The 140,283-nt window shown below is 42.0% G+C and overlaps 1 protein-coding gene and 1 non-coding gene across 12 annotated transcripts; one reads left to right on the top strand and one right to left on the bottom strand.

Annotated features, from left to right (window-relative positions):
* Window positions 1-25,843: 25,843 nt before the first annotated feature.
* On the bottom strand, window positions 25,844-80,730 carry ATF7IP2 (activating transcription factor 7 interacting protein 2). 11 transcript variants are annotated; one of them, XM_060405868.1, is made up of 14 exons: window positions 80,650-80,730; window positions 79,406-79,551; window positions 79,206-79,321; window positions 63,483-63,874; window positions 60,801-61,657; window positions 59,700-59,824; window positions 55,447-55,581; window positions 54,791-54,886; window positions 51,697-51,854; window positions 37,690-37,745; window positions 36,450-36,511; window positions 35,942-36,011; window positions 27,973-28,058; window positions 25,844-27,360 (listed from the first exon to the last, which is right to left on the bottom strand). In XM_060405868.1, exons 5-14 carry the CDS (start codon window positions 61,645-61,647, stop codon window positions 26,947-26,949), a joined length of 2,049 nt encoding a protein of 682 aa, XP_060261851.1. In that variant the 5' UTR covers window positions 61,648-61,657; window positions 63,483-63,874; window positions 79,206-79,321; window positions 79,406-79,551; window positions 80,650-80,730; the 3' UTR covers window positions 25,844-26,946. The 11 variants fall into 11 exon arrangements, with proteins under 11 accessions (XP_060261851.1, XP_060261854.1, XP_042095737.1 ...); XM_060405871.1 differs by lacking the exon at window positions 80,650-80,730 and adding an exon at window positions 79,978-80,396; XM_042239803.2 differs by lacking the exon at window positions 63,483-63,874 and having other exon boundaries at window positions 80,336-80,730.
* Window positions 34,271-34,375, top strand: LOC114110709 (small nucleolar RNA U13). The gene has a single exon (XR_003586950.1). It is a non-coding gene; the product is annotated as a small nucleolar RNA U13 (small nucleolar RNA).
* Window positions 80,731-140,283: the final 59,553 nt, after the last annotated feature.

Below are 140,283 nucleotides of genomic sequence, written 5' to 3'. Positions count from 1 at the left end.
AACCACTTCAGTATTCCTGCCTTGAGAACCCCATGAACAGGATGAAAAGGCAAAAAGATATGACACTGAAAGATGAACTCCCCAGGTTGGTAGGTGCCCAATGTGCTACTGGATAAGAGGGAGAAATAGCTCCAGAAAGAATGAAGAGACGGAGCCAAGGCAAAAACAACATCCAGTTGTGGACATGACTGGTGATGGAAGTAAAGTCCGATGCTGTAAAGAACAATATTGCATAGGAACCTGGAATGTTAGGCCCATGAATCAAGGTAAATTGGAAATGGTCAAACAGGAGATGGCAAGAGTGAACATTAACATTTTAAGAATCAGTAAACTAAAGTGGACTGGAATGGGTGAATTTAACTCAGATGACCATTATGTCTACTACTGTGGGCAAGAATCCCTTAGAAGAAATGGAGTAGCCCTCATAGTCAACAAAAGAGTCCAAAATGCAATACTTGGGTGCCATCTCAAAAATGACAGAATGATCTCTGTTCATTTCCATGGCAAACCATTTAATATCACAGTAATCCAAGTCTATGCCCCAACCAGTAATGCTGAAGAAGCTGAAGTTGAATGGTTCTATGAAAATCTACAAGACCTTCTAGAACTAACACCCAAAAGAGTTGTTCTTTTCATTATAGGGGACTGGAATGCAAAAATGGGAAGTCAAGAGATACCTGGAGTAACACGCAAATTTGGTCTTGGAGTACAGAATGAAGCAGGGTAAAGGCTAACACAGTTTTGGCAAGAGAACACGCTGGTCATAGCAAACACCCTCTTCCAACAACATAAGAGAAGACTCTACACGTGGACATCACCAGATGGTCAACACCGAGATCAGATTGATTATATTCTTTGTAGCCAAAGATGGAGAAGCTCTATACAGTCAGCAAAACAAGACCAGGACCTGACTGTGGCTCAGATCATGAACTCCTTATTGCCAAGTTCAGACTGAAATTGAAGAAAGTAGGGAAAACCGCTAGACCATTCTGGTATGACCTAAATCAAATCCCTTATGATTATACAGTGGAAGTGACAAATCGATTCAAGAGATTAGATCTGATAGACAGAGGGCCTGAAGAATTATGGATGAAGGTTCATGACATTGCACCGGTGGCAGCGATCAAGACCATCCCCAAGAAAAAGAAATACAAAAAGGCAAAGCAATTGTCTTAGGAGGCTGTGAAAAGAAGAGAAGTGAAAGACAAAGGAGAAAAGAAAAGATATATCCATCTGAATGCAGAGTTCCAAAGAATAGCAAGGAGAGATAAGAAAGCCTTCCTCAGCAATCAATGCAAAGAAATAGAGGATAACAATAGAATGGGCTTGGAGGAGGAAATGGCAACCCACTTCAGTATTCTTGCCTGGAGAATCCCCATGGGCAGAGGAGCCTGGCGGGTTACAGTCCATGGAGTCACAAAGAGTCTACACAACTGAGTGACTAAGCACACAACAGAATGGGGAAGACTAGAGATCTCTTCAAGAAAATTAGAGATACCAAGGGAACATCTCATGCAAAGATGGGCTCGATAAAGGACAGAAATGGTATGTACCTAACAGAAGCAGAAGATATTAAGAAGTGGTGGCAAGAATACACAGAACTATGCAGAGAAAGATCTTAATGACCCAGATAACCACAATGGTGTGATCACTCACCTAGAGCCAGACATCCTGGAATGTGAAGTCAAGTGGGCCTTAGGAAGCATCACTATGAACAAAGCTAGAGGAGGTGATGGAATTCTAGTTGAGCTATTTCAAATCCTGAACGATGATGCTGTGAAAGTGCTGCACTCAATATACCAGCAAATCTGGAAAGTTCAGCAGTGGCCACAGGACTGGAAAAGGTCAATTTTCATTCCAATCTCAAAGAAAGGCAATGCCAAAGAATGTTCAAACTACCACACAGTTGCGCTCATCTCACACGCTAACAAAGTAATGCTCAAAATTCTCCATGCCAGGCTTCAACAGTACATGAATCGTGAACTTCCAGATGTTCAAGCTGGATTTAGAAAAGGCAGAGGAACCAGAGATCAAATTGCCAACATCCGTTGGATCATGGAAAAAGCAAGAGAGTTCCAGAAAAACATCTACTTCTGCTTTAATGACTACGCCAAAGCCTTTGACTGTGTGGGTCACAACAAATTGTGGAAAATTCTTCAAGAGATGGGAATACCAGACCATCTGACCTGCCTCCGGAGAAATCAGTATGCAGGTCAAGAAGCAACAGTTAGAACCAAACATGGAAAAATGGACTGGTTCCAAATTGGGAAAGGAGTACGTCAAGGCTGTATATTGTCCCCCTGCTTACTTAACATATGCAGAGTCAGTCAGTTCAGTCATGTCCAACTCTTTGTGACCCCATGAATCGCAGCATGCCAGGCCTCCCTGTCCATCACCAACTCCCGGAGTTCACTGAAACTCACATCCACTGAGTCAGTGATGCCATCCAGCCATCTCATCCTCTGTCGTCCCCTTCTCCTCCTTCCCCCAATCCCTGCCAGCATCAGAGTCTTTTCCAATGAGTCAACTCTTCGCATGAGGTGGCCAAAGTATTGGAGTTTCAGCTTCAGCATCAGTCCTTCCAATGAACACCTAGGGCTGATCTCCTTTAGAATGGACTGGTTGGATCTCCTTGCAGGCCAAGGGACTCTCAAGAATCTTCTCCAACACCACAGTTCAAAAGCATCAATACTTCGGTGTGAAGTATTCACATCATGCGAAATGCTGGGCTGGACAAAGCACAAGCTGGAATCAAGATTGCCAGGAAAAATATCAATAATCTCAGATATGCACATGACACCACCCTTTTGGCAGAAAGCAAAGAAGAACTAAAGAGCCTCTTGAAAGTGAAAGAGGAGAGTGAAAAAGTTGGCTTAAAACTCAACATTCAAAAAACTAAGATCATGGCATCCGGTCCCATCACTTCATGGCAAATAGATGGGAAAACAATGGAAACAGTGACAGACTTTATTTTCTTGGACTCCAAAATCACTGCAGATGGTGACTGCAGCCATGAAATTAAAAAATGCTTGCTCCTTGGAAGGAAATCTATGACCAACCTGCTGCTGCTAAGTCGCTTCAGTCATGTCCGACTCTGTGCAACCCCATAGATGGCAGCCCACCAGGCTCTGCCGACCCTGGGATTCTCCAGGCAAGAACAGTGGAATGAGTTGCCGTTCCTTCTCCAATGCATGAAAGTGAAAAGTGAAAGTGAAGCCACTTAGTCATGTCCGACTCTTAGTGAACCCATGGACTGCAGCCTACCAGGCTCCTCCATCCATGGGATTTTCCAGGCAAGAGTACTAGAGTGGCTTGCCATTGCCTTCTCTGAAAGAAAGCTGAGCACCAAAGTATTGATGCTTTTGAACTGTGGTTTTGGAGAAGACTCTTGAGAGTCCCTTGGACTGCAAGGAGATCCAACAAGTCCATCCTAAAGGAAATCCGTCCTGAATATTCATTGGAAGGACTGATGCTGAATCTGAAACTCCAATACTTTGGGCACCTGATGCAAAGAAGTGACTCACTAGAAATGACCCTGATGCTGGGAAAGACTGAAGTCAGGAAGAGAAGGGTTCGACAGAGGATGAGATGTTTGCATGACGGCACCAACTCGATGGACATGAGTCTGAGCAAGCTCCAGGAGTTGTTGATGGGCAGGGAAGCCTGGCATGCTGCAGTCCATGGCGTCACAAAGAGCTGGACATGACTGAGCAACTGAACTGACTGGAACTGTCTCTGGAGCTTTGCTGGTGGCTCCACATGCAACACAGGAGCCACTGGAGATGTGGGTTTGATCCCTGGGGTGGGGAGATACCCTGGAGGAGGGCATGATAGCCCCCTCCAGTATTCTTGCCTGGAGAATCCCATGGACAGAAGAGCCTGGTGGGCTACAGTTCATAGGGTTGCAAAGCGTCGAACATGACTGAAGCAAGTTAGCTCGCACGCACAAACTGTCTCCAGACATTGCTAGATGTCCCCTGGGGAGGGAAGGCAAAATTGCCCCCAGCTGGGAGCCACCTCTGCTCTAGGGCTTTATATACCAGGAAATACAGTAATTGGCCTCCATGAGGAGGTGGCCAGAGCCCACAACAGGTCACAGCATTGGAGGGAACAGGGTGAAGCCAGTGGCAGCCTGCCACACCGTGGGCCTGACCTGTCCGAGCGGTACAGGATGTTCCTGGTCCCGAGGCTGAAACTGCACATTAGCTCAACATTTATCATCAGCTAGAACAAACAGAGGCCAGAGGAACCAGGAAAGAAGGGCCTCTCCGTGTTTATAGAAGGACAGCAGTGTAATTCCAAAGGTGAATGGCACACGGGAGAGGAAAGCGACGTGTAACTGGACCTTGGCACAGGGCTCCCTGAAATATAGTAGCTTTTTTTTGGCCAGGAGGGGAAGTTCAGTTGCCAGGATGTGCTGCCCGTGTCGTGCAGAGAGGAAGGCCGCTGGAGCCGAGTTCAGCATCCGCGTTCCTGCCCTGACCCTGAGTTGGAGACGCGGGACGGGGTGTGACGAGGCGGCCGCCACATCTCTGCCTTCTTAGCTGTGCTTCGGTTTGCATTTCCTTGAAGCCTGTTGGTGGTGCTCAGTTGCTGAGCCTGAGCCTGAGCCTGGCCTCCAGCACGCCAGGCTCCCCTATCCTTCACTGTCTCCCGGAGTTTGCTCAGATTCATGTCCATGGAGCTAGTGATGCTGTCTCACCTGACGCCTGCTTTCCCTCTCTGTCATCCGCTGTCATCCTGGGATGGCTGGTCTTTTGTTCCCAAATAAAAGGTCCCCTAAAGGCCCCCAGATGTTCTTAGAATGAAGTGCGACATCCAGAAGTATCTCACTAGGACCAATGAGACCTGTATGCCAATGCTTCCTGGTGATCTGGTCCCCGCGTTTCCCTGCGGTGTGACCTCAGGCAAGACGCTTGATGTCTCTGGGCCTCTGCTGTCTGTAAAATGGGAGCAGCCATGGCAGCAACAGCAGGGGGGCCTACACCCAGTGCTCGGTGAGGACTATTCGTCTCTTATGACGGTTCATCGGGCCAAGCCCACTTACCTAGTAAGCAGCAGACTTGAGGCTTGAAATTAGATTTTCCGACTCCAGATCCTGTGTTCTCAAACCTGCCATATGCCAGAACCACTTGGGCAGCTTCTGAAGCCTGGATTCCACGGAGGTCGCCATCTCCTTGGTCTGGAGAGCAGCCAGGTGTGGAGGTTGTTGAGGATCTCCAGGGGATTTGAATATGCCACCTTGTGACTCAGGTCCAGTGGAATGAGAGTCAAGCTTGGGCAGAATCTGACCTCCCAGGGCTGGCTTTTCTCACAGAGCATAATGTCCTGCAGGTTCATCCATGCCGTAGCCTGTGACAAGATTCCCTTCACCCGAATAATATTCCATCCTATGGAAAACACCGTGTCTCCTTTCTCCACTCATCTTTCAGCAGGCATTTAGGTGGTTTCCATCTCTTGATGATGCTTACATGAGGTATTTTTAAACTCGTCAGATTCATAGGAACAGCAAGTAGAAGGGTGGTTGCCAAGGACTTGGGGAGGGGACTGGAGGGGGATGTGGGGCTTTGCAGTTCAGTGGGTGCAGTTTCAGTCCTGCAAGATAGAAGAGTTCTAGAGAGGCTTTGCAACACGCTCCTTACAGGTACATTTGTTGCTGTTTAGTCTCTAAGTCTGGAGAAGGCAATGGCACCCCACTCCAGTACTCTTGCCTGGAAAATCCCATGGATGGAGGAGTCTGGTAGGCTGCTGTCCATGGTGTCACACAGAGTTGGACACGACTGAAGTGACTTAGCAGCAGCAGTCTCTAAGTCATGTCTGACTTTTTTGCAACCCCATGGACTGTAGCTTACCAGGCTCCTCTGTCCATGGGATTTCCCAGGCAAGAATACTTGAGTGGGTTGCCATGCCCTCCTCCAGGGGGTCTTCCCAACCCAGGTATCAAACCCATGTCTCCTCCATTGGCAGGTGGGTTCTTTACCATTGAGCCACTAGGGAAGCCCAGCTGTACAGTTGTGTTCACTTAAAACTTTGTTGGGAATTCCCTGGTGGTCCCGTGGTTAAGAATCTGCCTCCCAGAGCAGAGGATGTGAGTTCAACCCCTGATCGGGGAGCTCAGATCCCATATAGCCCTGGAGCATCTAAGCCCCACAACTAAAGAAACCTGCACATTGCAATATACAGCCTGTGCTGAAACAAAAGATCCTGGAAGCTGCAACCAAGACCCGATGCAGCCAAGTAAATAAATATTATTTTAAAAAAGCAAACAAAACTCTTTGTGAAGAGGGTTATTTCATGATATGTGCTTTATTTTTTACCACAACTTAAAACACACACACACACATGCAGACACGTCAAACAGGCAGTTCAGGGGGATGCTGAAGGCTCCAGGGTGGGCAGAGGCTGAAAACAGGGGAAACTGAATCAGAAGGGCTTCCTGGAGGAGGCGGAAAGTATGGACCTGGCATGTGGAGCAGCTGCTGGAGTGAAAGGCTTCCCCAAGGGATTAATGGGAGAGTTGGACTGCCAGGAGGTCCCAGCCAGGATCTGGAGCCTTCAGTGTGAACTGCAGACAGCCAGCCTCCGCTGGAGAGTTGCCTCGCTTGTTAGCAAGGTGTGGCCTGCAGACTCCACCCCCACCCCCACCCCCGTGAGTTGATGCAGTAACGGGAGTGCTTATTTAAAGGACTGATGACTCAGCCTCCAGTTCCAGCCCCCGTCTTGCTTGGCTTGTTTTCTGGCAGAGAAAGCAGAGAACCAGTGGGCAAAATGTGTGATTTGCCAGATTTTGCCAGCAGCTCAACTGGTTTCAAATTTAGCCTAAATTTCTGTCTCCTGGTACTTGAAAGGGTTTTCCAGGTGGTGCAGTAGTGAAGAATATGCTTGCTAATGCAGGAGACACAAGAGACTCGGATTCAGTCCCTGGGTTGGGAAGATCCCCTAGAGAAGGACATGGCAACCCACTCCAGCATTCCTGCCTGGAGAATTCCATGGACAGAGGAGTCCATGGGGTTGCGCAGAGTTGAATATGACTGAGCGACTAGCACATATGACATGAAAAAGCATTTACAATTTGGTGGCAGGGGTGTGGGGGGGTGGAGTTCTTAAAGTCTAAGTCCAAGGACTGGCTGCCTTGGCATTCCCTCGGGAGCATGTTGAGAATACAGATTCCTGGGCCTTGCCCCAGACTTGTGGAATTAGGCCTTCAAGGTCCCACTCAAGGGGTGGAGGCCCTGGAATCTGTTAATGAGTTCTCAAGGAATTTGGACCAAACGATGCCAGTGGATCACAACTGGGAATATTTCATGGGATGCTTAGCCCTGTAAACTAGGCCAGCCAACTCGAATTAGGAGCTGGTTGTGGTCCATCTCACCTAAACTTCTTTTCTTCTCTGATGGTTCTCTTCTTTGTCCCACTGCTCAGGATAAGCAGACCTAAGGGGTGGTTTGAAAATGCAATAACCTGACTTCCATGTAGTCCAACCCAAAAGGATAAAGTTTAAAAAGAAAGGAAATCTCACTTCATGGCCCATGTGTGCTAAGTCGCTTCAGTTTTGCCCGACTCTTTGCAGCCCTATGGACTGTAGCCTGCCAGGCTCATTCTATCCATGGGATTCTCCAGGCGAGAATACTGGAGTGGATTGCCGTACCCTCCTCCAGGGGATCTTCCCGACCCAGGGATCGAAAACGCATCTCCTCTGTCTCCTGCATCGGCAGGTCAAGTCTTTACCACTAGCGCCACCTGGGAGGTTTACAAACTTCCCATTAATCATATTGACATGTGTTGCTTTTTTTCCTGGCCATTCCCTTTCCTTTGGTAACGACACCCCAAATCCCTAGTGGAATCATCTCTACCTGTCGGGGGCAATCTGGTAGGCATGTCAATCTATCCAGGGGTCTCATGACCCAAGCCAGGTCAATGGACACTTCTCTCCTAGACCCTCCTAGGCTCATGAGTGTGGGAAACACGACCCTCAAGCAGCTACATCTTACGGTCTCCATTAGCTCCTGGCCTTTAATTCTCCGCTGTGGCCCCTTTGGCCATCTCTAGCTGACAGCACATTTCTGTGGGCTCCCCCAGGCTCCTCCCATAAATGCTCTTGTTGCTGAAATTCTGGTCCACTAGACCATGGGTTCCAACCTCCGGAATCTAATGCGTGATGATCCGAGGTGGAGCTGATGTAATAAAAATAGAAACCAAGTGCGCAATAAAACTAATGCGCTTGAATCGTCCTCAGATCATTCCCTACCTCCCCCCACTGGTCCGTGGACATATTGTCTTCCACCAAACAGGCCCCTGGTGCCAAAAAGTTGGGGACTGCTGCACCAGACAATTCTGAAGTTTCTCTCATCTTTGTCCGCATGCTGCTGGAAAGTTCTGGAAGGCTATGTCCTCCTTGGATCTGTCATGGGGTGGGGGGAGGAGCTAGGTGGGGACCAGAAAGTGTGCGCTGTTCATTTTCCTCCTTTCATCACAGACAGCAAAGGGGAAGTTGCTTTGCAGAATCTCATTGGGATTTGAGTCTTTTTCCACTTGCATTGGACTTTCAGCTTATGTTAATTGCCTCTATGCCATTCAATTCCAATTTAATGAAATGAAGTGAGATTGATAAAATCCGCCTGCGAGGGCTTTTGTTTCTAAGTGGACCTGAAGCTACAGAGTGGAGAGCATGGGCAAGAAGAGCTTCTACGTTTCGAAAAGCAATTGCAGTGAAAATGTGTGACTCCAGACACAAAATCAACTGCGAATCCATGTGGAGGTCTGAGAGGAAAGGGCCTTGGTGTACCTGTATTAGCTAAGGTCTCGCTACACTGGCGCCGTGTTTCAAATACATTGTTCGGTAGTTTTCTGAGCTTCGATTGGTTCCAACACCGAAAGTGACAAGTGAAAGTGTTACTTGCTCAGTCGTGTCTGACTCTTCGCGATCCTGCGGACTGTTGCCCACCAGGCTTCTCGTCCATGGAATTCTCCAGGCAAGAACACTGGTGTGGGTAGCCATTCCCTTCTCCAGGGGATCTTCCCCACCCAGGGACTGGAACTGCAGTCTCCTGCCTTGCGGACCGTCTCCTGAGAAAGCAGGTTTCAGGTTCACCACTACGGCGAAGGGGCGTCACTGCCCCCTGGTGGCCATTGCTCCAAATTGTTCGTTCAGGTCTTGAACGACCAGGTCTTGAAAGGGATGGAATTTGTGAAGTTGAATGTGACCAGTAAACTGCAAACATTCTAAAATCTCAACATTTAACCATTGACCTGGACTCTATATTCAATAACAATCTCAATCAGAAACCAAAGCAATTTGGTTTGGTCCAAACCAAAAATAAAAATTAAAATTCAGATAAAAATTCTTTTTTTTTTTCCTCCAAATTGGATATTCCTCAGAGAAGAGAAATCATTACAGGATTCCTTTTGTGGCCATTCTACATTTCCTTCTGCCTTGCTATTTCCTCCGGGAGGAAGAAGGGTCTGTACATTCATTTTGTCCTCCTTAGTGGCAGTGGAGCAGAGTAGGTCCTCTGCCTCTGGAGACCACTCCCCAGTCTCCTCCTGCTATCATCTTGACCAGTGCCGTAGCCTTTTTAAAATAGTTATTCAGTTCAGTTCAGTCGCTCAGTCGTGTCCGACTCTGCGACCCCATGAATCGCAGCACGCCAGGCCTCCCTGTCCATCACCAACTCCCGGAGTTCACTCATGTCCATCGAGTCAGTGATGCCATCCAGCCATCTCATCCTCTGTCGTCCCCTTCTCCTCCTGCCCCCAATCTCTCCCAGCATCAGGGTCTTTTCCAATGAGTCAAGTCTTCGCATGAGGTGGCCAAAGTATTGGAGTTTCAGCCTCAGCATCAGTCCTTCCAATGAACACCCAGGACTCATCTCCTTTAGAATGGACTGGTTGGATCTCCTTGTAGTCCAAGGGACTCTCAAGAGTCTTCTCCAACACCACAGTTCAAAAGCATCAATTCTTTGGTGCTCAGCTTTCTTTATAGTCCAACTCTCACATCCATACATGACCACTGGAAAAACCATAGCCTTGACTAGATGGACCTTTGTTGGCAAAGCAATGTCTCTGCTTTTGAATATGCTATCTAGGTTGGTCATAACTTTCCTTCCAAGGAGTAAGCATCTTTTAATTTCATGGCTGCAATCACCATCTGCAGTGATTTTGGAGCCCCCCAAAATAAAGTCTGACACGGTTTCCACTGTTTCCCCATCTATTGCCCATGAAGTGATGGGACCAGATGCCATGATCTTTGTTTTCTGAATGTTGAGCTTTAAGCCAACTTTTTCGCTCTTCTCTTTCACTTTCATCAAGAGGCTTTTAGTTCCTCTTCACTTTCTGCCATAAGGGTGGTGCCATCTGCATATCTGAGGTGATTGATATTTCTCCAAGCAATCTTGATTCCAGCTTGTGCTTCTTCCAGCCCAGCATTTCTCATGATGTACTCTCCATGTAAGTTAATAAGCAGGGTGACAATATACAGCCTTGAAGTACTCCTTTTCCTATTGGAACCAGTCTGTTGTTCCATGTCCTGTTCTAACTGTTGCTTCCTGACCTGCATATAGGTTTCTCAAGAGACAGGTTAGGTGGTCTGGTATTCCCATCTCTTTCAGAATTTTCCACAGTTCATTGTGATCCACACAGTCAAAGGCTTTGGCATAGTCCATAAAGCAGAAATAGATCTTTTTCTAGAACTCTCTTGCTTTTTGATGATCCAGCAGATGTTGGCAATTTGATCTCTGGTTCCTCTGCCTTTTCTGAAACCAGCTTGAACATCTGGAATTTCATGGTTCACGTATTGCTGAAGCCTGGTTTCAAGAATTTTGGGCATTGCTTTACTAACATGTGAGAGGAGTGCAATTGTGCAGTAGTTTGAGCATTCTTTGGCATTGCCTTTCTTTGGGATTGGAATGAAAACTGACCTTTTCCAGTCCTGTGGCCACTGCTGAGTTTTCCAAATTTGCTGGCATATTGAGTGCAGCACTTTCACAGCATCATCTTTCAGGATGTGAAATAGCTCCACTGGAATTCCATCACCTCCACTAGCTTTGTTCGTAGTGATGCTTTCTAAGGCCCACTTGACTTCACATGCCAGGATGTCTGGCTCTAGGTGAGTGATCACACCATTGTGATTATCTGGGTTGTGAAGATCTTTTTTGTACAGCTCTTGAAAGTTATTAATCTATTCATTTTTGGCTGTGCTGGTCTTTGTTGCTGCATGTGGACTTTCATTAGTTGCGGCGAGCCGGGGCTACTCTTGGTGGCAAAGCTTGGGCTTCTCGTTGCAGGGGCTTCTCTTGTTGCAGAGCACGGGCTCTAAGCCGTGTGGGCTTAAGTAGTTGTGGCTCGTGGGCTCAGTAGTTGCGCTTTTGGGCTCTAGAGCTCGGACTCAGTAGTTGGGGGTGCATGGGCTTAGTTGCTCTGCAGTGTGTGGAGTCTTCATGGAGCAGGAATCCAACCTGTGTCCCCAGCACTGGCAGGTGGATTGTATCTGTTGAGTCCTGCTCCAAAGCCATGGGTGTGAGGCCTCTGATACCAAGGCCACAGAAACAGAGTCCAGAACCAAGGTCACCTCCAAAGCTGGCTGAGGCCCTCTGTAACTGTTGCCAAAAGCCCCCGTGATCATCACTAACAAGCTTCCTGATCCCAAATTAGGCAAAAATGCCCACCTTGGTAGTCACCCTATCGCGCCCTAGCCAATCACTTAATGCCAACCTTCCAGCAGGAATTTTCTTTGTCCTGAGGCTATAAAAACTGGCTATTAACCCTCAAAAAGTGTTGACTCTCCTCGGTCTAGTAGGAAGTCAGCCCGCTATGTTTGCAGTGCCCACATTATCTCTCCCCTTTGTTCTTAATAAACTCACTCCTTTCTGAAATGCTCTGTGTCTGGAGATTCTTTTCCAACCCACACTCAGACTGCCTCAAGACTATATCCACTGCACCAGAGAAGTCCACCATAGCCTTTTAATTTGTCCCCCGGGCTTCCCCCTACTCATCACCCCCCTGCCCCCAGCCCATTTTCCACGTGGCAGCGAGAGTGATTGCAACCTCCAGCCTGGGCCTATCACCCATCTGGGTTGAAAGCTTCAGTGGCTCTCTGTTGCTCCGAAGATGGTGACCGAAATTCTTAACATGGACAACAGTGTTTAATAGCATCCCAGGTGCTGGTTGCTGCCTCACAAAGGAGCCCCAAACTTAGTAGTTTAAAATAATTTTTTTTTTTTTTGCCCACAGTTTTGTGGGTCGACATATGGCTAGGATTCAGTTGGGATGTTCATCTGCTCTATGTGACTTCAGCTGGGGCTTTTGCAACTCAGGATCTGCTCCAAAGATGAGTCCTGTACTCACAGATCTTCCACCTCAGGGCTCCCTTCCCCCTACCTCCTCTCTCCATGTGGCATCTTGTCCTCCAGGGTCTTGTGGCCCGGGCTTCCTAGCCACAGGTGATCTCAGGGTTGTTGTACTTCTTAGATGGCAGCTGGTATCCAAGAAACAGGAAGTAGAAGCCACCTGGCTGGCTCCCAGAGCTGGCAAAGCATTGCTTTCCTTGTATTCTGTTGGTCAAAGTCATCCTAGAAGCCCCAGAGTCCAGGAGGTAGAGAGACAGACTCCACCTCCAGAGGGGGAGGGAGGCAGGGCCGCACTGCAGAAGGGCAAGTGGCCTGGGAGGTACTAGGCTAGGTACTAGGACTAGGTCTGGTCCGCACCCTGGACTCTCCCGAGCCACCTGCCTCTTGCAAACGTTCTTCCCTGTGCACTTCACCTGGTATGTTCTACCCAGCCTACTGTTGTGGTTGCTCAGCTGCTAAGTCATGTCTGACTCTTTGTTGACCCCATGGACTACAGCATGCCAGGCTCCTCTGTTGTCCACTATCTCCCAGAGTTTGCTCAAATTCATGTCCACTGAGTCAGTGATGTTGTCTAACCATCTCATCCTGTAGATTTCAGCTAAATCAGGATTTCCTGGGGATGGTCTCACCCGACCCTCCCGACCCTCCACAGACTCTAAGAATCCACGATCTGTTATTTTGTCCCCCCAGTTGCTCATTATGAAAATTTTCAACTTGAAGAAATGTTGCAAGAATAACCCTACTTTCCACTTAGATTCACCAACTATTAACATTTTTGTCACATTTGCTTTTATTATTCTCTTTGTGTGTGTGTGTAAATATTTCATGAGCCCTTTGTGAGTCAGCTTTGCCTCCAAGGCACTTTGCCTCCAAGGACTTCGGCAGTATCTCCTAAGGACAAGAGTGTCTTTCCACGTAAGTCCAATACAACGGTCACTCTCAGGTGATTTAACACTTATCCACAGAGTCCAGAGTCAGACTTCATCAAGGTCCAAATAATGTCCTCTAAACCCAGGATCTGCTGAGGGTCATGAGGGTCATTGTCCCATGAGGTCCCCCTTTAAACCCAAATCCTTTTCCTTCAGAGGACCTCCCTCGGGGGCCCTTCCCCCAGGCAGTCTCATGTCTTCCTCTTTAGGATCCCTCAGCTTATGTGCCTCCTCTTCCAGGAAGTTCTCCTGCTTCTCTTCTAATACTTATTTACTTGACTGCTTGGGGTCTTAGTTGTGGCAGGCGGGATCTGGGATCTTGGTTGTAGCATGCAGAATCTTGTCGCTGAAGGACGTGAATTCTTAGTTGCGGCATGCAGACTCTGGTTCCCTGACCAGGGATTGAACCCAGGCCGTCTCGCATTGAGAGCTTGGAGGGTCAGCCCCTGGACCATCAGGGAAGTCCCCAGGAGGAAGCTGTCATGCCACACGGTATCTCCCTCCTTATTTTCACATGGACCACATTGCATCACTCTCTGAAAGTCTCACGTGTGCACTTTTAACTTTTTAACTCCTGTGTCTCCTACCAGGTCAGCTCCTAGAGGGCAGGGACAGTGACCAGTCTTGTCCTCCACACTAGCACTTGGCACGGTGTCTGACATCTAGTAGATTTCTTGATGAGTGAATGCATGGATATTTCACTGTGAAAATTTCACCAATGGATGACAATAGAGTTTTGGGTTGCCAAGGCTGCATGTCTTTACCAAACTTTTACCATACTGTAAACCTCTTAACAGGGGCTCCCTGGTGGCTCAGCAGTAAAGCATTTGCCTGCAATGCAGAAGATACAGGTTTGATCCCTGTTTGGGAAGATCCTCTCGAGAAGGAAATGGCAACCCACTCTAGTATTCTTGCCTGGAACATATCATGGACAGAGGAGCCTCGGGGTGGGGGTGGGGCCTATAGTCCATGGGGTCGAAAAAGAGTCAGATGCAACTGAGTGGCTGAACAACAGCAATAAAGGCAACATTAGGGGTGAGGGTTGGAGCTATGTGATCAGCTTGAGGACGTCCTTGCCATGGTTGGTGAGGTAACAGGGAGATGTTTAGGGAATCTTAGCCATCAATCTTCCGACTCCAACCAGTCTGGTGTCTACGTGCTGGTGGTCAGCAGTTTCTATCCAGTGAGGCCCTGGTTTCTGTGAACAGCTTGACATACGTGTCAGACTGTTATCTATATCCCTGGAGGATAAGCTGGGGTGCTGTGACTGTTTTATGGCTGACCTGTTGTTCAAGCTATCACTAGCTTTCTGGCTTGACTGCCTTTGCCTTGTTTATGCATTCCCTCTCTTCTCTAATTAGTAGCTGCTTGAGTCTGCTCTTTGGATTCTAGGGAAGACCTGTGAGGCTAAAACGCTTCTCTTGCAAACAAACAAAAAAAAAAAACATGGGACATAGAAGGATCTGCCACCAGGAAGTACCCGCAGGGTCCTGCTCAGTTTCAATCTCACAAATCTTTGGCCCTAATTTCAAAATTCTTGTTGCCGGCCAAAATCACTGGCCTTCTCCGCCCACTGAAGCCAAATGGAAAATATGGAGACAGAGTTCGGAGGAAATAGAAAGTTGGTTTTAATTATCAGCCGGTGGAGAGGGGAAGACAGTAGGCTCATGACTCAAGATCTGTGCTCCCCTGACCCCTTAAGGAGTCTAGGGGCTTATATAAGGCAAGGGCTCACAGTCAGGAGTCGGTGATGAGGAACAAGGTGGTGGAATCTTGATTTCTTCTTGCGTTGTTTCAAAGACAGTCATGAAATGGCGCCAGTAACCCAGTGATTGAGCCTGGTGGTTTGGTGGCTCTGCAGCCTTCCTTCTGTTGTGTGACTACAAGGGGAAGGGTGTTGTAGGGGTAAACACCAGATAGGGGATGTATTTAGCATAGAGTCAAAGGAGAAGATGTGAATTGTAGCTCCTGCAGAGTTAGGGGGCAGAAAGGCAAACTTAGTTACATGCAGAGTTCGGAGTGTTACAGAAGTCAGATCGTTGAGAAACCAAGCGCTGCACTTGGAGAGTTGGAGAACTCAGGTTGATTACGCTGGCGGGTCCAGAGGAGTTAGCATGCCAAGCTCTGAGTCCCCAAAGGGGTTACAGAGTTTTTATAGGCAGTGCGTGACATCAGGCTATAGTGGGCAATGCTAACTGTTAATAGGCTAGTTTGAACTAGGGGTTTCGCACACAGGAACACTGGTTAGCACCAGGATGGGGGGGTGGGGGGGGTGGGGATGGTGGCAGTGTGGAATGCCTGACCTTTTACACAGACAAGCATGATTAAGGAGGATTACAGGGGCTGGGAAATTGCAAAAACGGGGCGAAGGTGAGTGAGAGAGAAGTTTCAGTTCCTAGCATTGTTATAAGTCCCCATTTTCCAGAGACTACGTGACCTACGTGATCCAGACTTTGCAAGGAGCAAACTAAGTTACAGGAGCAGAATGAGCAGGAAGTTATTGTAAATTTTAACTTTTCCTCTTCATGAGCAGTTAAAGTAAAACAAAACAAAACAAAACTACAAACAACTAGGAATGCTCAGCCCTGCTCACTGTTCTCTTTATCTTCTTTGTTCTCAGGAAAGGGAAGGAGAACTCATTTCTCTTTTTGCCTTTTCCCTGCAGCATTCCTTTCAACGAAATTTGAGGAAAACATCCTAGTGTCTGGAGTATGATTTGCTGTGTGTAAGAGCTGTTGCTTGTTGACTAGTGATGGTTTGAGTTCTAACTAATTTTTGTCCTTTTCCATCATCCAGAGCCAATCTGTCAAGATCTTCCGCCACTCATAATTCCTGTGGCGCCAGGTGGCGCTAGTGGTAAAGAATCCACGAGCCAATGCAAGAGACACGGGTTCAATCCCTGGGTCAAGAAGATCCCCTGGAGGAGGAAATGGCAACCCACTCCAGCATTATTGCCTGGAGAACCCCATGGACAGAGGAGCCTGGCAGGTGACTGTCGACTGTCCATGGGGCCCAAAGAGTCGGACATGACTTAGCACATACACACTGTTGTCTTAGAATTTACCTGTGCCTCTGGAGGCTGAGATGCTGGTGTGTGAGTTATCGCAAACTTGTATACCTGATGCACAATAAGGCCAAACTGAAACACTGGAATTTGGAGCAGAGCAAGACTTATTGCAGGGCCAGGCGAGGAGATGGCGTTTGGCTCATGACCCAAAAAGCCCCAAGCTCCTTGAAGGGTTTCAGCAAAGTTCTTTTAATAGCCAGGTTGGGGTGGAGATGAGGGTGGGATGTCCCAGGGTCTGTGGTTAGCTCGCACACAAGTCTCTGACTGGCTAACGGTGAGATAACAAGGTGATGTCAGAGTGAAGTAGAAACTGCTAGGTGCTCAGCATAAGACACTGAGACCTCGGTCTTTTTTTTTCCATAAACATCTCGCTCCATTAACCTAAATCTATATACCCTTTATTCCAATTTCCTGGCATTCTGAAGAATGCCTCCCTGGTCTGGCAGCTCATAAAACATCCAGAACCAGCACAGGACATCTATTAGCTGCTGTCCAACTTACAAGGAAGAAAAATACCAGGTGGACCATTAACTCTTAGCCCCGACGTCTGACCCCTAAATAATGGCCTGGGATCATGAGAAAGGGTCACAGGATGGCGACTCAGTGTCTGAGGAAACTTAGGAACTGGGGATCAAAAGAAGCCATAAAGATGTCAAGCTGGATATGGTGGGCTTTAAACTGAGTGGTTAGAAATTACGTATGTTAGTACTTTTGCCTGGAAAATCCCATGGACGGAGGAGCCTGGTAGGCTGCAGTTCATGGGGTCGCTAGAGTCAGACATGACTGACTTCACTTTCACTTTTCACTTTCATGCATTGGAGAAAGAAATGGCAACCCACTCCAGTGTTCTTGCCTGAAGAATCCCAGGGACGGGGAAGCCTGGTGGGCTGGCGTCTATGGGGTCACACAGAGTCAGACACGACTGAAGCAACTTAGCAGCAGCAGCAGGGCTTCCTAGATGGCGTTAGTGATAAAGAACCTGCCTGCCAATGCAGGAGACGTAATAGATGCGAGTTCAATCCTTGGTCGTGAAGATCCCTTGGAGAAGGGAAAGACAACCCATGCCAGTATTCTTGCCTGGAGAATCCCAAGGACAGAGGAACCTGGTGGGCTACAGCCCAGGGGGTCACAAAAGAGCTGGACATGACTGAGTGACTAACACACACAGACTAGGAAATCTATAGTAAATAAGGCAGTCCATGGGCTCGCAAAGAGTCAGATGTGACTTATGGACTGAACAAAAACAACAAGGGTTTGCTTAGTAGGGTCTGTTATGCAGATTGATCTCAGGTCTTCTAGGTGCTGGAGAGGGAAATTTCCATCTTTACACATGGAAATTTATGCCCTGATTTTAGGCAGACGGGGGAAGGCAGTGAGTTCTTCCTGTGTCTTCGGTTTTCTCTAATGCCTTCTGCTTAACGTAATCCACTCTATGGTGAAGTGGCATATTTGTTGTAGCACATGCTGATCCCTTTCAACATGGGATTAGCATTAAAAAAATTCAAGTAGCTACAATCCTCTCTCTGAGAAAAATCTCAGGAGGCTAAAAGGTAAGAAGTGACTGAATTTGATTCGTCTGCGTTACAGGACTCTTGCTTTTTAAAATTCAATGATTTAAGTCCGTCCTCTGGATTTGTGGTAGTAGCTAAAATAAGTGAATGTCTAAGTTTTATCCACTTCAGCTCTGTCAAAGGGACATCAAGATGGAGGGAGGAGCTTCCCAGGCGGCTCAGCGGTAAAGAATCTGCCTGCCAATGCAGGAGACCACGGGTTCTATCCCTGATCTGGGAAGACCCTACATGGTGCAGAGCAACTAAGGACATGAGCACAGCTACTGAACCTGTGCCTGGGAGCCCAGGAGCCGCAAGCACTGAAGCCTGGGTGCCCTAGAGCCCCCTGCTCCACAACAAGAGAGCAGCCGCCACTCGCTGCAACTGGAGAAAAGCCCGCAGAGCAGCAAAGACCCTGCACAGCCAAAACCAAAGCTAAATGAATAAAATTACATTTTAAAGAAGATGGACCGAGCACTGCTCAGAGAGCGTTGCTCTCTGAAATGGAGCCGGGAGGCCATCGGGGGAGTGGGACTCATGCACGTCTCATTCTGCTTGGAATCTGACCTTTTGATCACTTACTGTCTTAATGCAGCCATCCAGGACATCTACACGATGCTCCAGAAACTCTAGATAACTGCCAGACCTGGAGCCTGAATAACCTTGTGACTTTGGTCTTTCTAAGGTCCCGATGCCCTCTTCTCCAAAACACTTCTAATTTTATCTGAATCTGTGTCTACCAAATTGTAGTTCTTAGGACCCTAAATAAGGCTCTTTGTTCTTTGAAGCCTTGATAGGGATTATTGTTCAATAGCTGCTGCTGACTAAAAAAAAGATGCACAATGTGAGAGTTGCGAGTTAAGTTTTATTGGGGGCAAAACAAGGACTGCGGCCCAGGAGACAGCACCTCAGACGGCTCTGAGAGACGGCTCCAAAAAGGCAGTGGGGGAAGGTCAAAATATAAGGTTTTGGTGAAGGGGAAATTCAATACCATTAAGCACTCATTTTACAAAGGATTTTCTGCTAGTCACAAGGATCTGACGTCACCATGAAGGGATTTAGTGCTTTTCTAGATATGAGGAGATGCAAGAATTGGGAGCATAAAATCAATTCCTGAAAATATCTGACTATCTAAAGACCTGTCCCACTGGATCCCCTGGAGCACGGAGTGTCTCAGTCCACCTTGAACCCCCTCAGGGGGTGTTGAAGGTCAACAGCTACAACAGCAGAGTGTTCAGTCTCCCCAGAGGCAGATGGCAAATGCCCTCGCTTTTCAGTTGCTGGCAATGCTCTTGGAAAGTGCCAGTTTATAGTTGACACTGCCATCTACCAGTTGAAGATAAAACCACCACCTGATTTCATGATGTTAGACATACCTCAGTGATGGGAAGACATTGTGAAGTGGCTGACAGGGGCTTTGAGTCTTCCAAGTCTAGGACATAACACCACCTTATTGACTACGCTAAAGCCTTTGACTGTGTGGATCACAACAAACTGGGGGATATTCTTAAAGTGGTGAGAATACCAGACCACCTTACCTGCTTCCTGAAAAATGTGTATGCAGGACATGAAGCAACAGTTAGAACTGCACATGGAACAACAGACTGGTTCCAAATTGGGAAAGAAGTAAGTCAAGGCTGTATATTGTCACCTTGTTTATCTAACTTATTGGCAGAGTATATCATGAGAAATGCTGGGCTGCATGATTCACAAGCTGGAATCAAGATTGCCAGGAGAAATATCAATAACCTCAGATACACAGATGATATAGCTCTAATGGCAGGACTTGAAAAGGAACTAAAGTGCCTCTTGAATGAAGAAGAGAGTGAAAAAGCTGTCTCAAAACTCAACATTCAGCATGGCATCCAGTCCCATCACTTCATGGCAAACAGCTGGGGAAAAAGTGGAAACAGTGTCAGACTTCATTTTCTTGGGCTCCAAAATCACTGTGGATGGCGACTGTTGCCATGAAATTAAAAGACACTTGCTCCTTGGAAGAAGAGCTATGACAAATGTAGACAGTGTACTAAAAAGCAGAGACGTACAGTCAAAGCTATGGTTTTTCCATTAGTCATGTATGAATTGGACCATAAAGAAGGCTGAGCACCAAAGAACTGATGCTTTCAAACTGTGATGCTGGAGAAGACTCTTGAGAGTCCCGTGAAGAGCAGGGAGATCAGTTCAGTTCAGTTCAGTTGCTCAGTCGTCTCCGACTCTTTGTGACCCCAGCAGCATGAATCGCAGCACGCCAGGCCTCCCTGTCCATCACCAACTCCTGGAGTTCACTCAAACTCATGAGCCATCAGTGATGCCGTCCAGCCATCTCATCCTCTGTCATCCCCTTCTCCTCCTGCCCCCAATCCCTCCCAGCATCAGGGTCTTTTCCAATGAGACAACTCTTCACATGAGGTGGCCAAAGTATTGGAGTTTCAGCCTCAGCATCAGTCCTTCCAATGAAGGACTGGTTTCCTTTAGGATGGACTGGTTGGATCTCCTTGCAGTCCAAGGGATTCTCAAGTCTTCTCCAACACCACAGTTCAAAAGCATCAATTCTTTGGCGCTCAGCTTTCTTCACAGTCCAACTTTCTCATCCATATATGACCACTGGAAAAACCATAGAGGGACCTCTGTTGGCAAAGTAATGTCTCTGCTTTTGAATATACTATCTAGGTTGGTCATAACTTTCCTTCCAAGGAGTAAGCGTCTTTTAATTTCATGGCTGCAATCACCATCTGCAGTGATTTTGGAAGCCAAAAAAATAAAGTCTGACACTGCTTCCACTGTTTCCCCATGTATTTCCCATGAAGTAATGGGACCAGGTGCCATGATCTTTGTTTTCTGAATGTTGAGCTTTAAGCCAACTTTTTCACTCTCCTCTTTCACTTTCATCAAGAGGCTTTTTAGTTCCTCTTCACTTTCTGCCATAAGGGTGGTGTCATCTGCATATCTGAGGTTATTGATATTTCTCCTGGAAATCTTGATGCCACCTTGTGCTTCTTCCAGCCCAGTGTTTCTCATGATGTACTCTGCATATAAGTTAGATAAGCAGGGTGACAATATACAGCCTTGACGTACTCCTTTTCCTATTTGGAACCAGTCAGTTGTTCCATATCCAGTTCTAACTGTTGCTTCCTGACCTGCATATAGGTTTCTCAAGAGGCAGGTCAGGTGGTCTGGTATGCCCATCTCTTTCAGAATTTTCCACAGTTTATTGTGATCCACACAGTCAAAGGCTTTGGCATAGTCAAGAAAGCAGAAATAGATGTTTTTCTGGAACTCTCTTGCTTTATCCATGATCCAGCGGATATTGGCCATTTGATCTCTGGTTCCTCTGCCTTTTCTAAAACCAGCTTGAACATCTGGAATTTCATGGTTCACGTATTGCTGAAGCCTGACTTGCAGAATTTTGAACATTACTTTACTAGCGTGTGAGATGAGTGCAATTGTGCAGTAGTTTGAGCATTCTTTGGCATTGCCTTTCTTTGGGATTGGAATGAAAACTGATCTTTTCCAGTCCTGTGGCCACTGCTGAGTTTTCCAAATTTGCTGGTATATTAAGTGTAGCACTTTCGCAGCATTATCTTTCAGGATTTGAAATAGCTCCACTGGAATTCCATCACCTTCACTAGCTTTGTTTGTAGTGATGCTTTCTAAGGCCCACTTGACTTCACATTCCAGGATGTCTGGCTCCAGGTGAATGATCACACCATCATGATTATCTGGGTCATGAAGCTCTTTTTTGTAGTTCTTCTGTGTATTCTTGCCACCTCTTCTTAATATCTTTTGCTTCTGTTAAGTCCATACCATTTCTGTCCTTTATCGAGCCCATCTTTGCATGAAATATTTCCTTGGTATCTCTAATTTTCTTGAAGAGATCTCTAGTCTTTCCCATTCTATTGTTTTCCTCTATTTCTTTGCATTGATTGCTGAGGAAGGCATGAAGATCAAACCAGATCCTGATGCTGGGAAAGTCTGAGGGCAAGAGGAGAAGGGGGTCACAGAGGATGAGATAGTTCAATGGCATCACTGACTCAATGGACATGAATTTGAGCAAACTCTGGAAAATAGTGAAGGATGGAAGCCTGGCGTGCTGCAGTTCATGGGGTCACAAAGAGTCAGACATGACTTAGCGACTGAACAACAGCTAATGAGAGTGTCTTATGGGCACCTGTTATGGGAAACACTGACTGAGACCACTCACCTTGGCCAGCCTCCAGTGACCATTTGGGTGAGTTATTTCACAATAGGAGGTCCTGATAACGTGGAACTAACAAACCAACATCAATGGAAGAATTCAGGAAAGGTCAAAAGGAGAGGCCACGTGTCCTGCTACCTTCCAGAATCCTTCTCATTGGCATCCATCTTGGCTGAGTGATGCGTGTGTCACCAGAAGGACCCTGAATCCGGATGGATCAGAATGATTGGCCTAAGGCAACCTGGAAATTAATCCCATCACCACGAAACCCTAGACTGTGAGCCCCGTGGCAGGGCAGTCCTCCTGTGTTCCCTCCCCCTCCTGCTCTCCACCTGGGCACCACTTCCCTATAAAGTCTCTTGCTTTGTGTACTTGTGTGTCTATTCAAGACAATTCATTTCTGAGTGTTAGACAAATGCTCCCTTTGGGGCCCTGGAAGGGGTCCTCCTTCCTGCAACACACCTTGGAAGTCCCAGCTCCACAAGTTATTGGGTAAAGGCCAGGTGTCATTGTTTTAAACAAATCGTGGTCCCCTGGATTAATTTTCCTAAGGCTGCTTAACAAATTACCACAAACTCAGTGGCTTGGAACAACAGAATTAGATTTTCCCACAGCTTGAGAGGCTGGAAATCTGAAATCAAGATGCTGGCAGGGCTATGCTCCCTCCGAAGGCTCTGGAGGACTGTCCCTCCTCCCCTCTTCCAGCTTCTGGTGGCTCCACAGCTCCTTGGTTTGTGACTGTCTCACTCCAGGCTCTGCCTGTCTCCAATCCCATCTCCATCTGGAAACACGTTCACATTGTTGTTGTTCAGTCACTCAGTTGTGTCTGACTCTGCAACCCCACGGACTGCAGCACGCCAGGCTTCCCTGTCCTCCACTATCTCCCAAAGTTTGCTCAAACTCATGTCCATTGACTCAGTGATGCCATCCAACCATCTTGTCCTGTCGTCCCCTTCTCCTCCTGCCTTCAGTCTTTCCCAGGATCAGGGTCTTTTCCAATGAGTCGACTCTTTGCATCAGATGGCAAAGTATTGGAGCTTCAGCATCAGTCTTCCCAATATTTAGGGTTGATTTCTGTTAAGATTGACTGGTTTATCTCCTCGCAGTGCAACGGACTCTCAAGAGTCTTCTTGAAAATCTTTAAAGGATTTTAAAATCTTTAAAAGTATTTTTTTTCTATGTCCACAGCCACCTCTGAGTGACATGCCATCTCTTGCTGACCCTTGCACCCCAGCAAATTAGTGGTTACCTAGGAAACAAGGTATTTCTAATTTCCCCACCCCCTAGCATAGACTTAAATGTTTTTGACTACTTGCTAATAAAGGACTTGCTTTGTCCAAGGTATTCTATGTTACATTGTTAACTCCTTACAATGACCCTGAACCTCTCACAGTTCTTAAGCTCAGGCAGCAGAGCCCCAGCCAAATAATGAAAGAGGAAGAAAGAGGGAGAGGAAGGAGTCAACACATTGAGAAACAGGAGGCTCAGATGCTAACTTCACAGTGAAGAAGGCTGGAACTGGCTTTCAAACTCAAGGGTCTTTCTGTGAATTCCTAATTCCACGAGAACAACATATAAGACACTCCGTTTCTAGGACAGTTGGACAAGCTACTGCCCTACTCAGCTCCCGGGGTGAGAATGTGCCTCCACTGTGTGGGGGCCTCATGGTCTCAGTGAGGGAGCTGTCGAAGCTGTAGAACTGGGAACTGATTATAGGGGCTAGACCTGGCCCGCTGTGGGAGAGCTCATGGAGAAGTCTATGCAAGCGGTTTCCTCCAAGTCTACTCGAGTCTGGAGTCGCCAGAGGTCAGCCGGGTGGTCGACAGGAAGTAAGGAAGAAGGACGTGGACAAGAGCAAGTACAAACTGGAAGCACGCCTCTGTGTCACCACCTCTAGACTTGAAGCCACAGGAAACACACCCAGTGTGAAGGGCCCAGGGCAGCACATGGACGTGCCCTGCATGTGGACAGGCGCTGGCGGAAGTGGCGGGAGCTGAGGGCCTGTAGCCAGCAGAGCCTGGGAGCTGCCATGCTCTGATGCCCTGCATCCATCTTCAGAACATATAACAGGGAACAGATGCCGTGCTTCTGCTCTGAGTCTCATGTGGTGTTCGTGACACTAAAACTGAGCCAGCCAGGGAAGGGCATCCCGGGCAGGCAGTTCCAGCCTAGAGATGCAGACGGGACCCAAAGCCAGCACAGCTACCCTATTAAGAGCAGCAGAGTGCACCTCTCATGGATCGCAAATGCCAGATGAGATGTCTGTCTGGGGTTTTGAGTCTGGAGCCACAAGGCAGCAAGGACAGTGTAGAAGGTTTCCAGCTTCGCCCGTTGTCCCCTCTGGGCAGCACAACCTGTGTGTATAGGCGGAACCCAGGACCAGAGCATTGGGTGTAAATGGGCTGGGTCTCTATGCCTTGGGCAAGCCAACATAGCTCCCAGGGGCTGTTTCCACATCTTTAAAATGGGCAGAAAACATCTTCACTGTCAACTACAAATTGGCACTTGTCACCTACAAGGATTAAATCATGTGCTGCTGCAGCTGCTGACCTTCAATCCCTCTGAGAGGAGTTCAGGGTGGAGATGAGGAATGAGTCCCCTCTGTGCTTTGAGGCGTTGGAGTACTAGCGGAACACGTCTTCACATAGGTATTTTCAGCAGTTGATTTTATGAGCCCAATTCTTGTATCTTCTTGTATCTAGAAAACCACTAAAATCTTTCATGGTGACTGCTCTTCATGACTAGCAAAATCTTCGTAAGACTATAGAAACCTTTTGGAAATATAAGTGCTTGATTGCATGTATTTCTCCTTCACCCAAATCACACCCCCTGCCTCTCTGGGGGCAGTTTCTCAGAGCTATCTGAGATGCTGTCTCCTGTGCTGCAGTCCTCATTTTATCCCAAATAAAACTTAACTCACAACTCTCACATTGTGCATTTTTTTGAAGTCGACATATCACAGTTGTGCATTTTTAAAAGTCAACATATTATTATGTGGTAGAATATAAATTGCATAAGTCATCTCAAGTCTGAAACCTCACGGGAATTGTTGCAAAGTTATCTTTTCCCCTTTCCTGTTTTCCAAGCCAGAGTCTTTCAGCTCCCTGGAATTCCATAAACTACCCACAGCCTTTTCTCAATATAGTCAATTTTAGCCTGTCAATCCGTGTTTGGTTCTGTTGCTAAGAGCCATAAAGATTTCCCACCAAAAGAACATGACTTTTCCTGGGTGGGGGTGGGGTGTCTACTTTGTACCATGTAACTGTACACGTCCTGGTCTTGTCCCCAGGCCGGTTCTGTTCTGGTGTCCCTGCTGGATAACAGTTGAGAATCTTGCCCTTGACCCCCCAAAAACGCAACAAACACTAATGCTTTCTGAGCCAGCAGTTTGAGGATGCTTGCCATCTGCATGCCTCCTCTTCCTGTTATTGTGGAAAGTTCTCTTCCTGAAGGCTTGCTTAGCTATTAGCAGGCCAGAAGATCTGCTGGTTGGGGCGCAGTCTCACTCTGCTGATGCACACCGAAGTCCTGCAATGGGGTCAAGGCGCCGGGCCTCGCCTGGTGAAGTCAAACTCCAACTGCTGCCAACCCAAAGGCACCGTCATCCCCTAGGTGAAGCCCTTGTCCTCTGCTGCAGCGTGCCCTCCACCGCTCTGGGCCGGAAACAGGACCTCACAGGGGGCGCTCATCTCTTCAAATTCAGTTCAGAATCTGGCTCTTCCTGTCATACTGTTTGAAAAGATAAGGACACAGCAGACTGGAAAACAACATCTTTATTTATGACTGAAGATGTGCACAAAACGCCAAGGGAAGCCATTCCCTGGTTCAGTTTTTTAAATCTCAGAGCCTCTGACATCTGAACTTTCACTATGTACCAGCCAAGAATGCCTCTTTGTGGGAACAGGGTTACCCACTAACAGCTATTTTTCTGTTTTCTTAACATCCTAGTGTTACTTGTTCAGTTTTTCCCCTTGGGTCCTGACTGACACTTGTCCACTGTGCTCACCTGTTGCGTTTCTTGGGCTATCTGCAGGAGCCGCAGCATCACGTCAGTGATCCCTAAGACAGAGGTAAGCAGGATACATCTATGGAAGCCCTCTGTGTTATATTCTTTCTCTGAGCAACGACGGCAGCCAGGAAATGAACAAAGGGGTTTGGCAAATTAAAGCCTTAAATTTAAGGCACACAATTTCATTTTCCTCAATTCAAATAGCGGGTTGGATTTTTTATTTTACAAGAGCTATTGTATTTTTTGTGTACACAGCACACAACGTTTAACTAGCTTTATTATACATGTTAAGTATACAAACTGATTTAGGGAAAACCTCTAAACTGTTTCCCCAAATGATTGACATGGCCCAAAACAAAAGGGGGGGAGTTGGGGGCGTACAAATTCATAGCCCTTCGAATATGAACAGAATGGGAAGACATCTATTCTCATACAACCTTGGTGGAGATGTACCCTGGGGGATGATCTGACCTCAGTAAACAGCTGAATTTCCCTGCACCTGTATGGGAACACAAAAAAGTCACCAAAAGTGGACTGTCAACAGAAAAAATGGGGGCTGCTTGCACCCTAGGGCTTCTCATAGAAGCCAACAGCTCCACAGTACCAAAGTTATTGTACCTACGGCTGAGTGGCATGGGTCCATGATATCTATTGAAGTACTTCCTGAATGTAAATCAGAATTCATTAAACAAGAGGCCACTTACAACATGGGAAAAAGGACTGTCCCTGTATGAAGGGTTCACAATCTGAACTGGCCCTTTAAGACAATGAATAGTGTTATAGAAACATTGTAAACAAATAATTCAAATATGAAAATGCAAAATGTGCAATTAGCAAATACATTTTTTACCTTTAGGTAAGATTTTCAGAAAACCCAGGAATGGATTTTATATCACAAAACGGTCCATATCGCCCAAAAATGTCTTTCGATTGGACAGTAAAATAATACTTGCTGGAAGCTAAAAACTGAGATAAAGTACAGGCCATTGGGAGTGGTAAAGCTTTAATTTCTCCAATTTTCTTCCAGATCAGCTTATTACTAGGGTTCTCATGGCACAGGAAGAGGTGGTAGCTTTCCACGGGGGCACACTTAGGGTTGATTTTGGTGATGTTCCACGTCAGGGCGATGCCCCTGGGCCGCAGCACCCGTTTTACTTTGAGCTCAGGCTTCTGCGGAGGAAGCGTGTCGCGGACTTTGTCTGCCAGCTCTGGCAGCGGTGGCGGCGGCTCCGGGAGAGGTGGCAGGTGCTCAAAGGACTCTAGAACCTGAAACACGTTCATACAAAGTTGAGCAAGCAGGTGAGTGGGTTCTGATTGTTTTTAAAGTGGCCAACCACAGTTCTACAACGTTTCCCATTCCTCAATCCATTTATCAAAATCATAAGAGCAAAAGGATGCTTCAAGGATATGTGAGGCTGGTTCCAGTTTTTTCAAACATTAGCTTCTTTTGGAGTTAAGATCTGTACACTTTGGAATATCACTAATCTAGAATGGGTTAGGTCCCAGACCTTCTGGAGAAATATTCCATCTCATTGCCAAACTGTGTTCCCAAACACTGTGCCGATTTATATGAAAAGTACAAGTGTAGGAGAACACCTATCTCCCTCCACCCTCATTAAGTAGTAGTGGCTACTACTCTTAAAAATCTTTTCCAATTTGTTGGATTAAAAAATGGACTTGTTTTAATTCTGTAGCTTCTGGAAAATTCAATTACATTATTTTAATTGAGTAAATAAGTATATTCATAACAGCACATTTAAAAAGCATACTAAAGTGCTTTCGAAGCTGAAACGTGACCCAATATTTCTTCATTAGTGAAATGGGTGCTTTCATTCAACTTGGAATAAATACGCCTTACAGAACATTTTGTATCAGTACCTGGGCTGCATTTTGTGACACTTGGGTTGTCTCTTTTGAGACTGAAACAGCTTTCATAGGTGACTCAAGAGTGGATACTGGGCTTTCTGTGAACAACACAAAGTTTAAAAGTAAAATTTATCTGCAATAACCAATCCCATAATCTTTAAAGCCAACAGTAGTTTACATCTTGTGTAATAAGTAAATGTAAACTGAAGTTATAAAACTGTGAAATAAGATTATAAAATTATAATATATTATAAAATGATAATTTATAAAATTATAAAACTGTGAAATAAATAACTTTTGCTAAAAGTTCAAGACCCAAAGGTATCAAATATAGATAATTTTTCTTTTATATGACAAAAAGTCCCCTTTTAAGGTAAACATGTACATCGTGGTGCAGCTGGGAACTAGGAAACATTACCCATAGAAGAGGGATTCCTGCTTAGCAGTCTTAGGGGGCAGACACTGCTGTTAGGTCAACACGGTTGTCTGTAAACACAGAACGGTTCACAATCCTGTATGAAGGTACGATACAAATAAGACCTGCGAATTCAGACTAGAACTCACGCCGACCTGGGCTGCAAGTATATCTACTGCTGAGATCCATGGTAGCCCGGGGAGGGGAATAAGACATAAACTGCGTGCTGTTGAAAGGGAGGGGGAGGAAGAAGAGACAGAACAGGGGATGGAAGAAAGGGAGATGGTTAGAAGACAGAAAAGGAGAAAAATAGAGAAAATGTGGGTGTGAGGGAGAGAAAGAAAGTTTAGTACGTACAAGAATAGTCTGAGGACAACCAGGGAGAGTATTAAAAGGATAGGAAGAAAAAGGGCTTCATGTTGGAAAGCAGGGCCTGATAGCTAGAAATTTCAGAAATTTGAACATAAATAAGCAGCAAAAACCATTTTAGATTCATTGTGTGTGCTGTGATATATTAATAACTGTTTAATATATTTTATGAGTCTCCTCAAATAAAATTTCTTTCATTTGTGTTTTCCTTTTAACTGACAAGGATAATTAAGATTCTACATAGTGTTTCAAAGGTATCTTATTAGTCACATTATTTACTGGTATTATAAAAATCTTTCTAGAAGAGGTAATGATTTTATGCTTTTAATTCTAAGATAATCTGCACAGCCTTTTTAATGGGTTTGTTAATTAGAACTAGATTTGTGAAATCATAATCTTCAGGTTAATCAATGCACAAAAGCCAATACAAATAACCTTCTTTATATTTTTAAGTGAACAGTTCCATACAAAAAAAAAAATTCCAACAGATAATGGCTTTCCATAACTAACATTCCTTCTTTCAAGGTAGTAAGTCGACAAGCCCTTAGCAAATTTAAACAGGTTAGAAACGAAGCAGGACTTTTTACCCCAAATCAGCTAATGTTTAGATCCTCTGCATCATCAATGTCAATGTCTTGTGAATACTCTGCAGTTTTATCCTTATCTATATAAAAATGCGCAATGGTTACTTTAGAACTTTGTATTCTCAAAACAACAGTACCAAGCACCCCATTATTTTAACGTTCTTTCTCATTAAATTCCTAGGGGAGAATTGTGGCTTCTCATTTCAACTTAATCCTTTGGGGTTTGACCTTCCAGATCCTTTGCTGCATGTATATGTACATGTTTTCACTTGTAAATATTTATATTATAGACATGATTTTTAAAGTTTGCATTTAAAAGTGAAAGTGGAAGTCGCTCAGTCGTGTCTGACTCTTTCTGACCCTATGACAATAAGCCCACCAGGCTCCTCTGTACATGGAATTCTCCAGAAAAGGATACTGAAGTGGGTAGCCATTCTCTTCTCCAGGGGATCTTCCTGACCCAAGGATCAAACCTGGGTCTTCTGTACTGAAGGCAGATTCTTTATAATCTGAGCTACCAAGGAAGCCAATAAAAGTGAACTATTCAGATACAATTTACATACAGTATAATGTACCCATTTAAAATGTGCAACTCTTTTTGAGTTTTGACAAATATACTATTGTGAAACTCTCACAAAATTTAAGATACAATGTTTATATTACACCAAATAGTGTCCCTTTTGATAATACAAATGAATCTGACTCCATATTGGATCTATTTCTTTTACTTGAACCTTTGTATTCTACTGCCTTTGCTATAAGTTAAAAATGTTGCTGATGGCCTTAAATATACAGGAGAGCTCATTCTCAAGGGATGAACTTTAAAGTTATATAACACTTTCCCATTTACATAGAGGTTAAAAAGTTGCAGAACAGAGAATAACATTTGTCTTGCTGGAGGTTTAGAGGAACACTGTGAAAGGACCTACGTGAACAAATAGCTGCCAAGAACTAAGGATTCTGACACCATGAAGTCTGTAGCAACCAACCACATTCCCTCCCCTTTTAGTATAAAAGAAGCCTGAATTCTAACTCAGAGAAGATGGTTCTTTGGGACACTAGTCAACCATCTTCTTAAGTTTCCTGGCTTTCTGAAGGAAGTTGCCACTCCTTGCCCTAACAACTCATCTTTCGATTTACTGTCCTGTCATGCAGTGAGCAGTACAAGCTTAAACTCAGTAACATTCACAATCCCTCTCTCAACACTGGCCCCATGAAACCACAGATCTGTTGTCACTAACAATTAGATTGCTTTTTCTAGAATTTGACATAAACCGAATTAACATGGTATTTGTTCAACCTTTTGTTTCTGAGATTCATCAATGTTGTTGTATATAATAATACATTTTATTCATTTTTATTGTTGAGTACTACTCAGCTCTGTAGACAGTTATGTCACAACCTACTTATCTATTCATGGACATTTGGGTTGTTTCTAGTTTGGGACTATTATGAACAGAGTTGCTATGAACATTTGTGTAAAAGTCTTTGTGTAGATGGGCTTCCCCAGTGCCTCAGTGGTAAAGAATCCACCTGCAGTAGAGGAGACAGGTGAGATGCAGGTTTGATCCCTGGGTTGAAGATCCCCTGCACAAGGAAATGGCAACCTACTCCAGTATTCTTGCCTGAGAAATCCCATGGACAGAGGAGCCTGATGGGCTACAGTCCATAGGGTTGCAGGGTCTGAACGATAGAGCATGCACATTTTGTATAGATGTAGGCTTTCATCTCTCTTGATGAATACCTAAAGGTGGAATAATAGCGTCAATTGCTAATGTGTTTAGAAACTGCAAAACACTTCCAAAGTGGTTTTACCATTTTACATTCCTACTAGCAAGACAAGAGAATTCCAGGTTGTTCCACATCCTTATTAACACTTTGTATATTTTCAGTTGTTTTCATTTCAGCCATTTTAGTGGCTATGTTGTAGTATCTCATTATGGTCTTAACTTCCCTAGTGATGAACAATGTTGAGAGTGTCTTCTTCTGTTTATTTGCCATCCCCATATCTTCTCTAGTGATGGGTCACCTACTTGCTTTGGGTTTAATTTGTTCTTTTTGTACTAACATCTTAAGGCAGCTGCTGTTGTTCAGTTGCTCAGTTGTGTTCAACCCTTTGCAACACCATGGACTGCAGCATGCCAGGCTTCCTTGTCCATCACCATCTCCAGGAACTTGCTCAAACTCATGTCCATTGAATCAGGATACCATCCACCCATCTCATACTCTGTCATCTCCTTCTCCTTCTGCCTTCAATCTTTTCCAGCATCAGGGTCCTTTCTAATGAGTCAGCTGTTTGCATTAGGTGGCCAAAGTATTAGAGCTTCAGTTTCAGCATTAGTCCTTCCAATGAATATTCAGGGTTGATTTCCTTTATGATTGACTGGCTTGATCTTCTTGCAGTCCATGTCTTCTCCAACACCACAGCTCAAAAACATCAATTCTTCAGCACTTAGCCTTCTTTACGGTCCAACTCTCATATCCATACATGACTTACTGGAAAAACCATAGCTTTGACTAGACTGACCTTTGTAGGCAAAGCAATGTCTTAAGGCAGAATCTTAGGTTATTCATGTAAGACTTTCATTTTACTTTCTATCTTTCCTAATATAAATATTTAATGCTAGTAATTTCCTCTGAGCACTGCTTTAGTTGCATTCCTTCAGATTTTGATATGCTGTTTTTCCATTCAGTTCAAAATATTTTTAAAATTCCCTTTTGATTTCTTTGACTCATGGGTTATTGAGAAATGTAATCTTTAGTTTCCAAATATCCAGGTATTACCCAAATAGCTTTCTGTTACTGATTACTTGTTGTATTGTATCTGTAATCATAGAATATGTTCTCTATCCTTTTAAATATACTGAGATTAGTTTCATGGTCCAGAACCAGTTTTGTGGTATGTTTCATATGTACCTAAAAAAGAACTCATATTCCTCTGTGACTGCGTTTGAATGTTCTAGAAATGTCAAATAGATTATTAAGTTGGTTGATAGTGTTGCTCAGGGTTCTATAACTTTACTGACTATATATTGTATCAACTACTGAGAATGGAGTGTTGGAACCTCAAATTATAATTATTTTTTAATTTATAATTTCAGTCCAATTAGTTTTTATATTAGGAATCTTGAAGTTCTACCATAATGTGCATTAAGTGTAGATCTGTTTGTTTTTTGCGTGCACTGGGTCAGCCAAAACAACTGGTTTGTGTTTTGGTTGCAGTGTGTGGGCTTGCTCTAGCTGTGGTGTGCACAGACCTTTCCTGTTGTAGTGCAAGGGCTCTAGAGCATGCAAGCTCAGTAGCTGTGGTGCACAGGCTCTGTAATTGTGGCATGTGGGCTTAGCTGCTCCATGGCATGTGGGATTTTAGTTCCCCTGCCTGGGACTCAACCCACATTCCCTGCACTGGAAGGCAGATTCTTACACTGGACCACCAACGAAGTCCCATAAACATAGGTTTAGTGTGCCTTTCTGATGAAATGACTATTGCACTGTTATGAAATAGCCTTTTTTTCCCCTGGTAATATTCCTTGTTCTCAAGTCTGTCTGATAATAATATAGCCACTCTAACTTTCTTATGATTAGTGTCTGCATGGCTTACCTTCTTACACCCTTTTAATTTTAACCTATCCATATATTTATATTTAATGCACATCATGTAGCTGTCATAGTTGGGTCTTGTTTTGTTATCCAGTCCAAAAATGTGGTTGTTTAATATGCTGTTTATTCCATCCATCGAACTTTCAGGAATTTCCTTTTACTTAATTTGATTTTCTTTTATTTTTCTTATTTATTCATGTTTTCCTGTAAAACTTCGCGTATATTTCTATCAGTTCTTTTAAGGTTAATTCTGTTAATGTTAATGTCTGTTAATTCTGTCATCTGTCAAAAGTCTTTCTTTTGACTAATTTTTCTCCTGGTTTTGGATTCCATTCTTCTTCCTCATATCTCAAGTGACTTTAAAATTTGATGATGAATATGACTAATTTTACATGGTTGTGTGTTGAATTCTATTGTCTTCTTTGAAAAGAAGTAGGCTTTGTGTGATTAGCCACTTATTTCGGTCTTATTAGGGCAAAGCTAGAGTTGCCTTTGCTCTAAGGTGTGCCAGATCTGAAACATTTCCCACTGCTGTTTGAGCTCTGGAAAATGTTTAGTATACAGCTTGTTGGTCACTCTTTGCCCAGTTTTGTGCAATTTCACTCATGCATTTGTGACTTGATATTTCAGCAAAGACTCAAGAGGACTCCTATGCTAACCTCTTGGAACTCTTTCTCTGAGTGGCTTCCTCATCTGATAGTATTCTTCACCTCATTCCAGCTGCCTCAGCCTCTGTGAATGTCAATCTCTGCCTCTGCCTGAGCAATACAGCCTCTCTCTGCTTGGGATTTCCATCAGAGGATGGCAATCCAGGAAGAAAGCTGGGGCAACTCTTAGGGCTCATCATCTCATTCATTTCCTTCTCTCAGAGACTGCAGTCCTGTACTGTAATATGTGAAAAAAAGTTTCCTATATCTTATTTAGTTTTCTACTAGTTTAAGTCTGATCCCATTAACTCCACCCTGAGTCAACATATGTACTTTCATAACTTTTTTCTCTTGATATATTATTAACATGTTTATGTAAATATATATACTTCTTTGATATTATTTTTAGTGGCTGAATATGGTTGTACCATATAAATCTAATTTTTGCAATTAATCTTTTATTTCTAGAAATTTAAGGATTTCCAAAGTTTCATTTTTCATGAATAGCACTGCAATGAACAATTTTCATATTTCCTCTATACTTTATGCTTTTCAGATAATTATTCAAAGAACTGAGTCACAAGGCTTACATTTTTGTAAAGTTTTGATGTAACAAAATGTCTTCCAGAAAAATTAATTTACAATCCTGTTCATAGTATATAAACTTACATTTCTTTTAAAACTATTTAAAGTAGATCCTTTTGTAGTTCATGAGCGTGATGATTGGGTGTTCACGCTGCTGCGTGACATGTGCCTCCCCGCAAACCTTGTTACGACACCGGCACATTACCCGTCTGACGTAAAAAAAAAAAAAAAAAAAAAAACTATTTAAAGTAAAATCTGCATTTTCTGGGGAAAAAGTATACTGTGTGCCAAGCACTGTGCTAAAAAGATGAAAATATATAGATTAATAAAAACATTAAAGTTGCTGCAAAGAATGTTAAGTCTTTTTAGGAAGACAGGTATGTGCAGAAACAATTATAGAACAGAAAAATAAAGGTATAACATAGGCATGCACAAAATACCAAGGGTAAGGAGAGCCAAGACTGCCAATTTCTGCCTGGAAGGAATAGTTCAGCACAAGTGTCTAAACTGAATATATTGAAGTATGAGAAGTGGGGTCATCAGACAAGCCTGGGGAGGCACAGAGGGGAGAGCATTCCTGGCAGAGAGAAGAGCATATGTAGTGATGGCAAGGAGAGGAGCAGCACTACTTACTGAGATGCTATTGAGGCAGAGGGAAGGAATTTGTTGAAGATAAAACTAAAAAAGTTTCCAAGGTCTAAGTCATTAAAAATTCTGTATAGGGTGAAAGGAACTTTCAAGAGGGAGGGGACACATGTATACTTATGGCTGATTTATGCCGCTGTGTGAGAGAAACCAACACAGCACTGCAAAGCAATTATCTACCATTTAAAAATTTTTAAAAATATTTAAAGATATTTAATAAAAGAATTCTGTATATTTTGTTAAGGAATTTGGATTTTACTCTAAAAATATAACCAGATTCATTATGGACTCCAATTCATTTTAATCTTTTTGAAATTGGAAACTGAAGAGTTTGATTCTATCATGAAGTTCCTTTAGGTTTCAATGGTTCCAACCTTTGTCTGGATACACAGTTGTGATGGGAGAATGAACTGGACTGTATAGTTCCTATAGTAATCTCTGTTTTTAGGTATTACATAATTTATCAATCCTAATAAGTGGAATTTAAATATTTCATCAAAATAGTACCATAAACACACAAGTGCAATTAAGAGATGAAACCTTGTAATTTATTAGCAGCCCTAGAACACTGTGTCTTACTTCTTTTTCTTTACATCTGAGAAAGAGGGCACTGCTGTCACATTTTCACATTACAACCTAGCATCCCCTCACAGCCACTATTGTTTAAGGAAAACAGGTGTGTCTCACAGGTAAAACAGAGATTTCCAATAGGCCCAGGCAACCCAGATAAGTGAATGGATAAATTACTGCACATTCACACCATGGAATACTACTCAGCAATAAAAAGGAATACTTGTTCAACAACTTAAATGACCCCTGGGGGAAATTATGCTGAGTGAAAGAAGGATACATATTATATCACATTTATAAAACATTCACACAATAATACAATAGTGAGGAACAGATTAGCGGTTGCCAGGGTTTAGGGGGAAAACCCTAAAAAAATCCTTACGGGTAGTATGAGGGAAACTTGGAGTGATGTAACAGCTGTATAATTTGATTGTAGTGGCAGCTCCATAAATCTACACGTGATAAAATTAATGTACACTAACACAAAAAAAAAACTTCATAAATGGGTCAAATGTATTTTGAGTTGTTACCCTTTCCCACTTTCTTGAAAAAGAAAAATCCTTTACCTGTGTTGCAGTCTGACAGGACTTCTTTCGTCAGATCAATCACAGAATCATGTTGCTTCTTCTCTATAGCCTGGAAAGTTGTTAAAAAATAAGATTTTGCCTCAACAGAAAATGTTTTTTTTTAAATAAAACGTGTTATTTCCAATTACCATTTATAAGCTAGAGATTGAACATTCTTTAAGTTTTATGGTTTAGTTCAACTCTACTGTGAAAGAGAAGCTCATAAAATACTATCCAGTTTCTGTGAGGATGACTAAGGAGAGTCTAAATGAACTAATCTGGTAATAAATACAGTTGTGAAACATGTTTATCATTAGCTACTTGCTTTTTAATGTTTAAACTGGACTGGAACCTGGTCATGCTAACTAATCAGATATTAATTTCTCAGAGAATGACTCTCCCAAAGAATGAATGACATAGATGAGTTATCCAACATGTGGCAACACTGAAGTTCCTAGAACTAACATATTCAAATAAATAATAGTCAGAGACAATGTTTACTACCTACCTTAGCTCTGTTTTCAGCATCAGCTGAATTGTTAGAATTTCCTGATGTAATTTTTCCAGTAGCTGAAAGAAAATTATTAAAATATGAACATTTGACAAGTTTAGTATTAAATATTTATAAACCTTGTAAGATACAAATGCTGGCATAATAATAATGGGGATGCTAACTAACCATTATATAATCATAAAAAACTGCAACTCAACTGACTTATTCCAAAGACCAACGAACCAGTCCAAAAAAAGAAAAATCTAATTTTGGTTCAAAAGGTTTTAGTATCTTTACAACTGAATTAGTAACTCTTTTTTGAGTATTTGTAAACTACTGTAGCATTTGAGGAAATAAACTTGGAAATGTACACATTTTTTAATTTATAGTATCTTTAGATTAGACCACCTGCAATGGCTGAAGAGGATTCTTCATACAACCCGTAAAGGCATCAGATAAATGCGTAATATCCCTTAACTATCTGATTTACAATCTTAACAGCCCAAATCATGAGGGCAATTAAGTAGTTATGTAAGTGGAGATAAAGTTTTCTGAATATAAGATGCAAATTCAATTCTCTAATATATACTAAAAATGAAAACGAAATGGGGAATTTTGAAGAAGAAATTATGAGCCAACAAGATAGCTATTTTAAGGGAAAGGAAATTGATTGGGAATCTAAGGTTAAAGATTTTTACCTAAGTAAAATGAGAAACTCTAAAGAATAACATAGGTGCTATTTTTTTTAAGTTAAAAAAAAATCAAAGATACTAAAGATTAGCCAAACTTTATTTTTTGCCTTTTTGGCTGTGCTGTGCAGCATGTGGGATCTTAGTTCCCCAGCCAGAGATCAAACCTGTTCCCTCTGCATTGGAAGACCAGTCTTGACCACTGAACCGCCAGAGAAGTCCCAGATTAGCCAAATTTTAAATCCTAAGTACATCACTACCACCACCAAGATCAGAGCAAACAAGTACAAAAAACAGATATGAAAGGTAAGTAGTTTTATAATTTGTAAAGCCATTCAACACAAGTAAACAAAGAAACAACAAGTAAAGAAAGAAAAGGCCATAAATTGATTAACACAAGGTTAAAAAGAACCTCAACTGTATTAAACAAACAACTGATTTATTCAGGTTAATCACAGATATAAATTAAACATTTTTTAAGAGTAGAATTTTCAATTCTGTTTTAAACAAATACTTATTTGAGGCTTTCTGATTTCACAGATCATATTTTAATCAACTTAACATACCTACTGGAGTTGTCAAATTAGGACTTTCCACAGAAATCAACAGGACATCATCATTACTAAAATGAAACAAACATACATTATTATGCTGAGACATGTAATCAATGGTTATAATTATTCTATTTCACCATTTCATAACTGATAATCTAACAACTGGTGGGGGGAGTCAGAATGATGATTAACCAAGTACCCAAGAAACCCTGGGTATAACCAATTATTTATATAATCAAAAGTTCACGATACACAATGAATTCAGTAGAGATCCTTAAAATTTAGTAGAGATTCATTTACAATAAAGCCAAATGTATAATCTGTAAGTATATAATATCTGTATGTGTACAAAATATACAAATGTCACTGTAGCACACATATCTGCCTTCATGAAAATGAAACAATGTATAAAAGAAACTCTTTTTTACAGATGAAGAAGTATAAAAAATATACTTAAAAATTAATTCTGCCACTACTTTACATTGCATCACTATAGTAGCAACATTTACCACACATATACTGAGGAAAGGATGATACATATGATGCTGATTATGGTTACAGAATATTCTGAGTCAGAAGACTGTCTTCTGCTCCATTTTACCCTGACTGCACTTTTTTGAATCTGACATTTAAAATCAGAATTTTTGTTAAGAAAATCTTAACACAAATTTTAGTAAGCCAATTTAATTTGCTACATGAATTTCACATGACTGGTACACAAGGTTGTGCCATTTTCTTATAGGTGCTTTTAATTCTTAGCTTTGCTATTTGGTCTATGATTCATTTCAAGTTATTTTTGTATATGTTGTAAGAGGTTCACTTTCCCCCTCTGTTTACTCCAGCAACATTTGTTGAAAAGACTACCTCTTCCCTATTAAATTATTTTGGCAACTTCATTGAAAACCAATGGACTCTCTGTATACTCCAATTTGTCCACTGATTTATATTTCTTTCCTCATGCCAACACCATTCTCTTAATTCTTACAGCTTCACAGTAAGTTGAACTCAGGTAGTATATGTCTTCCAACACTATTCTTTTATAACACTGTTTTCATCTTCTAGGTCTTTTGCATTTCACACAAGTTTTGTTGTTGTTAGTTTATTTTCGGTTGTGCTGGGTCTTCAATGCTGTACAGGCTTTTCTCTAGTTGTACATGGGCATCTCATTGCTGTGGAGCACAGGTGCTACAGTATGAGGGCTTCGCAAGCCGTAGCACATGGGCATAGTAGTTGCGGCTCCTGGGCTCCAGAGCACAGACTCAGTATTTGTGGTGTATGTATGGGCAGTGGTCACTGAAGAAAACGAATTAGTTGTTACTAGCCAGTTTAACTTATTCAAAGCCTCTGTTATTTTATTGCATACTAAACTAGTGAATTAGTTGGAGAAGGCAATGTCACCCCACTCCAGTACTCTTGCCTGGAAAATCCCATGGACGGAGGAGCCTGGTAGGGTGTAGTCCATGGGGTCGCAAAGAGTCGGACACGACTGAGCGACTTCACTTTGACTTTTCACTTTCATGCATTGGAGAAGGAAACGGCAACCCACTCCAGTATTCTTGCCTACAGAATCCCAGGGATGGGGGAGCCTGGTGGGCTGCCGTCTATGGGGTCGCACAGAGTCAGACACGACTGAAGCGACTTAGCAGCAGTAGCAGCAGCATGTATGGGCTTAGTTGCTCTGTGGCATGTGTGATCTTCCTGGACAAGTGATTGAACCCATTGTCTCTTGCACTGGCAGGCAGATTCTTTACCACTGAGGCACCAAGGAAACACTTCACACAAATTTTGGATCCGTTTGTTACTTTCTATAGAAAAGGATGCCAAGATTTTACGAAAGCGCTAAATATACAGAACAATCTGCATGAAGTGACATCAACAATGAATTTTCTGATTTGTAAACATGGCATCTCACTATATATTTATAACTCCTTTGTCTCAGTAATATTTTGTACATTTAAAAATTACTGAATAACTTTTCCAATAGCAGTTTTACATTTATAGTAAAGTTGAGCAGAATGTACAGTGTTTTCCCATATACCACCTAACCCCTCCCACACACAACCTCCCACAAAATCCTGTACCACAGTGGTACTCTTGTTACAACTGATGAAACTACGCTAACATTACCATTATCGCCAAAGTTCATAGTTTACAGTAGCATCCACTCTCTTTTACAACTATTTGGCTGTACGGGGTCTTAGTTGTGGCACAGGGATCTTTAGCTGTGGCAGGCAGGATGTCCAGCTGTGGCATGTGGGATCTGGTTCCTTGCCCAGGGATCAAACCCAAGGCCCCTGGCATTGGGAGCAGAGAGTCAGCCACGGGACCACCAGGAAGTCCCACAGTAGCATTTACTCTTCGTGTTAGGATGTTCCATGGATTTTGACAAATGTATAATGACAAGGATCCACCATTACAGTATAAAACAGTTTCACTGCCCCCAAATCCCCAGTGCTTTGCCTATTCATCTCTCCCTACTAACTTCTGACAACATTTGATTTCTTACTATCTCCATAGTTTTACCTTTTCTAGAATGTTATGTAGTTGAAATCATCAGTATATGGCTTTCTCAGATTGGCTTCTTTTCACTTAATAATACACATTTAAGTTTCCTCCATGTCTTTTCATAGCTTGATAGCTCATTTCTTTTTTCTTTTTTTTTTTTTAAGCACTAAATAGTATTCTATTGTCTGAATGTACCACATTTGTTTATCCATTCACTTACGGAAGGACATCCCAGGGCAAGTTTTGGCAATTATGAATAAAACTACATTTTATATGATTCTATTTTCTCTTTTTTAGTATATTAGACTATTTTAATTAGTAGCTGCCCTAGAGTTTGCAATATACATTGACAACTAATTCAACTCAGTTGTCAAATAAATTCTACACTGCTTCAAAAGGAGTACCTTCATTCTCAGTTACATCTGACTCTGTGATCCCATTAACTGTAGCCCATTAGGCTCCTCTGTCCATAGAATTTTCCAACAAGAATACTGGAGTGGGTTGCCATTCCCTCCTCCAGGGGATCTTCCCCACCCAGGAATTGAACCCACATCTCCTGCATGGCAGGCAGATTCTTTTCTGTTGAGTCACTGATAAAGCCCCTACAAGTACCTTGTAACAATAAAATATTCCTAACTCCTCTTTCTGTTCCTTGAATCATTGCTGCCATTTATTTCACTTATAGTAAGTGTGTTAACGAGCACACACATGCATACACACGCAAATACACTGTTGCTATTTATCTGAACAAACTCATCAGTTAAATCAACTAAGACGAAAAATAAAAGGTTCTACTTTATGTTCATGTATTTCCTTTTCTTTATGTAGATCTGATTTTCTGACATACCATTTTCCTTCTCTATGAAAAAATTTTAACATTTCCTGTAAAGCAGATCTATTGGCAACTAATACCCTAAATTTTTGTCTGAGAAAGTTTATTTCTCCTTCAAGTTTGAAGGATATGTCCACAGTGCAAAGCATTTTAGGTTGGTAAATTTTGTTCTCATAACACTTGAAATACTTCACTCTACTTTCTTATTGTTTGTATAGTTTAAAGGAGAAGTTGATGTAACTCTTACCTTAGCTCCTCCATAGATACAGTGCTTTTCCCTTGGCTTTCAAGATAGCTTTAATTTTTCTGAAGTTTAAATTATGTTTAGGTGTAGGTGTTTGGTATTTATCCTGTTTGGTGTTCTCTGAGCTCCCTGGATCTGTGGTTTGGTCTCTAACGTTTATTTGGGAGAAATTCTTAGTCACTGTTACTTCAAACATTGCTTTTGTTCCTTTCTTCCTTCCTTCTGGAATTCCCATTATGCATATGCAATTCCCTTTATAGGTAGGAGACCTGAGCTCTTGGATATTCTGGGTTGTTATTGTCATTTTTTTCCCCCTCTTAGTCATATTATTAAAGTCAGCCATTGCTTTTCTCAGCAATGTCTAACTAATAAACCTATAAACAGCTTTCGTCAATTCTGTCAGTAGTTTTTATCTCAAGCATTTTTCTTAGAATTTCCATCTCTGTTTACATTACCAACCAGTTCTTGGATTTTGTCTCTTTCCATTAAAGTACATTAATCATAGTTTCTAAAAAACTCCTGGTTTGATAATTTCAACATTCCTGCCATATCTGACTCTGGTTCGGATGCTTGTTTGGTATCTTCTAATTGTGTTTTTGCTTTTTAGTCTGGTCACTTTTTTGTTGAAAGGTAGACATGATGTACTGGTTAAAAGGAACTATGGTAAACAGGCCTTCAGTAATGCAGTGGTAAAATGTGCGGGAAGAGGAGGCACTCTACTTTTCCTATGATTAGGCCTTTTAGTGAGCCTGTACCCCTAGAATGTGAATTCACTAGTGCGTCTCTGTCCCCACAGCCCTCTTAGGTGGGAGAGGATGGCGAGAGGGGGTTGGAGTTGGCTATTTCTCTCCTCCATGTGTAATGCTAAAGGGAGCACATGCTGGATGTTTTCTTTCCCTCAGGTAGGTTAATCTCTGCTAAGTTTCTCCTGAGGGCAGGCCTATTCAAAAGCTTCTTTGCTTTGCCCATTGCTGGAAGCATGACAGAATTTTTTTCCAGTGAAGATCAGTAGAGCCCATATAGGTAAAACTCACAAAACTGTGCCTTCTCCAATACCAGGACACAGCCCCCTCTTCCGCCTGCCTTGGAGTTTTTAACTCTGAGACTTATCTACTTTGAGCCTTCAGCAATTACAATTTGGGATTCCCTACCCCAGCAGTGGTTGCCGTGGAGGTTTCTGATCCTGTTCCAGGATGTTCTGATTCTCCGTTTCTGCCTGTTTCTCTCTCCAATTTGAGGGGCAGTAGTTTGCTCAATGACCTTCCTTCTGTGGTGGATCAAAGATGAGTAGTTGATTGTTTTCAGTTTGTTCAGCTTTTTACTTGTTAGTATGGAGTGATGACACCTCACATGCTAGATCAGAAATCTGAAGTCTACTTTGCAGTTCTGAAGTTAGGTCTTATGTATATATTCTGGTAATTTACTCCTATGAATATCACATTCTTTGAGGATATTATATTCATAAGTGGCATTAATTTAAAATTTAAAATGGTTTATTACCTGTATATAGAAATACTATAAGAAAACAGTATTATATATAACATATATACATACACCACATAAGTACAGAGGAACAGTGTGATATATACACAGACATAGACCCTATACGGGTCTTCCCAGGTGGAGCAGTGGTAAAGAATCTGTCCACCAATGCAGGAGATGCAAGAGATGCGGGTTCAATCCCTAGGTCAGGAAGATCCCCTAGAGGAGGAAACGACAATCCACTACAGTATTCTTGTCTGGAAAATTTCATGGACAGAGAAGTCTGGCAGGCTATAGTCCATGACTGAAGCACACATAGATACCCTATACAGAAACACAATAAAGTATTTTATATTTATCCACATATTTATAACTTCTAGCACTCTTCATTACTTCACCTTTGCATAGATCCAATTTTCCATCTGGTATTATTTCCTTCTACCTGAAGAAGCTCCTTTATACTCCTGCAGTTCAGGTCTGCTGCGATGTATTTTCACTTTTTTTTTTTTTTAGTGTGAAAAAGTCCGTTTTTCTTGTACACATCTGAAAGATATTTTCACTGAGTGTAGAACTGCAGAAACTGAGACAGTTTCTCTTTTAATCAATTAGAGATGTCGCTCCACTTCAGTACTTTAGAGATGTCTTGCTTTTGACATCTTTAAAGTCTGAATAGTTTACAGTGAGAATCCACATTCTATTTTTGTTCCTTTCCATGTAATGTGTCTTTTCTCTCTGGCTGCTTTTAAGATTTCCTTGTCAACACTGATTTTTAGCAATCTGGTTTGATGTGCTTTCCTTTTGCTTCTTCTTCTAAGGTTTGTTAACCTTTGTTCCTTTCTATTTATGGGTTTAGAATTTTCATCAAATTTGGAAAAATTTTAGATATATTTTCCTGCCCCCTGCCTAGTGATGACTACAATGATATATATATATATATATATTAGACTGATTGATACTATTCTTCAAGTTTCTCATGCTCTGTGCTTTTTCCCCTCATGCTTTTGTTTGAACAGTTTCTGATGATATTTCACGGATTCTTAAAAAGTCAGTAGTTATCTATTTTGTTATTGAACTGAACTGAATGTTTCATTGCATCAACACTGGTGAAATGGTCTGTTCTTGGGTGCCTTAGACCATGATGCTTTTCATCTTTGTAAATGATTGCATAATAAAATTCTTTCTATTTACGCAAGTTCCTTTTGCATCAGATACATATTCTGGTTCACAAGCCTTCTCTTCAATGAGCTTTTTGGCTCAGCTGTTACTACCTTTTTTATTCACACTCTAAACAGAAAATACTTAAACTTCTAAATTGAACCATTACTATAAATACAGAAAGTTAGAAGTGGCACTAATTCCTTCAACACCTGAGGTATCAGAAGGAACAATTATAAAGTCTCATGGCTTTCTCTAGAGTTATCAAAAAGAAAGAACAATATTTTCCCTTTACTTTTAAAAAAGCTCCTTTATTTCTTAAATATTCTAGGATATTTTAAATAAATTACTATGTATAGAAAACTTACATCCATAAATTGCTATGTAGAATAGCTATGAAGGAGGGAGGCCCCCACATTTGAACAATTTAAGAAGCTATATTAAAAATTTTTTTAAGAAATAAAAATTAAAATATCTGTTTGAAGACATCAGAAAGCTCTGATGCAAGCCAGGATATAAAGAACTATTAAGATCCCAGAAAGAATTGGGCTAGACACTTGCCATTGATGTCTTCTCAAGGCATCTGCCAACTAAAACAGACAGGAATACAAAGATGCCAAGAACAAAGTGACTGATTTCAAAGTGAACTGTACTGGGGAGACAAAAATTGGAATACCAAGATCAGCTTAAGAAAAAAAAAAAAACAAAACAGCTAGACCACAGGAAAGGAGGAAAATCAAAATAAGCTGAGTCCAAAAACTACAAACCAGCCTCAGTTCTGCTCAATTCCCAACTGGATTGAAATGTTGTACTATTTACTTATTGCTATATAACAATTTATCCCCAAACATAATGGCTATAAAAAATAGCATTTATTACCTCACAGTTTCTGCAGGAAAAGTACAGAACTGTATAGCTGGGGGGTTTAGGCTCAGGATATCTCACAAGCTCACAGTCAGGATGCTGGCAGTGGCTACAGTCATTGGAAGACATGACTGGGCTGGAATGTTCAAAGGGCTTACTCACATGGTTGTTGGCAAGGTGCTTCACCATGTGTGACAGCACAGGCTGCTTGATGTCCTCAAGAAACCTATCTTGTCCCCATATTATTATGGTATTTAACCTGCCCCAGAGCAAGCCTGGAAATTCCCATGGACTGAGGAGCCTGGTGGCCTGCAGTACATGGGATTGCGAAGAGTCAGACACGACTGAGTGACTTCACTTTCACGCATTGGAGAAGGAAATGGCAACCCACTCTGGCGTTCTCGCCTGGAGAATCCCAGGAACAGGGGAGCCTGGTGGGCTGCATCTGTGGGGTCGCACAGAGTCGGACACGACTGAGGCGACTTAGCAGCAGCAGCAGAGCAAGCAATCCAAGAGAAAGAAAGCTACAATGCCTCTAGTGATTTAGTTACATAGTGTCACTTTGCCACTTTGGTATCCTATTTGCTGTCACTACTAAGTACAGCCCAAGCCAGGAATTAGGAACCTTATAATGGGAAAGTTAAAGTATCAGTCGCTCAGTCATGTCCGACTTTTTTGGACCCCATGGACTGTAGCCTGCCAGGCTCCTCTGTTCATGGGATCCTCCAGGCATGAATACTTTGGTGGGTTATTGTCTGAGCCGCCAGGACTATCAAAGAATTTATGGGTACATTTTAAAACCAGTAGAAGAAGCTGTGTCCCTGTCTCTGCCTCCTGCCACAATATAGGGTGAATTCATTCTGATAAAAGATAATATCATTTAGAGCCTCCATAATTTTTAATACATAATGTCCAAGATTCAAACAAAAAAAATCAGTAAGTATAATAAGACACAGGGCGGACTTCCCTGGTGGCACAGTGGATAAGAATCCACTTCTCAGTGCAAGGGATAAAAGTTCGACCCCTGCCTGGTCCAGGAAGATCCTACATGCTGCAGAACAACTGAACCTGTGCACCACAACTACTAAGCCTGTGCTGTAGAGCCCACAAGGCACAGCCACTGAGCCTCCATGCTGCAACTACTGGAGTCCATGGGCCTGGAGCCTTAAGCGAAGCCATCACAATGAGAAGCCAGGGGACCCCAGCAGAGAACAGCTACCACTTGCCACAACTAGTGAAAGCATGCACAAAGCAACGAAGAGCCAGTGCAGCCATAGTATACAAATAAAAGAAACAAGGCAAAGACGATGTGTAGTAAAAAGAAAGAGCTCAAAGTGACCCAGATATGAGTAATAAAAAATAAATCAGAAAATAATAGCAATTAAAATGCTCAACATGTGATGACAAGATGAAGAATTTTACCACAGGACTTACTTGAATCTATTAAAAATGGATCCAATGGGAAGAAGAGATTGGAAAATTAAACTGAAACTAAGAACTAAATAGGTGAGTACTTAACAGCCACTTGGATACAGCTGAAGAGAGAATAAATAAATTAGAAAATGGTGGAAATAGCACAGAGAACAAAAAAGATGGAGTGTACAGAGGAGAAGAATATAACTGGAATACCAGAAGGGGAGAAGAGACAGCATGGTGCAAAACCAGTATCTAAAAGGAAAATAGCCAAGAATTTTTCAAAGATAATGAAAAGACAGGAAGTCACAGATTCAAGAACTTTGAGCTCCAATCAGGATAAACTAACCCCTCCACATGACAGAATATGACTGATGAAAATCAAAGATATATATAGACTATCTTGAAAACAGCTACAGAAATACACACACTATCCTCAAAGAAGGAACAATACGATGGATATCTCACTATTCAATAGCAATTATAAAAGTCTGAAAACAAGGTAATGACATCTTGAAAGTGCTAAAAATAACTGCCTACTTATAATTCAATACCAGGTTAAAACATTTAAAGACATATGAAATTTTTTCCAGACAAATACAATGTCCTGGGCAGAATTTTAAAAATAAATATTAAATGGAATTCTTGAGGCAGAAGAAAAAGTATCCTTGATGGAAATACAGGAAGAAATGAAGAGCAACAGAAAGGGTCAATACAGTTCACTCTTGCACAATGAGGGCGTTAGGGGTGCCAGCCCCTCTTGCAGTTCCAATCCAAGTATAAACTTCTGACTCCCCCCAAAACTAGTAATGGGCCTCATAGATGGCTCAGTTGTAAAGAATCTGCCTGCCAAGCAGGAGACCTGCGTTCGAGCCGCAGGTTGGGAAGATCCCCTGAGGAAAGATATGGCAACCTACTCCAGTATTCTTGCCTGGGAAATTCCATAGACAGAGGAGCTTGGTGGGCTACCGTCCATGGTGTTGAAAGACGTGACTTTCGACTTTATGACAAAACATGGACATGACTTTATGACTAAACAACAACAAAAAACAAAAACTAGTAATAGACTACTATTAACCAGAAGCCTTATTGGTAACATAAAAAGTCAGTTAACATATATTTTGTATGTTATATTATATACTGTATTCTTTCAATAAAGCAAGTTATAGAAAATATTAAGAAAATCATAAGGAAAATACAGTACTCTTCTGTATTTACTGACACTGTAAATTTTCATAGTCTGTTTACAAGATGAATTATCTGTCAGTACCTACATCAATATTTGTCCTATAAGATACAAAATACCATAGATAGTATATGTATTATTAACATCAGACATCAAAAATAAACTGAGAAATTCATATTTGCTTGCTGCTGCTAAGTCACTTCAGTCGTGTCTGACTCTCTGCGACCCCATAGACAGGAAGCCACTGTCCCTGGGATTCTCCAGGCAAGAACACTGGTGCTTACAGGTATAATTTTTACTGAAAAAAATCCATTATATCTATGTATATAACAACACTGAGCAGTTCTAACCATTATTGTTCAAGAGTCAATCATATCTGAGGAACTCTAAGTGAACGAGCTATCTCTTGAGAAACCTATATGCAGGTCAGGAAGCAACAATTAGAACTGGACATGGAACAACAGACTGGTTCCAAATAGGGAAAGGAGTGTATCAAGGCTGTATATTGTTACCCAGCTTATTAAACTTATATGCAGAGTACATCATGAGAAACGCTGGGCTGGAAGAAGCACAAGCTGGAATCAAGATTGCTGGGAGAAATATCAATAACTTCAGATATGCAGATGACACCACCCTTATGGCAGAAAGTGAAGAGAAGTGGACGACAGAGGATGAGATGACTGGACGCCATCACCGACTTGATGGACATGAGTTTGGGCAAGCTCTGGGAGTTGGTGATGGACAGGGAAGTCTGGCATGCTGCAGTGCATGGGGTCACAAAGAGTTGGACACGACTAAGACTGAACTGAACTGAAAAGTTAATCATTTCCCCAACAATCTGCCGTACAATCTCCAACACAAACCACAAATATATCGATGTAGAGGTTTCCAGGTACTGTTACATAGCTCTATTCCAGCACTTGCCAATATCACATTATCCTAATTACTGCAGTTTCATAATGTTCTGATGTCTGATGCCAAACTGCTTTTAGTTTGTTTCTCTGTTTAAAAGGTATCTTGACCTCTTAGCCCACTGCATTTATCTTACCATTTTAGAATTAACTCAACTTGTCAAGTTCCATAAAATTGCACACTATGAAACTGATTGAAATTTTACTCTATAAATTAATTTGAATGAAAGTAACAGCAATTTCTAATACTGCATTGTCCAAAGCATAAACATGGTATATTTCTTCAGTGAATTCTTCTTTAACATCTCAAAGTTTTGCAATTTCCTTCAGAGTTATTACATGACTGGTAATTATATTTCTAGGTACTTGATATATTTAATACTATAATGTTAAAGATTTTTTCATTTCCTAATTTTTTATATCTCGTATGTGTGCTAGTCATTCAGTCACGTGTCCAACTCTTTACGACTCCATGGACTGTAGCTTACCAGCCTCCTCTGTCTATGGAATTCTCAAGGCAAGAATACTGGAACGGAAAGCCATTCTTTCTCCAGGGGATCTTCCCAACACAGGGATAGAACCTGGCTCTCCTGCATTGCAGGCAGATTCTTTACTGTCTGAGCCATCAGGAAGCCCATATTTGGTATATAAGAATACAACTGATTTCTTATATCCTTGAGTTTAGCAATTGTGCTAAACTCTAATTAATCCTAGTAATTTATCTGTTAAGTTCCGTTGGATTTTCTACATATATATAATACCCCAATCATCTCTGCAATAATATGTACTGTTTTTTAAAATCTTTTATATTTTTCTCTTTTTTTTTTCGCATTAGCCAAGATAACAGTATAACATTAAAGTGGTAACAGCAGGCACCCTTCTATTTTTATCTCAAAGGGAATATTTCCCATATTTCACTATCAGATTAGTTTTAGGGTTTTTTATAGATACTCTTTCAGAGAAGGCAATGGCAACCCACTTCAGTACTCTTTGCCTGGCAAATCCCATGGACAGAGGAGCCTGGTAGGCTGCAGTCCATGGGGTCACTAAGAGTTGGACACGACTGAGTGACTTCACTTTCACGCGTTGGAGAAGGAAATGGCAACCCACTCCAGTATTATTGCCTGGAGAATCCCAGGTACGAGGTAGCCTGGTGGGCTGCTGTCTATGGGGTCGCACAGAGTCAGACACAACTGAAGCGACTTAGCAGCAGCAGCAGCACAGATACTCGTTATTAAAGAAGTTACCTCTTATTCCAAGTTTGGTAAGAATTTGTTTTTAATCATAAAACAAATATTTTATCAAATCCTACATCTATTGTGAGCTGATGATGACTCTCCTAGCACATTACTTAAGTTAACTCGTTATTGTTAAACCAACATTGCAGCATTCCTGGAACAAACTCAACTTTTATATATTGTTGAATTTGGTTTACTGGTCTCCTGTTTAGGATTATTTGAATCATTTTGTGGGTATAAGTAAACTGTAATTTCCATCTCTGTAAAATTCTACAATTGATTTCATTATCAACATGTCAAGAGTTAAATACACTTTAGTATCTAGTCTCATGAAATGAACTGGAGAATAGTTCCTCTTTTTTTTATATTTGGTATGGTTTGTTTAAAACTGGTATTATTTCTTCCTTAAATGTTTTATAAAATTCACCATTGAACCTCACCTACTTACTTACCGGGGTCAAGTTGCACATTTCTTGTATACACCTATTCTCACACTCACTTTGGGCTGAGAATGCTGCCTGAAACAGTTTCATAAACTGTACATTCTGCTTTCATTACAGAGCATGGAAAGGTGAATTGTTCGTATCACAGGTATAAGCCATTGATAAACTTTGCATCAATTCAGTTCAGTTGCTCAGTCGTGTCCGACTCATTGTGACCCCATGAATCGCAGCACGCCAGGCCTCCCTGTCCATCACCAACTCCCGGAGTTCACTCAGACTCGCGTTCATTGAGTCTGTGATGCCATCCAGCCATCTCATCCTCTGTCGTCCCCTTCTCCTCCTGCCCCCAATCCCTCCCAGTATCAGAGTCTTTTCCAATGTGTCAGCTCTTCACATGAGGTGGCCAAAGTACTGGATTTCAGCTTTATCATCATTCCTTCCAAAGAAATCCTAGGGCTAATCTCCTTCAGAATGGACTGGCTGGATCTCCGTGCAATCCAAGGGACTCTCAAGAGTCTTCTCCAACACCACAGTTCAAAAGCATCAATTCTCTGCGCTCAGCCCTCTTCACAATCCAACTCTCACATCCATACATGACCACAGGAAAAACCATAGCCTTATTTTAATGCTGTCTTCACGTTTTCACTTATATCAACAGCATTTTATTTTTCTTTTTTGTCACTTTATGAGTTTCAGCACAGGCATCAGTAAGTGGCAGCAATAAAGGCTCATTGAAATGTGACTCTCTTCTTTGCCAACTAAGTAAATGCCTTCTTCACAGCAGCCTCCTGACTCAAACTAGAATGCAGACCTCAATATCACGAACATTAGGATTTCTTCTGAAGAGTCAGAACTGCATGTAAATGGCGTAGATCTGAAATGCTTCTCTTCAATTTTACAGCATCCTTGAGAACGCACAATCATTTGGGGAAGAAGAGTGATATTCTCCATTCAATGGCCATTATTTAACTCACTTACTTTTGGTTATATAGTTTCCTCTTTTTTAAAAGCTGCGGTATAATTTACCATATAAAAGCAAAATCATAGGATACTTTAAGGAGTGAATGTTAAGTAAATAAATAATATTATAAAGCTCAAAAATTGTTGAGAGACACCAGTGGAAATAATTCATTAAAATGTCCCCACCCCTCTACCCTTGAACATCAATCCAGGCCAAGATCACTAATCAAGCTTCTCTGTTAAACTAAACTAGTTCTTCCCTGCCAGTCTCAAATCTTTTATGAGACTAGACTGGAGATCAGGTGTGTTCTCAGCTGCTTTGTGATCAATTAGATGAATAAGTTAGTCTATTCACTCTAATTTGACATTATTGTGATACTATATACTTCCAACATGCAGGGAACTAATTTTAGTCACTTTTTTCCTTGTATTATTTTCCTAATCTTACTCTTCTGTGTAATTTTTTAAAAATCACTGTTTCACAGGGCCTTGATTCTTCTATGTGTAGAAGTGGAAACTACTAGAATGATCCAGTTTATCACTCTGGTTGCCATATCAATAGAAAGCATCACAGTGAAAAACCTGATCAGTTAACCAACTCAGAGTTTTATTTAGTACAGTTAAAACAACAATTAAACTTTTGGAGAACCAATTTCTTTATAATGGACACAAACAGTTTTCATATAAATAGGAAGCTTTAAGCTATTTTACATTGAGAAAAAGAGTACATGTGTTTACAAACACATTTAGATAAGCAAGTTCATGCATTTTTATAGATATGCGTACCTTTCAGAAACAGCTTCATTATGTTCCCGTGACCAATGACTCTTTTCACTTGCTTTTTCTGAACGATTAGAAGTTTCAGATTTCACAGTTTTCCTTTCCTGTGGACTATTAACTGACTCTGGATTCTCATCCAAATTCACCGTCTCTGAATTTGCAACCTGTTAATTGGGTGAGGAAAAAGCAGTTGAGGGGAGTGTTACCAACTGTGGTCTTCTACACAAAATTGATAGGTTAAAATTTCACTTGGAAATTGTTCTCACACTATTTCTGCATACATATGGTAAAACAAATTATATGTGTATCAATGGCTGATGACCATGATTGCAGTTACTCTGCCAAAATGAATTTTTAAAAAAATACATCAAAAGAAATAAAAATGACAACATGAAGCAACTTCTTAGCTTTAAAAGAAGGAAAAACAAAAACCTAAGTACTCAGACACAGAAGAATGAAGAAGATATTTTATTCCTATTATACTGAATTTTAGGAATTAATAAACATTCTGCTTTAAAAAAGAAAATTTTATTTTTTATACTTATAGTAATAAAGTGAAGACCAGAAATGAATCAATTTTCCAACTTGTTCTTCTCTAACTGATGAGTTTTGGATAGTCTAGTAATTTCCCAAATCAAATACTGGTTCCTTTTTGCTAAACAGTTTCTCGTTCAATTTATCTCCTCTCTCCCATTTTACTGTAAGAAGCAAGAAACCAAGCCAAACTTTCAACACTTTGCTCAAAATCTCAACAGCCTAATAAAAATACAAGCTTATCACTTATAAATTCTGCTTTCCATGTTATATCACTGTAGTTCACATTTCAGCTAAGCTTTCTCCCACAGTGTAATAAGAACTCCCTCCTCCCCAATTTCCAATAATGTTCCTTATTTGAGTTCACAGACAGTGCTTTTAAATGCCCATATTTCTACCAACAGTCTGTTTATGGAGATTTAGGTATTTTCTTAAAATATATAAAGTTTCTCTAAGATGTTCCTCATTTCCTCCTGAGCCCTTATTTGCAGACTTTAACATATATATTTCTACTAAGTCTGTTCATTGCAATCTAAGCTTTTGAAAAATCATGTTCCTCAATATTCCTCCAGCTGCTACCATTCCAAATCCACTTCCACATTTTAGGTATTTGTTACAACAGTACACCATACTTCCTGATACCACATCCTGTATTAGTTTTTGGAGGCTGTGATAACAAATTACCACAAACTCGGATTTAAAACAACAGAAATTTATTCTATCATACTTCTGAAGGCCAGAAGTTTGAAACTGGTTTTATTTAGATCAAGTTTTAGCAGGGCTGGATCCCCTTCTGGAGGCTTCAGGAGAGAATCCATTTCCTTTTTTCCAGCTTCTAGGAGCTGCCAGCCTTCCTTAGCTTGTAACCCTTGCCTCCATCTTCAGTGCAATCATCCAACCTCTGCTTTCATTGTCCCATCTCTATTTTCTGTCTTTAACCTTCACTCCTGTTATAAGGACCCCAGTGATCATATTGAGCCCACTAAGATAATCTTCTCATTTATAAGCTTCTTTTAATAACATACAGGTTTTGGGGATTAGGTCAGGATATCTTTTGGGAGCTATGATTCACCACTATGAACCATCTTGATACAATTAGCACAGATGTGAAACTTATAGAATATTACACCCAATATTCTTTTCAAGTTTACATGGAACATTCACCAGGGAAAAGCATACCTTGGGCATAAACTAAGTGTCAATAACTCAAGATCAAAATCTTACATAGTATGTTCTTTGACCAAAACAGATATCAATAAAATTAAGATAGCTAGAAATGTCTGGAAATTAAACACATACTTCTAAATAATTCACAGATCAAAGAACAATACAAGAGAAATAAATTATTTTGAACTAATGGAAAACAAAAATACAGTATAATACAAATTATTATTATACTCTCTACACTGAGAATTACATAATATAAGTGCTAAGAGGATGCTTAGAAAAAGCAGTGCTTAGAAGAAAACTTGTATCTTTAAATATTTTCTAGTAGAAAAGAAGGTTAAAAATTAAAGCTCTTTTTCTCTTAAGAAGCTGGAAAAAGAACATATTACATCTAAAATAAGATTGATCAAAAAAAAAAAAGAAAAGAAAACATGGATTATACAAGTAACAGAAATGAAAGAGTATATCACTACAGATGTACAAATATTAAAATGACAAGGGAATTTTATCAATAACTTTATGCCAACAAAACCAACAACTTAGATAAAATAGACAAATTCCTTGCTGAGATAACTTACAAAACTAATACACAAGATGAAACAAAAATCTTAATTGCTTTATACTATTAAAGAATTATATTTTCAGGAAAAAGTCTTCTTATAAGAAAACTTCTGGCCCAAATGGTTTTCAGAGGTGGATTTTATCAAATATTTAAAGAAGTAATAAAAATCTTACACAAACTTTCAGAAAACAGGGAAGAAAATGCTTTGCAATTGAGTTATTGAGGCTAGTGCTTATATGAAACTGAAGGGAATAAAGACAGAAGAAAAAAATTCAGTGAATGTATACTTAAGATTATTTTAAATTTTATATAAAAACTATAATCAGATCCTAAGCTCTATTTAATGACACTCATGTTAAGATATTTTGAAGTGGACACTGCAAAGTATATTTTGATACAAAATATATTAGTACTTATGAATGGACCAAATATAAAGATGGCTTGCGGGATGAGTAGAATGACAGATACATGACAAATATAAATATATTAAAAAAAATAAAGGTAGAAGATAGACAATGACTATACAAGCATTCACTGTGAAATTCTTTTAGCTTTACTGTGCACATTTGAAATTTTCATCCTGATAAAATGACAGAGAGGGAGGCAGTCTAGGTGATCACAAATCACCTCTCTACTCATTTTATAGAAGAAATACAAGTGGCATTACTTTTGGCTATCTGAGGGTATCTTCTCCAGAGTCATAGGAATATTCTTAAGTATAAATTTATTATCTTTTAAACCTATGTCTTCATCTAGAAGTATATTCTCTTCTTACAATCCAACTACTTATAATGTGAGTCAAGTAAGTTATTAAAACTCCTATACATTTATACCAACCTTACAAACTGTATTGTTGGGTACCACGTTTGGTTCCACAAAATGCCTTTGAGATAACACCGCTCTAACACGTCTTTGAAGTCTTGCTATTTTTGCCTAGAAAAAACAAAAACAAAACCAGAGTACCAAAAAATACATCATATAGAGATGGCGAGAAAACTACTTGCCCATGTAGTTTTGTGAGTCTTAGGCATCCACCAAATATATGAGAAATTCTTATGTAAGACAAACATTTAAATCAGGTTTGATGCTAGTATAACATGTCCAAGAATGGAAGATTAAAAAGGAAAATGAAACTTCTAATTAGCTCACCATAAAATTAATGGTGATAGAAATACCAATCTACAAGTAACCTTAGAAGAACAAAATAAAACAAACAAAAAAAACCCCTAAAGAAAGCCTGAAACAGCTTATACAAACTCTAATACAAAATGTATTTTTGAACTGACACCAAATGGCTGATGGCTCTACAAGTATTTCTCAAGGACCAAAACAGCTGAGGTACAATAAATTCTATGTATAGTATTAATATATCAGGTTGTGGCCAGGGATCAGATTTCAGTCTACCTTTATTTTCCTTTCCTAACATGTGTAACATCATTAAATTCTACTTTTTAAAAGGACTCGAATGAAACCAGATGAAGTTAGAAACTTACGAAGAGTTCATCTGCTACTGCTTCATGTTTGCTCTTGCACTGTGTCTTCCCAATGCGCTCAGTCAATTCTCTCAGTTTGTTATCAAACAGTTTGTAATTTATACTATAGATCTCCTGTCGAACCAAATGTCTGACCTAGAATTTAAAAATACAAAACACTCCATGTTTCAAATTTAAAAGCAATTTATTTTCTACTTCTTGAAAACAGCTTTGCTTTTTTCTAGGTTTATTGTAACTAGTAAATGTACTTTATTTATATATTTGTATTACTATATCAGTAAGTTTTATAAAAGTTAAAAATCAAATTCAGCAGAACACATCTAACATTTAAACAAATGTATAAGCTAGAAATTAAGTTTATGCTCCCAATACTAATTTTAGTTTCCTACAGTTTCAGTTGAATTCCTAAATTAAAGCCTATTTAGTCCCATTTATATATATTTTTAATGACCATAACTAAAACCTAGTACTCTATGAAGAGACTGTACTTATCTCAAATGGCTGGTTGATCTGTAGCAGGTATAAAGCAAATTATGAAAATTTGAGCCTTGACCCTGTCATTAACAAGCTATATGACCTTTGGGAAGTCACAAAACCTCTGAGCTTCATTTCCCCTGTCCACAAATGGACAGATGTCATAGTGTTGAAAAAGGGATGCTCGTAGGATTTTCGTAAGAACATAAAAAGATAACATGCATAAGAGCTCTATAAAATGGAGAATACTAAATTTAAAGAAAGGACATAAATAAGCAAAATAATCTCCATACATAGTTTTATGTTGGGGGTGGGGATGGGGAGTAGGGAGGACTTATTGTTAAAATTGTAAGATACTAGTGACAATTATGTGATTAATGCTATCTGGCATAATGCATGCTATTCTATCAGATTATAGTAGTTAGCACATGAAACACTAATGAATTTCATTATCTGGCTGGTTTTCAGAAAATAGATTGGCCTGTTTTCAGGGAACATAATTAATCTCAATGCCCAAGGAAATGAACAGCTCTGCTGAGCCATACGTTCAGAAATATTCACTACAGGTGTTTGTTCAATGTATATGCTCCTTTAAGCAACTCTCACAACAGAGTAGTCTCTTTTAGTAAAAAACCTGTCATGATATAATTAAGATATTTATTAGTAATATTTATATCTTCCCCTAGTATCTTGTAACTTGGGGTTCAAAATTAGAACAGTTTCTATGTTAAACTCATTTATACTTATGTCACTTGGATGACTAGTCATAATCAGTACTTTTGATTATTCCCAAGGTTTTATCTTCTCATTCCCAATTGTTCTTGCTCCTCAAAATTTCTGTCTACTCTATTTCTTCTGTAGTGCTTCAATAACATTTCTTCAGTGGTTTTTCAACATTATCAGACATGATTATCACTTGTACTCTTTACAATTTTTGAATATCTGATTAAACTAACTGCTTAAAATAAACGTATTATGTAAGTAAATGCTCAGAAACTCATACTATTTTTACTGGCAGCCGTTACCTATCAACCTGTGTAAGGTTTTTATGCATTACTGCATGCTTGCCAATTCACTGACTAAGGTCAATATGTGAAGCTCACACCCCAATGAAATTTTGGAAAAACATGTCCGTTCTGTTTAGGGAAATACTATCTTGCTAAGAAGCAAAAGGAACACAGTGTTCATCAAACTTCCCTGGTAAGGAAGAATCACATGCAATACTTGTTAAAAATCACAAATTCTTGGGCCCTAACCTGGATTCATCAAACAATTTCCTGGAAAGGCACCACTAATGATTCTCATCAGGTAAGTTTGAGAAAAAAGAAGCTTAAAACAATTATTAGTGTAAAACAATTGGCTCAGTGTAAAATAAACACAATTTAAATAAGTACTCTTGATGGTTCAGATGAAGGCAGACTCTTAAAACTTCATTACTTTGGACTAACTGCCCATTAAGGCATGATTCCTATGGTGTAGCAGAGAGATTCGTTCTCACTTAGTGGTGACATTCTTCATATAGAAGGAAGGCACAATAACCTCCACCAAATACCTCATAAATGTCTTCTACCGATGGTAATGTGACTAAAATTATGGAATCCAGATGAAGTTCTAGCTACAATTTGCATATGGCAGGCAAAGTGGCCTAAATATTAGAGAAAGACTGGCAATTATGTATCTGACTCAACCTTCTACAATAGTGCATAGGGTGAATAACTTAGACTTCAGAAGAAAACCCCGTCTACTTCAGTAATTTAACTGGAATACACTAGGACAAGATCCTTTTGAAACCTCAAAAGATGAGTCAACAGCTTTCACACTCTCTCAGTAGGAAAGAACAATGTCAGAATGGGAAGCCCTATTCCACTGGGATTCAAACGAGGAAAACAGATGTGGTTTAGACAGTCAACTGTTTAGACAGGAATTAAAATATCAAGTGAGTGAGAGTTAGTTACCGGGAGACAGATAAAAGGAATTAGCTAAAAACCTTTGTGTCTGGACAATGCAAGAAACTTCTGGTGGTAGTGGCTCAGGGGGATAACAAATAAACTGCATTCTCCAAACCTCAATGGAAAAGGACCATATTCTGCGTCAATGTGGACCAACTATTTTGTGAGGCAGATAACAGCAGTGAATGAAACTGATTTTTCCATGCCAGAAGAATTAAAATGTTCAAAGAATAAATTTTGTCTTTATATGTCCACATCAGAACTTATTACTGAATTCAGCTACTAACTCACTGGGAATAACACATCTGCAATCCCCAACCTCTTAAGCTATATCCATGCAAAAGACGTGGGTTGGATCCCTGGGTCAGGAAGATCCCCAGAATAGGAAATGGCAACTCATTTCAGTATTCTTGCCTGGGAAATCCCACGGACGGAGGAGCCTGGTGGGCTACAACCCATGGAGCTACAAACAGCTGGGTACGATTGAGACTGAGCATGCATGCACATATGCACGTACACACACACACACACACATGCTTAACATAATTCTGCTACCTCATTCTTGCAAACAGCAGAATACTTACTTTTTTTTTTTTAATGTCTTCTTTGCCTTGCAGAAGAAAGCAAGAGATAGAAAGGGTGAAAGTGTTGCCTCACCTTTTAAGCTGATTCTGTTTGAGTCTTTCAAAAGGTTTCCGTTTATTATGCAAATCTATATTCATATAATACGTAACTATGTAATTGTAATGGCCTGTGTTAGAAACAGTGGTATTTTTGTTTCTGAAACAGTAGGATAGTTTGGATTGAGAAATTGTGATCCATTATAGCTAATGACAGACATTAATCACATAATGACTTTTAGTTGTAGCATTTCAGTGGTAATAAAATAGCAAACATGACCATCAAAACAAGTCCTGATACAGGACCTACTAAATTTGAAGCTCATTATACTCAAACTCAGAGTAAATCAGACATGTATAGAAACTGTAATACAATGAGATGAAATAGGCCAAAAAGAAAAGAAAAAGTGCATTTAATGCCAGAAAAGCAAAATGTCAGATAATGCAACATTATCGGTACAAACTTGGAAATGACAGCAAGTGAACCCAAATGTAGCAGGACTTTACAATGAATGTCTGAGCTCCCTGACTCTATGAAGTATCAACTGTGATAACAAACAGCTATAGCTGGAGATCAAAGAATCCCATGACCAGTATAAAAGAGACAGAACGAAACTCAAGGTCATGTAGTATCTGACTTGAAAGATTTGAGCAAAATACTGACTGAAAAGCCTATTCTCTATTAATACCACAGCTCCCTCCCTTCACATGATTCTGTAGGCTTCTCTGTAAAGGACCATTTTCAAGGATCTAGAGATGTGATGTGGAGAAGGCAATGGCACCCCACTCCAGTACTCTTGCCTGGAAAATCCCATGGGTGGAGGAGCCTGGTAGGTTGCAGTCCATGAGGTCGCTGAGGGTCAGACATGACTGAGCGACTTCACTTTCACTTTTCACTTTCATGCATTGAAGAAGGAAATGGCAACCCACTCCTGTGTTCTTGCCTGGAGAATCCCAGGGACAGGGGAGCCTGGTAGGCTGCCGTCTATGGGGTCGCACAGAGTCGGACACGACTGAAGTGACTTAGCAGCAGCAGCAGAGATGTGATGTAAACAATTATTTTTTCCTAATACCTCCACCTGCTAATTCAGTCTTCATGTACCAGTCCTTCATCATGAAAGTTATCTGTACTCACTGTGTAGATCAATTAACTTTTACTATCTTTTAAAAAGTAAGCTTCTGAAGCAAATATTTAAGGCCAATATTTTACCTGTTCCAGCAAAGCTGTTTGCTTTTCCAGAGCTAAAGAAATATTTTCATTAATTTGTTCTGAAGTTTTCACACGCTTAACATTTTCTTTGTTTTCTGAAAACATCCTCTTCTTTTGATTATGGCCTTGGGAAGATGAAAAGATCAGAGATAAAAATTTTCCTTCTAATGAAAGAAACAGGAGGATTTTCTAATTTAGGGACCCCTAAGCAAATTTAAAAACTAAAATGTGACCATGGAGCATTTTTTAGAAAATATAATTGTATAAAAAATTCCAACAAATTAAAAAAAAAAATCTTAGTACTCGTTTGGGATATACTTTCCTCCCATCTTACATAATATACATTTAATGCTTATTTAATAATAATAATAACTGAATAAATTATAGCATTAGATCTTCTATTTATAGTTGAGTGGTCTCACATTATTTTTAGGTGACGCTACTATTACTTCTAAGCAATTTAAAATTCACCTTGTTAAATGATTATTCTGTAGCCTAGACAAGAAAACAAATATATTTTTCCTATGAAATCTTTTCTTGTATTTCATCAAGCTATAAAACACCCTACTTTTAATAAACTTCTGCTATTTTAATGATTTTATAATCCTAAAACTTCATTGGTTATTTGTATTTCTTACACTACATACACACAAACCTGTATGCATATGTATGCTTATTATCTATCAACTTATACTTGACATGTAATATATAGGTCAATTCTAAGGAAAGAAATGGGTTCATCAACTATTTTAAAAACCCACTCTCTCAACTAGCCTTCTTATTAATAAAACTCCAAAAACAGAAAAAGTGTCAATGAAGCAAACAATCCCTATAAACCACCTTTTAATCCTGTTGTACTTTCAAAGGAAAGTGACTGATTCCTTCTTTGCCAGAACTTACTTCCCGTTGGAGACAGAGGATACCATTCCCCATCACTGCCAAGAATGGTTCAGAAACAAGATACTCTGAAATAATTATTGTCATCATTTACTGTTTTCCTGTCTGTAAGGATTCTACTGTATCTATATCTGAGATAATGAAATTCCCCCAAGCAAAGTAACTATTATAATTTCTCCAAGAGATACATAAGTATTCACTTACTGTTATTACTATCAGTGCCAAGTGAGGACAGCCACTTTGCGTCTATATTTTCACAACTTAAAATGCTGGAAAGACAGGTCCTATAGGATTCTTCACTTTTCAAAATGTCATCAGCACAGTTACTTGAAATGACTGAATTCACCAATTTAGGTATTTTATCAGCAGGCACAAAAGGGTCATCTGAACTGAAAATTAAAATGTCACTTTGCTTTTTATCATATAATTCAGCACTGGAATTTGCTTCTAAATAGGAAACTATCTTGTCAATTCTCTTATCATCCAAGGTATTTGTTTTTGTAGACTTTGGAATTTGAACTATACCACTCAATACACTGGATAAATGGCAAATGGATTTCAGATTACAATCTTCTTTATGTTCAAAAAAGGATCTTGTTACACTTGCCTGACATTCAAAATGATTTTCATAAGTATTCTGTGAATCTTTTGCCTCATGTATAAAGAGTTTCCCAGGAAATGCTACTGTTTTACTTGGCTTTTCATAAGGGTACACAACTTGTTCTTCTGTGTATTCCAATCTTGCTTCTGAATCAATAATTTCTAGTGGTTTTATTAAATTCTGAGAAAATTCTTTACTTTTTGGTTCACATACTGAATTTCTGATGGAGTTCAATGAGGAAGCATCATTTTCAGAATGTCTACATTTGCTACTTATGACATCAGTACTTGAATTCTGATTACCACTTGATATATTATTCTCAATTGCCGCTGTTTTTAGTGCTTCAACATTCCTTGACTTATTCAGGATCTCTACTTGCTTCCGGCAACTTACAGGCATTGTTTTCTTGGCTTTTAAAATCTTCCGTTTACTTCTATCTGGACTTGCCATCTTTCATATCCTGGAATGTAAAATACCATATTTGAATGCATTTCTCTAACAGACAAAAGCTAACACTTATTTACAATATTAAAATAATGTTGAGACTATATGCCAGATTTAGATAATTATTTTTATTGAAAATTATATCCATTTTCATCTGTGTCACTGATAATTAAACATTGTTCTATAACTCTAACTATATAAAGTCAAAATTTATACTGCCAGTAAACCTTTATTTGATACTAAGTCTGATCATTTATAAGGCCACTTTTTGTTATGACAGCTCACTACTACAACCATTGAGTTCTAATTTAAATAATCCAAGCAGGCCATACTTAAAACATTTTTTCATAAAAACAGATAAACCATGTTTTGTATGGAATATTCTGTTTTCTGTATCACGTGACACCTTTATTAAAGCTTTCCTAATATTCCAATTTCCAAATTAATGGTATTGCAAGAACTGATTCCCTATAGTTATCAGTATGAAATGAACGCTAAGATACACAACATGATCCTAGTTCAAATAAGAAAACCAAAGTTAGGTTTCAATACATTCTTAATCCTGAATTATTTCTGTTAAATAAAAATCTACTACATAACAGAGAAAAACAGTATTTACCTGTATTTCTCGTTATTCACATTAAGTATTCACATTAAGTCCAATCTAAACCATAGATAGGTAAATGGTTTAGAAGAAAACTGCCGAATTACAAGGTAAATATAAACAAAACAAACAACTATATACTATATGGTAGACCAGTTACCTAACAAACTAGAGAGCACATTTAGTAAACTCAATATGACCTTTCAAGGTACAAATAACCCAGGGAGGTGGGGTAAGGTCCATGGGATGGCAGAGACTTGGACACAACTTAGCAACCCAGTCAAAGCTACCTGAATAATTTTTTGATTTATCCTTATCTATTTTCTTACTTGAAGCTTTCATTGACTATATATATTCTTTTCATTCAGTATATCATTTGATCAGGAACAATTCCAGGATTTTTGAGACCTGAAGGCTGAGTGAATCTTACTTAGAGGAAAAAAAAAAAGCATAAATTCAAATTTCAAAAACCTGTCATGCATACTTAAAAATCAGAAAATCCAGAAAATAGCACAGTTTCATTAATTAAGGGCCTGATACAAGATAGAATTCTACTTTTCCTATTTGACTATATATTTGACTGCCTCTTTATGAATACAGTTTTTGTAATATTCACCATATAAAAAAATGGAGAAACCAAGTCTTTTCTAGAGCAAGGTTGATTAATTTTTAATTCTTTTTTTTTTTTTGTGTGTGTGTGGGGGTTTGTTGTTGTTTTTTTCTTTTCCAAACTTTTTTACTGAGTATAGTACCACAGAAAAGCGCACATATCATGTGTACACAGTTAAAAGAATTTTCACAAACTGAATACACTCCTTTAACTAGAATCTAGATCAAAAAGAGAATGTGTCATAGGTTTATCAATTACAACAAATACACCACACTCTGGTAGGTGATGTTCATAATGGTGGAGGTTATACACGTATGGGGCAAGGGATATAGGAGAAATCTGTTATTTTCCTCTTAATTGTGCTGTGAGTCTAAAACTACTCTTTAAAAAGGTTATAGAAATAAAAGAATAAAAAAAATAATAATTCCAGTCCCCCAGAAGTCCCCTCATACTTCTCCTTCTCGTCACTGGCTCCCCGTCTCCTAGGGGTGATCAGTAGCCTGCAATCTAACAGCATAGATGAATTTAAGCCACTTTTTATATTTTATATAAATGAAATTACATAATAAGCACTTTTTAGTGTCTGGCTTCAGAGAAGTCAATGGCACCCCACTCTAGTACTCTTGCCTGGGAAATCTCATGGACGGAGGAGTCTGGTGGGCTGCAGTCCCTGGGGTCGCGAAGAGTCGGACACAACTGAGCAACTTCACTTTGACTTTTCACTTTCATGCATTGGAAAAGGAAATGGCAACCCACTCCTGTGTTCTTGCCTGGAGAATCCCAGGGACGGGGGAGCCTGGTGGGCTGCGGTCTATGGGGTTGCATAGAGTTGGACACGACTGAAGTGATTTAGTAGTAGTAGTAGCAGCAGCAGCAGCAGCAGCAGTGTCTGGCTTCTTTCACTTTTCCTTATGTTTGTGAGATTCATGCATGCTCTGTTTAATTGTAGATCATTCTTTCTCATTGCTGTACAGTAGTCTATCATTTGAATATGCCATAGTTTGTCCATCTGTTCTGGGCTGATTAATTTTAAACCAAAAATCAGGATGTATACAACAATCAACTTCATCTAAAAATATAAATTCTTATTGATAATGCTACAGCTTTGTGTCATTTAAAAACAAAAAAAAATCTTTTATTTGAAAGGCAGAGTTCTATCAAAAGGAAAAATATATATAGTGAATTTTTCTACTCGAATGTGTTATTGAATATATTTCTAATAAAAGTTATCTTTTGAGGGGATATCTGTGAGAATTAAATTCCCTAGTTAAAATTTTAAACATCAAATAATTGGAAAAAATTTTCCCTATCTTCTGGCTTCATAAATTCCAATCTTTAGCTTCTTCACTACTCAGATACGCCAGGTACCAGGCACCACAGAACACATTCCCACCACAATAAAGCTGATAGCAGTAACTGAAAACACTCAAAAGTGTCTGTGAGCCACAAATGTATCCTATTAAAGACACACTAAGTATATCCCCAATCACAAAATGCCTGAAGCAATTCTTTTGCTAGGTGAAGCAAGGGTAAGATGAAATAAAATGAGAGACAATAGTCTTATATGATTACAGTTAAACTTACTTTGGTAAACCTTGCAAACACCAACTAAGGGAACACATTGCTGTGGTCCTTTTCAGGGCCTTTGGAAAAGTCCCAAACTAGCAAAAAGCTGTGAAAAACTTTGAGATAGAAATGCTTCTACATTTGATGCATAAAGACATGTATGGTTTCCCTGGTGGTCTAGTGGTAAAGAATCCACCTGACAATGCAGGAGACACAGGTTAAATCCCTGGATTGGGAAGTTACCCTGGAGAAGGGAATGGCAACCTCCCCTAGTATTCTTGCCTGGAAAATCCCATGGACATAGTAACCTGGTAGGTTAGAGTCCATAAGGTCCCAAAGAGTCTGACATAATTGAGCGAGCACACGTGCACACCAGGAAGATCCCACATGCTGTGGAGCAAATAAGCCTCTGTGCCACAACTACTATGCCAGTGCTCTAGAGCCAGTGAGCCATAACTATTGAGCCTGCACCACAGCTACTGAAGCCTCACATACCTAGAGTCCATGTTCCACAAGAGAAGTCACCGCAATGCAAAGCCAATGCTTGCTGCAACTAGAGAAAGACTACACACGGCAGTGAAGACCCAGTGTGGTAAAAAAGAAACAAATTTTTTAAAATATACATGTAATATATAACGTATAACAATATTCTGAAGATACTGAGTACCTCTGATCCATCCACCGTTTAACCAAACACGACTAGCAACTTGCATTTACCTATGTTTTCCATACCGTGCCCCTTCCCTCTTCTCCATCCTGAGGTAATCTGTAACCTGATTGTTGAGTTTATAGATCTATTGTCTTTTACGAATTATAGTTTCATTACAAATGTCATGCAAAAACAATGAAGTTTGACTATACTTGTTTTTGAGTAAACTATAGTTTCCTAATACTTGTTTTTTCACTCATATTCCCCTAATTTATACATGTGATTATATATAGCAATACTTCATACATTTTCATGACATTATAATAAAGCACTAGGTCAGTAAAACAAAATTTGTTTATTCAGTTACCTTGAAGGATATTTGAGTCATTTCCATCTTTTTTGTTTTTGTTCACACTGCTGCTGTGAACATATTTGCTTCAAGGTGTGTATCTGTAAGCATTTCTTGCGTGGGTTTGTTGGGTAGCAATAAGTTATATAAATTTTCAAGTTCTCAAGAAAGCCAACTTACTTTCCAAAGTAGTTGTACCAACTTACATCCCTGCAGGAGATGTGTACAAGTAACCATTATTCACATCCTCTTGAGCCCCTGGTATTGCTAGACCTAATTTTTAACAATCTACTTGGATATAGATGTGTATCTCACTCCCTTAATTTGCATTTCACTAATTACTGCTATTTTTTCATGTTTACTGGCTATACCTGTTTCCCTGTCTGCAAAATTCCTGGTTATGTTTTGCTCATTTTTTTCTACTGGGTTGTCTTATTTTTAAAGAGAACTCAATACATTATGAATATACTATATACAAATAACCCTTTGCTATATGAGTTATGGGTATATTCTCTCATTCTGCGGTTTGTCTTTACTCCTAATTTTAACAGAGAAAAGATTTACTGACTACTTCCTTTTATGCTAAAACGTAATCTCTCTTCTTTGAGAACTTCTTCCTTACCCCATGGTAATGTGTGAAATAGGGAGGCCTACTGGTGGTAGAGAAGCTTTCTGATTTAATTTATTGAAGAACATGGAGCTATGCTATGGGCTGCACAATGATCACAATGATAAAAATATAAGAGGAATGCAGAACTCAAAATGAACATATAATTTTTATGATTTTTCACAGTGAATTACTCATAAAGTTTACCAAAAAAATACTTCATCATAACAGTGTGCAACTTGTAGTTGATAAAACTTTAGATACGTAGGAAAACCTCTGCATCAAAATGCTTAAGGGTACAAATAAAACTTGTAAAAGGCTCAGAAAAGTACAGCTGACACTTGGACAACATGTGTTTGAAACAAGTGGGTTCACTTATACTCAAGATTTTTTTTCACTGAATATATACTACTGTACTACTGGATTTATCCAGAGTTGGTTGAGTCTGAGGATATGGAGTGCCCAACTATAAAGTTATATGGTGATTTCTGACTGTGTGGAGGGTCAGTACCTCTAAACCCAAAGTTGTCAAGGCTCATCTGTATTGGTAACTGCCTACAACGTGAAGAAATGGCTTACATGTTGTAGAGAGGTTGAGAGAATGAAATTTATTACTGGGAGCATAAAAAGCAATGTGTGAATGCATGTGTGCTAAGTTGCTTCAGTTGTGTTCATCTCTGTGTGGCAGTATAGACTGCAACTGCCAGGTTCCTTTATCCATGGTATTCTCCAGGCAAGAATACTGAAGTGTCGCCATGCCCTTCTCCAGGGGATCTTTCTGACCCAGGGACTGAATCTGCGTCTCTGATGTCTCCTGCATTGGCAGGCAGGTTCTTTACCACTAGTGCCACCTAGGAAGCCCATAACTCAGTCTAATTGGGCAACACTGACATCACCATGCTGACTTTTCAACCACCTTGAATCCTTTGCTGCAAATAAGCCTGGAATGGGTTGCTGTGCCCCGCTCCAGGGGATCTTCCCAACCCAAGGATTGAACTTAAGTCTCTTAAGTCTCCTGCATTGGCAAGTGCGTTCTTTACCACTAGTGCCACCTGGACAAATGAGTCTGGCAGGCTACAGTCCATAGGGTCGCAGAGAGTCAGACGTGACTGAAGCGACTTCGTATGCACGCTTAGTGTATGATAGGCTAAAAGAAGAATGTACATACCTTAATTGCAAAATACTTTACTCCCCAAAATGCCAAAACAACTCCAACAGGAATATCAAAGGTCAATGATCATAGGTCACCGTAGCAAATAAAATGATGAAAAGGCTTGAAATATTACAAGAATAACCAAAACACGACAGACACCATTGGACAAAGGCTGTTAGATAAATGGTTCTCACAGAGTTGCTCAAAGCAAGGATGCCACAACCCTTCAGTTTGTAGAAAACACAGTATCTGTGAAGCAACAATTAAGTGCAATAAAGCAAGGTATGCCTGTAACTGTTTGAAAACATTCTATTAATTTTAAACTTTAAAAACATAACTTAACTGCCCCTTTTATTCTATTTTATCTGACAATGTAATTCAGCTGAATATACTGCTGTCCATTCCACCAAATTGTTTTAGATGTTCCTTACAAAATTTATTGAGAATATTTTAAACAAATCAATCTGTCTTTTAATAGGAGAATTTAATCCAATTTGCATTTATCATATTAATTAATCACACATTAATACTTTACATTTGGTTTTTATAACTTGCTGCTGTTATGTTTTACATTTTCTTATTTATGTTATCTCCATGTCATTTTAGTGTGAAAATGTCCTATTTTTTTAAGGTCTACATTTGCTTTCCATAGGTTTACACATGCTTAATAAAGATATGAGCCGTGCTGTGCAGGGCCACCCAAGATGGACGGGTCATGGTGGAAAGTTCTGACAAAAATGCAGTCCACTGGAGAAGGGAATGGAAAACCACTTCAGTATTCTTGCCTTGAGAACAACCACTTCAGTATTCTTGCCTTGAGAATACCATGAACAGTATGAAAAGGCAAAAAGATATGACACGGGAAGATAAGCCCCCCAAGTCAATAGGTATCCAATATGCTACTAGGGGAGAGCAGAGAAATAGCTCCAGAAAGAATGAAGAGAACGGGCCAAAGGAGAAATGCTCAGTTGTGGATATGTCTGGGTGGTGAAAAGTAAGGTTTGAAGCTGCAAGGAACAATATTGAATAGGAATCTAGAATGTTAGGTCCATGAATCAAGCAAGGTAAATTAAATGGGGTCAAGCAGGAGATGGCAAGAGTGAATATTGACATCTTAGGAATGAGTTAACTAAAATACAGGAATGGGCAAATTCAATTCAGATGACTATTACATCTACTACTGTGATAGATGATAGATACTGCAAGAATCCCTTAGAAAAAAATGGAGTAGCCCTCGTAGTCAATGAAAGATTTCAAAATGCAGTTCTTGGGTGCAATCTCAAAAACAACAGAATGATCTCAGTTTGTTTCCAAGGCAAACCATTCAATGTAACAGTAATCCAAGTCTACGCCCCAACCACTAATGGCAAAGAAACTGAAGTCAAACAGTTCTATGAATACCTACAAGACTTGGAACTAACACCAAAAATAGATGTCCTTTTTATAAGGGACTGGAATGCAAAAGCAGGAAATCAAGAGATACCTGAAGTAACAGGCAAGTTTGGCCTTGGAGTACAAAAGGAAGCAGGGCAAAGGCTAACAGAGTTTTGCCAAGAGAACCCAATGGTCAGAGCAAACCCCCTCTTCCACCAACACAAGACATGACTCTACACATGGACATCACAAGATGGTCAATACTGAAATCACACTGATTACATTTTTCGTAGCTGGAGAAGCTCCTTACAGTCAGCAAAAAAGACCTGGAGCTGCTTGTGGTTCAAATCATGAACTCCTTATTGCAAAAACAGGCTTAAACTGAAGAAAGTAGGGAAAACCACTAAGATGATTCAGGTATGAATAAATTAAATCCCTTATGCTTATGCAGAAGAGATGATGAATAAATTAAAGGAATTAAATCTGGTAGAGTGTCTGAAGAACTATGGATAGTGGTTCTCAACACTGTACAGGAGACAGGGATCAAAAACATCCCCCCAAAAAAAGAAATGTAAGAAGGCAAAATGGTTGTCTGAGGATACCTTACAAATAGCTGAGAAAACAAGAGAAGCAAAAGGCAAAGGAGAAAGGGAAAGATATACTCAACTGAATACAGAGTTCTAGAGAATAGCAAGAAGAGATAAGAAAGACTTCCTAAGGGATCAACACAAAGAAATAGAGTAAAATAATTGAATCGGAAAGAACAGAGATTTCTTCAAGAAAATTGGAGATAGCAAGGGAACATTTCATGCAAAAATGGACACAATAGAGGACAGAAAGGGCAAGGGACAGAAACAGAACATATTAAGAAGTGGCAAGAATACACAGAATCATAAAAGAAAAAGGTCTTAATGACCCAGATAACCACATGATGGGTTCATTCATCCAGAGCCAGGAGTATGAAGTCAGGTGGGTCTTAGGAAGCATCACTACTAACAAAGCTAGTGGAAGTGATGAATTCCTCCTGAGTTATTTCCAATCCTAAAAGATAATGCTGTTGCAGTGCTGCACTCAATATGCCAGCAAATTTGGAAAACTTAGCAATGGCCACAGGGCTGGAAACGGTCAGTTTTCATTCCAATCCTAAAGAAAGGCAATGCCAAAGAATATCAAACTACCATAGCATTGTGCTCATTTCACATGATAGTAAGATACTTAAGTTCAAAATCCTTTAAGTTAGACTTCAACAGTACATGAACCGAGAACTCCCAGATGTTCAAGCAGGATTTAGAAAAGGCAGAGGAACCAGAGATCAAATTGCCAACATCTGTTGAATCATATAAAAAGAGAATTCCAGAAAAATATCTAATTTTGCTTCACTGGCTACCCTAAAGCTTCTGACTATATGAATCACAACCTGCAGAAAACTTTTTTAAGAGATGGGAATACCAGACCACCTTACCTGCCTCTTGAGAAACCTGTATGCAAGTCAAAAAGCAATAGTTATAACCAGATATGGAAAAACAGACTAGCTCAAAATTGGCAAAAGAGTATAAAAATGCTGTATATTGTCACCCTGCTTATTTAACTTATATGCAGAATATATCATGCAAAATGCAGGGCTAGATGAAGCACAAGCTGAAATCAAGACTGCCAGGAGAAACATCAACAACCTCAGATATGCAGATGATACCATCCTAACGGCAGAAAGTGAACAGGAACTAAAAAGTCTCTTGATGAAGATGAAAAGAGGAGAATAAAGAAGCTGTTTAAAACTCAACATTCAAAAAAATAAGATCATGGCATCTGGTCCCATCAGTTCAGTTCAGTCGCTCAGTCATGTCTGACTCTTTGCGACCCCATGAATCACAGCACGCCAGGCCTGCCTGTCCATCACCCACTCCTGGAGTTCACTCAGACTCATGTTCATCGAGTCAGTGATGCCACCCAGCCACCTCATCCTCTGTCGCCCCCTTCTCCTCCTGCTCCAATCCCTCCCAGCATCAGAGTCTTTCCCAATTAGTCAACTCTTCGCATGAGGTGGCCAAAAAGTACTGGAGTTTCAGCTTTAGCATCATTCCTTCCAAAGAAATCCCAGGGCTGATCTCCTTCAGAATGGACTGGTTGGATCTCCTTGCAGTCCAAGGGACTCTCAAGAGTCTTCTCCAACACCACAGTTCAAAAGCATCAATTCTTCGGTGCTCAGCCTTCTTCACAGTCCAACTCTCACATCCATACACGACTACTGGAAAAACCATAGCCTTGACTAGACAGACCTTAGTCGGCAAAGTAATGTCTCTGCTTTTGAATATGCTATCTAGGTTGGTCATAACTTCTCTTCCAAGGAGTAAATGTCTTTTAATTTCATGGCTGCAGTCACCATCTGCAGTGATTTTGGAGCCCATAAAAGTAAAGTCTGACACTGTTTCCACCGTTTCCCCATCTATTTCCCATGAAGTGATCACTTCATGGCAAATATATAGAGGAAAAAGTGACATTTTTCTTGGGCTCCAAAATCACTGCTGATAGTGATTGAAGTCATAAAATTAGAAGATGCTTATTCCTTAGAAGAAAAGCTATGACAAACCTAGACAGCATACTAAAAAGTAGAGACATCACTTTGCCAACAAAGATCCATATGGTCAAAGCTATGGTTTCTGCAGTAGTCATGTACAGATGCAAGAGTTGGACCATGACAATAAAGAAGGCTGAGCACCAAAGAAAAAGATGCTTCCCTGGTATAAACCTCACACGGTCATGACATTGATGGATTCAACTTGCTAGCATTTTGTTGACAATCTTTGCACCATATTGCTCTGTAGTTTTCTTGTAATCTCTTTTTGTTATCAGGATAATACTGGCCTGCCTTCCTCTTTTATTTGTTGGAAAAACTTGTAAAAAATTGGTAACTTTACACATGTTAGAATTCAACAGTGAAACCATTTGATAATGGGTTTTTGTGTTTTAATTCAATCTCTTTTCAGATTTTCTATTTCTTCTTGAGTCAGTTTTGTTCATTTGAGTCTTCCTAAGAATTTGTCCAATTAATTAATTGATTGATTGGTATATAGTAGTTTCTTATAATCTTTTTAACTTCTATAAGATCAGTAGTAATGCACCATTTCATTCCATATTTTAGTAATTTGAGTCTTTTCCATGGTCACTCTAGGTAACGGTTTGTCAATTTGGTTGATCTTTTTGAAAACTTTTGGATTTCCTTAATTTTACTTTTTTCTTCCTTGATTTTATTAATACTTTCCACTCTAATTCTTATTATTTTCTTTATTCTATTTAGGTTTAGTTTCTTCTTTTTGTATTAAAGTTAAAAGTTAGTTTATTGAAGTCTTTAAAAAAAAATGTGGGCATTTATCACTACAAATTTCATGAGAAACTACTGTACCCGAAATGTTTTGTTGTCTTCATTTTCTTTGACATCAAAGTATTTTCTAACTTCTCTCATGATTTTTTCTTTGACCCACTAGTTATTACTATTTAGCAAAGTATTGTTTAATTTCCTTATGGCTGTGAATTTCTCAACTTTCTTCTGCTTCAATTCTAATTTCATTCCACTGTGGTCAGAGAACATACTTTGTTGTGATTTCAGTCCTTTAAAATGTGTTGAAGTTGTTTTACAGACTAACATAATATCTACATTGGAAATTTTTCTATGTATGTTTGGGAAGAATATATTCTGCTTTCATTTGCCTGAATGTTCAAAAGATGCTTCTTCAGGCTAGTTGGTTCATAGAATTACTCAAGTCTTTTCTAATTGATCTGTTACTTAGAAAGTGTTTTAGTCTCTAACCATTATTGTTGAATTTTCTATTTCTCCATTCTTGTCAGTATTCACTCCACCTATTTTAGTGCTGTACTTGCATATTTTTCTCATTGTTTTACCTACCTACGAGACTGCAACTTTTATTATAAAATGTCCCCTTTTACCTCTAATCCTGAAAGACTATTTTGTCTTAAATTAGTATACCTAGATTCCTTATTGGAGAAGGCAATGGCAACCCACTCCAGTACTCTTGCCTGGAAAATTCCATGGATGGAGGAGCATGGTAGGCTGCAGTCCATGAGGTCGCTGAGGGTCAGACACAACTGAGCAACTTCACTTTCACTTTTCATTTTCATGCATTGGAGAAGGAAATGGCAACCCACTCCAGTGTTCTTGCTTGGAGAATCCCAGGGACGGGGGAGCCTGGTGGGCTGCCGTCTATGGGGTCACACAGAGTCGGAATCGACTTATGCGACTTAGCAGCAGCAGGTTCCTTATGGTTGCTATTCACATGGCTTTTTAAAATCCTTTTACGTTCAACATAATTGTATCTTTCAATCTATGTGTGTCTCCTACACATAGCATATACTTGTATGCTACGTTTCATTCAGTCTGACAATCTGGTATTTGAACTGTCTAATCCATTCACACTTGATATAATTGGATTTATGGCTGCCATTTTACTTTTTGTTTTACACGTCTCACGTCTGATGTTCCTCTATTCCTTTACTGCCATAGGTATTCATTTTTTAATGCTTTGTATGTGCCATCATTTTAACTTTCATTTTTTTTTCTGTCTCATACCACAGAGAAATATAATTGTTATCTCTAATTCATTAAACTAATTTCAGTTCAGTTGCTCAGTTGTGTCCGACTCTTTGCAACCCCATAATTGCAGCATGTCAGGCCTCCCTGTCTATCACCAACTCCTGGAGTTCACTCAAACTCATGCCCATCAAGTCAGTGATGCCATCCAGCCATCTCATCCTCTGTCATCCCCTTCTCTTCCTGCCCCCGATCCCTGCCAGCATCAGAGTCTTTTCCAATGAGTCAAGTCTTCACATGAGGTGGCCAAAGTATTGGAGTTTCAACTTCAGCATCAGTCCTTCAATGAACACCCAGGACTGATCTCCTTTAGGATGGACTAGTTGGATCTCCTTGCAGTCCAAGGGACTCTCAAGAGTCTTCTCCAACACCACAGTTCAAAAGCATTAATTCTTCAGCACTCAGCTTTCTTCACAGTCCAACTTTCACGTCCATACATGACCACTGGAAAAACCATAGCCTTGACTAGACGGACCTTTGTTGGCAAAATGTCTCTGCTTATGAATATGCTGTCTAGGTTGGTCACAACTTTCCTTCCAAGGTTTTAAGCGTCTTTTAATTTCATGGCTGCAATCACCATCTGCAGTGATCTTGGAGCCCCCCAAAATAAAGTCTGAAACTGTTTCCACTGTTGCCCCATCTATTTCCCATGAAGTGATGGGACCAGATGCCATGATCTTCATTTTCTGAATGTTGAGCTTTAAGTCAACTTTTTCACTCTCTCACTTTCATCAATAGGCTCTTTAGTTCCTCTCCACTTTCTGCCATAAGGGTGGTGTCATCTGCATATCTGAGGTTATTGATATTTCTCCCAGCAATCTTGATTCCAGCTTGGGCTTCTTCCAGTCCAGCGTTTCTCATGATGTACTTTGCACAGAAGTTAAATCAGTGACAATATGCAACCTTGACATACTCCTTTTCCTATCTGGAATTAGTCTGTTGTTCCATGTCCAGTTCTAATTGTTGCTTCCTGACCTGCATATAGGTTTCTTAAGAGGGAGCTCAGGTGGTCTGGTATGCCCATCTCTTTCAGAATTTTCCACAGTTTATTGTGATCCACACAGTCAAAGGCTTTGGCATAGTCAAGAAAGCAGAAATAGATGTTTTTATGGAACTCTCTTGCTTTTTCCATGATCCGATGTTGGCAATTTGATCTCTGGTTCCTCTGCCTTTCCTAAAACCAGCTTGAAAAAAAATAAAAAATAAAAATAAAACCAGCTTGAACATCTGGTTCATGCACATGGTTCATGTATTGCTAAAGCCTGGCTTGGAGGATTTTGAGCATTACTTTACTAGCTTGTGAGATGAATGCAATTGTGCGGTAGTTTGAGCATTCTTTGGCATTTGCCATTCTTTGGCATTTGCCTTTCTTTGGGATTGGAATGAAAACTGACCTTTTCCAGTCCTGTGGCCACTGCCAAGTTTTCCAAGTTTGCTGGCATATTGAGTGCAGCACTTTCACAGTATTATCTTTCAAGATTTGAAATTACTCAACGGGAATTCCATCACTCCCACTAGCTTTGTTCGTAGTGATGCTTTCTAAGGCCCACTTGACTTCACATTCCAGGATGTCTGGCTCTAGGTGAGTGATCACATCATTGTGATTATCTTGGTCGTGAAGCTCTTTTTTGTACAGCTCTTCTGTGTATTCTTGCCACCTCTTAATATCTTCTGCTTCTGTTAGGTCCATACCATTTCTGTCCTTTATTGAGCCCATCTTTGCATGAAATGTTCCCTTGGTATGTCTAATTTTCTTGAAGACATTATCTAGTCTTTCCCATTCTGTTGTTTGTCTCTATTTTTCATTGATTGCTGAGGAAGGCTTTCTTATCTCTCCTTGTTATTTGGAACTCTGCATTCAGATGCTTCTATCTTTCCTTTTCTCCTTTGCTTTTCACTTCTCTTCTTTTCACAGCTATTTGTAAGGCCTCCCCAGACAGCCATTTTGCTTTTTTGCATTTCTTTTCTATGGGGATGGTCTTGATCCCTGTCTCCTGTACAACGCCATGAACCTCCATCCATAGTTCATCAGGCACTCTATCTATCAGATCTAGGCCCCTAAATCTATTTCTCACTCCCACTGTATAATCATAAGGAACTCACTTATTAAACATAATAAATTCTTTTGAATTTCCTGCTGCTGCTGCTTCAGTTGTGTCTGGCTCTGTGCGACCCCATAGACGGCAGCCCACCAGGCTCCACTGTCCCTGGGATTCTCCAGGCAAGAGTACTGAAGTGAGTTGCCATTTCCTTCTCCAACATATGAAAGTGAAAAGTGAAAATGAAGTCACTCAGCCATGTCCGACTCTTCATGACCCCATGGACTGCAGCCTACCAGGCTCCTCCATCCACAGGATTCTCCAGGCAAGAGTACTTGAGTGGGTTGTCATTGCCTTCTCCTTTGAACTTCCTATTTTTGTACTAATTCTCATTTTCTTACTGCATTAGTTAGAACCTACGGTATGCAATGAATATGTATGCTGTTAATGGGCATCCATCTCGGATCATCAATCCTGAAGAGGGTATGTGGTTTCACCAACACCATTAAATATAAAATATCCTTCTATTCCCAGAAGGTTTTATCATTAATGTATTTTTGATTTTTTCCTTTTCATGTTTAGATGACCATATAACTTCATTTTCCCAATTTGCATCATATTGGTTGAGCTCTCAAAATATTAAACCTAAGATTATTCCTGAAATAAATCTGTCAGTCATAGTATGTCCTTTTCAAAAAACATTGCTTCATGTTCTTGTGTTCAACTTGGTAACATTTTGTTTAGGAATTTGTATCAATATTACAAGAAAGATGAGTCATCAGGTTTTGAAATCAAAGTTATTCAGGATTCATATAAAAAACTGTTAGGTCTTTTTTTTTTCTCCTTTAATTCTGATGAGTTTGTCTTTGCAAGTAGTATTACTCCTTCCTTAAATTTTAGAAATAATTCATCATAATGCCATCTGGGCTTGGAGTTAAGTTTGTGATAAAGGTTTTAACTTATGAGTGAATTTTTTAAAATATAGGATCATCCATATTTTGCCTTTCTCTGTTAATTTTGTTTCTCCATAAAATACTTCAAAACTTAACAGAATTCCTGGTTTATAAGGTTCTTCATAATATCCTCTAATTACACTTGTAATATAATCAGGATCTGTAGTGATATCTCTTTTTATTCTTGATATAAAGGATGTGTTTTTTTCCTTTTCTTGGTCACTAGACTTTTATCCATTTAATCAATACTCTCATAGCACTGACTTCTAGTTTTCTATTACATGTAGTGTTCCAAACATTTCATCATTTCCTGTTAGTTTTATGATTCAAGTTTTTCTTTTTGCTGGGCGGAGTCTTTTGCTGGTGCATGGTAGGCTTTCTCTAGTTGTGGCAGGTTGACTTGTTGTGGAGCACAGGCTCTAGAGCTCAAGGGTTTCAGAATTTGCAGCAAGTATTCTCAGTAGTTGTAGCTCATGGGATCCAGAGGGCAGGCTCAGTAGTTCTGGTGCATGGGCCTAGTTGCCTCATGGCATGTGGATCTTCTGGACCAGGGATTGAACCTGTGTACCCTGAATTGGCAGGAGGATTCCAAACCACTGGACCACCAGGGATATTCAATGATTCAGTTTTCTTCAGGCCTGATTTTCTCCTAGATTGACAGGAAAATTCAGATCTTTAACTTTCAGTCACATTCCCTTTTCCTTTTGCATTTAAAGCTATAAAATTTCCTAAGCTCTACCTTAGTTGAGTCTCATAAATTCTGATAAACCCTCTTGATTCTCATTTTGTTCAAAATATTTTCTAATTTCCATTATAATTCCTTCTGTGGAGGTAAATAATGATCTGTCCATTATTTAGAAATACATTTAATTTCCAGGCAATTGCAGATTTCCAAGTTGCATTTTTGTTGTTGAAGGTTAGCTTAATTTCACTGTAATTAGAGAATCTTCTGAATAATTTCAATCCTGTAATATTTGTTGAGGCTATTTTCATGGCTAATTTTCCCAAAAGGTCCACCTGTATTTGAGTAGACCATGTATTCTAACATTGCCGGGTGCAGTGTTATTCTATGTCGATGTCAACCAGTTCAAATTTCTTTGCTGTGTTGTCCATATTCTTCCAGCTATTAAGAGTGTTTTCAGAGTGGTCTACTACTGTTGTCAATTTGTCTATTTCTTTCAATTAAAGCAGTCTCTCCCCCTTCTTATAAAGTTTAAAGCTATGGGTACATAATGATTGCATTTATCTTATGTACTTTTGGTGGTGGATTGGTTTTCTTCATTACAAAATATCTCTCACTTGGGTTGCTTCTTGTTGAAGTACTACCTTAATATATTATCAATGCTAAATAAAGCACAATTGTTATATTCTACATTAAATTATCAAAATGAATCTAAGATAGGTTGTATAACTTCAAAAAAAGTTTAAAAACACACACATACACACACATTTCAGGAGCCAGTATTTAAACCAAGGATCTTAAGATTCAAAGAAATCTCCTATCACAAGTAAAAACTAGGTACTATGATGTGACAAGGTGATCAAGAAAGTGATCAAGAAAATGACAAAACATGACCAACTTGTGTCAGGTCTTACAACGAGAATGAATATTATTACTACTCTAAGTGTGGTCCAGGGACCAGCAGCATTAACATCTTCTAATAGGTGTTAGGAGAATTTTGCTTTTACTTAAAAATTTTCTTTATCAATGTAATAGCATAAAATTAAGCAGTATAAAATGTTCACAATGAAACAGCTGGTTGTCAACACTCACTGCCTATGGCAATCACTTTTAATATAACTTTTTAAAAATTAATCTCAGTATTTTAAAATATGCTCACTTTTATTTCCTGAGTTACAAATTTTAGCCATTATCATGGTCCTATACTTACAGATTAGAATTTAGCTATTTTCTATACCTATACAACACCTTTTCCATCACATATAATTAAATCAATACTTGAGTTGTTACAAGCAAATAACCAGAGAATCACGACTGCATTATCTTTTTTGTATTTCCTTTTCCCTAAAGCTATCAAATTTTATCTCCAAATTTCCTACAAATTTAGCCTTCACTTTTTAAAAACTCATCAAAACTGCCATATACCAACATTCTCCCTTATTATCCACTCACTTTTAGGTCATGTTTAAAGATCATTACTTCAGCAAACATCTTTCCCTAAGAGAACTACTTCCTCATCTGATTTTCCCATTAGAAATATATATTTTAGTCATGATCTTTGTGGGCTGAGATATGTCTTATTTTTAAATTCTCAGCGAGATGCTTTTCATGTAGAAGCTTTATTTAATGCTGCTATGTTTTCCTTAATAAAGAGGACCGGAACAGACCTCAGTAACTTTTGCAGTAACTATACCATAAGCAGCACTATACACCGTAGAACCTCAAACATATACTAATGGTACCACTTTTAACAGAAACATATAATACCTCTACATAGTTATCTATATACAAACCCCTTATACCCCTAGAAATTTAACGAGAAGTTCAAAATTTCACATTATATTCAATTATCTACCCAATTGAGAGAGTTATGGTTATTTCCCTCTAGATATGGCCTGACTACAAGCTTTTTGTCCTTAGATTGGTAAAGCTAAAAAGGGATACAAAGTTACGTGAATCTAGAGTAATGCATTTGAAAGGTATGGGTCAAGGTTGAATTAAGCCTCAGAGTATAGAATAAGTATTTAAATTATGTAAGAATATGAGACAGAATAAGATAGAATATGGTTATTTGTATTTTATATGTAATAATCTCATTCAACTTAATGAGAATACTCTTGTGCATTTAAAATCAAAGTTTATTTTTATTTTTAAAAACTATGTTATTTAAAATTTGATTACATCAAATGAAATACATCTGTACACATCCACTATAACAGAACTACATGATATGCACAGGCAACAATGCAGGGATCATGCAATATTTTCAGACCAGAATTCAAGATTCTATGTAGCAAGTAAATACGGTAGGATTGAAGGTTGAGGTGAAGTACAAGAGTCAATAATGAAAGCAGAGCAGAAAATTCAAGATGTACCTAGATACACCAGTTCTTAAAGGATGCAAATCATTTCCAATAACACACTGTTCATGCATTTCTGTTGAGGCAGAAGTCAATCTTAGGATGTAGTCTGTAAAAATCTGCAGATAAGACTGAGAGTTAAGTAGATTAATTTGATTATGGTCAGACTCAACATTTCCAAAAATGTATTGAAAGATGAATAAACTAAGACATACTTCACAAGAGCTGAATTCAGTGTAATTAGTCCTTGAGCCAGATGCTTCATTTTTGTTTTTTCAATAGCTTTCCTGTGATATAAGTTATCTTGAATGTTCTTCCCCATTTGTTAGGCAAATATTTATGTCGCCGATCATTTTACTGGCTATAAGTAAATATATGACAAAATCATCATGAAGAGTATTAAATCCCAATTTAGTATAACAGCCCACTTAACTGGATTTCACATAATTCTACTTTTTAACATTTTGTTTCTAATGAATTATTCTGTACAATCATCTTTTCCTAGGTCTTGACCATACAGAAGTCTTTAGAGCAGTGAATACTAGCTCTTCACAAAAGAAGCAACACGTGCTGGGTTACAATGTTGGAAATTTCATCTTCAACATAAAAGTCAGTTTTCCAAGCACAGTGAGGTTTTAGAGAGAAAAAGCAAAATAACTGCTTCCTCTGTACAGAACACATTCTTGAACTTTGCCAAGAAGGAGAAAGCAGGTGGGAGAGGGGCGTTTGGAGAAAGTAAGTGAGGGGAGCGAGAAGCAGGTCTTTTTTTTTTTTTTTTTTAACTTACTCAAAAATAAACTGTGTTAAAGAATCATGCCTGCTGGCACACGGCTTTCATCCTTCAATCACAGCATCCCTACACGGATGAGCTCCACAGGTGTACGTCACACGTTTGTGCTCCAGGTGCTTTAATTTAAAAAGGTATTTGGGCATCAAATGGTCTAGTGCCTTCGAACATACGTCAAGGAAAGCCTCCCCGCCACCAGGACAAGAACACAACTTTTGGCCCCTGGTTTCTTCGGACAAATTATAACTAAAACAACTCTTGGAAATGTGGCAACGGAATCTCAAAGATGGGGCGGGAGACTACATTTTCTCCGTCCGTTTCTAAAAGTAGTCCTGTCAGGCCCCAAGCTTGTACTTACTCGCCGAGTACCAAACCCTGAGGGGACGTGCCTCCGCGACCCCGACTTGCACACGCCGCCGCCCGCCACTCCCGGTTCGCTAGGCGCCCACTCCGATAGCGGTAGGAGACGCGTCCTTTCGCCCTTCGCCGACGTCTTCCCAGCCAGGTCGGCGCCCCAGCGACTCCATAGACGCCTTAGAGTCAACCCCGCCACAACCGCCTGGCTCGCGCAGCGCTCCGAGGCTTCCGGGGACCGGCCCTCAGGGAGGCACGCAGCGCCGGAGAAACTGCCGTCCCGGTCAACCGCCGCTCGCGCGGCCCGTTCCAACGTACCTAGAGCGGCGTCGCGCTGGCCGCTTCTCTGCCTTCGCACTACAAACTCTACCTCTGGGGACTGCAACCGCCGAGCACAATGACGCTCTCCAGTAAACCGGCCGAGGTAAGTCTCTCTGCGCCCACCTCCCGGACTTCCGGCCAATGGCAGAGCGCGCTTGCGGCAGCCCAGCCAATCAGAGGCGACCTGGTGGAAGAGGCAGGTAAGTGGAAGTCGGCTGAGGGGTGCAGAGAATTCGCCTTCAGGAAAGCGACTGTCAGCGTGTTGGGTCACCCGCGAGTCGCGCGACTAGGCTCCTGAGCCAGGCCTTGCATTTGAGTGACTGAAAGTTTTCCGAAAATCCCTGTTTACAAAAACAGGCGACTCGTCTGCAGGCATTTAAGGTTTTAAAATACTTCAATAAAATTCCGTAGATTTCGATTTCGTTTTTTTTGGACAACTTAAATTTTGTGACACAGACCAGTGGTCATATTTTCTTGCGTTGCCTAAACGGAATTGCCACGCTAGGCTGTGTCAAACGTCAAGAGACCTTCTCCGCTGCCAGATAACCTCTTTCTTAGTGATTAAAGTGACTTCTCTAATTAAGCACCCTCGATCTAGTTTAAGGCCTGAGAAGGCAATGGCGCCCCACTCCAGTATTCTTGCCTGGAAAATCCCATGGACGGAGGAGCCTGGAAGGCTGCAAGTCCATGGGGTTGCTAAGAGTCAGACACGACTGAGCAACTTCATGTTCACTTTTCACGTTCATGCATTGAAGAAGGAAATGGTAACCCACTCCAGTGTTCTTGCCTGGAGAATCCCAGGGACGGGGGAGGCTGGTGGGCTGCCGTCTATGGGGTCACACAGAGTCGGACACGACTGAAGCGACTTAGCAGCAGCAGCAGCAGCAGCAGCATCACGGAGGACAGAGCTGCTTATTTGTACTAGTAACTACTGACTACGAGAAAAAAGAGCCCAAATTGGACGATCTAGAAATAGATTATTCATAGAAATAGGTACTGTAATCCAGTTGGTTCCCAAAAATGTGATCCAGGGATCCCTGGAGGTCTATAAGGTCAAAGCTATTTTCTTAACAATAGGAAGATGTTATTGGCCTTTTTTATTCTCATAATCTAAAGAAGTTAGATCGAATTATCCAGAAGCTTCTAGGAAATTAACAACTCTTTTGCTACAAGTTGAATACAGAAACAGATATGAGAATCCAACTGTTTTTTGTCAAACACTAGGGAAACCTGGAAAAATGTAAAATATTGCCATCCTTTGCAGTTTTTTTGCTTCATAAAATACTTTTTATAAAGTAATGTCCATAGCTTTTCTTCTGTTTTATTGAGATATAATTGACATACAGCCTTGTATAAATTTAAGATGTACAGCATTATGATTTGACTTACCTAGAGACATGATTACCACAATAAATTTAATGGACATCTGTCATATATAAATATAGAATTAAAGAAATAGAAAAAGTTATCTGTGTGTGTGATGAGAACTCTTAGAATTTACTCTTTAAAAACTTCATGTATAACTTGGTTTGGTTCAGTTCAGTCACTCAGTCCTGTCACTCTTTGCGATCCCATGCACTGGCTCACGTCAGGCTTCCCTGTCCATCAGCAACTCCTGGAGCCATCCAACACTTTCATCCTCTGTTGTCCCCTTCTCCTCCTGCCTTCAATCTTTCCCAGCATCAAGGTCTTTTCCAATAATTTGCTTCTTTGGATCAGGTGGCCAAAGTATTGGAGTTTCAGCTTCAGCATCAGGCCTTCCAATGAATATTCAGGGATGATTTCCTTTAGGATTGACTGGTTGGATCTCCTTGCAGTCCAAGGGATTCTCAAGAGCCTTCTCCACACCACAGTTCAAAAGCATCAATTATTCGGTGTTCATCTTTCTTTATTGTCCAATTCTCACATCCATACACGACCACAGGAAAAACCATAGCTATGACTAGACAGAATTTTGTTCATAAAGAAATGTCATTGCTTTTTAATACGCTGTCTAGGTTGGTCATAGCTTTTCTTCCAAGGGGCAAGCGTCTTTTACTTTGATGGCTGCAGTCATCATCTGCAGTGATTTTGGAGCCCCCCAAAATAAAATCTCTCACTGTTTTCATTGTTTTCCCATCTATTTGCTATGAAGTGATGGGACCAGATGCCATGATCTTAGCTTTCTGAATGTTGAGTTTTAAGCCAACTTTTTCACTCTCCTCTTTCACTTTCGTCAAGAGGCTCTTTAGTTCTTCTTCACTTTCTGCCATAAGGATGGTGTCATCTGCATATCTGAGGTTATTGATATTTCTCCCAGTAATCTTGATTCCAGCGTGTGCTTCATGCAGTCTGGCATTTTGCATGATGTACTCTGCCTGTAAGTTAAATAAGCAGGGTGACAATATAAAGCCTTGATGTACTCCTTTCCGGATTTGGAACATATAGCAGTGTTGTTTGTATTTAGCATGTTGTATGTTACATCCCTATACTTATTTATCTTATAACTGGAAGATTGTACCTTTTGGCTTGGTTCATCTTATTCCTGCTGCTTCTCCACCCCTTTTCTTGCCGCCCCCGCCCCACCCACAAATTTGATCTTTTGAGAAAATAGCAATTTTGAATATAGTTAAAGAGTATATATAGAGTTGCTGAGAGAGAAGGGTGGTGTGGGAGAAGCGTGAGACAAGTGAATTGGAACTAGATAAGGAATTTAGAATGAATTCAGTCACATTACTGAAATCAGAGATGATTGTGGTAACATTATTACATCCTTATAGATGTCAACTGAAAAAAAATGCACAACCTGAGAGTTGAGAAATATATTTAATTTGGGGGGTTACTGAGCATGTAAGCCTGGATGCAGTCTCTCAGATAGCTCTGAAGGACTTTTCCAAAGAGGTAATGGAAGAGCCAAGATACATAGGAGTTTTTACAAAAAAACAAGTAATAATTTAGGCTTTGTGGGCCACCAGGTCTCTGTTATAATTACTCAGGTCAGCTCCTATAGTGTGAAAGCAACCATAGGCAATACTTAATTGAATGAACATGTCTGTGTCTCAATAAAACTTTATTTACAAAAACAGATAGTGGCTCTGATTTGGTCAGCAACCCATAGTCTGCAGAACCCCAACAGTCAACAACATGGCAATGATTCACACTTTTGTTTCTTTTAGACATTTTATAACTATCTTTTATATATAGATCTAAATCAATGTTGAGTTACTTTTTGTTGGTGGAATAAGGTAGGATCAAGGTTCACTTCTTTGTTCATACTATTTTTCTCATTTCAATAACATTTTTGAAAAGACTGTTCTTTTCCCTCTTTGAATTGCTTGACATATTTACCAAAAAGCAATTTAACCATGTACAAGTCTATTTCTGGACTCATTGTTTGTTTCTATTGATTTATATAATTATCCTCATGCCAATATCCCATTGTTTTGATTTCTGTGGCTTTATAGTAGGCCTCTAATTTAGCAAGTATAAATCCTCCAACTTTGTTCTTCATTTTCAGAATTGTTTTGCCTATTCCAAGTCCTTCTCATTTCCATATAAATTATAGAATCCACTTGTCACTTTACATAAGAAAACTGCAGTGATATTGATTTTGAGTGTATTGTATACATAGACAAGTATAGAGAATTGACATTTTAACAATATCAAGTCTTCCAATCCATGAGCAATTAACAGGTATATGTATAATTTTTATTAAAAATATTAGTGGTAATCTTCTGAGGGCTGAGATTATAGAATATTTTTGTTCTTTTTACTTCTCTGTCTCAAAAATATTATGTTAAAAATATTTAGACCAAAAAAAGATACTAATTTTGGTTATGCAACAACTCAATTTAATTTGAATGATTCAGAGACAAGTAACTATATTAGAAAAAGAGAGGGTAATTGTTTCTGTCTTTCTAACTAAAATAGATTCATTACCAAAAGAAAAAAATTATTTGATGATGATGTGTCCTTAGCAACTAAATTTTTAGAAAGCAACTGAAGAAAAAGAAGAATGGGAAACTGGATATTCATCACACCATGAAAGTACCTTCATCCGAATAACTTTTTTATACACTGTGAATTCATAATCTATTTTCTCTTTTGAAAGCAAAAGAAATATGCATTTTTAACTTTCCCCATTGAAAAATCTAAGAAATAATGACCAATCTAATGGCAGTGAACTCCCCCAAGGTTGAATCTATGTGTTATTTTCCACTCCAAGAAGCTTGAGCTTCTAAGAAAAATAGTTGATTCCAGTTCTGAGCAAGAAAGTACAACTTAGCCTGGAGCATCGAGAGGAGGGGAATTAAATTTTACCTTTTAAATGGAGGAGTATTCTAGAAATTGTGGGCTGATTTTAAAACCATCACCACAAACCCATTAAATGATTTTGATTTTTTAAAATGTACCCAGTGACTATCTGTATGCATCGTTATGAAACACAAACCATATATAAGCATATTCTACACAGTAAAATTTGAAATCCCCTGTTTGCATCTCAGGGCTTCCCTGATGGCTCAGTGGTAAAGAATCTATCTGCAATGCAGGAGCCACAGGAGACCCAGGTTGGATCCCTGGGTTGGGAAGATCCTCTGGAGGAGGGCATGTCAACCCACTCCAGTATTCTTGCCTGGTGAATCCCATGGAGAGGAGCCTGGTGGGCTATAGTCTCTAGGGTTGCAAAGAGTTGGACACAGCTGAAGCAACTTAGTACACACGCATGCACATTTGCAACTAAACTTACCTACAATCCCACTCTAAGCTTCCTACCATGACTTTAAAGTTCTTTTCCTACTTACACACATATATACATACATCTGTTCACAGGGCACGTACAAATTTAGAGCTTTTATTAGTACATGAATGGGCCCATCCTACCATTCTGTTTATCAGTCAAGACACAATACCTTGGGACTTCCCTGGTCCAGTGGCTAGGACTCTATACTCCCAGTGCAGGGGGGCCTGGATTCAATCCCTGGTAGGGAAATAGATCCCACATGCTGCACATAAAAGAATCTGTATTCTGCAACTAAAGATCCCATGTACGGCAACTGAGACCTGGCGCAGCCAAATAAGTAAATCATTGCTGTTTGTTTGGTTTTCTTAAAGACATAATATCATGAAGTTCTTTCCATGTCTGCATAAACCTAGCTCATGCTTCTTAAAAACTAGGGCACCATATTCTGTTGTACAGATGTACAGTAACTTATTTAGTTAATTCCCAACTTTTAGACCTAGCATGATGCTCCCTCCTATTTTTTTATATACACATTACACAATGAATAACTTTCTGTCTTGTTCCCTTGTTCTGTAAATTAAGGAACCATAAGTGGTTAAAAAATGCTTTAATAAATTGTAACTGTGTATTAAGATTTGACAATAATTGCCAAATGTTGGATTCACAGGAAAGTTGGTCTAAAAGGGAAGTTGTTCCAGGAAGAAAGGACTGGACTTTTATCCGTTAGGATGTTTTGCAAGTAACAGAAAACCAAAGTAGCCCAAACATTAAGAAAAAAGTAGCAATTGAAAAATAGTATTTCCTTTCATCTCCCTAGTACACTGACTAAGATCGTGTGGATTCAGAATAACTTGAAATTTTGAGGTGGAAGCACAAGGTCATTTAATGATAACAACTTCAGCCGGACTGTGTTAGCTCTGTTGCAGTTTAAAAAGGGGAAGGGGAATTTTGCCCCAATTTCTGGCAGACAGAAGATAAGAAGCCCAGCAAGACCTAGGACTTTAGCTCCTCCCATCCCACCACCAGCCCTGCCACCTCCCACACCCATCCCCACCCATCCCTTGCATCCACCCCTAGGTCCCAAGGCAGCAGGGATTCCTCCATCCCTATTCCCTGATGGCCTCAGGCCTCTGTGGGCCTGGCCTCCAGTTGCAGAGGCTGCCCTGTCTGTATTGGGCTGAGGTGAACCCCCACGAGGCTGCAGAGGACATGGGGTCTTGGGGTGGTAGGCTTGGTGGAGCAAGAACAAAGGTGACCACTGGAAGGACACCCAGGACAGAGAAGGCTGGTCTAGGCTGGCATAAGCTTGGCCATCTCAGTATCCGGCCAAGTTATCACACCAATCTAGCACCTGGGGTGACTGACTGGTCCCAAACAATGTGGATGAAGCTTTTCAGGGCCCGGGAGTGAACTGTGGCAATTACAGTTGGGGCACTGGTGGCCCTTGGGTCTTGACACTGGAAGCCCGAGATAATAGAATAGCATACTGCTTTGGGTTGGGCTTCCCAGGTGGCTCAGCTGTAAAGAATCCACCTGCCAGTGCAGGAGAAATGAGTTCAATCCCTTGGTTGGGAAGATCCCCTGGATAAGGAAATGGCAACCCACTCCAGTATTTTTGCCTGGGAAATCCCATGGACAGAGGAGCCTGGAGGGCTACAGTCCATGGTGTTGCAAAGACTTGGACATGACTGAGTGACTAACACACACACACACACACACACACACACACACACTGCATTGGGCCAATGGGAGGGGCCCACCATCCTTGAGGGAGATTTGCTGGCCACTTATGAAAGACCTGTACATAGATTATAGAAACGCTGCTCTTCACTTCTCTCCCAGCCTTTCAAAGGAAGACTTCTGCCACATCTAGGCCTTCCAGCTGTAAAGCGGTTCCCTGGTGGCTCAGATGGTAAAGCATCTGTCTACAATGCGGGAGACCCGAGTTCAATCCCTGGGTTGGGAAGATCCCCTGGAGAAGGAAATGGCAATCCACTCCAGCACTATTGCCTGGAAAATCCCATGGACAGAAGAGCCTGGTAGGCTACAGTCCATGGGGTCACAAAGAGTCGGACACAGCTGAGTGACTTCACGACTTCACTGTAACATATGGTGAAGTAGGGTTAGGAAATCACACAACTTGGAGCCTTCCCTGGTGGTCTAGCAGTTGAGACTTCACTTTCCAATGTGGAGGATGCAGGTTCAATCCCTGAATGGAGAGCTAAGATTCCACATGATCACTGCCAAAAAACCAAAGAGGCAACATTGTAACAAATATAATAAAAACTTTAAAGATGGTCTACATAAAAAATTTTTTAATTTAAAGAAGGAAAGTCACATGACTTTTACAGAGCCATTTGTTTTAAACAAATCATAAAATTGTCTTCTGGAATGGCTTTTGGAAATGGTATTGTTAAGATGACGTCTCGAAACCCCGTTAGGTACACACAATGTCCACTTTTTTTTCTGTAGTTTAGAGGACATGGAGCAGAAGGTGTGAGGAGGAAGAGAAGACGCTTCTCTGCCAGACTGGCCAAGTTTGGAACATATTTTCCTAGTAAAACCACTGTTCCATATGTGCATTTTATTCCTCACTATATATAGTTGACAATGCTAAGTACTTTTAAAAAAATCTAGTCTTTCTAGATGTTCTGAAGTGCCTAATATATATTAAAAGTAGAGGTAGTAAAATAACATTTTGTAAATATCTTTTTGTTCAGATTAATAAGAAATATTAATTTGGCCAAACTACTCCTTTGAGCACATGTTGTGTGTGTTTGTGCATTGGTTTGGGGGAGGATAGAGGAGTTATAAATACAAAGGGTTGTCTAAGCAAGTTTGTTTATTCTTAGGCAAGATTAACTATTGCTCTTTAGGGTCCTACCTTCCATTTGTATTGCTGTGTATATAATAGTGCATGTAATGAACAGATAATACGGGGTTTACAGCAACTAGGCTTCCTAGATGTCAAAGATACTGCTAGTCTGTGACTGACCAAGGTTCTTGGGCTCCTTAGTCAATAGAAATTTAAGAGGCCAGACATGAAATTCAGACATGGCTATGCTGGGGCTGGAAGATCATGGCATCCGGTCCCATCACTTCATGGGAAATAGATGGGGAAACAGTGGAAACAGTGTCAGACTTTATTTTTGGGGGCTCCAAAATCACTGCAGATGGTGATTGCAGCCATGAAATTAAGACGCTTACTCCTTGGAAGAAAAGTTATGACCAACCTAGACAGCATATTCAAAAGCAGAGACATTACTTTGCCGACTAAGGTCCGTCTAGTCAAGGCTACGGTTTTTCCTGTGGTCATGTATGGATGTGAGAGCTGGACTGTGAAGAAGGCTGAGCACCGAAGAACTGATGCTTTTGAACTGTGGTGTTGGAGAAGACGCTTGAGAGTCCCTTGGACTGCAAGGAGATCCAACCAGTCCATTCTGAAGGAGATCAACCCTGGGATTTCTTTGGAAGGAATGATGCTAAAGCTGAAACTCTAGTACTTTGGCCACCTCATGCGAAGAGTTGACTCATTGGAAAAAACTCTGATGCTGGGAGGGATTGGGGTCAGGAGGAGAAGGGGATGACAGAGGATGAGATGGCTGGATGGCATCATGGACCTGATGGACGTGAGTCTGAGTGAACTCCGGGAGATGGTGATCGACAGGGAGGCCTGGCGTGCTGCAATTCATGGGGTCGCAAAGAGTCGAACACGACTGAGCGACTGAACTGAACTGCAGCAGCATTCATGCTTAAAATCTTGCATGCTAGGCTTCAGCATTATGTGAACCAAGAACTTCTGGATGTCCAAGCTGGGTTTATAAAAGAAACAGGAACTAGAGATCAAATTGTCAGCATCCACTGGATTACAGAGAACGCGAGGGAATTTCAGAAAAACAGCTATCTCTATTTCATCGACTACACTAAAGCCTTTGACAGTGTGCATCATGACAAACTGTGGAAAGCTCTTAGAGAGATGGGAGGACCAGATCATCTTCCCTGTCTCCTGAGAAATCTGTATACAGATTAAGAAGCAACAGTTAGAATCCTGTATGGAACAATTGGTTGGTTCAAGATCAAGAAAGGAGTATGACAGGGCTGTCTACTGTCACCCTATTTGTTTAACCTATATGTTGAGGACATTATGAGAAATGCCAGCTGGATGAATTACAAACTGGAATCAAGATAGGTGGGAGAAACATCAACAACCTCAGATATGCAGATGATACCATTCTAATGGCAGAAAGCAGAGAGGGACTAAAGAGCCTCTTGATGAGGGTGAAGGAGGAGAGTGAAAGCCAGCTTAAGACTACATATTAAAAAAACTAAGATCATGGCATCTGGCCCCATTACTGCATGGCAAATAAAAGGAGAAAAGGTGGATGTAGTGACATATTTCCTCTTCTTGGGCTTTAAAATCACTGCAGATGGTGACTGCAGCCATGAAATCAGAAGATGATTACTTCTTGGCAGGAAAGTGATGACAAACCTAGATGGTGTGTTGAAAAGTAGAGACATTACTCTGCCAACAAAGGTCCACATAGTCAAAGGCTATAGTCTTCCCACTGTTCATGTACAGTTGTGAGAGTTGGACTCTAAAGAAGGCAGAACACCAAAGAATTGATGCTTTCAAACTTTGGTGATGGAGAACACTCCTGAAAGTCCCTTGGACAGCAAGGAGATAAAACCAGTCAATCTTAAGGGAGATCAACCCTGAATATTCAATGGAAGGACTGATGCTAAGGCTGAAGTTCCAGTATTTTGGTTATCTGATATGAACAGATGCTGGGAAACATTGAGGGTAGAAGGAGAAGAGGGCATCAGAGGATGAGATGGCTGGTTGACATCACTGATGCAGTAAACATCCATTCAGTTCAGTTCAGTCACTCAGTCATGTCTGACTCTCTGCAATCCCATGGACTGCAGCACACCAGGCTTCCATGTCCATCACCAATTCCCGGTGTTGGGGGCCACTAGGAGGAGAGCAAGAGGGAATCCATCTTGGAGACTGTCAGCCATCTTAAGGCAGGATGTGAACTGGGCCTGAACCTTGTTCAGGAATGAGGAAACCATTGTTAAAGAAAAACCAGGTCTCCATGGAAACCCCCTCCTCACAGATGGCAAATAAAGATTGGAAGTAAAGGTCTGGTTGTCTCAGTTAGATTAATCTTTGACTAGATTAATCTCTGATTAGACTAATCTCTTAGATTAATCTCTGATTAGACTAATTCATCTCTAACTAATTAGATTAATTGTTCATTTCTGTTAGATTAATGATAGCAATGTCCCTTTGATGTAAAGTCCCTTTTAATTTAATTAATTCTCCATGTAATTGTTAATTCTCCATGTAACTTCATGTTGTAAAACTAAGTACATGTAACCAGTCACATAATCAGGGTATAAAACCAAGCCCTCCGAAGTCATCGGGGTCCTTGTTGGGAGCAAATTCCCCTTGGACCCACTGGCGTAATAAACTGTACTCCTCTGTCTTGAGTGTCCTCCGAGGTGTGTTTTGAGACTCTGGATTCCACAACACTGTAGCTTGCTCAAACTCATGTCCATCGAGTCAGTAATGCCATCCAACCATCTCATCCTCTGTCACCCCCTTCTCCTCCTGCCTTCAATCTTTCCCAGCATCAGGGTCTTTTCCAATGAGTCAGTTCTTTGCATCAGGTGGCCAATGTATTGGAGCCTCGATGAGCATGAACTTGGGCAAACTCCAGGAGATGGTGAGGGACAGGGAGGCCTGGCATGCTGCAGTCCATGGGGTTGCAGTGAGTCAGACATGACTGGGTGACTGAACAACAACTGAAGCAGGAGGGAGTGAAAACAAACCAAGGTTCCCTTACTCACTCCCTGAGGGGTTGGGGATGGAGTGGGTTGGGAGTTGGTAGGGATGTGTGAACTGCTTCTTTATCTGAGGCTGAGGTAGGAGATAGATGGGCTCCAGGCTATGAATTTACAAATAGTGTCTTGTTTACATTTCCTGAGGAAGGAGGAAGATGGGGTCTAGGCTAAGTATTTACAATCAGCCTCTCATCTGCACTTCAAAATAGAAGTAACAACAGTTTTTAGTTCAGTTCAGTCACTCAGTCATGTATAACTTTGCAACCCCATGCACTGCAGCACGCCAGTCCTCCCTGTCCATCACCAACTCCCAGAGCTTGCTCAGACTCATGTCCATTGAGTTGGTGATGCCATCCAACCCTCTCATCCTCTGTTGTCCCCTTCCCCGCCTACCTTCAACCTTTCTCAGCATCAGAGTTCTTTCCAATGAGTCAGTTCTTCACATCAGGTGGCCAAAGTATCGGAGTTTCAGATGCAGCATCAGTCCTTTCAATGAGTGTTCAGGACTGATTTCCTTTAGGATTGACTGGTTGGATCTCCTTGCAGTCCAAGGGACTCTTAAGAGTCTTCTCCAACACCACAGTTCAAAAACATCAGTTCTTTGGCACTCAGCTTTCTTTATAGTTCAACTCTCACATCCATACATGACTCCTGGAAAAACCATAGTTTTGACTAGATGGACTTTTGTCAGCAAAGTAATGTCTCTACTTTATAATATGCTGTCTAGGTTGGTCATAACTTTTCTTCCAAAGAGCAAGCATCATTTAATTTCATGGCTGCAATCACCATCTGCAGTGATTTTGGAGCCCCCCAAAATAAAGTCTGCCACTGTTTCCACTGTTTCCCCATCTATTTGCCATGAAGTGACAGGACTGGATGCCATGATCTTAGTTTTCTGTGTAAGGTATAGTTCAGGCTGAGGCAGAAAAGAAGGAAAGATGATCTCAACAGAGGTAGGTTACCTTTATTCAGGCAAGGCGACAGTCGGCCTAACGATCAGGCTGAGTGCAAGAGGGATCAGGGAGGCTTCATATTTAAAGGGAGGTTTGTGGAAGCAATAAGGGAAACATTAGTCAGGCAGGACATTTTGGGTAATCTTTAGTTGAGATGGCATTTGTAGTTGAACAGGAGTTGGGAGGTTTTGGGCAGGGGGTGATAAGTCCCAGGTAGATGCAACTGGCCCGGAGCGTCGGGACGGGACTTAAATTTCAGTTTTGTTTTCCCTGAAGTTAGGTGATTCAGCAAGGGCCTTTGAGACTGTTGTTTTCGTTTCTAGGCCCAAGGACTCCTTCATTCCAGACCCTGAAATCATAAAAAATGGGAAAAAGGGCGCCGTATCTCTCTGGCTACTTCCTGCTGGATAGGGGCGACAGTTCTGGGTCTGGAACGGAGGATCGTCCTAGGGCCCAGGGTCTCCTTTTCCTGAGGTTGGGGTGAGGCTCTCGAGAAGAAGAATGGTCTTGACCTGAATGCGTTCTTGGAGATGGTCTTAAGAGATGGCCCGAATCCGATCTTGGAGAAAGCTTTCAAAGAGATTGAAGAGATAGGGTCCAAATAAGAGGAACAGAATGATAAGTACCAGTGGTCCCAAGAAAGGGAGCAACCAAGGGAGGGCCAGTTGGAACAGGTTTTGGGGAGTGTCAAGGTTTTGTAACTCTTTTCTGCAGCGTTGGATTCTGCCTCTGAGTTCTTTGACTCTGCCCTGGACTATGCCCATTTCATTAACAAAGTAGCAGCAGTCCTCTCCTAGTAAAAGGCCCTCCCTTTTCTGCGGTGAGAAGGTCCAGGGCTAGCCTATTTTGTAGGGCCACAGAGGCTAATGAGTTAATTTGTCTTTGGACCGAAATGAAGGACTCCACTACCTGCTCCATATCCTCGTTCTATATCCTCGTTAAGTTCTTGGGACAGCCTGTAGTAGAAATGGGCTGAGGTCAAGATGCCCCCAATCCTGGTGCCTAGGGCTACTGCTCGGAGAAGGCAATGGCATCCCACTCCAGTACTCCTGCCTGGAGAATCCCAGGGACGGGGGAGCCTGGTGGGCTGCCGTCTATGGGGTTGCACAGAGTCAGACACGACTGAAGCGATTTAGCAGCAGCAGTAGCAGGGCTACTGCTATGCCAGTCCCAATCAGGAGCAGCTCTTTTTTTCCTGTGGGAAAGTTCCTCTTGGGGGTAGACTATTTGTTCTATTTCTGCTTCTTTGAGGAATGTTAGACGCGGGGTTAGGAAGACCAAGATGCAAGGTCCAGAGGGCTCAAGGGGGAGATGTGTATATGCATAGGTCCCGCAGAGAATGAAGATTCCCTGGTTGGTGCAATTTTTTGTGCTGTTCCAGAGAACCCAAGTGGAGCAGAAGGAGGGAGCAGAGTTTGTAAGACCAGCATAGCTGGGACTAGAGTAGTTGAAACAAGTTAGGTTTGAAGAGGCTGAGAGAAGGACATTGTCAGAGACTGGCCGAGTGAGTTGTGTAGTTTTTTGTTGGGGAAGGGAAGTATAGTTGCCCTGTGACAGCCAGGTTGAGGGTAAGGGAATTGCTATGTGTGGTGAGGGAGACCGTGACATGCACATCCAACCCTGGGATGTGTGTTGTGTGTACTGGAAGAATTGGAAGGAAGAATTGAGAAGATGGGTAAGGTGTTGGTTGCCAGAGGGAGGTTTTAGGAGAGGCTGTAGTTGGGAAAGGAGGTCTAGGCATTTGTAAGGCTCAGAGGTCACCTGTAACTGGGAAATTATGCTCGTTATGACTTGTTCTTGTTTCTTTTCTCCATATTGATCTGGTACCCTACCCTATCTGAGTACCTCCAGTGGGTAATGGGATAGAAACATATGTTTCTTCCATTTGGCTTATGGCAAGTGCTCACAAAACTCCCTCTCTTCTGTACTTTTAACAGTGAGTAGGGATTTGGACCTCTGCCCTGAGGTTCATGGTGCATGGTCTTGGAGCCATATTATAACATCAGGAATGAACATAGGAATAAATGTCTGAGCAGGGGTAGGGACTAGCCAGAAGGCAGGGGAGTGCAGCAAGGATAAGGAACAGGGGAGTCATGGGTCTGTTAATTAGGCAGTGCGGAGGAAATAGCACCCTAGGAGTAGAACACAGTTAACAACTCAAGCAATACCGACAAAGAGACGAAGGATGGGTGACCAGTCCTGAGGGGAGACAGTTACTAGGCCTATAGCAAGGACTAAGATTAAGAGCGCAGTTATGGTTAGAGAGACGGGGAGAGGCCAGTCAGGACGAGGGGCAGAAGGCCCCAAGTTGGTGGTTGCTTGAATCTGAGGAGGAACAGTGTTCATTAGGATGTAGAATGATGTAGAGAATGAGAGTAAAGAAATCAATTTCATCTGGACTCAGGTTGTAGAAGGTCCCCTGGAGCCACAGATGAGACCCTGCGTGGTCAGATCTTTAAAGGGGGTTCGGGTCAGGGCAGTGGTCCAGAGGTCTTGTAGTAATTGGGTCAGGAACAGTTGTAGGTTAAGGAGTGTCCAGATCATTCAGTGTCCTCTCGGATGGTTGACAGGGATTGTTGCCAGGTAATTTTTAAGGAGGTGGGCCCTGTGAGGGAGACATTAAAGGTGTCAGTTAAGGACAGCTGTGCAGGATCAGAGATGACCTGTTTTAGGCAAGAGAGGTGTACCCCAGAGGTGACCTTCTCGAATTAAGCTGCAGTCAGGGTAAGGAGGATGATTTTGAATGGTCCCTGCCACTTTGGGGTTAGGTCACCCTGGGGATTATCAGACAGGTAGACCATGTCCCCAATTTGTAAAGCAGACTAGGGGGCTTGAGGGTCAGGGGCAGGCAAATTATGGTTGATGTATTTCCTGAGGGCACTGGAGGGTTCCATCAGAGGGGAGTGTATGAAGCTTGGTATGGGAGGAGGTTCAGTGGGGAGTCCAGGAGGGAGCATGGGCCTTCCTTACATCACCCCAAAGGGGCTCAGCTCCAGGGGCTTTCCGGGCAAAGCCCGTACTTTGAGGAGAACAATCGGCAAAAGTTTAGTCCAATCCAGATGTACCTCGAGGGATAGTTTGGTAAGAGTTTCTTTGATTATTCTATTCTTCCTTTCTACCTTTGCTGAGGACTGGGGACGATATGGAATGTGAAATTTCCAGGGTGTCTGTGAGGATTGGACAAGTTGTTGGGTGACCTTGGATGTAAATTCCAGGCCATTATCAGACTGTAGGGATGAAGGTAGGCCAAACCTGGGGCTAATTTCTGTGAGGAGGATTTGGGCCACAGGGTGGGCTCTTTTGTTTGTGGTGGGAAATGCTTCTGCCCATCCTTCTGCCAGTCCACAAGGACTGGGAGGTATCTATCTGAGTCTCCGAACCGGGGGCATATGAGTAAAGTCTATCTGCCAATCCTGTACTGGGAGGCTGCCTCTCATTTGATGGGTTGGAAAGGATGTCGGTTTAAGGTTGGAATTGGAATTAGTACGTTGACATGTCTGACAGGAGGCGGTAAGGTTATCTAAATATTGTTGGTCAGCAGTTGATATGGGGAAGTGGTTACGGAGGAACTGTTGGAGTGTCTTGAATGAGGGATGAAAGAGTGAATGTAGATAAGAAAGGATTTCTCTGGGGGTGGGAGGGTCGGATGGAGTCAGGGATAAGATGACAGGGGACTGGAGAGAGGTCTGGGGCGGGGCTATCTCCTTTGCCTTCTGGTCTGGAGCATTGTTGTAGGTTGATATGAGACTTCCCTTTCGATGTCCCCTACAGTGGAGGATGGCTGCTTTGTTTGGTGAGAGAGCTGCCTCTAGAAGTTTGTGGATCAGGTCTGAATTAATAATAGGGGATCCCATTGGAGATAGGAAACCTCTTTCTCTTCACATTAGGGTTTTTGAGTGAAGTATGTTATAGGCATGTTTGGAGTCTGTGTGGATGTTAACCCTTCGATTTTTAGCCAGAGTTAAAGCTCTGGTGAGAGCTATCCGTTCTGCCTGTTGGGAGGTGGTGTGAGGTGGCAGAGGTGAAGCCTCAGTTCTCTGGGTCCCATGATTGTGATGAAGGTCCCCCTGGATGATGGCATATCCTGCCGCAAAGGGTGGGGATTTTTGACAGCTGCCATCCATGAACCAGTGTGGGGTGTCTGGGTCTAGCATGGGCTGATCTGTTAAATGTTGGAAGGGGTTTTGGGTAAGATCTACTGTTAAGCTGCAGCTATGTAGGAGGGGGCCTGTTGTAGAGGATGTGGGTAATAAGCTGGTGGGGTTAAGGGGAGAGCAGGGGGAGAATGAGAGCTGAGGGTCGAGGAGAAAGGCATGTAGGACCTGTACCCTGGAAGGGGGAAGGGAGAGGAAAGCCTGATATGATAGTAAGTCTCGGAAGGTGTGTGGAGAACAGACTGTTAAAGGGGCATATCCAGAGTTTATTTGCTTTGGTTATGAGGCCTGTGATAGCAGTCATGGTCTGTATGCAGGGAGGCCACCCTTGGTCACCATGTCAAGCTGTTTTGATAGATAGGCTATGGGAGTCAAGGTGTCTCCAGCCTGCTGACATAGAAGTCCCAGGGCCTGTCTTTGGTTGGAATGGGCAAAGAGAAAGAACGGTCTGGTGTGATCTGACAGGTGGAGAGTTGGCAATTGGAGGAGGCTTTGGGTGAGCTGGCGAATAGGATTGGCCAGCGAGGAGGGGTTAAAGAGGGGCTCACCCAGACATCCTTTAATTGCCTCATAGAGTGGCTTTGCAATGAGGGAGAAGTTAGGGATCCAGATACGGAAAAAGTTGAGGAGTCCGAGGATACACAGGAGCTCCCTTTTCGTTTTTGGAAGTGGACAGTTGATTAAGGCCTGGATTCTATCTGGGGGAATAGTTCTCTGTTGGTGGGATATGGAGAGCCCCAGATAGGTGACGTTTGTCTGAACTACTTGGGCCTTGGATCAGGACACCTCATAACCCCAGGATCCCAAGGCCCTGAGGAGTTTGGCAGTATGTTGGAGGCAGAGTTTTCGGGTTGGGCTACAAAGGAGGAGGTCATCTACATATTGGAGGAGATGACTCGGTGCTAGATCGAGTGTCTGTAGGTCCTTTTCTAAAGCCTGTCAAAAAAAGTGGGGGCTGTCTCTGAACCCCTGGGGGAGAACTGTCCATGTTAGTTGTTGGGAAACATGAGTCTTGAGTCTTGTCAGGTGAAGGTGAAAAGGGCTTGGGAGAGGTGGTGGAGGGAGATGGTAAAAAAGGCGTCTTTGAGATCTAATACTGTGAAGTGGGTTGCGGTTGGGGGTATGGTGGACAGAAGGGTGTAAGGGTCAGGGACTACTGGGAATGTCAGCATGACGGCCTCATTGATTTTTCTCAGATCCTGGGCCAGTCTCCAAGAGTTTGGTCCCTTCCTTACTGCCAGAATAGGGGTGTTGTGTAGTGAATGGGTAGGAATTAAGATGAAAGCTTGAAGAAGACGGTCTGTGATAGGCTTAAGTCCCTTGTGGGCCTCTGGGGTGAGAGAGTACTGTTGTTGGGTGATTATAGTCAAGGGGTCTTTTAGGGTGATGTGGACTGGGGGATGATGTTTGGCTATGGATGGGTGATCAATGTCCCAGACTTGGAGGTCTAAGGCGGGTAGATCCAAGGGAAGGTCAGAGGTGAGGTATAGGGATGGTCCAGGTGCCATCTGCATGCAAAATATAGAGACTGTATCAAGGAGGGTATGGTAATAAAGACCCCCAATTTGGATAACAAATCTCTCCCTAGGAGTGCCATTGGGCTCTGAGGCATTATGAGGAATGAGTGTATGAGGGTCGATTTTCCAAACTGACAGAGTAATGGAGAACTGATTTTTGGCCTTAAGGGAACTCCAGAGACCCCCTTGATTGTGAGTTCTGAGTCTTGAGTTGGGCCAAAGTAAGAAGTTAAGAGACAGAAAGCAGCTCCAGTGTCTACTATAAAGGAGGTCTTTTTCCTGGCCACTACCCCATCTACCTTAAGTTCCGAGCTTGTGTCTGGGACATGGGCAGGGAGGCTGGAACCCGGGTCCCATCATTGAAACAACTCTCGTAGGGTTGAGCTGGGGTTCCGAGGAGATGTGGGGATCTTTCCAGAGGCTCTGGGGCATCCCTGTGGACATTCCACTCTCCAGGTTTGGGAGATGGGGACCTCCCCAGGGGTGCCAGGACGTCCCTGGAGACAGTCCATCTTCCAGTGTCCCCATTGACCACAGATTGGGCATGCTTTTGTGGGGGGCCTTGAGTTTGGGCATGCCTTTGCCCAATGTTCTGACTGGTTGCATCGGAAGCAGGGTCCAGGGGGGATCTAAAGCCCCAGTTTTGGGTGACTTGGGCCGGGCTGATCTCTTCCCTTAATTGCTGCCACCAAAAAGGCATATTTAGCTTTTCTCTCATGGTCTTTTTCTCTCTTAGCCTCCTCCTCTCTACTATTGAACATCTTGAAGGCTACATCTAGAAGGTCTCTTTGGGGGGTCTCAGGGCCCTTCTCTAGTGGTCAAAGCTTGTGTCTAATGTCAGGGGCGGACTGGCTGATAAATTGAACATGAAGGTAGAGTAACCCAGCAGGGATAGTGATATCTAGGTTCTGGACTGCCTCTCTGAGGCGTGCCAAGAATAAGGCTGGATTTTCGTCCGCTTCTTGGGTGATTTCACTGACTTTATCATAATTGACATGGATATGTTCTGCATTTCTTCTGGAAAGCAGGTAATCATAGGATTGAGTCTCCTGATACCTGGGTCACTGGGCTGGTACGTCCAGTGAGGATCTAACTGAGGCACCACCTCATCAGCAACTGGTCTATCCAGTCTTGGTTATGTAAGTGATTAGCATGGGCTTTCACCGCTTACCAGATATGGTTTTTTTCATCTCGGGTGAGCGTGGCATTTAGGATATAATATACTTTACTCCGTGTGAGGTTATAGGCCTGGGAGAGTCTCAGGAATTCTTTTCTGTATCTGGTATGATTTTCAGAAAATGATGCTAACTTTTCTTCTATCTGGCTCACGTCTGACAATGAAAATGGCCCGTGGACTCAGATGGGGCCCTCTGGTCCTGCCACTTCTCTTAGGGGAAACGTGTTGGGTACATGACCGTGTGGTTGAGGGGGCGGGGGGAGGGGAGGAGCGAAGGTGGGGGAGAGTCGGGGAGATGGGGTAGCGGGGTTGAGGGAGGGTCAGAAGAGGTTTCAGAGTCAGTAGGTGAGTTGGATGGAGAGGGTTGGCAGTGTGGCTGCTAGGGAGGGGGCTCGTCCACGGGGTCGAACTCCAGTGGTGCAGACGGTCGCAATCGGTGGTTAGTTGAAGAAGAAGAGCCCTTTTGCTTGGGAGGCAAGGTGCATAGAAGGACCTTGTGGGTGGAGGAAGCCTTGCGTAGGGAGGGCCTGCTCCGAAGGACCCAAAAGGCTTGGGCATATGGGACAACCCCACCACTTGCCATTCTGGTGGTTGGTGTTAAAGTCAAATGTGCCGAATTCAGGCCAGTAGTCCTGATTGTCCAGTTGGTACTAAGGCCAGATCTGTATACAGAGTTGTTTTAAGCGGTTAGCTTTGAGTTCAGTGAGTAAGAGTGGTTTGAGATTTTTGAGAACGCAGGCCAGAGGGGAATCTATTGGAACAGGTTGGCCAGACCCTATAAATCCAAGGCAAGCAGAGGCTCCTATTGAGAGTTCGAGTCGGCACCAGTAGTCGCAATAGGAGTTATGAAAAGAGAGCTCTGTATCGAGGTGGAGCATCCTCTACCATTGCCTACAGAGTGGCCTTAGGCCGGGAGTCCCCGGGACCTGGAGAGGACTGGGTTTTAGGGCACCTCTAGAACACTGTCTGGATCTTACCTTAATCTAGGGAACGGCTTGAGTGGAGTGTTGCATGTAGAGCAGTCGAATGACAAGAGTTCCCTGTTCCAGAGGTCTTCAGAGAGAAAAGGGGAAAGATCCGGAGGCCTGGGGGTACGTAAAGCACCAATAAAGTCTTAGGACAAGGCTTGCACCACTCACAAAGGCACTAGGCGTCCCCGAGGGGAACTTATGGGCCCTGGCAGAAAGGGAGCTCTGTGGGTGTTCACGTTCCCAGATTTCAGGAAAAGGGAAAACAGTGAGAGGGAGAGAGAGAAAGAGAGAGAGAGACGATTGCCTCGCCTTCTCTCCTTGGTTTCGGCACCAAGAATGAAAGGTATAGTTCAGGCTGAGGCAGAAAAGGAGAGACAACCTCAGTGGAGGTAGGTTACCTTTATTCAGTCAAGGAGGGGCGACAGTCGGCCTAGCGTGAGAGGGACCAGGGAGGCTTCATGTTTAAAGGGAGGTTGTGGAACTGATGAGGGAAACGTTAGTCAGGCAGGACATTTGGGGTAATCTTTAGTTAAGATGGCATTTGTAGTTGAACAGGGGGTGGGAGGTTTTGGGCAGGGGGTGATAAGTCCCAGGTAGATGCAACTGGCTCAGAGCATCGGGGCAGGACTTAAAGTTCGGTGTTGTTTTCCCCGAAGTTAGATGATTCAGCAAGGGCCTTTGAGACCCTTGTTTTCTTTTCTAGGCCAAGGACTCCTTCACGTTTAGTTCAGTTCAGTCACTCAGTCGTGCCCAACTCTTTGTAACCCCATGGACTGCAGCACACCAACCTTCCATGTCCGTCACCAGTTCCTGGTGTTGGGGGCCACTGGGAGGAAAACAAGAGGGAATCAATCTTGGAGACTGTCAACCATCTTAAGTCACGATGTGAACTGGACCTGAACCTTGTTCAGGAATGAGGAAACCATTGTTAAAGAAAAACCAGGTCTCCATGGAAACCCCCTCCTCACAGATGGCAAACAAAGATTGGAAGTAAAGGTCTGGTTGTCTCAGTTAGATTAATGATAGCGTTGTCCCCTTGATGTATAGTCCCTTTTAACTTTAATTGTTAATTCTCCCTGCAACTTGATGTTGTAAAACTAAGTACATGTAACCAATCACATAACGGGGGTATAAAACCGAGCCCTCCGAAGTCATCAGGGTCCTTGTTGGGAGCCGATTCCCCTTGGACCCACTGGTGTAATAAACTGTACTCCTCTGTCTTGAGTGTCCTCCGAGGTGTGTTTTGAGACTCTGGATTCCACAACACTGTAGCTTGCTCAAACTCATGTCCATCGAGTCAGTAATGCCATCCAACCATCTCATCCTCTGTCACCCCCTTCTCCTCCTGCCTCCAATCTTTCCCAGCATCAGGGTCTTTTCCAATGAGTCAGTTCTTTGCATCAGGTGGCCAATGTATTGGAGGCTCGATGAGCATGAACTTGGGCCTGGCGTGCTGCAGTCCATGGGGTTGCAGTGAGTCAGACATGACTGGGTGACTGAACAACAACAACTGAAGCAGGAGGGAGTGAAAACAAACCAAGGTTCCCTTACTCACTCCCTGAGGGGTTTGGGGTGGGGTGGGTTGGGTGTTGGTCAGGGATTGTGAGCTGCTTCCTAATCTGAGGCTGAGGCAGGACAGATGGGCTCCAGACTATATATTTGCAAATAGCATCTTATTTACATTTCCTGAGGAAGGAAGAAGGTGGGGTCCAGGCTAAGAATTTACAATCAGCCTCTCCTCTGCACTTCAAAATAGAAATAAGAACAATTCAGTTCAGTTCTGTCTACTGCAGTGTCGACTCTGTGACCTCATGGACTGCCACATGCCAGGCCTCCCGGTACATCACCAAACCCAGAGAGCCTACTCAGACTCATGTCCATTGAGGCTAGTGATGCCATCCAACCCTCTCATCCTCTGTCTTCCCCTTCTCCCACCTTCAATCTTTCCCAGCATCAGGGTCTTTCCCAAGGAATCAGTTCTTCACATCAAGTGGCCAAAGTTTGAGTTTAAGCTTCAGCATCAGTCCTTCCAATGAATATTCAGGACTGATTTTCTTTAGGATGGACTGGGTCTCCTTGCAGTCTTTTGGATCTCCTTGCAGTCCAAGGGACTCTCAAGAGTCTTCTCCAACACCACAGTTCAAAAGCATCAATTCTTCTGCATTCATCTTTATAGTACAACTCTCACATCCATACATGACTCCGGGAAAAACCATAGCTTTGACTAGATGGACCTTTGTCGGCAAAGTAATATCTCTGCTTTTTAATATGCTGTCTAGGTTGGTCATAAGTTTTTTCCAAGAAGTAAGTGTCTTTTAATCTCTTGGCTGCAATCACCATCTGCAGTGATTTTGGAGCCCCCCAAAATAAAGTCTGACACTGTTTCCACTGTTTCCCCATCTATTTCCCATGAAGTGATGGGACCAGATGCCATGATCTTCGTTTTCTGAATGTTGAGCTTTAAGCCAACTTTTTCACTCTCCTCTTTCACTTTCATCAAGAGGCTTTTTAGCTCCTCTTTACTTTCTGCCATAAAGGTGGTGTTATCTGCATATCTGAGGTGATTGATATTTCTCCTGCCAATCTTGATTCCAGCTTGTGTTTCTTCCAGTCCAGCGTTTCTCATGATGTACTCTGCATATAAGTTAAATAAGCAGGGTGACAATATACAGCCTTGACGGACTCCTTTTCCTATTTGGAACCAGTCTGTTGTTCCATGTCTAGTTCTAACTGTTGCTTCCTGACCTGCATACAGATTTCTCAAGAGGCAGGTCAGGTGGTCTGGTATTCCCATCTCTTTCAGAATTTTCCACAGTTTATTGTGATCCACACAGTCAAAGGCTTTGGCATAGTCAAGAAAACAGAAATAGATGTTTTTCTGGAACTCTCTTGCTTTTCCCATGATCCAGCAGATGTTGGCCATTTGATTTCTGGTTCCTCTGCCTTTTCTGAAACTAGCTTGAACATCAGGAAGTTCACGGTTCACGTATTGCTGAAGCCTGGCTTGGAGAATTTTGACATTACTTTACTACCATGTGAGATGAGTGCAATTGTGTGGTAGTTTGAGCATCCATTGGCATTGCCTCTCTTTGGGATTGGAATGAAAGCTGACCTTTTCCAGTCCTGTGGCCACTGCTGAGTTTTCCAAATTTGCTGGCATATGGAGTGCAGCACTTTCACAGCATCATCTTTCAGGATTTGAAACAGCTCCACTGGAATTCCACCCCCTCCACTAGCTTTGTTTGCAGTGATGCTTTCTAAGGCCCACTTGACTTCACATTCCAGGATGTCTGGCTCCAGGTGAGGGATCACACCATCATGATAACCTGGGTCATGAAGATTTTTTTTGTACAGTTCTTCTGTGTATTCTTGCCACCTCTTCTTCATATCTTCTGCTTCTGTTAGGTCTGTACCATTTCTGTCCTTTATCGAGCCCATCTTTGCATGAAATGTTCCCTTGGTATCTCTAATTTTCTTGAAGAGATCTCTAGTCTTTCCCATTCTGTTGTTTTCCTCTATTTCTTTGCATTGATCGCTGAAGAAGTCTTTCTTTTCTCTTCTTGCTATTCTTTGGAATTCTACTTTCAGATGTTTATATCTTTCCTTTTCTCCTTGGCTTTTCACGTCTCTTCTTTTCACAGCTATTTGTAAGGCCTCCCCAGACAGCCATTTTGCCTTTTTGCATTTCTTTTCCATGGGGATGGTTTTGATCCCTGTCTCCTGTACAGTGTCATGAACCTCATTCCATAGCTCATCAGGCACTCTATCTATCGGATCTAGGCCCTTAAATCTATTTCTCACTTCCACTGTTTAATCATAAGGGAATTGATTTAGGTCATACCTGAATGGTCTAGCGGTTTTCCCTACTTTCTTCAATTTGAGTCTGAATTTGGTAATCAGGAGTTCATGATCTGAGCCATAGTCAGCTCCTGGTCTTGTTTTCGTTGACTGTATAGAGCTTCTCCATCTTTGGCTGCAAAGAATATAAAAAATCAATCTGATTTTGGTGTTGAGCATCTGGTGATGTCCATGTGTAGAGTCTTCTCTTGTGTTGTTGGAAGAGGGTGTTTGTTATGACCAGTGCATTTTCTTGGCAAAACTCTATTAGTCTTTACCCTGCTTCATTCCGCATTCCAAGGCCAAATTTGCCTGTTAGTCCAGGTGTTTCTTGACTTCCTACTTTTGCATTCCATTCCCCTATAATGAAAAGGACATCTTTTTTGGGTGTTAGTTGTAAAAGTCTTATAGGTCTTCATATAACTGTTCAACTTCAGCTTCTTCAGCGTTACTGATTGGGGCATAGGCTTGGATTACCGTGATATTGAATGGTTTGCTTTGGAGACGAACGAGATTGCATCCAAGTACTGCATTTTGGCTGGGCAATTAGACCGTAGTAGGGTATCCAGATTCTACAATATCTGGTTAGCCGCAGGAAAGCTCACAATTGTTCTCAAGTCATGTGGGAGGGCAACTGGAGGATTCCTTGTACCCGATCAGAGGACAGTCTCCTGGACCCGTGTGTAATCTGAACTCCCAGGTAAGTGACCTTTGTCTCGATCATCTGTGCCTTAGCACGGGAGACTTTATATCCCCTTTCTGCCAAGAAGTTTAGAACCTGAATTGCATGTTGCACTTTTCTCATCTGGAGAGCAGATTAGTAGGTCATCTACATATTGTAATATTTTCCCATTAGGTCCCAGGTCCAGATCTAGGAGATCCCGGCTAAGGGCCTGTCCAAACAGGTGGGGGCTATCTGAAGCCCTGAGGTAATACCGTCCAAGTCATCTGTTGGCGTTTTTCTCCTGGGGCCTCCCACTCAAAGACAAAAACATATTGGGATTCTTTAGCCAGTGGTATGCAAAAAAATGCATCTTTGAGATCCAAGACTGTAAACCACGTGGCACTGGGTGGGATTTCTCCCAAGATTACATAGGGACTGGGTACTGTGGGATGGTGGGGGAGCACAGCTTCATTTATGATCTGGAGATCTTGAACCATTCGCCAGGTTCCGTCTTTTTTCTTTACTGAGAGGATTGGGGTGTTATATGGCAAACTGGTGAGGACCAATAGCCCACAAACAAGGAACTTATTTGTTAAAGGCTGTAGTCCCTCCTGAGCCTCTCTTTTGAGAGGATATTGTTTCTGGTTAGGAAACCAAGTGGGATCTTGGAGGACAATGATGGTCAGTTCAGCTTGGTGGGCTCGTCCAGAAATCCCCTGGTCCCACACCTGGGGGTTAATTTTGTCTTCCCTTAGTTTTTGGTCCCTCTCTATTGAAGGTGTAATGGGTTCTTCAGTAGTAACCAGGAGCTGCAGGGCTCTAGGGGCTGAAAAACTTCCCATCACAAGGGTGGTCCCCAGTTTAGTGAGTGTATCTCTTCCTAATAAGGGAGGGCACTCAGGGACCACGAGAAACTGGTGGGAAAATATTTGTCCATCCCAGCAACAAAGAAGTGCTTGGGTGAATCTTTTAGTAGTTGCTTTTCCTGTAGCACCCAAAATGGTACAGGTTTGGGAGGAGAAGGCTCCAGAGTAGGAGACAGAGACAGAGTAGGTAGCCCCTGTGTCAACCAAGAAATTCTCTGACCTACTTGCCACATCCAGTTGCACCCTTGGCTCCAGCCCCGTGATGGTTATCTGTGACAGGCAGGCTGACTGGAGCGGGCCGCTTCAGTCTTCTTGAACCATTGTGAGGGTAGGCTTGGCGCTTGACCTTGAGGCTCTTGGGTCCCCAGGGCAGAGTGCCGCCCAATGTCCCAGTTCATGGCATTTGTGGCAAGCTGTTCTAGACTTGTCACGGTTTGGACACTCGTTGGCCCAATGCCTCGCTTGTCTACAGACCAGGCATTTATCTCGTGCCTTGTCCTTCAAGAACTCGGGGTTTGCCATAGGGCTTCTCTGGAGGGCAAGAAGAGATAAGAAAGCCTTCTTCAGCGATCAATGCAAAGAAATAGAGGAAAACAACAGAATGGGAAAGACTAGAGATCTCTTCAAGAAAATTAGAGATACCAAGGGAACATTTCATGCAAAGATGGGCTTGATAAAGGACAGAAATGGTACAGACCTAACAGAAGCAGAAGATATGAAGAAGAGGTGGCAAGAATACACGGAAGAACTGTACAAAAAGATCTTCACGACCCAGATAATCACGATGATGTGATCACTCATCTAGAGCCAGACATCTTGGAATCTGAAGTCAAGTGGGCCTTAGAAAGCATCACTGCAAGCAAAGCTAGTGGAGGTGATGGAATTCCAGTGGAGCTGTTTCAAATCCTGAAAGATGATGCTGTGAAAGTGCTGCACTCCATATGCCAGCTGTCTTGGAAAACTCAGCAGTGGCCACAGGACTAGAAAAGGTCAGTTTTCATTCCAATCCCAAAGAAAGGCAATGCCAACGAATGCTCAAACTACCGCACAATTGCACTCATCTCACATGGTAGTAAAGTAATGCTCAAAATTCTCCAAGCCAGGCTTCAGCAATACGTGAACCGTGAACTCCTGGATGTTCAAACTGGTTTTAGAAAAGGCAGAGGAACCAGAAATCAAATGGCCAACATCCTCTGGATCATGGAAAAAGCAAGAGAGTTCCAGAAAAACATCTATTTCTGCTTTCTTGACTATGCCAAAGCCTTTGACTGTGTGGATCACAATAAACTGTGGAAAATTCTGAAAGAGATGGGAATACCAGACCACCTGACCTGCCTCTTGAGAAATCTGTATGCAGGTCAGGAAGCAACAGTTAGAACTGGACATGGAACAACAGACTGGTTCCAAATAGGAAAAGGAGTCCGTCAAGGCTGTATATTGTCACCCTGCTTATTTAACTTATATGCAGAGTACATCATGAGAAACGCTGGGCTGAAAGAAACACAAGCTGGAATCAAGATTGGCAGGAGAAATATCAATAACCTCAGATATTCAGATGACACCACCCTTATGGCAGAAAGTGAAGAGGAGCTAAAAAGCCTCTTGATGAAAGTGAAAGAGGAGAGTGAAAAAGTTGGCTTAAAGCTCAACATTCAGAAAACGAAGATCATGGCATCTGGTCCCATCACTTCATGGGAAATAGATGGGGAAACAGTATAAACAGTGTCAGACTATTTTTGGGGGCTCCAAAATCACTGCAGATGGTGACTGCAGCCATGAAATGAAAAGACGCTTACTCCTTGGAAGAAAAGTTATGACCAACCTAGATAGTATATTCAAAAGCAGAGACATTACTTTGCCGACTAAGGTCCGTCTAGTCAAGGCTATGGTTTTTCCATTGGTCATGTATGGATGTGAGAGTTGGACTGTGAAGAAGGCTGAGAACCGAAAAATTGATGCTTTTGAACTGTGGTGTTGGAGAAGACTCTTGAGAGTCCCTTGGACTGCAAGGAGACCCAACCAGTCCATTCTGAAGGAGATCAACCCGGGGATTTCTTTGGAAGGAATGTTGCTAAAGCTGAAACTCCAGTATTTTGGCCACCTCATGCGAAGAGTTGACTCATTGGAAAAGACTCTGATGCTGGGAGGGATTGAGGGCAGGGGGAGAAGGGGGCGACAGAGGATGAGGTGGCTGGATGGCATCATGGACTTGATGGACGTGAGTCTGAGTGAACTCTGGGAGATGGTGATGGACAGGGAGGCCTGGGGTGCTGTGATTCATGGGGTCGCAAAGAGTCAGACACCGCTAAGTGACTGAACTGAACTGAACTCTCTGGAGGGCGGTCAGCACCTGGCATGCCTTGTCTCTTTCTTTCTCTCCTTCTCCTGGGCCTTGGCCTCCTTCTCCTGTTCTCTGTTATAAAAAATATTGGTGGCTGTCTGGACCATCTCATCTAAAGAGGCAGCAGGGTCCTGCTGTTGTAGCTGTTGTAACTCAATTCTGATATCTGATGCACACTGGGACAGGAATTTGTCCTTTAAAATCACCTGTCCCTCGTAAGAGTCTAAGTCCAGATTGGTAAACTTTTGGAGTGCCTCTTTTTGCCTTTCCAGAAAGGTGATGGGGTTCTCGTTGGGTTCCTGAGTTATTGTTGAGACTAGGCACAGTCCCACAAGTAATAGGCTTCTTTTTGTTTCCATGGGTGGAGTTCCTTAGGGCTGAGTCTATCTGAAGCTTATCCTACCCAGAACTGTTGCAACCTGAGAGCTAGGCATCACCGGGTCAGGATGCAGATCCCCAGGCAGGCTGAGATGTGACAGCCTCCTAGAGATCGAATCCCCAGGCAGGTCGAGGCGTGATGGCCTCCTGAGAATTGGGTCCCTGGGCAGGTTGAGGCATGACGACCTCCTGGGACTCCTGAGACTGGCGGATCCCCGAGCAGGTTGAGTTGTGACAACCTTTTGAAGACCAGATCCCTAGGCAGGTCAAGGCATGATGACCTCCTGGGACCCCCAGACTGGAGTTGGGCGTCCCCAAGATCCCCAGTGTGACCAGTACTGGGTAGGATTAGGGGGTTGGATATTATAGAGTATTTCCCTCCCAAGGCTAGCTATTTTCTGGTTGTCTCTCCAGAAGATTGTAGAGGCAACCTTGTGGGTCTGGATGGGGCTCAGGAAAAGAGCATGAAACAGGAGGGAAGGGGGCAGAGCACAACCTTTGAAAGAATGACATAGCACAAGGGTATAATGTAAACCAATTAAAATCAGTTGGGTCCAAGATGACAAGTCAAATTCAAGTAAACCTTAATCCCCAATCTATAAGCCAACAGACACACCCAGAGGTGGCAGGACAGCTCCAAGGCATGGTCAAAAGAGGGAGGAGTGGGTGGTTCCCCAATGGCTGGGATGATCCTCCCAGTCATTAGCATATGAATTCCACTCCCTCACAAAACCTAGCCAGGCCTAATTTCATGGCCCCAGCCCTTGCCCTCGGCAATGGTTCAAGGCCTGAAGAGTGGCTCCTCTCTGTTCCTAATAAATCCACCTCTTTTCCCTTTGTCTCTCCATGAATTTTTGCAATGAGATATCAGAGCCGGAGTTTAGATTTTGGCCGGGCTTGAGTCCTGGGAGAGAGCCGAAGGAAAGGAGGAAAAAGCAGTGGGGAAAACGTGCCAAGGAATCCCCTTCATAGCCCGCCAGAAAATTTGCTAAATATCTGACCGGTGTCCACAATTTCATTGGTCTGATCCTTGGCACAGAGAAAAGAAAGGACAGAAGAACCCCTACTGGCTTGTGTAACAGCTACTGGGGCTCAGCAGATAGCGCCTTTGGGACATGCTGAGGAGTAGCCTCTCCAGAGTCCCTCAATTGTGTCCTCTGCCACCCGCCTGTTCACAGGAGGTTCGAGGGAACAAGAGACAAGAGATAGTAAAGGAATTAAGATTTCATTAGGCGTGTCCCTCCAGCCATAGGAGCGAGGACCTCTTACCTTAACCGGAGGTCTTCTGGAATCTGAGACTGGACCGTGTGACCTTTCTACTGAGTTTGTTCTTCGACGTCCTGGTTTCCAGCACGATGGGCCTTCCCCTGCACTGGGTTTCTTTGCCTTCCACTTCTAGCGCGGGAGCTTTGCTGAATTGGGCTCCCTCTGTGCTTGGCCTCTTCCGCGTGGAGGTTGTTTCAGCCAGGTTAAATCCGAGTCATGGCACCATAGATGTCATGCGAGTGTATGTTCCTTGATTCATTGTCTGGTCACAACAAAGATTTGGAGTGACGGACATTAAAGCCCTTGGCGTGTCACAGCTCTCGAGTCTTGGACAAACCATGTTATAGCTCATAGGCAAATCAGTGTTACAGCTCTATTTTATTTAGAAGATAGCAGGAGAATCCATCCTCGAAGTGTGAGGGCATGCCAACCCAAAGACTCGAAGAGAAGAGAGTGGAGGAGCATGCGGAGGAGGGAGAGAGAGAGAGAGAAATAGCGCACGCACGCGGGAGAGAAAGAGAAGGAGAGAGTGCTTTGGCTCCTCCTTTTACATGTTTTTCCTCCCCCCGGGCCTGCCCTGTGCAAACTGGGCTTAGCCAGGAGTGCTGCTTATTCTACCTGAAGTCTTCCCTCTGGTCCTCGGACCTTCCTTTGACCTTCCTTGTCTTTTAGCCACTGCCATTTTGGACTCCGTTTCCCTATTCTACCTACCTAACAGAATGAAAACTGACCTTTTCCAGTTCTATGGCCATCACTGAGTTTTCCAGATTTGCTGGCATATTGAGTACGGCACTTTGACAGCATCATCTTTTAGGATTTGAAATAGCTCAACTGGAATTCCATTACCTCCACTAGCTTTGTTTGTTGAGATGCTTAAGATCCCCTTGACTTCCCATTCCAGGATGTCTGGCTCTAGGTGAGTGATCACACCATCATGATTATCTGGATCATGAAGATCTTTTTTTATACAGTTCTGTGTATTCTTGCCACCTCTTCTTAATATTTTCTGCTTCTATTAGGTCCATACCATTTCTGTCCTTTATTGTGCTCATCTTTGCATGAAATGTTCCCTTGGTATTTCTAATTTTCTTAAAGAGATCTCTAGTCCTCTGTTGTTTTCCTCTATTTCTTTGCATTGATTGCTGAGGAAGGCTTTCTTATCTCTCCTTGCTATTCTTTGAAATAACAGCAGAAACAGGTAAATAGCCAGGCTTTGTCTCTTGAGGACACTTTAAGATAACAGCCATGGAAGAGATCAAAAGGGATCAAGAGATCAAGAGGTCACATATTTTCCATCCTTGGGGAAAGGGAGACGTTGCAAATGTGCAGAAAGGCTCCTTGGAGGTGAAAAAGGAGGAGGAGCATCACCCCATAATAAATGATGTGAAGCCCTCCCCACCTCCATTGGCCTCTGAGCTGGAATCCATCTTGGGAAAAAAGTGTGCAGGCATGTTGGCAAGGGTCATAGGGCAGGACAAGGCCTGAGGGGTTGGACTTCAACAGAAAGTAAAGCAGTGAGCAAAGGGAAGAGGGCAAGAGTGAAAGTCAGAGGCCTAAAGGAGCAGATGGAATAAGCTGGGTTTACTTTGAATTCCCAGTTTTGGCACCAAATAAGATCACAGGTGACCTCCACCTGTGGCATCTTGAAGCAGGGTTTCAGTTCCCAGCCCGAGACTGAACTCAAGGCCATGGCAGTGAGTGAGCTGGATCCTAGCCACACAACCACCTGGAACAGCTGCCAGTGAGTAGGCCCTGGCCCATCAGCTGTGTAGAAATAAAGTAAGGCGAGTGCAGAGAAAAAGAGAGCAAGGCGGGCAGTCAGGCAAGAAAAGCTAAATTTATTAGAGGTAAAAGAGAGTGTGGCTGGCCCTTAAGGAGAACCAGCATCCTCCCTTTCTGACAGGGTCTTTCTTATACCCCACCAATGAAAAATTCTCTGTAGGGATGGTTAATTTTTAGCCTGTAGTTGAGTCCTGTGGTCATGTAGCCAGAGGTCTGGAATCTTGTGGTCTTGTAGCTTTGAGAAGGTAGGCGCCAGTGAGAAAGCAGAATGTCATTTAGGGCAGTTTGGTCAGTCTCAAGGATCTCTGTGATTTTACTCTTAGTTTGCAAGGTCAATGTAACGAGCCATCTTATCAATGAGCCCCCATGGGGCCCTATCTTTCCAGCCTTTTTGATTTAGGGTAAGGGGCAAAGGTCAGTCCTCTGTAACTGCTTCCTGTGGGGCATGGTCATTGTGGGGGTGAGATAAGAAAAGAATGGAATGTGGGTCAAGGGGATTTGTGTGGGGTCGAAGTTCTTGATAACCCGAGTGAGTTAGAAGTAGCTCATTGATAGTTCAGTTGGTGAACGCGTGTAAGTGGTCCCGAAGAAATTTTGAAAAAAGACACATTAAACACGGACCAAAAGTTAGAATAAGGGTAAGTAGAAGGAGAGGGCCTAGAAAAGGTAGGACCCAGGGCATCCAATTGCAATTGCTTAACCAATTTTCCCATGAATTACTGAGGTGTTGACATATTCGCGAGTCCCTGTTTGTCAGATTTCTTGCTGCTTCCTTTACAATGCCTGATTTATTGGTGTAGAAGCAGCAGGCTTCCTCCAAAAATAGGCATAGGCCTCCCTTTTCTGCTGTGAGGAGGTCTAATCCTCTTCTGTTTTGAAGGACCATGGCTGCCAGGGAATCTAGCTGGTTTTGGATAGTGATAAGGCTGTTAGCTTTTTCTTCTAGGCTGTCAGTGAGGTCTTTAGAAAGTCTTTGATAGTAATTTAAAGAGGTTATGAGTCCTGCGGTCCCTGTCCCAACCCCAGCTGCTATTCCTAAACTGATTAATAGAGGAATGAATGGAATTGCCATCTGGGTCAGTTATGAGTTAGTGGGATAGGAAGGGTCTGATTGGTAGGAGCAATAGAAATATCTGGGGCCAGATATACCAGGGTGCATGTTTCTGTTCAGTTAGTGGGAAGACATAAATAGGAAGTGGTTCCACATAAGAGAAATATTCCAGGAGTAAGAAGACAACAACTGAAATTGTTAGCAAATAGGAGTCTTTCAGGTGTTGCAGAACCAGTACTGAAAAAACGAAGCACCACACTCAGAGAGTTGGAGAACTCAGGTTTATTATGCCAGCGGGCCCAGAGGAGTTAACATTCCAAGAGCCCTGAACAAAGGGATTACAGAGTTTTTATAGACAGACTGTTAGGTAGGTAGAATAGGGAAACGGAGTCCAAAATGGCAGTGGCTAAAAAACAAGGAAGGTCAAAGGAAGGTCTGAGGACCAGAGGGAAGACTTCAGGTAGAACAAACAGCACTCCTGGCTAAGCCCAATTTGCATAGGGCAGGCCCAGGTGGAGGCAAAAACATATAAAAGGAAGAGCCAAAGCGCACGCTCTCTCTCTTTCTCTCCTGCGTGCATGTGCTCTTTCTCTCTCTCTCTCCCCCACTTCCTCTCCCACATGCGTGTGCACTTTCTCTCTCCGCCCCCCCCGCCCCCACACACACGCTCCTCCACTCTCTTCCCTTCAAATCTTTGGGTTGGCATGCCCTCACGCTTCGAGGATGGATTCGCCTGCTGTCTTCTAAATAAAATAGAGCTGTAACACTGATTTGCCTAAGAGCTATAACAGTTTGTCCAAGACCCGAGAGCTGTGACACGCTGAGGGCTTTAATGTCTGTCGCTCCAAATCTTTGTTGTGACGAGACAAAGAACCGAGGAGCATACACTTGCGTGATAAGACCATAGTGGGCAACCCTAGCTGTGAATAGGCTGGTTTAAACTAAGGGGTTTCATGCATGCAGGAACAGTGGTCAAGATAGAGAGGGGGATGCCTGACCTGGATAGGCATGATTAGGCAGGACTGCAGGTGCTGGGCGATTGCAAAGAGCAGGACAAGGGTGAGTGAGATAAGCTCCAGTTCCTAGTACTGCAAGTCCCCACTTTCTGAGACTACATGACCTATGTGATCTAGACTTTGCAAGGGCAAGCTGAGTTACAGACAGAAGAAGAAGGAGGTTATGTAGAATTTTAACTTTTCCTCTTCACTGGGAGCTTGTTAGTAGTCTCTGAAACTGACAGTGAACTCTCCAGTGTAGCCCTTACAAGAGAAGTATTTACACCATATGCAGAAGGGAGTCTCCCTGAGAAAGTAAGAGAATGTCCTGCAGTTCCTGAGACATGATAGACAGATGGGCCTGAAGAGAAGGAGAGATGGGAAGTGTGATTACAGAGGTGTGGCGGTATAGTTCCTAGTTGATGGTAAGAATTGTTCATAGTTTTGTCTGGAAAAAACAGAAAGGAGCCTGTTGTTGTAGACAAACGTCAGAGGTGGTGGGTCCTCCTATAACTGGTCCTTTACGAGTAGAAGTGAGATCTATAAGGAGGGAGGTCAGTATCTTGTCAGGATTGTGAATTTGATCAGTTGAATATAAATAATGTACATATGATAAAAAGAGATTCTTCTCTATATGTGTGATAAAGAGAAGTGCTTATGTGAGTCCATTGATTTGTGGAAATAGGAGATGAATAAGCAAATCCATCCAATCACTGGCCAGGGTCGGGTTTGAGGTACTGAGTAAACGATGGGTCAGATTTAGAGTTCTGAATAGGTAGGGAGGGTTTGGGGCAGGGTGAGTTATAAGCAGGGTATTAATGTGAAGTTCCCACTGTAAAAGAAGAGGGAGTAAGAGCAAAATCATGATGTGACATCTCATGTCTAAGGGGAGAAAATGATAAAAATAAGAATCCAAGTGTAGAAATCAATTTGGGTTGGTGTGAACTCTATGAAATCTCCCTGGAGCCAAAGATTGGTTATAAAGTCAAGGAGAAAGGGGAGATCAGTAACAGTGGTATCTCCAGGAAAGGTAAGGGCTTGTGTTACTATTTGAAGGAAAGTGGATAATGAATTCATCTAGGCTGATCATAGTAAGAGGAGGGCCACGCCCAAAAAACAAGAACTATGGAGAAGTAGGTAAAACAGACAGAAAGGTTTTGAATGATAGTCCACTCAGGAGGAGACAAAGAGTAAAGTCCTATTGTGAATAGGGTAAGTAGGGGAAATCTCAGTCCAGTTAGTAGCCAATATGTCTGTTTTTGTTTTACTTGTTTACATTTGTTTTTGGCTGTTCTGTTTCCTCTGGAATTCTATCTAGTCAAAGCCTGGTGGGTCCCAGAACAGTGCTGGTGTAGCAAGGAGCATCTAAGCGGGAAATGTTTCTTGGCAGAGATGGAGAATCCCCTGGGGCCCACTTTAATCTAGAGATATGAAACCAAGAGGAGTGATCTGCTAGTTTAGCAACTGTTGGTATGGTTAGAATGACCTCAAATGGACCAGTCCATTGAGACTGGAGATCCTTGGCTGTAAGGCCTTAAGCAGGACTTGATCCCCAGGTATGGGTGTTAAGTCAGCTGAATTCATTTGATGAGGCTTTGGGAGAAAGTGATCTGCATATTCTTTCATGAGGCGTCTAATAAGGTTAAGGATGAGAAGATAATCTCCCAGCAAGGGGCTGGCAGTAGGGAACTGACCTAAGAGAAAAGGGAGTCCTTACATGAGCTCGAAAGGACTGAGGAAAGACCAGTCCTGTGGAGTAGCCCTAATGTGAGCCAAAGCCATGGGAAGCAGTTCAGTCCACGGCCTTTGCAGTTCTAGAGAGAGTTGGGTTAGGTGTGTTTTGAGCATAGAGTTTGCCTTTTCTACTTTTCCCAAGGATTGGGGTCTGTAAAGAATATATAGTTTCCAGGTTATGCCAGGGATTGGGCTACCTGTTGAGTGATTTGGAAGATAAAAACTGGCCCGTTATTGGATTGGAGAGAGAGTGGGAGGCCAAAGTGAGGGATGATTTCTCGTATGAGAAACCGTGTTACCTCTGTGGCAGTTTCTGATCTCGTAGGAAAAGCCTTAATCCACCCTGAAAAAGTGTCTACTAGAGTAAGCATGAGTTTTATTTTTCGTGTTGGAGGCATGTGAGTGAAAGCAATTTGCTAGTCTTCTCCTGGGTTATGTCCTCAGGCCTGATGTGTTGGGAATGAGGGAATAGGCTTTAGGGCTCCCTGTGGTGAGACTATGCCAAAGCCTTTGACTGTGTGGATCACAATAAACTGTGGAAAATTCTGAAAGAGATGGGAATACCAGACCACCTGACCTGCCTCTTAAGAAATCTGTATGCAGCTCAGGAAGCAACAGTTACAACTGGACATGGAACAACAGACCGGTTCCAAATAGGAAAAGGAGTATGTCAAGGCTGTATATTGTCACCCTGCTTATTTAACTTCTATGCGTACATCATGAGAAACGCTGGACTGGAAGAAACACAAGCTGGAATCAAGATTGCTGGGAGAAATATCAATAACCTCAGATATGCAGATGACATCACCCTTATGGCAGAAAGTGAAGAGGAACTAAAAGCCTCTTGATGAAAGTAAAAGAGGAGAGCGAAAAAGTTGGCCTAAAGCTCAGCATTCAGAAAACGAAGATCATGGCATCTGGTCCCATCACTTCATGGGAAATAGATGGGGAAACAGTGGAAACAGTGTCAGACTTTATTTTTGGGGGGCTCCAAACTCACTGCAGATGGTGACTGCAGCCATGAAATTAAAAGACGTTTACTCCTTGGAAGAAAAGTTATGACCAACCTAGATAGCATATTCAAAAGCAGAGGCATTACTTTGCTGACTAAGGTCCATCTAGTCAAAGCTATGGTTTTTCCAGTAGTCATGTATGGATGTGAGAGTTGGACTGTGAAGAAGGCTGAGCGCCGAAGAATTGATGCTTTTGAACTGTGGTGTTGGAGAAGACTCTTGAGAGTCCCTTGGACTGCAAGGAGATCCAACCAGTCCATTCTCAAGGAGATCAACCCTGGGATTTCTTTAGAAGGAATGATGCTAGAGCTGAAACTCCAGTACTTTGGCCACCTCATGAGAAGTGTTGACTCATTGGAAAAAACTCTGATGCTGGGAGGGATTGGGGGCAAGAGGAGAAGGGGACGACCGAGGATGAGATGGCTGGATGGCAGCATGGACTCGATGGACGTGAGTCTGAGTGAACTCCAGGAGTTGGTGATGGACAGGGAGGCCTGGCATGCTGCGATTCGTGGGGTCGCTAAGAGTTGGACACGACTGAGCGACTGAACTGAACTGAACTGTGGTGAGACTGAGAAGCAGATAATGCAAGAATGAGTGATTTGTTGTAGGACTAAAAGAAGGTTAGGATAGGTGATAAGAGGTCTTAAGAGATGATAAAGAGGTTTAGTGCCTACTGGTAGAAGCGCAGCCAAGAGGAGCTACTCCATGCCCAAGGTCAGGGGTGGTGACCGAGAGCTCCAGGCTGCAATGGCTCAGGGGGCAGACAAGAGGAGCTATACCATGTCCGAGGTCGGGGTAGTGGCCAAGTGGAGCTATCCCACGTCCGAGGTCAGGGGTGGTGAACTACCCCACATCCAAGGAGTGGCGGCTGCACGGGCGCAGGAGGGCCGAAAGGAGCTACTCCACATTCAAGGTCAGGAGGGGCGACTTCTTCCAAGGTAAGGCGCAGCGGCTGCGCTTTGCTGGAGCAACCCTGAAGAGATAACCCACGTCCAAGATAAGAGAAACACAAGTAAGATGGTAGGCATTGTGAGAGGGCATCAGAGGGCAGACACACTGAAACCATAATCACGGAAAACTAGCCAACCTGATCACATGGGCCACAGGCTTGTTTAACTCAATGAAACTGAGCCATGCTGTGTGGGGCCACCCAAGATGGCCGGGTAATAGTGGAGAAGTCTGACAGAATGTGGTCCACTGGAGAAGGGAATGGCAAGCCACTTCCGTATTCTTGCTTTGAGAACCCCATGAATAGTATGGAAAGGAAAAATGATAGGATAATGAAAGAGGAACTCCCCAGGTTGGTAAGTGCGCAATATGCTAGTGGAGATCAGTGGAGAAATAACTCCACAAGAATGAAAGGATAGAGCCAAAACAAAAACAATACCCAGTTCTGGATGTGACTGGTGATAGAAGCAAGGTCCGGTGCTGTAAAGAGCAATATTGAATAAGAACCTGGAATGTTAGGTCCATGAATCAAGGCAAATTGGAAGTGGTCTAACAGGAGATGACAAGAGTGAATGTCAACATTCTAGGAATCAGCGAACTAAAATGGACTGGAATGGGTGAATTTAACTCAGATGACCATTATGTCTACTACTATAGGCAGGAATCCCTTAGAAGAAACGGAGTAGCCATCATGGTCAACAAAAGAGTCTGAAATGCAGTACTTGGATGCAGTCTCAAAAACAACAAAATGATCTCTGTTTGTTTCCAAACAAACCGTTCAATATCACAGTAATCCAAGCCTATGCCCCAGCCAGTAATGCTAAAGAAACTGAAGTTGAACAGTTCTATGAAGACCTACAAGACCTTTTAGAACTAACACCCCCAAAAGATGTCCTTTTCATTATACGGGACTGGAATGCAAAACTAGGAAGTCAAGAAACACCTGGACTAACAGGCAAATTTGTCCTTGGAGTACAGAATGAAGCAAGGCAAAGGCTAATAGAGTTTTGCCAAGAGAACACACTGGTCATAACAAACACCCTCTTCCAACAGCACAAGAGAAGACTCTACACATGGGCATCACCAGATGGTCAACACCGAAATCAGATTGATTATGTTCTTTGCAGCCGAAGATGGAGAAGCTCTGTACAGTCAACAAAAACAAGACTGGGAGCTGACTGTGGCTCAGATCATGAAATCCTTATTGCCAAATTCAGACTGAAATTGAAGAAAGTAGGGAAAACCACTAAACCATTCAGGTATGACTTAAATCAAATTCCTTATGATTATACAGTGGAAGTGAGAAATAGATTTAAGGGACTAGATCTGATAGACAGAGTGCCTGATGAACTATGGATGGAGGTTCATGACATTGTACAGGAGACAGGAATCAAGACCATCCCCATGGAAAAGAAATGCAAAAAAGCAAAATGGCTATCTGGTGAGGCCTTACAAATAGCTGTGAAAAGAGGAGAAGCAAAAAGCAAAGGAGAAAAGGAAAGATATAAGCATCTGAATAGAGAGTTCCAAAGAATAGCAAGGAGTGATAAGAAAGCCTTCTTCAGCGATCAATGCAAAGAAATAGAGGAAAACAACAGAATAGGAAAGACTAGAGATCTCTTCAAGAAAATTAGAGATACCAAGGGAATATTTCATGCAAAGATGGGCTCGATAAAGGACAGAAATGGTACAGACCTAACAGAAGCAGAAGATATGAAGAAGAGGTGGCAAGAATACACAGAAGAACTGTAGAAAAAAGAGCTTCATGACCCAGAGAATCACGATGGTGTGATCCCTCACCTAGAGCCAGACATCCTGGAATGTGAAGTCAAGTGGGCCTTAGAAAGCATCACTATGAACAAAGCTAGTGGAGGTGATGGAATTCCAGTGGAGCTATTTCAAATCCTGAAAGATGATGCTGTGAATGTGCTGCGCTCAATATGCCAGCAAATTTGGAAAACTCAGCAGTGGCCACAGGCCTGGAAAAGGTCAGTTTTCATTCCAATTCCAAAGAAAGGCAATGCCAAAGAATGCTCAAACTACCACACAATTGCACTCATCTCAGATGCTAGTAAAGTAATGCTCAAAATTCTTCAAGCCAAGCTTCAGCTATATGTGAACCATGAACGCCCTGATGATCAAGCTGGTTTCAGAAAAGGCAGAGGAACAAGAGATCAATGGCCAACATCTGCTGGATCATGGAAAAAGCAAAAGAGTCCCAGAAAAACATCTATTTCTGCTTTCTTGACTATGCCAAAGCCTTTGACTGTGTGAATCACAATAAACTGTGGGAAATTCTGAAAGAGATGGGAATACCAGACCACCTGACCTGCCTCTTGAGAAACCTAAATGCAGGTAAGGAAGCAATAGTTAGAACTAGACATGGAACAACAGACTGGTTCCAAATAGGAAAAGGAGTATGTCAAGGCTGTATATTGTCACCCTGTTTATTTAATTTACATGCAGAGTACATCATTAGAAACGCTGGGCTGGAAAAAGCGCAAGCTGGAATCAAGATTGCCGGGAGAAATATCAATAACCTCAGGTATGCAGATGACACCACCCTTATGGCAGAAAGTGAAGAGGAACTAAAAAGCCTGTTGATGAAAGTGAAAAAGGAGAGTGAAAAAGTTGACTTAAAACTCAGCATACAGAAAACAAAGATCATGGCATGCAGTCCCATCACTTCATGGCAAATAGATGGGGAAATTGTGTCAGACTTTGTTTTTTGGGGCTCCAAACTCATGACAGATGGTGATTGCATCCATGAAATTAAAAGACAGTTGTTCCTTGAAAGGAAAGTTATGACCAACTTAGATAGCATATTCAAAAGCAGAGACATTGCTTTGCCAACAAAGGTCCATCTAGTCAAGGCTATGGTTTTTCCAGTGTTCATGTATGGATGTGAGAGTTGGACTGTGAAGAAAGCTGAGTGCGAAAGAATAAATGCTTTTGAACTGTAGTGTTGGAGAAGACTCTTGAGAGTCCCTTGGGCTGCAAGGAGATCCCACCAGTCCATTCTGAAGGAGATCAGTCCTGGGTGTTCATTGGAAGGACTGATGCTGAAGCTGAAATCCGAATACTTTGGCCACCTCATGCGAAGAGTTGACTTATTGGAAAAGACTCTGATGCTGGGAGGGATTGGGGGCAGGAGGAGAAGGGACGACAGAGAATGAGATGGCTGGATGGCATCACGGACTTGATGGATGTAAGTTCGAGTGAACTCCGGGAGTTGGTGATGGATAGGGAAGCCTGTCGTGCTGCGGTTCATGGGGTCACAGAGTCGGACACGACTGAGCGACTGAACTGAACTGACTGTAGGGCCTGATGAATATCTGTAAAAATCTGTGTGGCCTGAGATTGGGGAAAGACATAGCGGCCCTGTTTTTGTTACTAGTCTCTTTGTGATTGTGCTCCCTCTTGTAATAATTGTGTTTTTCCCTCAGGGAGGTAAAGGGGCTTTACGTTGGGGATTATTATACGTTGTTGAGCTGATGATCAGAGTGAGGCTTGTTTTGCTTCTCTGTCTGCGGCACCATTGCCCCAGGAAATGGGGTCTGAGGCCATCTGGTGACCTCGGCAATGAATGATGCCTACTTCAGTTGGCATATTAGCTGCTGTTAAAAGTTGGAGTACAAGCGGGGTGTTAGTTGTGGGAGAGCCTTTAATAGATAGGAGCCCTTGTTCCTTCCAGATGGCAGCATGTGAGTGTATGATGTGGAAAGTATATTTAGAATCAGCGTATATGTTTGCTCTCTTGTTAGCTGCGAGGGTAAGGGTAAGTTCTGCCTTTTGGGAAGAGGTTCCCAAGGGGAGAGGTTGGGATTCAGTAATTTCGGTGTTAGAGACAATTACATTATCCAGCTACGTTTTTTTTCTTATGATGTTGAAGAGGAACTGCCATCAATATACCAAGTAAAGTCAGGGTTATTTCAGGGGGTTGAGGAATTGTGGGAGAAGTGGGGCCTCAGGTCTTCTAATGCCTCTTTGCAAGTATGGATGTGGTCCTCAGAAGAAGTAGGGATAAGGGTGGCAGGGCTGACAGTAGGACAGCGTTCAAAGGAGAACTGGGGAGATTCGAGAAGGGTGACATGAATTAGTTGAATGTGTGAAGGAGATAGGAAGGGTCATGGATTTGTGAGACAGTAAGTCTTAAAGTCTTAAAGTCTTGTGGTGAACAAATGACAGTGGGTGCTCCCAAAGTCACATTTTTACTTTCCTGAGAGAGGAGCACAGCTGCTGCCAGAGCGTGTCAGCAGGCCGGCCATCCTCTAACTGTGGCATCTAATTGCTTTGATAGATAAGCGACAGGGGTGAAGGAGGGGCCCTGATTTTGTCCCCAAACTCCTAGGGCAATTCTTTGTCTCTCAGTAGTGTGGAGTATAAAGGGGTGAGAAAGGTCAGGAAGTGTTAGATATGGGGCTGAGACCAGTGGCTTGCTTAAGGGTGTTAAAGGCTGAAGGGACATTTGATTTTAGCTCTAGGGGTTCTGAAAGATCTCCTCAGGTGGCTGAATATAGGGGTTATGCCAAGAGGGCAAAATTAGGAATCCAGAGGTGTAGATATCCAGCTAACCCCAAGAAGGACAGGCTCTCTGTTTTTGATGTAGGGAGTGGTAGGGTGGATATAAGGGACTTTCTATCGGCAGTAATATATCTTTTTGTTGGTGTTAAAAGGACTCTGAGATAGGTAACTCTAGGAAGAGAGAGCTGAACCTTGGTGTGAGACACTCAATAGCCTCAATCACCTAGAAAATTGAGAAGTTGTATAGTGTGTTGTTGAAAGTGTGTAAGTGACGGACTACAAAAGAGGAGATCATCCACATATTGGAGGACAGTACTCAGAGTAAGATCAAAAGAGGTTAGGTCTGATGTGAGAGCTTGGCCAAAGAAATGGGGGCCATCACGAAAGCCTTGTAGGAGGACTGTCCATGTCAGCTGTTGGGAGCAATGATTGTCTGGATCAGACCAGGTAAAGTCAAAGAGGTCCTGAGAGTGAGTGTAAAGGGATAGTAAAGATGTCATCTTTGACGTCTAGAACAGTGAAGTGGATGGTGAAGAGTGACTGAGAGAGAGGAGTATAAGGATTTATAACTACTGGGTGTATGGGGATAACGGCTGCATTGATAAGTCTCAGGTCCTGGACCAGATGATAGGAATCATTTGGCTCTTTGACAGGTAGGATATGGGTGTTAATAGGAAGGGTGATTTGGGTGCAAGAGACCCTGATGTAGGAGTTTAGTGACGATAGGCTTTAATCCTTGTTGATATTTTTTGGAGATGGGGTATTGTAGTTGATTGGGGAATTTAGAGGGGTCTTTGAGATGGATATGAATTGGAGCATGGTGAGAGGCAATAGATGGGTTGTCTGTATCCCAAACTATGGGATTTATGGACAAGGAGGACGATGGGGCAGGGGAAGAAGAGGTGGGGTTGAGGAACTGTAACCAGGCTAGATCAGAGGGTGGGCTTTGGATAGTAATAGAGGCTTTGAATTTTAAGAGAAGGTCTCTCCCAAGAATAGGAGTGGGGCATTTTGGGAGCATGAGAAAAGAATGGGAAAATGGGGGTATCTTGAAGTGTGCAAGGTAGACTTTCGGTTATTCGTAGTGTAGATGTTTAACTGTCAACCCACATAACAGAGACCTGGGAGACCTTGGTTTTTCTGGAGTAGGCAGGCATAGCAGAATCAGTGGCCCCTGTGTCAATGAGAAAGAAGATTGGCTTGCCTGCCACTGTAAGAGTTACCCTGGGCTCCGTAGAGGTGATGAGAATTGGGGCCTGGGGCCCTGGGCACCTTCAGTCTTCAGCAGCAAGTCCAAGGAGGCTGGGCAGAGCTGGGTTGGAGGACTCCTGCTCGGGACCAGGAGGGGATGTCTGGATCCCTGGAAGGTGATTTGGGCAGTCAACCTTCCAGTGTCCCTTTATGCCTCAGCTGGGACCTGGACCTGGAAGGGGCCTTGACTTTAGGCATGAACGGGCCCACTGGCCGTTTTTGAGCATTTGAAGCAGGTCCCAGGTGGCTTCCTTTCTTTGTTGGTTGATGGAGGTTTGGAGCCATGTGGGGCAGTGGCTAAAAGGTGGCTTTTGGCTTGATCTCGTTGGGCCTTCTCTAGCTTTGCCTGTTCTTCCCGGTTATTGAAAATCTTGAAGGGTAAATTTAAAAGGTCTCATTGAGGGATTTGAGGGCTTTGTTCTGCCTTTTTTAGTTTCTTTCAGATATCTGGAGATGACTGGGAGATAAAATGGGTGTTAAGGACAATGGTGCCCTCTGCTGAAGTGGGGTCTAATTTTGTATATTTTTGTAGTGCTTCTGTTAACCTGGCTAGAAATTGTGCTGGGTTTTCATCTAGTCTTTGTTATTTTCCAGAACTTATCAAAGTTGATAGCTTTATGCCGTGCCTTTTGAAGGCCCACAATAAGGCAAGCAACCATATGATTACAGGCTGCTCGTCCAGGTCTCCCTGCCTGATAATCCCAGTTGGGATCATCTCGGTAGACAGCCATTGCCCCTAGGGACTTAGTGTCCTCTGTCCTGTGTATCTCATCAGCATGCGCCTGAGACACTTGCCGTACTTGTTCCTTCTCTTCTGGGAGAAGAGTGGAGGAAAGGATGATGTAAATACCATGCCAGGATAAGTCCTAAGACTGGGTAAGATACATGAATTCTTTTAGATAATTATCTGGGTCTGAGGAGGAGGAGCCAAGGCACTGTTCAGTCTGACACAGATCAGTTCAGTTCAGTTCAGTTCAGTCGCTGAGTCGTGTCTGACTCTTTGCGACCCCATGAATCACAGCACGCCAGGCCTCCCTGTCCATCACCAACTCCCGGAGTTCACTCAGACTCACGTCCATCGAGTCAGTGATGCCATCTAGCCATCTCATTCTCTGTCGTCCCCTTCTCCTCCTGCCCCCAATCCCTCCAAGCATCAGAGTCTTTTCCAATGAGTCAACTCTTCGCATGAGATGGCCAAAGTACTGGAGTTTCAGCTTTAGCATCATTCCTTCCAAAGAACATCCAGGGCTGATCTCCTTCAGAATGGACTGGTTGGATCTCCTTGCAGTCCAAGGGACTCTCGAGTCTTCTCCAACACCACAGTTCAAAAGCATCAATTCTTCGGCACTCAGCCTTCTTCACAGTCCAGCTCTTACGTCCATACATGACCACAGGAAAAACTGTAGCCTTGACTAGATGGACCTTAATTGGCAAAGTAATGTCTCTGCTTTTGAATATGCTATCGAGGTTGGTCATAACTTTTCTTCCAAGGAGTAAGCGTCTTTTAATTTCATGGCTACAGTCACCATCTGCAGTGAGTTTGGAGCCCCCCAAAATAAAGTCTGACACTGTTTCCACTGTTTCCTCATCTATTTCCCATGAAGTGATGGGACCAGATGCCATGATCTTCGTTTTCTGAATGTTGAGCTTTAAGCCAACTTTTTCCCTCTCCTCTTTCACTTTCATCAAGAGGCTTTTTAGTTCTTCTTCACTTTCTGCCATAAGGATGGTGTCATCTGCATATCTGAGGTGATTGATATTTCTCCCAGCAATCTTGATTCCAGCTTGTGTTTCTTCCAGTCCAGTGTTTCTTTTTTTTTTTTTTTTCAGTGTTTCTTATGATGTACTCCGCATATAAGTTAAATAAGTAGGGTGACAATATACAACCTTGACGTACTCCTTTTCCTATTTGGAACCAGTCTGTTGTTCCATGTCCAGTTCTAACTGTTGCTTCCTGACCTGCATACAGATTTCTCAAGAGGCAGGTCAGGTGGTCTGTATTCCCATCTCTTTCAGAATTTTCCACAGTTTATTGTGATCCACACAGTCAAAGGCTTTGTCACAGTCAATAAAGCAGAAGTAGATGTTTTTCTGGAACTCTCTTGCTTTTTCCATGATCCAGCGGATGTTGGCCATTGATCTCTGGTTCCTCTGCCTTTTCTTAATCCAGCTTGAACCTCAGGAAGTTCATGGTTCACGTATTGCTGAAGCCTGGCTTGGAGAATTTTGAGCATTACTTTTACTACCATGTGAGATGAGTGCAACTGTGCAGTAGTTTGAGCATCCATTGGCATTGCCTTTCTTTGGGATTGGGATGAAAACTGACCTTTTCCAGGCCTGTGGCCACTGCTGAGTTTTCCAAATTTGCTAGCATATTGAGTGTAGCACTTTCACAGCATCATCTTTCAGGATTTGAAATAGCTCCACTGGAAATCCATCACCTCCACCAGCTTTGTTCGTAGTGATGCTTTCTAAGGCCCACTTGACTTCACATTCCAGGATGTCTGGCTCTAGGTGAGTGATCACACCATTGTGATTATCTGGGTCATGAAGCTCTTTTTTGTACAGTTCTTCTGTGTATTCTTGCCACCTCTTCTTCATATCTTCTGCTTCTGTTACGTCCATGCCATTTCTGTCCCTTATTGAGCCCATCTTGCATGAAATATTCCCTTGGTATCTCTAAATTTTTTGAAGAAATCTCTAGTCTTTCCCATTCTATTGTTTTCCTCTATTTCTTTGCACTGATCACTGAGGAAGCCTTTCTTATCTCTTCTTGCTCTTCTTTGGAACTCTGCATTCAAATGGGTATATCTTTCCTTCTCCTTTGCTTTTCGCTTCTCTTCTTTTCACAGCTATTTGTAAGGCGTCGTCAGACAACCATTTTTCTTTTTTGCATTTCTTTTTCTTGGGGATGGTCTTGTTCCCTGTCTCCTGTACAATGTCAAGAACCTCCATCCATGAACAGACAATGTGTCTCTGCATGTGTATGTTTTCTATATATACCTACTCTTTTCTTGACTTGGTGCAGCTGCTCACTGTTCTGACTGCTGCCCCTTCTCGCCTCATTAGAGGTGATCTGTTCCTGTAGAGTATCAGTCTTGTTCTTTCTCCGATCCTCACCTTCTCTAGTTCCCTTACCTTCAGTGCAGTTCAGTTCAGTCACTCAGTCGTGTCCGACTCTTTGCAATCCCATGAATCGCAGCACGCCAGGCCTCCCTGTCCATCACCAACTCCCGGAGGTCATTCAGACTCACGTCCATCAAGTCCGTGATGCCATCCAGCCATCTCATCCTCTGTCGTCCCCTTCTCCTCCTGCCCCCAATCCCTTCCAGCATCAGAGTCTTTTCCAATAAGTCAACTCTTCACATGAGGTGGCCAAAGTACTGGAGTTTCAGCTTTAGCATCATTCCTTCCAAAGAAATCCCAGGGTCGATCTCCTTCAGAATGGACTGGTTGGATCTCCTTGCAGTCCAAGGGACTCTCAAGAGTCTTCTCCAACACCACAGTTCAAAAGCATCAATTCTTTGGCGCTCAGCCTTCTTCACAGTCCAGCTCTCACATCCATACATGACTACTGGAAAAACCATAGCTTTGACTAGACGGACCTTAGTCGGCAAAGTAATGTCTCTGCTTTTGAATATACTATCTAGATTGGTCATAACTTTTCTTCCAATGGGTAAGCATCTTTTAATTTCATGGCTACAGTCACCATCTGCAGTGATTTTGGAGCCCCCCAAATTAAAGTCTGACACTGTTTCCACTGTTTCCCCATCTATTTCCCATGAAGTGATGCGACGGGATGCCATGATCTTCGTTTTTTGAATGTTGAGCTTTAAGCCAACTTTTTCGCTCTCCTCTTTCACTTTCATCAAGAGGCTTTTTAGCTCCTCTTCACTTTCTGCCATAAACAGGGATCTATTATCAAGTCTGTGTTGCAGCCAGACAGTGTTAGAATAGTAAGTAAGTCCTTTTGGTCTGATCTCCCCTTGGAAGCCGAAGCCTTTTAGGTTTCGGAGAAGGCATACTAGAGGAGTCTATTTTGAGGGCTGGGATTGAGAATTTCCCATTGTGGCCGAATAGGGAGGTTAGACAAGAGTGAGAGAAAGTGAGGAGAAAGGCCTGAGAGAAAAGGCGTCCCCATTCTGAGGACTTGCTCAGAGAGTAATAATAGTCTGCTTTGAAATGGGCGTCCCCTATTTCAAAGTCAGATGGGGCACAAGGCCAAGGACCCGAGGGCCGTGGGGACCCTCCCACCTAGTGCTAGGACTTAGATACGAGGCGAGAGAGACAGAATCCAAGGGAATGGGATTTCACTCATCCTTGTAACCAATGGATGAAACGTGGGCTGGTGTGTGGATGTCAGTCCAGCAAGGCAAGTGGAGAGTCCCTTCCAGGAGCTCATCTCAGTTTCTCAGCGAGGTCCAAAGGAGGGGACCCCTGGAGGTGGGCTCGTGGGAGGAGCCCACCCAGTTGCTATGGATCTTCCCTCCCAGGGTTTGGCACCAGAATGTAAGGTGAGTGCAGAGAAAAAGAGAGTGAGCCGGCAGTCAGGCAGGAAAAAGGAAATTTATTAGAGAGAAAAGAGAAGGTGACTGGCCCTTAGGGAGAACCAGCATCCTCCCTTTCTGACAGGGTCTTTCTTATACCCAGCCAATGAAGAATTCTCTGTAGGGATGGTTAATTTTTAACCTGTAGTTGAGTCCTGTGGTAGCCGGAGGTCTGGAATCTGGTGGTCTTGTAGCTTTGAGAAGGTAGGTGCCAGTGAGAAAACAGAATGTCATTTGGGCAATTTGGTCAGTCTCAAGGATCACTGGTTTTATTCCTTGTTTGTGAGGTCAACATAATGAGCCGTCTTAACAATGAGACCCCATGTGGGCCCTATCAATTTCCACATAGAGCCAGAGAGTTAGTGAAACGTGTGAAGTGTTTATTAGGGAAAAGAGTACACGTGGATAGACACACAGGTGGACCTAGAGAGAAAGTCACGCCCTTGTGGTAGTTTTGAGGTAGGAATTTCTAGGCAGTTAGTGTAGAATCCCTGAGATCTCAACCTTTTACAATAAACATCCCATTCCATTAACCTAAGACTACACTGTTTGTCCCGATTTCCTGGCACTCAGTGTGTCCTTGGTCTGATAAATTACAAACCCTCAGATCTGGGAAAGGGTAACAGTTAACTTCTGCCCAATATATCTGAGAGAAAAACAACAGGTGAACATTAACTTTTAGCCCATACATCTTGTCCATTGTGAAATGGCCAGGGGTCATAAGAAAAGTTCACAGGACAGGGAGTAAATGAGAAAATGAAGTATCTGAGAATCAAAGGAAATCACAGAAATGTTAAAATAAACACTGTAACTGACAAAGGTCCATATTTTCAAAGCTATGGTTTTTCCAGTAGTCATCTATAGATGTGAAAGGTGAACCATAAAGAAGGCTGAACACTGGTAAATTGATGCTTTTGAACTGTGGTGTTGGAGAAGACTCTTGAGAGTCCCTTGGACTGCATGGAGATCAAACCAATCTATCCTAAAGAAAACCAGTCCTGAATATTCATTGGAAAGACTGATGCTGAAGCTGAAGCTCCAAAACCTTGGCCACCTGATGCAAAGAACTGACTCATTACAAATGACCCTGATACTGAGAAAGATTGAACGCAGAAAGAGAAAGGGATGAAAGAGGATGAGATGGTTGGATGGCATCACTGGCTTGATGGACATGAGTTTGAGCAAGCTCCAGGAGTTGGTGATAGACAGGAAATCCTGGCGTGCTGCAATCCATGAGGTCTCAGAGTCAGACATGACTGAGTGACTGAACTTAACCTTTAAGTTAATTGGTTAAAAATGACATATGCTAAGGGTAAGAACCAAACAGAAATATACAGATCAATACTAGTAAGGGTATAGACTACTATGGATTCAGCTTTCGTGGGCATTTCACCCCTCTGAGTGTCTGCGCTGAGAGCTTTGTACTTTTGTTCTCTTTGAAATAAATCCTGTCTGCTCGCTACCTTGAGTGTTTGCCAAGTTCATTCTGTGCCTCCACAAACAAGAACTTGGATCCCCAGTTTAGTTTGAATCACTTTTATGGGGCATTTCTTCTGGGCTTCCTTTGGCCAGTCATCTTGCTGTGCCTGGTATTTCGTATATCCTAGTGTCCTCCCAAGTGTGCATGTACAACTCTTAGCCAAGATGGACTCTATCCAAGAGACCTATGGGTAGGTGGACATCACTGAGTATGAAGTGACATCCCCTCTCTTTTGACCTCCATGGAGCTTTTCTGCACATGTGTAGTTGAGAAGGTCCCTTGACTTCAAGAATGAGGAATATGTGATCTTTTATCTCTTATCTAGGCAGGGCTCAAACCCTCTCTCCTGCTATTTTGGAGTATCTGTCCACGTGGGAGGAACTCTGGCTGCTCAGCCTGGGGCCCATCTATCTCCTGCCTCAGAGTGAGGGTAGGGGTAGGTCCAGGGGTCAGACTGGAGGGGTGGGTTAGACGGTCTGCCCACCCCCTTGGTGGTGCTGTGTGCAGGGTGCATATGTAATACCCTTCTCCGGTTCCAGGCTTCTCAGAAATGACAGTTGGGGTTTTGGCCTTTTTGTATCTTGTTCATAACTTGAGCCTATGGTGTATGAACACACTTGTTTTTAATCCCTTATAATTTCTTTGTATTTTGTTGCTCAAGGAGATGGTTGTCCACGTGCAAGCACTGCAGCAAAGGGTCCCAGGTCCCAGCCTGTCTCAGATTTATTAGAAAAATATAGATGTTAATATATTTTGTGTGCTTTGTGTTAAAATTTCCATGAAAGATTGTCTCCTGAAATTTGAGTGGTGTAGTTCACTGGGTCAGTGGAGGAGGGATAGAAGAAAGAAGGGTTTGAAGCCAGAATGTTCATAGTTAGAAAATACTTTTAGACTATAACTGTTGTCATATGTGTGCAGCTTACTTAGGACTGCTGTGTGTATAGTGGACTTCTCTGGTGGCTCAGATGGTAAAGAATCCTGTGTGGGAGACACAGGAGATGCAGGTTTTATCCCTTGGTGGGGAAGATTCCCAGGGAGAAGGGAATGGCTACCCACTCCAGAATTCTTGCCTGGAGAATTCCATGGAGCCTGGTGGGCTACAGTCCATGTCTATACCCTAAGCCCAGAAGAAATGCCCCATGGGGTCACAAAGAGTGTGTATAGTGGACAAAGTCCTTATTTGAAACATCTAGTCTATCTAGATCTTTTAAAGTGCCCAACATATGTTTAGAGTGAAATATCATTTTGTAAATATCTTTGTGCTAAAGTTGATAGGAAGTACTGTCTTTTGGCAATGGAATTGCTAAACCATCGAGCAGTGTCAACCAAAAAAAACGCAGAAGGCTCCATATGAGAGCTTATTTGGAATCTTTATTTTTTTAATTTAATATAAATTTATTTATTTTAATTGGAGGTTAATTACTTTACAATATTATATTGGTTTTGCCATCAGTTCAGTTCAGTTGCTCATTTGTGTCCAACTCTTTGCGACCCCATGAATCGCAGCACGCCAGGCCTCCCTGTCCATCACCAACTCCTGGAGTTCACTCAGACTCACATCCATCGAGTCAGTGATGCCATCCAGCCATCTCATTCTCCGTTGTCCCCTTCTCCTCCTGCTCCCAATCCCTCCCAGCATCAGAGTCTTTTCCAATGAGTCAACTCTTCGCATGAGGTGGCCAAAGTACTGGAGTTTCAGCTTTAGCATCATTCCTTCCAAAGATCAACATAAATCAGCCACAGATATACACTTGTTCCCCGTCCTAAACCCGCCTTCCTCCTCCCTCCCCGTACCATCCCTCTGGAATCTGTAAATTTGCAATTTGGAAGACATGGATTTGGGTGAAGTTGAAAGAGTGATGTAGGGAAGAGAAAGGATCAGGGGCTTATAAAAGCTAAAATCACAGTTTGTACTTTGACACGAGAAAGGTGTAATATTATGTTCAAAATCTTTCAAGCTAGGCTTTAGCAGTACATGAACCAAGAGCTTCCAGATGTATAAGTTGGGTTTAGAAAAGGCAGAGGAAACAGAGATCAAATTGGCGGCATTCATTGGATCATATAGAAAGCAAGGGAATTCCAGAAAATCATCTACTTCTGCTTCACTGACTATGCTAAAGCATTTGACTGTGTGGCTGTTTGATCACAGCAAACTGTGGAAGAATTCTTAAAGAGATGGGAAAGTCAGACGACTTTACCTCTCTTATGGCAAACCTGTATGCAGGTCAAAAAGCAGCAGAACCAGAGATGGAAAAATGGACGAGTTCAAAATTGGGAAGGGAGTAAAACAAGGCTGTATATTGTCACCCTGCTTATTTAACTTATATGCAGAGTACATCATGTGAAATGCCAGGCTGGATGAATCACAAGCTGGAATCAGGACTGCCAGGAGAAATATCAACAACCTCAGATATGCAGATGATACCCCTCTAATGGCAGAAAGTGAAGCAGAACTAAAGAGCCTCTTGATGAGAGTGAAAGAGGAGAGTGAAAAAGCTGGCTTAAAACTCAACATTGAAAAACATAAGATCATGCGTCCTGTCCCATCAGTTCAGTTCAGTTGCTCAGTCATGTCCGATTTTTTGCGACCTCATGAATCGCAGCACGCCAGGCCTCCCTGTCCATTACCAACTCCCAGAGTCTACCCAAACCCATATCCATCAAGTCAGTCATGCCATCCAGCCATCTCATCCTCTGTCGTCCCCTTCTCCTCCTGCCCCCAATCCCTCCCAGCATCAGAGTCTTTTCCAATGAGTCAACTCTTTACATGAGGTGGCCAAAGTACTGGAGTTTCAGCTTTAGCATCATTCCTTCCTAAGAAATCCCAGGGCTGATCTCCTTCAGAATGGACTGGTTGGATCTCCTTGCAGTCCAAGGGACTCTCAAGAGTCTTCTCCAACACCACAGTTCAAAAGCATCAATTCTTCGGCGCTCAGCCCTCCTCACAGTCCAACTCTCACATCTATACATGACCACAGGAAAAACCATAGCCTTGACTAGACGGACCTTAGTCGGCAAAGTAATGTCTCTGCTTTTGAATATACTATCTAGGTTGGTCATAACTTTTCTTCCAAGGAGTAAGCATCTTTTAATTTCATGGCTGCAGTCACCATCTGCAGTGAGTTTGGAGCCCCCCAAAATAAAGTCTGACACTGTTTCCACTGTCTCCCCATCTATTTTCCATGAAGTGATGGGACGGGATGCCATGATCTTCGTTTTCTGAATGTTGAGCTTTCAGCCAACTTTTTTGCTCTCCTCTTTCACTTTCATCAAGAGGCTTTTTAGCGCCTCTTCACTTTCTGCCATAAAGGTGGTGTTATCTGCATATCTGAGGTGATTGATATTTCTCCCGGCAATCTTGATTCCAGCTTGTGTTTCTTCCAGTCCAGCGTTTCTCATGATGTACTCTGCATAGAAGTTAAATAAGCAGGGTGACAATATACAGCCTTGACGGACTCCTTTTCCTATTAGGAACCAGTCTATTGTTCCATGTCTCGTTCTAACTGTTGCTTCCTGACCTGCATACAGATTTCTCAAGAGGCAGGTCAGGTGGTCTGGTATTCCCATCTCTTTCAGAATTTTCCACAGTTTATTGTGATCCACACAGTCAAAGGCTTTGGCATAGTCAAGAAAGCAGAAATAGATGTTTTTCTGAAACTCGCTTGCTTTTTTGATGATCCAGCGGATGTTGGCCATTTGATCTCTGGTTCCTCTGCCTTTTCTAAAACCAGCTTGAACATCAGGGAGTTTACGGTTCACGTATTGCTGAAGCCTGGCTTGGAGAATTTTGAGCATTACTTTACTACCATGTGAGATGAGTGCAACTGTACAGTAGTTTGAGCATCCATTGGCATTGCCTTTCTTTGGGATTGGGATGAAAACTGACCTTTTCCAGTCCTGTGGCCACTGCTGAGTTTTCCAAATTTTCTGGCATATGGAGTATAGCACTTTCACAGCATCATCTTTCAGGATTTGAAATAGCTCCACTGGAATTCCATCACCTCCACTAGCTTTGTTTGCAGTGATGCTTTCTAAGGCCCACTTGACTTCACATTCCAGGATGTCTGGCTCTAGGTGAGGGATCACACCATCGTGATTACCTGGGTCATGAAGATCTTTTTTGTACAGTTCTTCCATGTATTCTTTCCACCTCTTCTTAATATCTTCTGCTTCTGTTAGGTCCATACCATTTCTGTCCTTTATTGAGCCCATCTTTGCATGAAATATTCCCTTGGTATCTCTAATTTTCTTGAAGAGATCTCTAGTCTTTCCCATTCTGTTGTTTTCCTCTATTTCTTTGCATTGATTGCTGAGGAAGGCTTTCTTATCTCTCCTTGCTATTCTTTGGAACTCTGCATTCAGATGCTTATATCTTTCCTTTTCTCCTTTGCTTTTTGCTTCTCCTCTTTTCACAGCTATTTGTAAGGCCTCCCCAGACAGCCATTTCACTTTTTTTGCATTTCTTTTCCATGGGGATGGTCTTGATCCCTGTCTCCTGCACAATGTCATGAACCTCATTCCACAGTTCATCGGGCACTCTATCAGATCTAGGCCCTTAAATCTATTTCTCACTTCCACTGTATAATCATAAGGAATTTGATTTAGGTCATACCTGAATGGTCTAGCGGTTTTCCCTACTTTCTTCAATTTGAGTCTGAATTTGGTAATAAGGAGTTCATGGTCTGAGCCATAGTCAGCTCCTGGTCTTGTTTTTGTTGACTGTATAGAGCTTCTCCATCTTTGGCTGCAAAGAATAAAATCAATCTGATTTTGGTGTTGACCATCTGGTGATGTCCATGTGTAGAGTCTTCTCTTGTGTTGTTGGAAGAGGGTGTTTGCAATGACCAGTGCATTTTCTTGGCAAAACTCTATTAGTCTTTGCCCTGCTTCATTCTGCATTCCAAGGCCAAATTTGCCTGTTATTCCAGGTGTTTCTTGACTTCCTACTTTTGCATTCCATTCCCCTATAAGGAAAAGGACATCTTTTTGGGGTGTTAGTTCTAAAAGGTCTTTTAGGTCTTCATAAAACCATTCAACTTCAGTTTCTTCAGCGTTACTGGTTGGGGCATAGACTTGGATAACTGTGATATTGAATGGTTTGCCTTGGAGACGCACAGAGATCATTCTGTTGTTTTTGAGATTGCATCCAAGTACTGCATTTCGGACTCTTTTGTTGACCATGATGGCTACTCCATTTCTTCTGAGGGATTCCTGCCCACAGTAGTAGATATAATGGTCATCTGAGTTAAATTCATCCATTCCAGTCCATTTTAGTTCACTGATTCCTAGAATGTCGACGTTCACCCTTGCCATCTCTTGTTTGACCACTTCCAATTTGCCTTGATTCATGGACCTGACATTCCAGGTTCCTATGCAATATTGCTCTTTACAGCATCGGATCTTGCTTCTATCACCAGTCACATCCACAACTGGGTATTTTGTTTTTGCTTTGGCGCCATCCCTTATTTCTTTCTGGAGTTATTTCTGCACTGATCTCCAGTAGCATACTGGGCACCTAATGACCTGGGGAGTTCCTCTTTTGGTATCCTGTCATTTTGCCTTTTCCTACTGTTCATGGGGTTCTCAAGGCAAGAATACTGAAGTGGCTTGCCATTCCCTTCTCCAGTGGACCAAATTCTGTCAGACCTCTCCACCATGACCCGCCCCTCTTGGGTTGCCCCACAGGCATGGCTAGAACCTCGCAAAACTCAGTAGGACGAAGGAACAAGGAAGAAAAACAGGAGTGTTAGTAGGACTGGACCAGCTCTCAACCAGTGGGGGACCTGAAGCAGGGGTCTGATCCCCACATTTGGGCAATTATGTGAGTCAAAGGAGAAATGTTTAATGCTGGGAGTGATACAGCTGATCTGTGGCAGCCTAAATGGAATGAGAATCAGACAGTTCTTTCCACCGCCATACATACCCTGGACAGGGACGCAGGTCCCCTGGAAGGCGCATTGGCTAGAATCTGTAATTTAGGGGCTGTGGAGCAATCCCAGAGTGAGGGCTGCTGTTGACTGTGGAGAGCTGGATCGAGGGGATGTGAGGGAGGAGACTGTGGTATGAAATACCTGTGGAGGAAAGCCAGGCAGCCATGGAAGCAAGGTAATCTTGCTGAGTCACGCGTAGGGGGTGAAGCCATCACCATAGCCTCTCTCTCCCCACACGCCAGCATTGGCAGCTGAACAAGAGAAGCTAGCCCATCAAACGCCTGAGGCACTGAACTACAGAGTAGTTCAGAACTACAGAGAAGGACCCCAGGCAAGGGAACCCTCTAAGTGCCTGAATGGGCGGAGCTACAGAGAAAGACTGGTCAAAGAGGCCTTTTCTGATCGCCAGCTACAAGAAGCTTGAAAAATGACTCAGATAGGGCCATAACTCCTGGGGCGGAAGCAGCCCGTGTCCCTGCACACTTGGTGCCACCAGGGTCCCTGCAAGCCAAGCAGCTGTGCCATCTTCACGCTCAACTCTCACTGGGGCAGAGCTGCCACAGGCGAAAAAAAAAAAAAAAATCTTGCATCTATACACACAAGGTAGCTTCAGTTGTGTCCAACTCTTTGCGACCCTATAGACTGTGGCCTGCCAGGCTTCTCTGTCAGGGGTGTTCTCCAGGCAAGAATACTGGAACATATTGGCCAATACTGGCTGCCGCACCCTTCTAGAGCATTCTATTTCCTTCTGCCCTAGCCGCCAACTCCCCTGAGTATCTGGTGCTGCCAGAACCCCTGAGACCCAAGCAGCTGCACCACCTCCACACCTGACAGAGGTGGAAATAAAACCACAGTTGAAACCCAGGGACAGTGTGGCTAAGGGAGAAGCCCCAAAAGCTTCCCACCAGCTGTACAAGCTGCAGATTAAATCCACATGATCAACTAGGCAGACTCTGTGTCTGTGGAATATATAAAAGGTCATTGAGAGCTCCCACAAAAGAAAACACACTAGTTTTGATAGCTGTGGATGTTGAAGGCAAGAACACACAGGAGTAGGACCAGATTAGAATCTCAGCTGCCCCCGCAATAGGTCCAGAGATCAGCATAGTGTTAGAGGGCATCCCTAGGGAGGTGAGGTGGACTGTGACTCCCAGCGAGAGAAAGGACTCTGACAGCAATGACTCAAGAAAAACATTTATTGCTCTTGTTTTGACTTGTTCTGTAGATTATTTTGGATTTTTTTTTTCTTTTGCCCGTCTGTTGTACTTGTCGATTTTAATAACACTATAAAATCTAATTAAACTTTTGAGCTTTTTTTTTTCTCGGTCATAATTTTTATTGTTGTTATAAACCTCTGTTTGTGCTTTAGTTAGTTTTGTTCTTAAGTGGTAAATATAGTTTTTGCTTTCCTTTGTTCGCCGGGTCAATCTATTGTACTTTATTTTTGTTGGACGGTTTTGATTTTGCTTGTGGGTGTATGTGTATATGTGTACATTCAGTCACACTGTTTACTGTTGTTGTAAACTTCTGCCTCTATGTTGGGCTTTTGCAGTTCTGTGGAGTTTACCCTTTTTTGCTCTCTCTCTCTTTTTAATTTTAATTTTTTAAACCTATTATTATTTTTTTACATTTATTCCTTTGTTTGCTTTTTCTACTGTTCTTTTCCCCTTGAAGTTAACCTTTAATATATATAAATATTCTTAATCTACTTCTGTTTAACTTTGCATATCTATTCTTGCTTTCTTTTCTTTCTTCTCAACATATTTGTTAGTTTTATTTTCATTGCTTTATTCCCCAATTGGCACCTTGCTTTCGCTTTGTTTTCTGGTTTGTGCTTTAGTTAGTTTCATTCTTAAGTGGTAAATATAATTTTTGATTTCCTTTGTTTGCTGGGTCAATCTATTGTACTTTATTTTTTTGGACTGTTTTGATTTTGCTTATATATATATGTATATATTCAGTCACACTTTTTATTGTTGTTATAAACCTCTGTCTCTACCTTAGGTTTTTGCAGTTCTGTGGAGTTTTCCTTTTTTTTTTTTTCTTCTTTTTTTCTTTCTTCTTACTATTTTTTCTTTTCTATAATTTTAATTTTTAATTTTTTTAAACCTATTATATTTTTCTACATTTATTCCTTTGTTTTTCTTTCCTGCTGTTCTTTCCCCCTTGCAGTTAATCCTTAATGTATATAAATCTTCTTTATCTACTCTATTTAACTTCATATATCTATTCTTGCTTTCTTTTCTTTCTTTCCTTTCCTCTCAACATATTTTTTAGTTTTGTTTTCATTCCTTTATTCCCCAGTTAGCACCTTGTTTCGGTTTTGCTTTCTGGTTAGTTTTGTTCTTACGTGGTAAATATAATTTTTTATTTCATTTGTTCGCCAGGTCAATCTACTGTACTTTATTTTTGTTGGACTGTTTTGACTTTGCTTACAGGTGTATATGTATATATGTATATTCCATTATTTTAATTATTATTTGCCTGATAGTGTAACTACCATTTGTCTGAGGTTCATCTTTGGTTTCTTGTTTTTGGGAATTTGTTTTAATCTCACTTTATGCCATAACAAACCACTTGTGGAATCTTCATTCCTGACCAGAGATCAATCCCTGAACCTTTGGAGTAGGAGCACTGACTCCAAGACATTAGACTACCAGAGAACTATCCCTAGGGGTATCAAATAGTGAGAACGCATACAAAGGAAACCCCTTGAATATAAGAACCGGCATCACCCAATCACCAGTAGCACCCTGTGGAGGATTCCTCCTCTAAACAACAAACAAACAAAAAAAAATACAAACCCAGTCATCAGCAGACAGGATTGCCACCTCACTCAGCCTTGACCATCAGAGGAAAAACAAACAAACAAAAACTCAGCACAAATCTCACCCTATAAAAAGTTTACACAAACCACTGGACCAACCTTAGGAGGGCAGAAACCAAAAGGAAGAAAGAATTCGGCCTTGAAGCCTGGGAAAAGCAGACTTCAAACACAATAAGTTAAAAAAATAAAAAAGAAAAGGCAGAGAAATACTACCCAAATGAAGGATCAAATTAGAAACACAGAAGTAAGAATAAATGAAGAGGAAATAGGCAAACTACCTGAAAAAGAATTCAGAATAATGATAGTAAAGATGATCAAAAACCTTGAAAACAAAATGATAAAATGCAAGAATCAATTAACAAAGACCTAGAAGAATTAGAGTAAACATACAGAGACAACACAATTACTGAAATTAAAAATACTCCGGAAGGAATCAATAGCAGAATATCTTAAACAGAATAACGAATCAGTGAGCTAGAAGATAAAATGGTGGAAATAACTTCTGAAGAGCAGAATAAAGTAAAAAGAATGAAAAGAATTGAGGATAGTCTCAGAGACCTCTGGGACAATGTCAAGTGCACCAACATTCAAATTATATGGGTCCCAGAAGAAGAAGAGAAAAAGAAAGGATATGAGAAAATTTTTGAAGGGATTATAGTTGAAAATTTCCCCAGTAAGAAAAGAGAAATAGTCAATTAAGTCCAAGAGGCACAAAGAGTCCCATATAGGATATACCCAAGGAGAAACATGCCAAGACACATACTAATCAAACTAACAAAGACTAAACGCAAAGGAAGAATACTGAAAGCAGCAAGGGAAAAGCAACAAGTAACAGACAAGGGAAACCCCATATGTTCAACAGCTGATCTTTCAGCAGAAACTCTGCAGGCCAGAAAGGAATGGCAGGATATATTTAAAGTACTGAAGGGAAAAATATACAACCAAGATTTCTGTACTCGGCAAGGATCTCATTCAAAATTGGTGGAGAAATAAAAAGCTTTTCAGACAAGCAAAAGTTAAGAGAATTCAGTACCACCAAACCAGCTTTACAACAAATGTTAAAGGGACTTATATAGTCAAGAAATACAAGAGAAAGAAAAAGATCTACAAAATCAACCCCAAACAATTAAGAAAATGGCAATAGGAACATATATATCAATAATTGCTTTTAATTTAAATAGATTAAATGCTCCAACCAAAAGACACAGACTGGCTGAACGGATACAAAAGCAAGATCCATACATATGCTGTCTACAAGAAACCCACTTCAGACCTCAAGACACATATAGACTGAAAGTGAGAGGATGGAAAAATATATTCCATGCAAATGGGAAGCAAAAGAAAGCTGGAGTAGCAATCCTCATATCAGATAAAATAGACCTTAAAATAAAGAATATTACAAGAGATAAGGAAGGACACTACATAATGATCAAGGGATCAATCCAAGAGGGAGACATAACAATTGTACTCAGCCAAAAAAAGGAATGCCTTTGTGTCAGCTCTAATGAGGTGGATGAACCTAGAACCTATTATATGGAGCGAAGTAAGTCAGAAAGGGAAAGATAAATATCATGTTCTAATGCATGTATATGGAATCTAGAAAAATGGTACTGAAGAACTTACTTACAGGGCAGCAGTGGAGAAACAGACATAGAGAATAGACTTGTGGGCATGGGGAGAGGGGAGGAGAGAGTGAGATGTATGGGAAGAGTAACGTGGAAACTTACATCGCCACGTATAAAACAGATAGCCAATGGGAATTTGCTGTATGTCTCAGGAAACTGAAACAGGGGCTCTGTATCAACCTAGAGGGGTGGGATGGACAGGGAGATGGGAGGGAAGTTCGAAAGGGAGGGGATATATGTATACCTATGGCTGATTCATGTTGAGGTTTGACAGAAAACAGCAAAATTCTGTAAAGCAATTATCCTTCAATAAAAAATAAATTAAAAAAAAAAAAAGCAGAGACATCACTTTGGCTACAGATGTCCGTATAGTCAAAGCTATGGTTTTTCCAATAGTCATGTATGGATGTGAGAGTTGGACCATAAAGAAGGCTGAATGCTGAAGAATTGATCCTTTTAAATTGTGGTGCTAAAGAAGACTCTTAAGAGTCCCTTGGATTGCAAGGAGATCAAACCAGTCAATCCTAAGGAAAATCAACCCTGAATATTCATTGTCAGGACTGTTGCTGAAGTTGATGATCCAATACTTTGGCCACCTGCTGCAAAGAGCCAATTCATTAGAAAAGACTGTGATGCTGGGAAAGACAGGGCAGAAGGAGAAGGGGGCAGCAGCAAATGCGATGGTTGGATAGCATCACCAACTCAACTGAAATGAATTTGAGTAAACTCCTGGAGATAGTGGAGGACAGAGGAGCCTGGCTGGCTGCAGTTTATGGGGTCACAAAGAGTTGGATACCACTTAGGGACTGAACAGCAACAATAATGGGTAGGCTATCATGAGTTATTTTGAGTGAGAGTCTGATAAGTATATTGAGTTTCTGGAACATTGTGCAGATGTTCTAGATGTTTGCATTAAGACAATACAAGGTCCAAAGGTAAGATTCTACCTGGCTGGATGAACATAAGTCACATTTCCTCAATGGCCTCCTAAATACGTTTTATTAATAGAGAAGTCTCTTGCCAATTCTAACTCCATTTTGATTTTCCTTTCATTGCCATATACTACTGTCTATATTGTTCAGTGGTTTGGAGGAGGTGGGAGAGAAGGAAGTGCAAGATATAATATGCTAATATGCTCATATTTGCATAATTACAGACAGAATCATTTTTGGTATACTTTATGCATTTTGTTTTGCTGTGTATATAATGACCTGCCTCTTGAGAAATCTG

The sequence above is a fragment of the Ovis aries genome, chromosome 24 (genome assembly GCF_016772045.2).
Source record: "Ovis aries strain OAR_USU_Benz2616 breed Rambouillet chromosome 24, ARS-UI_Ramb_v3.0, whole genome shotgun sequence".
Lineage (NCBI taxonomy): Eukaryota > Metazoa > Chordata > Mammalia > Artiodactyla > Bovidae > Ovis > Ovis aries.
This window is presented reverse-complemented; position numbering and strand designations above follow the sequence as displayed.

Coding starts and splice junctions, on each gene's coding strand:
- ATF7IP2 (XM_042239803.2), bottom strand. CDS start 61,647: ATGGCAAGTCCAGATAGAAGTAAACGGAAGATTTTAAAAGCCAAGAAA. Junction 36,512..37,689: donor TAATTTGACAACTCCAGTAG/GTATGTTAAGTT, acceptor ATTTTCTTTCAG/CTACTGGAAAAATTACATCA. Junction 36,012..36,449: donor ATGCTGAAAACAGAGCTAAG/GTAGGTAGTAAA, acceptor ACAACTTTCCAG/GCTATAGAGAAGAAGCAACA.